Genomic DNA, 144,179 nt, shown 5'->3' on the forward strand with positions numbered 1-144,179 from the left:
ATACAGATAGAAGTAGGGCACCCATCGAAGTCAAGCCTTTATATGGTACAAATAATCAGGCATTTAATGAGGGGCATTTCAAAGGAAGCAAAACAAAAATGAGGTTGGAGCAGATTATAAACCCAGTCTTTCTCTTTTCTTCCCTCTCTCCCTTCATCCCTCCCTCCCTTCCTACCTCACTTCAAGGTGCAGCCCTGCACCTTACTCCAAGGTGCAGCCAGTTGGGATTTCCAAATATTGAGCTGGTGATGTCTTCAGACAGTGGAGGGGAGGATGGTAGTGACAGTGTCACGATCATGGCTATTCCCTGGAAGAGAACATGGAAGGCCTGGGTGTTCTGGTGCAGAACTTTCTGGGTGGCCAGAATTATTGCAATAATAAATGTTTTGAAGTTATATAAATCCAGTTTCAGCTTCCAGGGTTTTGGGAAAAAGACAGTTTTAGTTCCCAGTGATGCCAAATCAGGAGGGTGGGAGAAAAATTGGAAACATTGATTATTGACAAAATGCATAAAATAGCAGGATCCAGTTTACAAAAAGGTGAAAATAGCTCAAAGACAATGAATGGAGCTAGAATCTGATAACCCACAGGGTGAACTATAGTTTTCTACTGAAACATAAAATTACTCCCATTTTGATAAAAGATAATTACAATAAGATTATTCTTTACAAAATTTAGTCTCATTAACTTTGGCCAGATCATTTTACGTAAGTGCAACAAAAATCATAATTGACCACATAGACCTTTTTAAGTTTCCTTTGCTGAAACTTTTATAGGAATCTCAGATAGGACTTTTAAAAAACCCCTGTCCCCGCCACTCCCCGCCCCAAGGATAGGAAGCCAAGAACTCTCCATCAGACTTTACCTGAAGTACCTATAGACTTAGGTGAATTCCTCTCTTTTCAAGGTTCCCAAAATACTCTCAGATTCCTGGACCTGCTTGGAAGTGACTTTCCTTACTCACTTGGAAGGCTGGCAATGCAGAAATCCAGATACCAGGCTGGTTTTCCTAAGAGGGTTTTGTAACCATTGGCTCTATAAAGTCAACCTTCATTCCTTAAACTTGTCTGGTCATATCTGAAAAATATCTATGCACATCAATGGCAAATATGAAAGTCCAGTCAAAGACATAATAGTATAATCAATGTTTCCCATTATTTTCTGTTACCAGGAGAACAGATTCTTACTTAACTTACACAAATAACTATATTGCCATGAAAATAAGAATACTCAGTAGGAATTTCTGAATTTTGAAGGGATCAAGTAGAGGGTAAAAAAAATGAATGTTTTATTTCTGTTTATAAAAGTGTAATCTACTAAATTTATTCATAGATAGCTTAAGAGAAAAGAAGAAAGGGAATCCTTATATCCAGAAAGTAGAACATTAAAGAAACAACAGTGTTCCAAACAAAAAGGCTATAAAAATTATAATCATTCAGTACCATATAATTCACTCTTGGTCTGTCTGATCTTGGGTTAGCAGTTCTTTGAGCCTATCAGCTTCTCCATTAGTTCTTACTCAGTCCAGTGGTCTGATCTTAAAGTTATTTAGGCAGTGTCATCAGAAGCCTGTACCAAGGGCACCTGTCATAGTCCTTTCTGGTCTCTGAGACAGTCCCTTTTGTTGACAATGAAGACAGATGATGCTTAGAAAAGATAAATGGGCCCTTAGGGGAATAGATGGGAGATATGATGATTTTGTGACAATATTAGGTGATTTCTTCTCCCAATACCAATTTCTCTTCTCCGGTGATAGGAGTCCATCTGTCCTGGTTGTGAAACCCCCAGGGAGGACCTTTATGACATTTGAATTCTTTTGGGAGGCTCTGGCTTTTAGGCAAATAAGAGGAATTCTGAAAAAAAGTCTCTTCACAGTGGTATATTCTAGCTGTCTTCATCCTACAGCATTTTGATCCATTTATTCTTACACAACAACCTAGTGAAGGTTGTTTTTCTCACTTTAGAGTGGGAAACTGAGGCTTGCCAGGATTAAGAAATTTGTCCAAGGTCACAGAGCTGGGAGATGAGGAGCTGGGCAGCAATCCTAGCTCAGAGGACTCTGCGGCTTTGTCTTCCTATTAGGTTGTATTTTGCAAAGGGTCTGCATTGACCTGAGCACCTGAAGCTAAAGGATCAATATGACATATCCTCCTAGGCTATCTAGTTTTAATTAAGGTAAGAAACTTTCAAAAAGAGATTCCTGTATAAAAACAAATGTGGCTAACTGGTGGCAGAGAATGCAACATACACAATAATTTTTTAGCTGTTATCTAAAATGTTTGAAGGATGTTTCCATTTGTTAAACTTGCATATGGGTATACCTCCAGGCCTTTTGTGCTCTTCCCCACTCATCCTAATCTCAACAGATCCCTGTTTATAATCCTACTTTAGAAGTGAAGTTCCAAAAGATAGGAAGTATCACCTTTTACAAGATGTGTGATCTTGAGCAAATTACTTAATCTTCTGAGTCTTAGTTTTCCTTATCTGCAAAATGCAGAAAAACACAGGATTGTTGTAAGGAAGCAATAAAAATCGTCCACCTAAAGCTCTTAGTTTAGTTTTTGGCTTCAGGTGGACTTAAACTTATTTAAATCATTTGATTCCCCCTCCCCTTGCCCACCTCTGGAATTGGAATTAGAAGAGGAGATACACACAGAACTCAATAATAATAATAATTTTATGAGTAGTAACAAAAAACAGTAACAATATTACCAAAAATCCTCATGAATACAAACATCAGCAGTTTTTGCATCCTCCTCCCTCCTATCCAAAACACCCTCTGCCACACCAAACAAAGGCATAAACAACTCAACCAGCAAAACTCAGCAAATAAATTGCCACAGCTAAAGCTGGCACAATTGCTGGTTCTCTTCTATGTCACTTTGATGTCTAAGGAGCAAGGCAGTAGTGGTTGGGAATATCCTCTGGCATTAAATGCATTTGGACCCAAGACCCAGCTCTTCTGCTGTGTAACTGGAGTGATTTTCTTAATCCTCCATACTAATCCATTACCAGTCCTAAACATCTCACCAATCCATGCATTTCTCTCCATCTGCACTGCCCTCCTCTACTTCAATCCACCACTGTCTCTTATCTATACCACAGGAGTCTCCCAACTTGTCTTCCCTTTTCCATTCTTGCTTTCTCTTGTCAGTGGGATTAGCTATGGCTGAGAGTGACAGAAAATCCAAAATAACATGGTTTAAACACAACTAAGATGGTAACTTTTTTCTCACACAAAAATGTAGGTAGACTACTGAACACCTATCAGATTATCTAAAATCTTAGACTGACAATACCAAGTATTAGCAAGGATGTGGAGTAAACAGCATTCTCATTCACTCCTCCTGGGAATGTAAAATGCTACACCCACTTTGAAAAATTAGCTGTTTCTCATATTGTTAAACAGACACCTACAATATGACCCAACCATTCCACCCTGAGAAATAAATCTTATGTCTACACAAAGATTTGTACATAAATATTAATAACATAATTTAGGGTGTTTACTCTAAATGTCCATCAACTGGTGAATTAAACAGATGTGCTTTGTCCATACAACAGAATGCTACTCAGCAGTAAAAAGGAATGAGCTATTGATACATGGATGAATCTCAAAATAATTACTGAATGAAAGAATTCAGACAAAAAAAGCGTATGTACTCTATAATTCCACTTATATAAGTTCCAGAAAATGAAAACGAGCCTATTGTGACAGAAAGCAGACCAGTGCTTGTCTCATGCTGGGAGCAGAGGGTGGGGTAAATTGCAAAGGGGCATGGAAATCTTTGGGGAATAACAGAAATATTCTGAATTTTGGTTTTCACATGGATTTATACAACTGTCAGAGCACACCAAATTATAATCTTTAAATAGATGCTGAGTTTTTTTATTTATAAAAACTGTGTGTAATATACCTCAATAAATTAGAAAGTTGAAGGAGCAGTCCAAGGTTGTTAAAGTTTTCCACAATGTCAGGAACCCAGATCCTTTTTCCTCCCTACTCCTCCATGCATGGCTTACTCCTCCTGGCCCCAGATGGCAACTGGTTTCCAGGCAGTAGGACTGAGGCAGAGACAAAGAAGAGAGCAAAAAGCATATGCGCATCCTTACCTCTTAAAAGAGAGCCTTAGAAGCCTCTCCCACCTGACTAGTCTGCTTCTGCCATTGGGCATAATTTAGTCACATGGCCATACCTAGTTGCAAGGAACACTGGGGAGTGTAGTCTTTATCTCAGATGGTTAGGTTTCCGTACAGGAGGAGGAAAACAGATACTGAGTGATGATTAGCTGACTTGACTGTTTACACGGCCGCTTGTATCTTGTCTTCAAAATGTGCATCTCATCAGAGTAGCCTCTGCTTAAAGCTCTTCAGTGGCTTTCCATTGTTCTCAGAATACAGTCCAAACAAACTCCTTGCCATGGCTTCCAAAAACCTGCCCGATCTGGCCCCTGCCTACCTTTGTACCTTATTCTCTTTGGTCTAGGAAGTCCAGCCATTACTTACTGCCCTTAGCTCCTCTTTAGCAGGATTTTGTTTACTTCCTGTCCCTCTGCTTGGAACACTGCTCCCTTCCTCTTTAACTAGTTAACCACTTTTTATCCTTTAGTTGTTCGTTTATCCTGGCTCCTCAACTTAGGTCAACTCCCTTGTTTATTTTACACATATCTTTCCTGTACATCATTTCTCACAGTTTGTAATTTTATATTTGTGTGAGTATATTTCTCACGCTCTAGACGGTAAGCTCCATTTTGTTCACTTCCATATTCCAGTGCACAACCTGTTATCTATCAGGTTGTGGAGCTAAATGCTCTTTGAGTGAGTGGGTGAATGAATGGACAAGTGCTTTATGCAGTACTGTTGATGGAAGTGAGGTTGTTAAGGAGAAGATGTGCAGTCCCAATAACCCCTACCTACAAAACAGCTTGCTTCCTAATTACTTTGGTATTTCATTTGACCCTTTGCTCTGTAGCCACCCTTAATGTTCATTTCACTCACTTTCTATGCTCTGATGAAGGGAGGTGTGTGTGTGTGTGTGTGTGTGTGTGTATGGGTGTGAGCATGTGCACATGTGCATGCACGGTGTGGGGGATGATGTGAAATGAGTAAAGTTTGTGTAAATAAAACTTACTATACAGTTCATTAACTCCCATCTCCCCATGGAGGATATTTGAATTGCTTAGGGTAGGATAGGAGTGGTGTGCCAAGGGCTTGAGGAAGGGCAGCAACATGCTGTAACCTGTTTCTGTTGATCTACTTGAGGGACAAATTATTCTCAAGTACATGGTATTTATTTAGAATGCAGATACAATATGGTCTACTTAAGTGGGAGCTTTGACAGGATAATTACAGGATATTAATAATTCAGAAAAACAGGTTCTCTGTAGTACACCTCCTGGTTAGCCAAACATACAATAAACAATAGCAAAAATCACTTTTCTTTGTAAATATTTTTTTATTCAAAGTTCCTTTGACTTACAAAGCTTTACCACAGTTAATCTAATTAGTGGGTTTTCTTATAATTTCAAAGTGGAAATAGTCTGATTTACCTCAAAACACAGTCAAAGAAATAAACAGAAAACGAGATATAAACAGAGGAAGAGGAGGGTGGCGATGAGGCTGAGCGCTTCTCAGTGAGAGCCCCAGTGTGCAGACTCCTTCCAGGGGGGCCCAGTGAGCTGCCGTAGGCCCAGCACATCCCAGACATGGCTTTTTTTGTAACACTGTCACCATCTTGGCCACATCTGTCTACCAACCAGCCATCATCTTCTTAGATGGCATCTATTCTCTAAACTTAAATTCACTTAGAAAGGGAAAGTAAATTAATTGTAAATGAAGATTTATAATGCTCCATAAGGATAGGAATTTTTCTGTTTTGCTCTCTGCTGGATCCCTTCAGTGCTTAATATCATGCCTAATAGCTACTCAAGGAATGTTTGCTGAATGGATAAATATCATTGTCATTAATAGAAAAGCAAGTATTTCTCTAAGATACATTGTCTATATAGAGCTATTATAAATAATTTAAAATGTTCTTCTCCTTCCCACATAAAATCCTCTTGCATGCCCCTAGCAGTATACACTATGCGCCATACTTTTCTAGGCCACATAGCAATTGTCACTGCAGAAAAGATCTGATTTCATCATTCACCTATCTTCTTTCTCACTCATTAAATTAGCAACTCCGTTCCTAACAGTCTTGTCCACTCCTGTACTCCTAGCACCTAGCACAGTGCAGGGCAAAAAACAGTTATAAAACAAACATCTATGAATGAATGAGTGGCTTACTTCATTTAATTCTTATAGCGACCCTAGCATGTAAACTATTATCCTCGTGTCAAAAGATGAAGAAACCAAGGCAAAGAGGATTAAAATAACTTGGCGGTGAGTAGAGGAGGCAGAATCTGAACCCAAGCAGTCCAACTCAGAAACTCTCCTTTTTAAATATTATACTAGATTATTTGACATTCTCTGGTCCAGCCTGGGCCTCCAAACCTGTCAATTTAAGTTAGGCCAATTATGAAGGATGCATATTTTCACTTTTATTCCAATTCTTAAGATGATTTTCCCTTAAAACAGTTTTTAGCACATGCTCATTTGTGGTGGTCAATTATACGCACCAACTTGATGGAGCCATGGGAAGCTCACATATTTGGTCAAACATTTTTCTGTGTGTATCTGAGAGGGGGTTTTTGGATCGGTAGACTAAGTAAAACAGATTGTCCTCCCTCAGTGTGGGTGGCCTTCATCCACTTCATCCTATCAGTTGAAGGCCTAAATAGAATGAAAAGAGGGGAGTAGGAATGAAGTCACTCTCTCTGTGTGTCTTTGAGCTGGACATTGGTCTTCTCTTATCTTTGGATTCAGACTAGAACTGTTCCATTGGCTTTGCTGAGTTTCCAGCCTGTGAACTGCAGATCTTGGTATTTCTCAGTTTCTGTAACTACATGAGCCTATTCCTTTTTTGCATATAGATGTATACTATTTCTCTGGATAACCCAGTTAATATACTCATTTATTCATCTTGCCTAAATTATTGCACTAACCTCCTCTCTGAGCTCTCAGTATCTGGGTTCTTCCTTCTCCCATCCTTATTGTATAGTTGCAGCCAGACTGTCCTGCATTGTATACCCCACACCACATATTTACATTGTTACTTACCTGCTCATAAACTTCCAATGGTTGCCTGTTACCCCAGGATAAAGTGTGAAGTCCTTGGCTTGTGTATCAGTTAGGATTAGGTTTGGCTGCATGTTAAAATAGACCCAAAATAACAGAAGCTGAAACAATATAGCTTATTTTACTATGTGTAACCATCCACAGGTATAATGTCTGAGATTGGTACAGTCATCAGGGGGCTTGGTTCCACTCCCATCAGCCTTAGCAGTCTGCCTTATGACCTAAGATGGCTGCTGAAGCTCCAGCCATTGTGTCACATTCCAGAATTTGCACATAGGACTTTATCTTAAGTCCGACTGATTTTAACTAAATAAAAAATTATTCATGTGGCTGCACCCAGTTACCAGTAAGGCTGAGAAGTATAGTCCATTCTGGGCAAATAAGTTAAATGCTTTGCTAAAAAGGAAGAAGGGAAGACATCTACTAATCTCTATCATAACATAGCATTAAAGACCTTTTTCAACTAAGTATCACCCCAGCTTTCTAAACTTCTGTCACCTACCAGTTGTTCTGAACACTTTGTCCCCATCAAGTTCCTTTGCTCACTGAAACACACCTAGGACTTTGTCACCACATCTCTGCTTACTCAGCCCTCTTGCAATGCCTTTTTGCATCACATCCAAGCCACACCTTTGTTTCTGTGATACTTTCCCCTCTCTGCTGGAATCTGAGATGATTTCTTTTGAAGCTGAGCTCTTCCAGCAACAACTATGCATGTGATGCATTCAGATACCCACACTCTTCTGCTTTGGACTGCCCTTCTTTTGATTACCTAAATAGCATAAACCTCTCATTGTTGATTTGTATCTGCATCTGTATCTCACCCCCATCTCTTGCTGTACATCTGCTGAGGAAAGTTCTTTATTCAGTGACCACTCACTGGCCTTCTACCTCACATTAAGCCATGTGCTCTGTGTTGTGAATTTAGTAGTGACTAAGACATGGGGTGTCTCCTCAAAATCCTAATATTTCCCATGGAGTCTGATTTTAAAATATGCAACACATTAAGTGCTTATGCATTTCTGTTGCTTTATTGAGCAATAAGAGCTGACATGTATTTAAATGATTACTACTTATATTCAAAATAATATTTGCCTAGTAATTACTATGTGTTAGGCACTATGCTAGCCTTTCACATGTATCACTTCATTTCTTTCTTATGACAGCTATGAAATAGGCACTATTAATTTTTATAAATAAACACAAGGCACAGAGGGGTTAAGTTGCTTACCCAAAGTCATACAGCTAGCAAAGGGTGGGGCTGGGATTTGATTCAGGTAGCTTGATTCCTGAGACCAGGCTCTTAACCAACTGTGATAAAAAGGTAACTGGAAAGTAAGGGTGATCTCATGATTTGAAGAGATAGTGGCATCATTTATATAGCCATCTATTATTTGGACTTTGTCTGCCATCTTGTCCCAGCAGGAAGCTTTCCTAGGCCAGGATGCCCTTTCTGGGAGGACTGCCCAGACTAGGCACTGCCAATCTACCATTCCCATCTGAGTCTTAGCTGCACCCCCGCATGTCCTCTCTCTTCCCTTTTGGTTATCAACTCCAAGTTTGGATACTGTTAAAAACAGTTCACCAATCTCTATTTCATGGCGACTGCACAGCCTTGATCTCATCCATTTTGCCGTGACAGGGTGGAGTGACTGAGCAGGGGCTGCCATCTGAAGGCCCCCAGCTGCATCAAGCATACTGACTGCCTTTGTTTTGTACAGCCCAGGGTTTAATGATGTTCTTTTAATTTGTTGTCAGCATTTTTAAATTAGATGTCATACAAAATCTGGATTTTTGGCTTCTTTTGAAAAACCAGAAGATTTTTGGAAATGCTGGGTCTGTATGACCACAGGCTCAGGCTGCCAAATTCACATGGAGCATTTTCTGTCTAAACTGGCACAGTGTCCTCCTGCCTATTACCCAGACACTTACAGCCACACTCATTTTCCTTACCAGCTTGCAGTAAATAATCAAAATATAAAGTATATGTGTACATAGCACTACATGTCAGGCACTGTTCTAAGAACTTAAACTTTGATCACTCCAGTCCCCTTTGGGAAAGGTACTGTTATTGCCCCCACTTTACAGATGAGGACATTGAGGCCAATGCTAATAACAGTGGGAGGACTGGGACTCACACCCAGGTACTATAGCTCCACAATCTGTGTTTAGCATTCCACTGCCACCTTTCAATGCATCCCTGCCCTAACGGGAGAGGGAAGCCAGGAGGGGACCTGTCCCTGTCCCTCGTGATGCCTAGCACTGACACATTGAAAACATAGACCCACAGACTGATTTCCTATACAAATAGCATGCAAGTAGGGAAAAGCTGCTTTTCCTTATTGCTCTGAACAAAGCTGAACTGTGCCAGAGGAAGTCAGGGCAGTGAAAGGACCCTGGGTGAGTACCTGGCAGTGCCTGGGCGGCTATCAAAGAGCCAGTTGTGGTGAAGAGGTTTCCTCATCTCCCTTTGCCTTCCCTCTTGGAAAGGACAGCATCAATTAATTCTATTAATCTCCATTCAACCCTCACTTGAAATGTTAGCCCATAAACCAGTGTAATCCATCTTAATCCCAGTTCTCTCCCTGGGAGGTGGATGGGGATGTAATGTGATGCCAGTATGAACAAGCATCTCAAGGTGTCCAGGGTGGTCCCCCAGCCTGCCTGAGCCCGTGTGGGCTGCAACACAGAGATTAATTCAGTCAGGTCACCTGCTTGTCAGCCTTGGAAACTGGGCCCTCTTCAGGAGCTCTGAGGGAGAGGCAGGGGGCATAGCTGGTTCAGGTGGGTGATGGGGCTGTCCCGAGACCCTCTGGGGACACGTGTTTCTGAAGCTATTCATGGAGTACTTCCAGTTGCCAGGTGCTACAGATACAAAGATGGACAAACCTGTGACACGTCAGAGTGACTGTAAGATTCCATGTCTTTCAGCATGAAGAACACTTTTGAGAGTGTAGAACACAGGCTTAAAGTGGGACTATCAGGTTAACTGGGACATGTGGTCACAGTATAGAGGCTTTAAGGCCACTCACAGCTCTGGAGCTTCAGATTCTGAATCTGTCCAGCTGACTTGGGCAAGTTCACCTCTGAGCCTGTTTCTTACTGCATATGGGGCCAATAAAGTCACAAATTCTCACCTGTTAAGACTGTTGTGAGGATTATATCAGATAATGTCATGGCTGGAATGTGCTGAGAGCCCCCTAACCCACAAGGGATGCCTTGAGGCCGAGTAGTCAGGCTCTAGGGTCTACCCTGGTTTTGTGAGTGAACATGTCAGGTGGGCTTTGCAAGGTGAGAGCTAGTGCTTAATGCTATGGAAAACCAGGGGAATTCGGCTGAGAGTGGGGAAGAGAAAGGAGAAAGTAAGAAACAGCTGAAGAGGAAAGAAACTTTGAGGTGGGGCTGAGAGGATACAGCCAAGGGAAAAATGTTCAATCACTGCTGTACAACGTACACTGGGATTCCAAGTCTACACACCCATCTCAGCCTAAGTTCTTCAGTGGAAAAGCCACTGCTCATGAATGACTTGATGTAGGCAGATCTTCTGGGAGGATGCCACAGACTCAAGGCGGGTGGGGGGTAGGCCAGTACCCTCCCTCTCCCTCTCCCCCAAGGCTTTCTCAAAGTGGACTCTGTGAATGCCAAGTGCTTGTTAGCCTCGCACTGGTCCACAGGGAAAGCTCCATGTAGGCCAGGTTCTGTCTATCAACACCAACCTGGAAATATAAAGCTGCAAATCAGGGGAGCAGACAGGAGGGGGAAAAATGCCCCATGAAAACAAAGGGAAGTTTTATTACAACACACCATTCCTAGAAAAGCCTAGCATTCAGCAGAACTAACTTCAAGAAACCCCAGGCCAGCCTTGGGCCACTCCAGGACTGCTCCAGGCCTACCAAAGTAAGACCTGGGTGGCAGTCCTCCCAGATAGAGTGTTGGCAGAATGAGAAGAATGTTAATTATTCTTGTTATCTGAGCTGAATGCCTACTGGTTTAATTTCTCTGATAAAACCACCCAGAATGGAGAGCTCTCAGAATACCAAAGGAGACCTTTTTATGGGATTCCTGAGGTGCAGTGAGATGGGGAACAGGGGTGGGCTGGGCTGGGGGGAAATTCTCTGGCCCTAGGAACCTTGGATTCAGCATTGACTCTCCTCTCATTGTTCTGACTACAGACCTTACTATCCAGTCTTCTCCATTAAACATGCCACACTTCAGAACAGAAAGGGAAAATATAAATACATTGAAGGAAGAAAGAAAGACCCTGGTTCAAAATCTGTAAGAAGTACATGTAGAAAATGCAAAATTCATATATATATACTCAGCAATCTTTACCTCTGAGAAATACCAAATGTCTTGCCAATTAGCAAACTGTCAGAATGGGTTTTCCTTGTTGAAATTAGTGGCATGTTGATAGGTGTAAGAGGTGCTAGAAAGGGGCTCTCAATTGCTCTCAATGGGTGGTATTTAAGATTTGTAGATTGGCTAAAATGTTTTATTACTGATACCCCCACCCTTGTGTGAAAAGCACACAGAATGTGAGTCTTGACCCCTAAATGGTGCTCTACTATTTGGAGAATTTCTTGATTGTCTTAGGTTGACTGTAAGGGTTCCACAGTTGTCCCACTGAAATGTTTGAATATTGCCTCTGAAATACTGGAGACTGTTTCATGTGTCAACAGGACAACAGGCCCCAAATGGAGTTGCTTGTGCTAAGCCCTGTATCACCAAAGTGAGGCTTAATTAGTTCAGCTTTCCCAGAAATGGAATCTTACGCCAGTCAGGAATCACCTCATCATCACTGGTTAGGTAATCTGCCTGACAGACCCCTGCCATCTGTCCCCTAAAGGAAAGAAGCCTCATAATAACCAATTCACTTTTTTGCCTAATGTAACTTCCTTCCTTCTGCTTCCTTCTGCCTTCTGAAAGATCTCAGTCTTTCATTTTACATAGCTCCTTGGAGCTCCTATCTATATACTAGATTGGATACTGCCCAATTCAAGTCAGTTTTTGCTCACATAAACTCTTGAAAGTTTTAATATGCCTTAGTTTATCTTTTAATACATGTAAAGTGGTAGCTGGTCTGAGCAGCTAAAAAGACAAGAAGGGATTTCAACTGAGCATATAGTACAGGTTGTAGGAGCTATATTATCCCTACTTGTCAATAAGAGTTTAGCAAATAATGGTAGCATAAGGGAGGAAAATAATTCTTCATTTATCCTATTAGGTTCAGTATCTGAACCTAATTTAATTCACAATTTAATTTGTGAATTAAATTGACAAAAGAAAGATTAACAGAAGAAAGGTTTATTTTATATGCACATGGGGAGTCACAGAAAAGAAGTGAAAACCCCCAAAACAGTGGTTTAGCCAGGGAGCTTATAGATCATTTTAACATAGGGAGATAAATTGTGAAGTGACAAGACAAAGGGGTTTGGGTTTCTAGGAGAGGTGAATTGTGAAAAGGTAAATATATGGGGGGAACTAATGGAAGATAAGGATTGTGTAGTAAGGTTTGTTATGCAAACTCAAGTCTCACAATAATTCTGTGATGCAATTCTCTTAGTACTTCCACTTACTATTATGAAAACAAATCTGAGAGATTGAGTCACTCTCCAAGGATACAGAGTCAGGATATAAATCTAGATCATTTAATTCTAAAGTCTGTGCTCTTTCCACCATGCAAAAATAAGTTTTACTATTCTTTTCTTGATTTAAAAAATATAACATGCTCACAAAGAAATTGAAAAACATGAATGTATAAAATAGTCTAATATCATTACTCAGAAAAAACTATATTAAACTTTGGTATATTACTTCCAGACTTATTTCTAGGCATATTTAGTTGAGATTGTATAGTGCTTACAGTTTTGTTTCTTGCTTATTTAACATTTATAAATATTTTTCCATATTATGAACAGTTCTTCACTAACATCATTCTTTTTTTTATTAAAGTATCATTGATATACACTCTTATGAAGCTTTCACAAAAAAAACAATTTGGTTATTACATTCACCCCCATTACTGAGTCCCCACCACACCCCATTGCAGTCACTGTCCATCAGTGTACTAAGATGCCACAGAGTCACTATTTGTGTTCTCTGGGCCACACTGTCTTCCCTGTGACCCCACACACACCGTGTGCACCAATCATGATACTCTACAATCCCCTTCTTCCTCCCTCCCACCCGTCCTCCCCCATACCTCCCCTTTGGTAACCACTAGTCCCTTCTTGGAGTTTGTGAGTCTGCTGCTATTTTATTCCCTCAGTTTTGCTTCATTGTTACACTCCACAAACGAGGGAAATCACTTGGTATTTGTCTTTCTCTGCTGGACTTATTTCACTGAGCATAATATCCTCTAGCTCCACCCATGTTGTTGCAAATGGTAGGATTTGTTTCTTTCTTATGGCTGAATAGTATTCCATTGTGTATATGTAACATATGTTCTTTATCTATTCATCTACTGATGGGACATTTAGGTTGCTTCCCTATCTTGGCTATTGTAAATAGTGCTGCGATAAACATAGGGGTGCATATGTCTTTTTGAATCTGAGAAGTTGTTTTCTTTGGGTAAATTCCTTGGAGTGGAGTTCCCAGGTCAAATGCTATTTCTGTTTTTAATTTTTTGAGGAACCTCCATATTGCTTTCCATAATGGTTGAACTAGTTTACATTCCCACCAGCAGTGTAGGAAGGTCACCCCTTCTCCACATTCTTGCCAGCATTTGTTGTTCCTAGTCTTTTCTGTGTTGGCCATCCTAACTGGTGTGAGGTGATATCTCATTGTGGTTTTAATTTGCATTTCCCTGATAATTAGTGATGTGAAGCATCTTTTCATGTGCCTGTTGGCCATCTGAATTTCTTCTTTGGAGAAGTGTCTGTTCATATCCTCCGCCCATTTTTTAATAGGGTTATTTGCTTTTCGGGTGTTGAGGTGTGTGAGTTCTTCATATATTTTGGATGTTAACCCCTTGTAAATGATAAATCATTTACAAATATATTCTCCCATACTGTAGATGGCCTTTTTGGTCTGCTGATGGTGTCCTTTGCTGTACAGAAGCTTTTTAGCATGATGTAGTCCCATTTGTTCATTTTTTATTTTGTTTCCCTTGCCTGAGGAGATGCGTTCAGGAAAAAGTTGCCCATGTTTATGTTCAAGAGATTTTTGCCTATGTGTTCTTCTAAGAGTTTTATGGTTTCATGACTTACATTCAGGTCTTTGATCCACTTTGAGTTTACTTTTGTGTATGGGGTTAGACAATAATCTAGTTTCATTCTCTTGCATGTAGCTGTCCAGTTTTGCCAACACCAGCTATTGAAGAGGCTGTCATTTCTCCATTGTATATCCATGGCTCCTTAATTGTATATTAATTGACCACATATGCTTGGGTTTATATCTGGGCTCTCTAGTCTGTTGCATTGGTCTATGGGTCTGTTCCTGTGCCAGTACCAAATTGTCTTGATTACTGTGGCTTTGTAGTAGAGCTTCAAGTCAGGGAGCATAATTCCCTAATTTTATTCTCCCTTCTCAGGATTGCTTTGGCTGTTCGGGGTCTTTTGTGGTTCCATATGAATTTTAAAATGATTTGCTCTATTTAGTTGAAGAATGCTATTGGTATTTTGATAGGGATTCCATTGAATCTGTAGATTGCTTTAGGCGGGATGATCATTTTGACAATATTAATTCTTCCTATCTATGAGCATGGGATGTGTTTCCATTTATTGGTATCTTCTTTAATTTCTCTCATGAGTGTCTTATAGTTTTCAGAGTATAGGTCTTTCACTTCCTTGGTTAGGTTTATTCCTAGGTATTTTTATCTTTTTGATGCAATTGTGAATGGAATTGTTTTCTTGATTTCTCTTTCTGCTAGTTCACCATTAGTGTATAGGAATGCCACAGATTTCTGTGTATTAATTTTGTATCCTGCAACTTTGCTTAATTCAGATATAAGATCTAGTAGTTTTGGCGTGGATTCTTTAGGGTTTTTTATGTACAATATCATGTCATCTGCAAACAGGGACAGTTTAACTTCTTCCTTGCCAATCTGGATGCCTTTTATTTCTTTGTGTTGTCTGATTGCTGTGGCTAGGACCTCCAGAACTATGTTGAATAAAAGTGGGGAGAGTGGACATCCTTGTCTTGTTCCCAATAAAGGAATAGCTTTCGGCTTCTTGCTGTTAAGTATGATGTTGGCTGTGGGTTTGTCATTTATGACCTTTATTATGTTGAGGTACTTGCCCATTTTGTTGAGAGTTTTTATTATGAATGGATTTGAATTTTGCCGAATGCTTTTTCAGCATTTATGGAGATGATCATGTGGTTTTTGCCCTTCTTTTTGTTGATGTGGTGGATGATGTTGATGGATTTTCGAATGTTGTACCATCCTTGCATTCCTGGAACTAACATCATTCTTAAGGCAAACATATATTCCATCCTTTGGCTATGTCATCCCACCTGCTGTCAGACATTTAACTCTGCTATGATTTTTTTCTACCATCAGTAACAAGATGATCACCTTTGAAGGTAATCTCTTGTTTGTATTTCTTACTATTTCTTTAGACAGATTCCTGGAAGAGAAATTTCTCGGTCAAACAGCAAGAATGCTTAATGGACATTACAAGACATTAAAATAGAGCACAGTGTACTCGGCCTTTGTAAACAAGAAACATCAGCATTACTTTCTAATATTTAAAACCAAGATAAATTAAAACTAGCGGCATTTTGATAAAGAATGGACAGACCAGTCAAGTTTACTTAGTGCTGCCTTTCTAACCAGTAGGGGGCAGCACAAACAAACACCACCAGATATTCTCCTTGGCCATTGAATTTAACATCTTTGCAACTCCCCCTCAAACTTCCTTTGTTTAAATTTAGCAACAACAAAGTCATCAAATTTACAGGCAAGGGTCAGAGAGGAAAATCTAGTTTACTTGGAAGATTTACAGGTTTTGGGAATGTTCCGGAAGACCGATCCAGATGGTACAGGGCAAGAGAGAAAAGGGTGTTTCCGACCTGGGCTTGCACTGAAGGCTGGGTAAGCAGGTCAGGGTGAGCAAGGCAGCAGGAAGAATGGTGTTGATCAGTGGGGCTGATGGGGGCATTCCGTGTCCAGCAAGTGGTATCTGAGGGCTGGGAAGTGGGTTTATCTTCCAAAACAGATTAGCCGGAGGAAGGAGGCACGTGACAGTCAGCCAGAGGAAGCACTCTGGACCGGCAGGCACAAGGTCAGTGATGCAAGGAGGGGGAGAGTTAATGAGTCACGGAGAAACGTGCTGCGTCAACCTAGAGACAAGGGGCGGAAGGAGCCTCAGTGAGAAAAATGACTGCAGTGTGCCTGGGGCCAGGGTTGCTAACCAAAGGAACGTGTGCCATGGGTAGCATCTTCAGGAAGTCTATGCATGCCCTGAATTTACTCAGAATTCATACAGAAAGCAGACAAGGTTTTCTGGGGGAAAAGACCTATAACTTTTAGGAGTCTATAACCCCAAAAGACAGGAACAAGTGATCTGTGTACATTCCCTCCATCTCTAGGATCAAAGCCACTCTCTCCCCTGAGCCAAATGCCTGTGCTGTTTCAAAGGCCCCTCTTGCCCTACCAGGCAGAATACTCTGCCCAGATGGAATGGTGGGGTCTGCCAGCCTACACCTGGGTGGTGATGGGGTGTTTAGCCCAAGGTGTGGATGGTCAAGTCACCGAGACTGGCTGCTTGGGAAAAACTATGGCATGGGTATCATCCAGCTGAATCTCTCAGGACAAGATTTCTGCTTGGAGTTATATTCTCTCTTCTAAACATTCAGTTCCTCCCACGGGAGCCTGGCAACACTTGGGGCTGGCTATAGCTGTTGCTTGGAGATGCTTATTGGCACAGAGGGAGCTTCACACTTGAGCCCTGTGGATCTCTTCACTATATCCAGTTTCTTTTGAAGGATTTAAAAAATAGCTGCTTACTAAGAAGACAAGTAGTGACTCTGTGGTATCTTACGACACTGATGGACAGTGACTGCAGTGGGGTATGGGGGGGACTTGATAATATGGGTGAATGTAGTAACCACATGGTTTTTCATGTGTAACCTTCACAAAAGTGTGTATCAATAATACCTTAATAAAAATTGTATTAAAAATAGCTGCTTATTACAGCATTGTCTATAGTGACAGACACCTGAAAACTTCAGTAATACTATAACTATGATCTCTTATTTTTACATCTCACGTCTGACAAATGCATGAGTTTTCCACACTAAGCAATTCTCCATTTCTCTGAGGATACCAAATTGTTGTCTTACAAGTCAATTCAATTCTGACACTAATTTCTCAGAGTTAGCCCAGACCTCAGAGATTAAGGGCTCAGTCTCACAAGACTGTCTCCCTCACTTCAGATGCCAATTGCAGGTAGTGGGTTTCCAGGTTACCCACACTTCTGTCTGACCTGGCTACAATAATTGGGGGTTCCCATGACCCCCTCCTCAGATTCAACAATTTGCTCTAAGGGCTCACAGAACCCAGGGGAACACTTTATTTGCTATTACCACTTCATTATAAATAATATTACAAATGATACAAATGAAGAGCCAGAAGAATAAGTATATATGGCAAAGCCTGGAAAGATCCTGAATGCAAAAGTTCCCATCCTGTGGAGTTTGGGGTGTACACCCTCCCAGCATGCTTAGTGGATGCTTAAACCTTGATGCTCTCTGAACCCCTTTTTTTGGGGTTTATAGGAGGTTCCATTACATAGGTATGATTGATTAAATCATTGACCAGTGGTGACTAATTCAATTCCCAGCCCCCTACCCAATCCAAGAGGTCAATAGCAGGTCCAAAGTTCATGGTTGGTTCTCCGGTGACCAGCCCCCACCCTGCAGTCATCTAGGATCCACCAAGGGTCACCTCACTAACAGAAACTCAGTATGGTTGGAAGGGACTTATTATGAATAACAAAAGATACTATTCTTAACCCCTATTGCTCAGGAAATTGTAAAGGTTCTAGGAACTCTGTGCCAGGAACCAGAGAGAAAGACAAAATATATACTTCCTATTATATCACTATATCACAAACAGTGAAATTAAAGAATGAACCATAGTTCATCCATATTATGAAATATTAGATAGCTTTTTAAAATAATGTTAGATCTATATGCAGGAACCTAAGAGGTGTCCATAACATTTTCATAGGTGAGAAAACAGGTTGGAGTGTAGCACATAGGGCAGAGATGGGAAAACATAAAGGGACAAATAGCGAGGATTTTAGGCTCTGCCACTATAGTGTAATTGCAGACAATCTGTAAGTGAGTAAATTTTGTTTATGAATTTAGCTGTGTTCCAATAAAACTTAATTTACAAAAGCAGGGAGTGGGTCAGATCGCTCTGCAGGCCATGATTTGCTGAAACTGGCATAGCGAGTGATATTTTTAAAAGAACCCTTGTGCATATGTTTTGTAAAGATAGGCTCCAAATTGTTAATACTGGTTACCTTGGAGAGACAAAGTGTGGGATGGGGAGTGGGGAGATTACTCACTTTTTCTTTACTCATTTCTGTTTTGTTTGATTTGAAACACAACATATATATTGCTTTTGTAATATCCTTTTAGAATTCCTAAAATTACATAATTAAGCATTAGGAATTCTCAGCTGTACAGGAGTGACTTTGCCTGTAGAGTGGGATAGATTTGACTTGATTTAAGGAGATTTTAGTTGACCACAAGCTCCAGAGAAATCAACAATTGTTGAAAACTTCAACTAGTTTGAGAAATGATATTTAAAGTATGATTTTTTGATAGAGGGGACAGTCCCACTGTTCTTTGCACCAGTCAAGCCACGTCTAGGGCTCTCTTTTAAGGTTGGGTGCCAGTTTGTAAGGTAGACATGGATGAAACAGATTATTACTGAAGACAGACTGTAAAGGTGAAGGTCGTGGAAGTTGTCAAGAGGAGCAGGGCATGCGAAGGGAGGGCAGGTGTGGGGATGCAGCAGCTGACCTCACATAGTGAGGAGGAGAAAGGAACCGCTCCCTCAAGGCTCCTGGGTCTGTGCCTGAACTAGTGTGACCCGTTGTCTCTTGTTAAGCAGAGGAGGGTCCAGCCACCAGGGGTATTGGGTAAGATCAAGCAAGGCCATTCTTACTCGGCCGCTTTCTGAAATACTCCCTCACAAGCTCGTCTCTGCGGGACATAGGAGGTTGTTCCTATCATGGTACAGAGCTTTGGGATAGACTCATCTGGGTTTGCAGCTAATTCTGCCAGTGAAGAGCATTTGGGAAAGTTTCCAAACCTTTCTCAGCCTCCATTTTTCTTCTGCAAAGGAGAGAAGATAAAGTAACAACAATAGTAATGACCACCCACCAGGGTTATTATGAGAACCTAATAAGTTAATACACATTTAGAAATTTCCATGATGCCTGGCACAAAAAATAAGAGTACAGTAAATGTAATAGTTTATTATAATTACTATTATTGTGATTATTACTACAACCACCACCAGATTAATCTTCAGTTTATTCCTGAACCTGTGTTGGACAGGCCTGCACCTTAACCTTACAACTTTCTGCCCCACAGTCTTCTTTGGCAAAATCAAGCTGATAATTGGCTTGGCTGCATGACTTTCTCTGGGCCTCAGTTTTCTCATCAGTAACACAGACTTCATTGTGGTCTATCTAAGATCTATCCACCCTATCTAACAAGGCAGATGGTGTATGAAAGCCCCCAGAGATGTATGCTGGGAGAGCACAATGCAGCCTGCAGATGGGAAGTGGCGTGATACCTAAAGCCTGGTGCTCCCTGCCTCCCCTTTCCGAAGGCCCAGATCCTACTCCTCCTTCCAAAGGCTCAAGTCCTGCCTCTTCTGATCACATGGCCATATCCCTTCTCAGAACTTTCGGGCCCTTCTATCCACCTTGTCCATTTGAGCTGGTAATGCTATGCCATATAGCCTTGCATCATAAATGAATTTCACATGAATATGTCACAGTCACAACTGAAAGTGAGATCTTGGAGACTTGGAACTGTCTTATTTTCAATGAATAATATTAATTATCAATATTAATAATATTAATAGGAGGTTAATTAAAATATTAAGAAGAGGTTAGTTAAAAACCAGTAATAGATGCCAAATTCAAGGGCATCCTTGTGTGTCAGATATGGTGCTAGGTGCCTTCACATAGAATTAAAATTTAATATTATCACAGCACTGCTATCTGGTAGGTATCAATATTCCCACTATACTGATGAAACATGGAGTTCAGGAAAGTAATTAAGTAGCTCTAGTAATTAAATACCATCCAAGTATATTAAGAGTCTCACCCTTACCTATTCTCTCATTGCCAGGCAGAGTGTCAGCACACAGTAGGTTCAAGGTAAATATGAAGTAAGATACCTGTAGCACCCTTCTCTGATGAATTTTAGATTTAAAAAATCATTTCTAAAACCAACTAAGTTAAAGTTAAAAAACAAACCAACAAGCCGTAAGAGTTGCACTTGGCTTTCTGGCATCTGTTTACCAAACAGGCAGACAGCTCACCTGGGACTGAACCAGGGCCAGGGAGAGAGGGGAAGCAGGAGGCCTCTAGGGCCAAGCTTCCTGCGGGGAAATCCAGGGGCTGGTCTCCCTGCTTCCTTCTGGTCGATTGTTTGTGGGAAGGAAGGCAAGCGGCTTTCTGTTCTTTCTCTGGAATCCTGTGATGCCCACTTGTTAAGCAAGCAACAATAATGAGCCCTCCCCACCCCAGAACGCTCTCCACACTATCGCTCTCCCTGGTGGGGACAAAGAAGAGACAGGGTCTTCGTGGTGGGGTGGGGTGGCCATGCTGCATCGTGTATTTCCTCTATGATGGCAAGGACACGTGGTTTAGCTTCTCACTTTTTTTTTAACTCGTCATTTTTTGAACCCAACTTGACACAAGTCATCTTTGGGTGGTCTAGATGAAACTGGGCTCATTCATTCCTTTAATAAGCAGAAAAAAATACTATGAGACCTGCTCATCCCCATAGAGGATTCAGCAGTGGAGAGAGACCAACACCACCTCTGGGTCTGACCTCCTGCCATCTGCTTTTTCGCCACCACCTTTAGCCCCATCCTCACTGACACGGAGGCTGCTTTCAGTTGTGTGCACCACTAAGCCTACCGGGTAAAGAGGATATATTTAGCTCCCTCTCAATTATACTTCCCATATTTTTCTAGGCTCCCAAAATTACATCATAGAGCAAGTGCTCTCACCTGTGATATAGTAAAGTGGTTAGACACGCAAATCTCCAAATCAAACTGTCTGGGTTCAAATCCCAGCTGTGCCTCCTACCAGCTGTGTGATGTTGACTCAGTTGCTTAACTTCTCTATGCCTCAGTGTCCTCGTCTGTAAGATGGAAATAATAAATAATGCCAATGGAATTGTGGGCATTAAATGATTATGTTCATAAAATGAAATGACCATAAAATTCAAATGTCTCTTATATGATTCCCGGGACTCTACAATATGCATATGGCTCAGGTTGCAGCGGGAAAACAGAATTCTTGTTACTTTATTATGTAGAATACTTCTAGCTTTCTGTATTTCTGCTTCCTCACTACAGTCTGAGCCAGAGAGCCTTTTATACCTAAAGCCTCATCACCACGTTTTTCTAAACAAAAGATCAGTTTACTCCTCCCCACTTTCCCACCTTTAGAATAATAAACAAGCACCTAAATGTGCTCACAGTGCAGAAATAGCTGTGGTCCGTAGTTTTTTAAATGATACTTTTGCCTTTTATCGTGCCAATGGGTTTCAGCCCTGGGCAAGTTCGCTATGGATTCAGTCTGACCAAAGAAATTGACAGCAAAACGTCCTTGGGGTAAAAGGGTTATACCCAACTTTATTCTCACAGTGGCAGATCAAACACTAAAATCCCATTCACTCAGAGTGAGTCTGCATGCAGCAAGCTGGTCTCTGCTTCTGGGTCCCTCTGTCCACACAGTTGTCCTCTGGGCCTCTCTGCCTGCACAGCCTTCTCACACAGCCATCCTCCAGTCCTCTCTGCACAGTTGTCCCACACAGCCGTCCTCTGGGCCTCTGTCCTCGGCACTGCCACCACTCCAGCCTCTGCTCTGCTCTCCTGCAGCCTTGCAGCTATGCCACTGTGTTGTGCCCAGAGCACTGGGCAGAGCTCTTTATACAGAGTTCAACAGCCATGTACTGCCCACAGGTGTGCAGTGAGCTAGTCAACCAGGGCCTGGTGAGAATCCTGGGCCATAGGAACTCTCATTTTACCCACACTTCGTAGGGGAGGAAAATTTTTTCCTTTACCCTCTTAGGTTCTGAGACTCAGGACTGTGAATTAAGCTGACAAATGACAGAGTAAACAGGAGAAAAGCTAAAAATTTTACTTGATATTAATATTTTTGTGAGGTGTGGAGGGCTCCATGGAAAAGAAGTAAAAATCTCAAGCACTCAGGCGCTTAGATACCATTTTAATAATGGACAATAAATCGTGGAAAAGAGACTAGACAAAGGAAAGGGGTTTGGGCTTCAGGGGTGGTAATTTGTAGGAAAGAGATTAGAACACGTATGGGGGAAACGAATAGAAGATACAGCTTATTTATTGTGTAGGTTCACCTCAGTGTCCACTCTCCATCTCAGGTAATAAGAATATTTTTTTCTTCCTTCTCCAAGGAAGGCTCATGTTTCATGGGAAATCTATGCCCTGCCTTTAAGCAGAAAGGGGTCTTAGAGTATGGGTAAAGAAGACACATTCTGCTGACTTTGGGGAAAACTGCCATGAGGAAGTATTCCGAAGCATCAGCTGCTGTCCAGGCAAGGTGGAGAAAGCATGAAGAGGGGAGAAAACATACCTTAGGTCACATATTAGGGGCCCCTGGGGATCCAGGCCAAGCTCCTAAATCTCTCAAGGACTTAGGCCTGAAGAAAAGGAGGTCCTTTTTAATTTTGTCCTCTGATCCAGGTGGTCTGGGTGGAGGAAATGTGCGTATGTGTGTGGTGGTGGGAGGAGATGGCAGAAGAGTGGGAAGGGGCACATGCAAGAGGTCCTTAGAAATAAATAGCAACTTGACTTGGGCTTGGATGTGAGTCAGAGGGATAAAATTGAAAAAAAAAAACAAGAAAGAAAGGATAGTTCAACTTTCAGAATTTGTAAAAGTAGGGAATTTTAGAGCTGGAAGCATTCACCACTTACACACCTATACACACACCTTTTACAGATGAAAAGTTGACCCCAAAAACTTGCCTACAGCAGTAAATCATATTAGTCTCAGATTTTAGGGCCAGAAGTTAGATCTCTGGATCATCAGGTTGGATCCCCAAAGTTTCCCTATTCCTTCCATTCAAATAAGAGGGCAGTGGCTAGCCTGGGCTATAGAACCCGACACTCAGATAATCAAGGAAATCGTTAGCCCATTTCAGCTGCCAGGACATCAGTTTTAGGAAGAAAAAGCCCTTTCATTAGGTCTCTCCACTTCGGCACTACTGGTATTTGGGACCAGACAGTTCTTTGTTGTGGGTGACTGACCTGTTTTGCGGCATCCTTGCCACTAGATGCCATTGCATCCACACCTCTTCCCCCCACCTGCAGTCACAAGAAATAAAAATGTTTCTAGACACTGCTTAATGTTCCCAGTGGGGTGGAACTGGGGATACCTCATTGAGAACCAGTGCCTAATGTCAGTGTGCTTACAATGAGCTCCAGCCCTGTGTGGGCCCCAAACGATAAAACCTTAAATGTTGAAGCTCACAGATCATTCATGGAGAATGAAATAATTAGCGTTTTCCAAGTAATTTTTAGAGGGGTGATATATTCCTTCATTCAGCAAATATGTATTGTTTATGCACTGTGTGCCAGGAGCTGTGGAAGTCTTTAGAGAGATTAGGGTGAATAAGATGGCTTTGAAGGGTTTACAGTTAAGATCAGTGATGTTGTGAAAATGAATGATCACCTCTAGGATGTAAAGAGTCCCACAGGGAGTGGGAGGAAGGAAAGACACCAGAGAAGATACCAATAGTCAGATGTGGATGGACCACCAGAAGAGACTACTGCAGACGTCAGCCTAGGGACTGAGCTGCTGAGAGCACGGCTTTGAAGTCAGGTGAGCTGTGTCTGAATCTGGGTTTACTATGACATGGGCAATTAATTTTCTTAACCTCAGTTTCCTTATCTGAGAATGGAGATAATAATGATACTCAGCTAATGACTGTTTTGACGATTCAGTAAGATAATGCATGTAAAGCTCTTAGCAGGAGCCAGTAAACACTCAAAGATCCTGCAGATGCTTCTCTAATCATCCTTCAGCTTACACTATTTGATAGTTAGGAACAAAGTGGTGCTGTTAGCAAAAGGACATCCGCTGCCACCAAAGAGAGGAGGAATTCATTGGGGGCAGTTATTTTAGCTTCAACCATCTGACTGTCCCTTATTTATGGCTTGTTGGTTGAGTGTATGTTTGGTTTTGAGGTATTTTATGAATATTACTAAATCCTGTTTTTCTTATATAGATAAAAGCAGTGAGAGTTTTGAATATGCTACTGAAGAGAGATGTTCTCTCATAATGAAAATGAGAGTAGAGGTCATTTTTTTTAATTGAAATTGAGGAAATGCAGAATTCTGCACATTCATGTGAGGCAAAGCATTGGATGGTGGGGATGATGATACATATAAAGTACTTACAAATGAACTTGGTGCATAGTAAGGACTCAAGATATATCTTCCACCATTATCGTCATCAGGCAGGCCAAAGCGGGAATCACAGGACACGTCAGTAATGTTGAGCTCATGCACTATGCACTCTACAGTTACCAGCTAGAGCCAAGGAAGAGTGAAGAGCCAAATGGGAAAAAATCTCATATACATGCCCCACTTGGAGATGTTCATTGCAGACCATGAGTGTTGCATGAATTTAAGGTTCATTTGAATCTGTTCCTCATTAAAATGAATCTTGAGTGATTGGGGTATGGAGCTCATAGCTCTCTGAGACACTTGTGGAGGCCATCTGGGGAGGAAGTGTCAGTTGCCTCAATAGATTTCTGAATTTATCTATTTTAAGGAAACAAGCCCAAGAGAAGTATGTAATGACAGCAGCAAAGAGAAACATGAGCTTCAGAGCATAAACGAACACTTCTATTTGGTAGAGATGTGAATGGGTATTGCAAACATACACTCTTCATGCTCACTTTAGACTAACAAATATTTATATCAACCACAACTGTTCACATTTATTGAGTGTGTAATATATACTGGGCTGTATTTCATGGACTTTCACCAAAACAATAGCTATGAGCTAGGTACAGTTATGCTCCTAGTTTACAGACAGAGAAGCTGAAGCACGACAACTTGCTTAAGGGATCCAGCTAGTCAGCTGCATGAGCAAGAGGCGACCCAGGCAGTCTGGTTCCAAAGCCCATGCTTTTAACTCCTAAACTTACAAATGGTCTTTTAACACTTGACCTGTTTTTAAATATAAAAGCTTCTGTATTCTCAAGACAACTATCACTATTAGGGAAGCATGGTCTTTGAAGTCAAGGAGAATTATGACCAAGTCAAAGCCATCTGATTTACGAAGAAGCACATCACTGAGCCTTGAGTGGGTGGTTCTGTAAAGTGCTGGGATAGCAGCCAGACTACAGGGCCTTAGAGGAGTCCAGGGAGGTAGACAAAGGAGGCCTTGATGTACATATATCACCTCCAGGAGTTTGGCAGTAACAAGTGAGAAAGAAATAGAATTATAACTACAAGGAGCAGCCAGACACGTGAAGGTTTGTTTTTAATTCTCCCCAAAGTGATGAATACACACTGAAAGGGGCTGGTGGGGGCAGGAGGAAGAAGATGATGGAAAAGAAGGAAAGGTGTTTCAACAAACATCTGGGAAGGGACTGTGTTCGGGGCACTAATGAGGGTTTGTTGTCCAGCTGAAATTGGAGGAGATTGTTTTGGGCTTTACTTGTTAATGATTCCCCAAAAAATCAGTGGATAAATTTTCAGTAACCTTGATCCACACTGTTTTGAAAGCCCACATTCCCCTGGTTTGTGGATGGTTCATTGACAATCAGAGGAACTGGGTGTGTGTTCCAGAGCTTCCATTACATAGATGTGTGATCTTGGACAAATGAATCACTTCTTGTCTCTGAGCCTCAATTTCCCCATGTATAAAGTGGCAGATTTGAACTAAAGATCCTGGGTCCTTTGCACTTGAATCAGTATTAAATTCTAATGTGCACAGTAAACTGTCCTGCCATTTTAGGTGAAGTGTTAATACCTTTATTGTGCAATTTTTGTCTTGAGTGGGAGAGAGGCTACAGTCACCTGTCTCTGTGCTGGAGAGAGAGGTGATTTGAGCAGAACTGTAAACAAGTCTGCGTTGTATTTATAAATGTGTATAATGTGCATTGAAATGGACTAATTTGTTACCAGGCTTCTAAGGCCATCTTTCTAAATCCTATGAAAACTTAGGTGCTTTTTTAGCCATATACATACCTGAGCCTTGGGAACATTATGAAATATGGCTAGCTACCTACTGAGGAATGATGTATTGTCATTTGAATACACAAGTCCACCCATTAGCGGTGGGGTTGCTGCTCTCCCTAAGAGCCTAGTTCTCAAAAAGGAGGACAAAGTAGCGTATTTGTGTTGCCAACAGTCAGTTGTTAACATTTAATAAGTAGAATTTCCCCGAGCCACCAGAACTCTAACATTCAATTCAGAGAATATATAGAGTGCCTACTGTGTGTCAGGCACTAAACAGGAAAATAGGGACTGTAGATACCAGTTTTGCTGATCGAAGCCTGTAACCACAATTAAAACACAAAACAGGAAACCATGACAAGTATCTGTCTGGTGTGCAGCCATTTGGAACACAAGGGGTGCAACCCTTCAGCTAGAGATGCCTGAGTGTGTGTGTGTGTGTGTGTGTGTGTGTGTGTGTGTGTACATGTGTGGTCAGTGTGGAACAACAGGCTCAAGAGGGTAGAAGGTTTTGTGGTGCACCCAGGGGGATGCCTGCCAAGGGTCTGCTTTTATCTGGTTATGAATGTTATTTCTCAAGGACATTTATACCTGGTGATCCAGCAGCTCAAACAATACACATGCTCACATGCGTATTCTTGCCTCTGTACACTTTGGTGAATACTGACAGCCCTAACCCAGCCATTTGATTAAAGATGCAGGCAGTAATCTAAAGTAGCAGTTCTCAAAGTTGGCCCAAGGGCCTTTCAAGATCCTCTCAGGATGTGTGCGGTCACACAGAGCCCGTGCACAGAAGGGCCCTGTGCCCAGGTAATGCTCTGCTGTGGCATCTTGAAATTCTTAAAAAATTTTGAATAAGGGACCCCACATTTTCAGTTGGCACTCCAAATTATCAAATTATGTAGTGAGTCTCAATTGCTTGAGACCCTTTCATGGGTCCATGAGCTCAAAACTATTTTAAGAATAATTAATAATAATAATAAATTATTTGTTCCACTCCTCTCCTCACACAAGTATACGGTGGCATTTTCCAGAGGCTACATGACATAGGTGTTGCAACAGATTGCATGCGGAAGCAGATGTGAAAACTCAGCTACTTTCTCCTAAGCTAGGCATTAAAACATTGTGCAGAAATGAAGACCAGTGACACTCTTCTCACTGTATATGTTTTACTTTTGTAAAATAGAGCCAGTTTCACAAAACTATGTTATTTATGTTAAAATGTAATGGGCTTTTAAGATGTTCTTCTTAAATGAATTAATGCATAATGATTTTAATTTTGTCTCAGTTTTAGTTTTTAATATGTTAAATATCGCTAGATACAACTTACATGAGCCAAAGTTTTTGAGGGTCACCAATAAGTTGTAAGAGTATAAAGGGGTGCTGAGTTAAAAATGTTTGAGAGCCAGAGCTTTAGAGGAAAGAAACTGTGGAGGGAATGTGATAAAAAGATACAGTGTGTTTTTATCCTTGTATTAATCGTGGTCTCCAGAGAAACAACCAATAGTATGTACATACAAATGGAGAATTATTACAGGAATGGGCTCACACACTTATGGAGGCTGAGAAGCCCCACGGTCAGCAGATCTGCAAGCTGGAGATGCAGGAAAGCTGATGATGCAGTTCAGTCTCAGGCTGAAGGTCTGTGAACCAGGAGCACCACTTGTCCAAAGGCGGGAGCAGATGGATGTCCTAACTCAAGCAGAAAGCCCATTTGTCCTCCTCTGCATTTGGGTTCATTTGTACCTTTGATAGGTTGGGTGAGTTCCCCCACATTGGCGAGGATGATCTTTACTCAGACAACTGCTTTTTTTTTCTCAAATGCTCAACTCTTGCAGAACACCTTCACAGAGCACCCAGAAATAATGTTTACCAGCACTCTGGGCACTCCTTAGACTAGTCAAGCTGACATAAATATAACTATCACATGTATTCATTTATGTAGGTAAATTATGTCTATTAAAAAATGAGGCAAAGACACAATCTTTTCCTTACCCTTAAACTTCTGCAGGATTTCCCAAAGTGTCATCTAATACAATTCACTTGTTTTTACATGTTTTTCTCGGTTTCAGAGTGGCAGATTCTGGGTTATACCCAGCCATTGGAGCTTTCCAGAATGGATTGGCTACTTTGAGAGGCAGTGAACATGTCTTCTCTCAAAGGGTTCAGGCAGAAGCCAGGTGTCCCCTTCTGGAGAGGGTTCCAGCAAGGATTCTGACATGAGTCAGTAACCTCTGAGGTCCCTTGTGCTTCTAGAATGTTAGTAGATGAGAGGGTCTTTCCCCTGACCACGTCCAAACCCACAGGACTGAAGTCACAATGAGAAGGTACCTATCTTAAAAGGAAAAAAGAGAGAGAGACAGAGAGAGGGAAGAGACATTCTGTCAGCACTGAAGCAGCGGAGCAGGCACTAGAAATTCATCTTGCATCTGCGAATGGGCCACCAGCTAGAGCCTGGAAAGAGAACTCACTCCAAGTGATGCACGCAAGGGAGAATGGGGTGGCAGGGCAGAGTGGGATGGGAATCACAAGTTCTCCTTCTTCTGACACTGGCTCATCGAGATTGACATTTCTTTAACTGATCCCTCCCTTTCCTTTTTGATCTCTCCTTTCCCTTCCTCCACTTTTAGCACCAAAGTGCTGGCATGTTTTTCCTCCCACTTGTCTTCTGAAAATCCATCTTGTAAAGGAATGCTAAGGTGCTTGGCTGTTAATAGCTTAACACATTACCCTTGGAAAAGAAACAAGATCCTGGAGATAATATTGTTACCCCAAAGAACAAATCTTCCAAGCAGGAAGTTTTAGGCACTAGGCAAGCAGAATAGACATACTGGGGAAAGAGCATTTTTCTAGTACTTCTCAAACCCATGCCTGCAGTTTTAAAGGGGTTATCAACTATGTCTCCTTCCGTTCTCTGCATCTTTCCTTCTTCATTCCTACTTTTCCTCTTTTCTTCCAAAGAAGCTTTTATGGAGTCTGTTATATCTCAGGCATTGCCTTGGTACTGAGATTCAAAGATAGGTACCATGGAAGCACTGATTTCATAATTTGTAAGCTGAGACAGACAGGTGAACAGGCCACTATAACATACTGAGGCAAATGCTGTGGGGAGGGTATGCAAAGTGCTAGGCAGCCTGCCTGGGATGCAGGGGAAGGACAAGTGGGTGATTATAAGAGGGAGCAAGAGAAAGGTGCTCCAGGCCCAGAGAGGTTAAGTAAGGTGCCCAGGTGCACACTGCTATGTTGCTGGACCAGTGCTGAAACCTGGTTTGGTTTTAGCTGGCATCCTTGACCTGGATGCATTACTGCTTTTCCCCAAACTGCAGGCAGCTCAGTGTGACCAGGAACAGGGGGAGGTGGGAGAGAAGGGTGGCGGGGAATGACTGTGGTCCAGAGTCACACAGCATCCCTTTAGTCACACTGGTAAGCAGAAGAAGGGAACATTTATGGACCAGAGAAAAGACCCAGTTCTTTGAGGTGCTGTTAGCTTTTATCCATGCCACAAGTTGTTGACATATGTCCATTGAGCACATGCCGTCTGCCGGAACAGATATCAATCACCCCGCCCTCTTGGAGCTCCCGTGTCATGTCTTCCCAGCGTAGCCGGGGACAGACTTACTGAGCTAAACATGGCTTACTGTTAATGGCTCATCCTCATTTCTACAGGTGCTATGGATGCAGCCCCTCACTGCTTCCTTAGGAGACCTTTTGCCCTTTCTCCTAATAACCTGACTCACATCTCTTCTTTGCTCTGCTCCTTCCTACTGCTCCTTGAGTCAGAAGTTCAGAAGAGCTGTGAACTGACTCCCCCCACCCCGGCAGGTTTCCTGCAAAGGGCAGAGGAAGGGGCCCAGCTCCCACCCCAACAGAGTAAGCAGGAATTGACCCATCTCTGCAGAGCTCACCTGCCAAAGGGATTTGGTCCCCTTTGCCAGCCAGCCTTTACCTGCCTGATGCCAACCAAGAGCTTACTCTTCCAGACACAGCGGGGCCCAAGGAGAATGGCCGACCACTCCTGCAAGAATGCAAAGAAACAATCAGCAGTTAATTTCCAGTTGGATGAACGGGAACCCATTCAGCCAGGAAATCTAAATTGAATGGTGATTAAGCTCCCAGATGCCCTTTATCTTCTGGGACTGCACATGGTCCTGTGTTCCTCTCTGCATCCATTTTAACCAATAGTCTTGGGAGCATTTTTTACTTTTAAATGGGGTGCCTGCTTGTCCTCATCAGGCAGCATCTCTCGTGGTTAAGCCTACGGATCAGGGAGCCAGGCTGCCTGGTCTTGAATCCCATCTCTGCCACTTGCTGTGTGACTTTGGGCAAGTCACTTATCTCTCTGTGCCTCAGTTTCCTCATCTATGAAATAAAAATAATAATATTGTCAGCCTCACATTGTTCCATGTTATTATGAGAAATACTTTGTGACGTACTTAGAGCTATGCGTGGAAACACTTTTAAGTATTAAATTAATGAGGTAAACATATTTAATTATCCAGCCGTGGGTAGTACTTGCCTCTCTCTGTTCTTTCTCTGGGGTTTTCTGTCACTGGGCAGAAGGAATGGATTTAGTAAAGAGGCTAAAAACAGAGATTTGGGGGTTAAACACCCTCAGTTCAAATCCTGATTGCACCATTAGTCACCCCATCTTTTTGTTACCCCATCTCCTTGCTCCTTAGTTTCCATCTGTAAAGTGGGGGTTCTAAGTATACCTCTTTCTTAGGATGGTCATGGGGAATGAGCTGTATCAAGTTCTAAGTGCCTGACACATAGTAAGTGCTCAATAAACCTTAGCTATTATTATCAGGCACTCAAAAAAAAAAGCAGTTTTGCTTGCACAAGCTACTACAGTAATGCCAAAGCTAAAGTGCTAAGCACAAGTGGCCAGAGCCTCAAGCCGGCAACTAGAGGTTGGTTGTGTGCAAGTTAGCCAAAAGCCTGGCAGCTTGGTGAGATGTGGAAGAACTCAGCTCCTCTGCATTTGTGTCCTGGTACTCCTGCTTGCAGGAGGTATGATGTTGGTCAAGTTAACATCTCCAAACCTCAGTTTCTTCTGTTAATAAATATTGATGGAGTGTCTACTCAGTGGCAGCACAGTGCTAGGTTCTGGATATCCCCAAATGGACAGGTCAGTGGTGCCTTGCCGGCCTGCAGTGAGACTTAAAGGAGTCACTGTGTGCTGGGGGCCTGGCCGGGGGCCTGGTACCTGGTGTGCACTCAGTAAATATGGCTGCTCATGCTCATTTACTACCAAATGTCCTTAGATCTTATTTATATCTGATCTCATCATCCTTTCTTGTGAAGAAGGTGGCTGGTTCTTATTCTCTCCTCCAGCCCAGATGAGGTGCTTGTGCAGGTCAGGGAATGGTTGGTCAAGGTCACTCATTTTGTTTCTGCAGTGGGAAGTGAAGCAGGGATATTTTTCCCTGTAAATTTAGGATACTATCAGTAGATTAGTCATCCAAGAAATTAAAAAGTGGGTATCAGAGTCTACCGAGTAGACTCAATTAAGATTTCCCCTGGATCTTATTTAGTCCTGGGCCCTCTTCAAAGCAAATTTGACTAACTTGCAATTCTTCTGTCTAGGACAGCATTTCTCCTATTATTTTCTGTGGAACACTATATCCTTAAACTGCTGCTGGTGTCCCATGAAAAGAAATGAAATTATTAAATGTTTCTTTCCTGCACACCACCTCCAAGCTCTTAATATACTAGTGCTTATTAAGTTAGTGTATGCAGTATTTTCCCAGATTATTTCACTAAGGAACCTTTCTCCAGGAACTCTAGCCACATCTTGTGGTGCTACCCTTCGTCAGAGAACAGTCTGAGGAATGTCCATCTGGGAGATCTATACTAGATTTGGCTGAGGAAAGCCATGCTGGAGCACCCAGACTCAGGCAGCTTGAATATCATTCTTGTGAGCAGGGGAACCGATGTTGAGTGATGGGCTGGTCTGTGTTCCTGTCAGACCAGGACTGACCCCGTTAATGCTAGACAATGAACGGAGAGCTCGTTGGGAAGGGCGGCACGCACTCACTGGCTGGCTTGCCTTGACTGAGTGACACACTGAGGCATTGCTAGGTACACTCATCCTAGGGGAAAGAGCATCTCTGTTCATTTTCTACCACTGCAGAATTCTCCTCATTTCCCGTGTCCAGTAGAAAACCTCCCTACAGCTGGTGGTTTGGATGAGGATATTTATCTTCCCCAAACAGCCATGCAACTTCCTCTCCCTATATTGGGAGGTCAAGATGACTCAGGGTAGGGAGGAACTTACAATGGGAAATAAAACTTTGTGATTTGTGGTTATTATTACTTCTGACCAGCTGTTTGACCCTTGAGGAAAGACTAATAATTCATTTAAGCCCCAGTTTCTTCATCTGTAAAATGGGATAATAATAGCACTCATGTCATAGTTTGAGGAATAGGGAGATACTGATTGCAAAGCGCATGGCACAGTGTCAGCACACCATTCATCTGTAATTAATATTAATGTCTTTTGTAACTGTTGTTATTGTATATTCCACAGTTGTGTGTGTGTATGAGAGAGAGAGAGGGAGAAGGAGAGGGGGAAGAGGGAAGAATATGCATTGCCTAGGGTATAATAGGAATTCCATCTTGCAAAGGAAAATTTAGGTTAAAATGGAAAATGAATAAATTTTCTATTAATGCTGACTTTTTCACCTTAAAGAATTTATCAATGTGACCCTAGGCAGAGACCTAGAAACAAATATGACTGGTTATGTGTTTATTGGTCATCTTAGTTTCTACATCAGCATCAGGAGAATTTGGTTATCGTGAGTCAATCTCAGAAAGTTGACTTTGCATGGGATGAACCTTAAGCATGCATCATGGTACCCAAAATACTGAATTAGTAGTGAAAAGCTTGTATGGTAGCACCGATTCTGAGGACAAGAGCCTAGACAGCCCCAAGGGATTGTCCCTGCTGCCTCCCGACCATTGTCTGGATGGCCAGTCCTGATCAGACCCCCTTTGCTGCCCCAGGCTGTTCCCCCATCTCCTTTCTCTTCTTCCTTTCCTTTCTCTAGCCTGCCCTCCCCTTCCCCACAGATTAGTAATCATAAACACATTCTTATTTATTCCATTTGCCTTTTTTACCTCCAATGCAGACCACAATCTTATGTCATAGGTATTATTTATGTGATTATGCTGTTTGTTTTTAATGTATTTTTTTTAAGTAGGGAAGGTATGAATGTCATGTTTAAGATTACCATTTTATTTCCATTGTTCTTGGACCACATATTGAACTCTCCTTTATATTCAACAGTATTTTTTAATATAATAGAATATTTGCATTGTATTAATATAATAAGCATTAGAATATAAAGAAAGGCTGAAATATGTGAACCAAATTGGAAATTGAGCACAATACTAGGCTTTACCATGAAGGAATTGGGATTATTTATCTAGGGAAACAGACATGGGCAATAAACACACAAAGATCTCTTATTTTGAATAGGGTGCCTCATTACTTTTCTGTTGCCACTTAAAAAAGTCATACTACAATATGGTGAGCACTGTGCCAAATACTTCACATAGCTCTCAGGAACCTCACTTAGACCTTATAAAATCCATGAAAACCAGGGATTGTCCACAACTGATACTCTCCCAAAAAGGAATTGTCCCCAAATAGTGCCACTAGGTATAAACCAAAGTTTAGGCTTCTTTCCCACAAGGGAACAGTCCTTGACTGCAAGGTTTGGCTTACACTAGAAGGGATGACTTTTCTGGTCAAGATACTTGTGTTGCAAAGGACAGTCTAACCTGCACCTTGTATCCTGTGGCCCGCTATCTCAATAAAAAGGGTTTTTCACAGAAACAAGGGCAAACTGGGCTTGATGGGTGCTGGGTCCAGGAGGAGTTGTCTCTGTCCCTCTTTTGATGTGTCTCTCTCTGTCTTTCTCCCTCTCCCTCTCTGCCTCCTTTCTCCCTTTCCTGTGTGTGTGTGTCCATTGTGCACACGCATATACATGTGTGGCTGCATGCCTTCAGTAAGTATTTGTTGAGTTCCTGTGTGACATGGAGATCATGGATAACTCTGACAAGTAGTTTCAGTAGAATGGAGAGGATGAAAAGTCTGACTGGAGAGGTCAAAGAAAGAAAAAGAGAGGAAATATTAGGGACAATGAATATGCAAATCTCTTTTATGGTGTTTTGGTTTACATACACAAGAAAAGTGGGAGCAAGGGAATATCCTACATGCTCCACTAGGAGATGGGGAGTGTGGGGTACAGGCTCTAGTACCCAGTAGAGGGTTTAACCTCAGATTTGCCACTGGCAATTCATTTCTAGCAACAGGAAGGAGGTAGAATATGGCTACAGATCCCAGCGGGTATTGTATGTCTTAGCTTGGGCAAACATAACAAACAGCATAGACTAGGGTGCTTAAACAACAAATGTCCATTTTGTCATAGTTGTGGGGGCTGCGGAGTCCAAGACCAAGGTACCAGCAGCTGTGCCTCTTGGTTGAGTGCCCTGTCCACTGCTCACAGAGGCAGCCTCCATGCTGTGTGCTCACATGGCCTTCCCTCAGCGGAGAGAGAAAGAGAGACAGAGATAAATCTCGATCTTGTGCTTCTTTCTCTTCTTATAAGACCATTAGTCCATCATGAGGCTCCATCCTCATGAGCTTGTCTAACCCTAATGGATTCCCAAGGCCCTACTTCCAAATACCATCACATTGGGAACTAGGGGGTTTAACATATGAATATAGGGGACACAAAATTCAGTCCATAGAATTATGGAAATTACTATTATATGTTCCTATATTCTTTTGTAAAGAAGAAAGGAAAGTTCTTAGATGAGAGTGAAGGTGTAGGAAAAAATGTGGAATGTTGAGATAGTGGAAGAGTGAATATAGTGGAAGAGCGGGAGAGATGGTGTTAGAGCTAAGCTGTGAAGGGTGAATTTAAAGTGAAACCAGAGAGTGTGGGTGCGTGTATTTCTCCAGCCATGTTTGTACCAAGGCACGTTCCGAGTAGGAGGAGAACCGGATTGAACAACCTTGACTTAACAAAGCCAGTGCAATGACATGAGGAAGGAGCAAAGGACTCTGGGGTGTATCCAAGGAAGTTAATAAAATAACTGCATCTGATCTGGGTGAGAAGGGAAGTGAGGATGAGGGGATGAGAGGAAGGTACTGTATCCCAAGGAGTTGAAGAATTCTGGGAGTCAGGTACTGGAGGGAGTCAGCTGGAGAGTTAGGGAGTGACGGGGTGGCAAATGACTAGGAAATGACAAGGTCAAGGCTAACCATGAGAGTGAGCAGCTGTGGCAGAGTGGACGTCAAGGTCACTGGATCAAAGGTCAAGAAACTGAGCTGCCAGGAAAGATTCTTTCTACAGTTATTGAAATCTCCAAGAACTCTGACGGGAGCAGTAGTTAGGAGAGTGGCCACAAACCAGGAGTTAGAGCTTCAAGGGAAGAAAAAGGGGAATAACCAAGCAGTTTGCAATGACCTCAAAAAGGAGTGGAAGTGAGTAGAATAGTCTGACAGTTTGATGGGGATTTTTAGGGAGGGACTGTGGTCTCAAATGGCACAGGAGCAAGGAAAAAACTGCTTCCTCATAGCCCAGTGGTACAGCAATGCTGGACAGGAACCACCACCATGTGAGAGGATTTCAAGAAAGGGAAGGCCCTCAGGGTAGAACCAGGTTTCAGAGCAGTGATAGTCAAAGTGTAGTCCAGGAACCCCAGGGAGTCTCCCAGACCCTGTCAGAGGCCCACAAGTCCAAAACCACTTTTCATAATAATACTAAGATATTATTTGCCTTTTCACTCTCATTCTCTCACAAGTGTACAATGGAATTTTCCAGAGATGAAGTGCTGTGTGATAACCCAACAGACTGAATGCAGAAATGGATAGGACAATCCAGCTGTCTTCTATTAAGCCAGAAGTTAGAGATTTGCAGAAATGTAAACAAGGCCATTCTTCTCCTTGACTTGAAAAACATACACAGTTATTTTTCATAAAACGTGTAATGGCTTTATTATAATTACTTGCAAGTAATTAATTATAATGTTTAATTGCAAATCTAGTAAGCATTGGTAGACATAACCCACATAAACCAAGTTCTTTGGAGTTCTCAGTAGTTTTGTAAGGTATCCTGAGACCACATGTTTGAAAACCACTGAGTGAGGGCACAAAGGCTAGTGGAATATTCAGAAAAAAATGTTGAAGATGTAGGGGATTTGAGTGTTGCTGGACTGTGGATTCCAGAGCACACAACAGAAGGTTTTGGGGACTGGGGAAGGGCAGGCAGACAGGTCAGCAACAGGAATGGGAACAGCCATCTGGTGGTGACATCTGTAGTAGTAAGGGCAGCCTTGAGCCCTGGCTTCTTGCATTGATGGGCAGAGACAGGGCTGAAGGCCTAGGGAGGCCAGTCCCGATCCTCCGAAGGCAGAGAGTAGTGATGAGGCTGTGAGTGTTGCCAGGAGCACACTGAGCCAGCTCCTGCAGGGGGAGGAATGGAGCCAAGAGACCAGCCATCTTATGAAGTATTTCAGTTCTTAAAGGCAGTCTGCTTGGTGCTCCTCATCTGCCCTTGTGTCAGGTGCCCCCTCCCAGGATCAGTCATCTGCCACAAGTCATAGGATGCTCCACTGCCCCATCCTGCAGAATCTGAGGTGTGTGATAGTTCTTGGAAAAGAGGGTATGTTCTAAGCAGGCATTCCCAGCAGGGCACGCCTGCTTACAGTGACTGAGGAAAATGAAAAAACTTTTATTTGGAACTTTCGAGTATTTATTTGGAATGTTTCCCAGTTGGTCCTGCCTGAGTAAGTGGAGAGGGGTTGGGAGCGTGTGCTGATCTTACAGGGTGACACAGACATTGGAATATACAGTTTGCCATGAATGTCTCCCATTGCCTCTGGATGCAGAGGCCTTGTGAGAGATGAATCTGGACAACACCATGTCAGCCCCTTTGGCTGTGGCAGTGGTGAGCGGGTTGATGCATATAGTCAGAGTCCTACACGGGCGGAGAAAGTTTAGAGATGGATGTGCACCAGTGGTTGCTTAGTGGAGGAGTTAGCCCCAAAAGTCTCTAAGTCAGGTCTGCCATATCGCACGATTCCAGCAGATCGCCATTCACTCTGTATCAATCCAAGTGCTGATGCTCCTCGCACAGCGTAATGCAGAAGCCCTGATACGAGAACCTTCCCTATGTGTGTCAACACCTTACTTTCACATTGTTTCCTCTAACATCTTTTCATCATAGTCTCAACACGTCAATTTATTACACTTAAAATGTGCTTCAACATGCCACATTTGGAGAAAATGCCTAGGGAGAACCTTTGCTTCCCTCTACTCCATCTCACCTGAGGGTGAATAGAGACATAAATAGATTTCCCCTCTACTGGATAATTCTCGTCAGTCTTAAAAACACACCTTACTATTTATCACCAGTGTCAACAATCAGTCAATCAAGTAACAGACTTTCTCTTGACCCTCCAGAGCCCCTTTTCCCTGCCCCCCTTGATATCAACCCTCTGAAAGAGTCGTTAGTGCTCCGTCTCTTCATTCTTCATTTCTTCAACTCTCTTTCATTCTTCAGCCTGCTCTGGTGATTTCCTCGTACCACTCCACTGAAAGGCCCTTTGGTCCTTTCACCGATGACCTACGTTTTACCAGAGAAAAGTTATTTCTCTGTTTTTATTTTATGTGACCTTTTGACAGCACTGAAATGTATCTGGCCAGTCCTTCCTTCTCAGAACATGGTGTTCTTCTCTAGGCTTCCAGGTTGCACTCCCTTGGATTTCTTGGTTTCATTAGCTATCCCTCTTTTTAATCTTCTGCTCTTTCTTCTTTTTTTATGAGACTGTTCTAACTTCCTGGTTTCTCTTCTCCATCCATACTAGCCACACCTAGTTCCCTGGTTTTCAGTACCATCTATATATGCTGAGAGGTCTCCCATTTATTTCTCCAGCCCTCAATGCCATCTTATATATTCAGATGTCTGTTTGGTATCTCCGCTTAGCTCTCAATCGCTATTGAATTTAACATGGCTAATACAGAACTATGGAATTCCCTTCTAACTTAAGTCTACGTCCTGTCTTTCCCATCTCAGTAATGACATCCATTCATTCACCCCGTTGTTCAAACAAAAAACCCAATCATCACCCATGATGCCTATCTTTTCCTCACACATCCAATCCATCAGAAAGTCCCATCATCTCTCATTCTATAATGTTTTACAAATATAATTGCTCCAAGCATCTTCATCTCTTCTTTGGTCTGCAGGCGCCACCTCCTTAGAAGGACTGCCAGCCCCTCACTTTTGCCCTTTCTCTAGTTCATTGACCACACATCAGCCAGAGGGATCTTTCTAATGCAGATATCACATTACTTCCTATCTAACAGATTCTGATGACTTCCCACTCGGACCAAACTCTTACCATGACTTATCAGGTCCTATTTGATTTGACGCTGATCTATTTCTTGGACCTCATCTTGTTCCCCTCTCCACTTTTTTGCTGTGGTTTAATCGTATAGCTTTCATTTTATCTCCTAACTTGCCAAGATTTTTCTTGACTCAGGCCTCTGTACAGGCTATTTATTCTGTTTGCAACATCCCTTTGTTCCCATGGATACCTCCTGTCATTATTTAAATCTCAATCCAAAACTATCTTCTCTGAGAGACCATCCTGATAATCTTAGATGAAGCCCCTCTCTCTTCCCTCAGTCTCTCTCCAGCACACCCTGCTAGCTTTGTCACAGATAAATCAGGATATGGAATAATGTCCTTTATGAGTCTGTTTCCATGTTTACTGTTTGTTTTCTGCCTCTTGATGGTAGAGACTTTCTCTGTCTTGTTCATGGTGGCATCTCCAGTACTTGGTACCAATAAGTGATTAGTCAATATTTGTTAACCAAGGGACTGACTTGAAATTGTGGGAAGGAACAATTGAAATCTGGATTATCCAGGGAAAATTCATATAGGATTGCCAAAGTTCTTTTCCCTTTTAGGAAGTGCTCATTCAAGGATTCTCAAAATACAATCTCAAACCAGCCCTTTTAGGGTGGAGGGCAGACACTTCCCAACATCAAAAGACAAAAAGAGAGTAGAAAACAACATGCCAGAAACACTCCATTGCTATCAAGAGAAGGATGAACAGGACAGAAACAATTTTTGTTTGTATCATCCCAAATTCTTGCAAAAAACACAATTCGTGTTTCTTGGTTTTTCTACTGTGGAAGTTAAAAAGAGGACAGAAGGAAGGCAAGGGCTTTTTCATTTGTGTGCTAAGTCTTCCTGCTGTACCAAAGGTCACTGATTTTACACCCTGGTGATAAATCAGGTGCTGAGCTTATTTCTCAAATGGTTCTGTTTTGATGGATGGTGCCGGGCTGTGGATGTATATTATGTGCTTACGCAAGTTCTATATCTAGACTGGTATTTATCATGAGTAACTACATTAACTTGTTTTATGACTGGGGCTCTGAGGACCTGAAGACCTGTGTTCTAACACTGCACATGCCTGGGGGACCTACCTGTGCTCCTCACAAGCTTTGTACCCGGCATTAACAAAGAATCTTGGATTTTCAGGGCCTCTGTTTTTCCAACCAACAAAAAGGAGAAAACTAATAGAAGGATATAATGCTTTTCTTCACTGGAATACTTTTTTAAATTTTTTATTTATTTTGGACACTGGAATACTTTTATGACATGTTTTAAGATATCGAGGCATCCTGGAAGGAGGTTTGAACTGGAGATCAGAGCTTGAACACCTAAATTCAGTAGACATTTATTTCATACCTACTGTATACCAGACCCTTAAAGCACCCAGTGGCATGGTCCTGTAAATTGAAGTGATTTTAATTATTATTGAGAGATGGAAGTTGTTAGGCCAAGGAGTATAGTATATAGTACAAGAACACTGGATTAGGACCAGGGATCCCTGCCTGTTCTTTGAGCAAATCACCCAGCCCTTCCAGAACTTGGTCTGATGAAGCTTTGGGGGACAGGAATGAGTAATGGAGATAGGGTGGACAGTCATCATTATGGGAACCAAGGAAAAGTAGAACAGCAGGCCTCTGGAAGGGCAAGAACTGGATGGTGGTTTTGGTCCCAAGGTAGCCCCAGGAAGGGCTTCTGTCTCTCCAGTCTTGATGCTCACTTGCTTTCTTATTTATCCCATAGCTTCTTTTACCTCAGTAGCATTCAAGTCATGCAATTACAAGCAAGGTTTTGTTTATAAAATGGGCTTTTTTTGCTAGAGAGAAAAAATTCTGAATCCATGCCAACCTATTGCATAATTTTTGCTTACTCAGAGCTCGGGCCCCACCTAACAACGTGCCAGCATCTCTTCTCTAGCCACACCAGGGTGGCAGGGAAATGGATGAAGCAGGCTAGGAACCATAGAGGCAAAGAGTAGGGAGTGACTGGCAATCTGGAAACTGTGTGCACTGTCTAAAGTGAGAGAAGTATGGCAGCACTAATTGTGGCCCTGCACACAGCTTGCAGTGCAAACAATGCCAGGCCTTCCAGATTTTTTGAGGCAAGCTGAAAATCCATATTTTTGTATGAAGTTTTCTGATTTTTATATGCTGGCAAGTAATTAAGAAGTGTTGACACCATGGGGTTTAAACAATATACTAGGTTTAATATACATCTGTCTCTCAGACAGCCAATCTGTACCTTCTAGAATCTGGAGTTCACATAAAGTCATGACCTTTCAGCTTTTGTTCTGGATACTAGCTACATGTATGTGTTTTCACATTCCTGAAATGGAATCAGATCGGTCCAGTGTAGCTTTCCAGGGCCAGAGTTTATCACAGGAGTTTGGCTGCATTTGGGTCTGGTGCCTACACTTGGTCTTAAAAGGGGCTGCCTGAAGCCTACCCTTTCATCAGGGACCTTGACTGGGCCACCTCCCATTTCAGAGACTGTGGACATGGCAAGCTGTGTATCTGATATGTCAAATATGAACCTAGAATTTTCCCCTGCATAAATAAAAGTTGAAGTAGGATGATCTGTATGATCTGTATTGCATTTCTCCTAACACTAATCTGTTTCTAACAAAATACAACAGGCAATGTTTTTCCTAACAAAATATAAAAAGGCAATATTTCTTGATAGTTAGAATTTTGGTAAAAATTTGGGTGACAACTATAATATTTCGATGTTAATGGTTCTTAGAAGTTTTGGTTTACACTAAAATATAAGAAAATTCTGTTTACAAAATCAGCAACTCTTAGGGTTAGAAGAGACTTTACTTCTTTAAACCTCCCTCCCAGTCCTTGAATACTCTTTATCCCACCAAGCTAGGATCACATGTATTGTGAGTATTTATTTTTACTTCCAGAAGGATCTTCTTTTATCCTTTAGGCCTGGTGATAAAGGTTTTCCTTATTGCACAGTGCCCAACCCACCATGGGCCATCAGTACAGCATAAATTTGCTAAATGAAGCCATTCAAAGATTCATTCATATGCTATTCACTGGGTATATAGTATGTGCCAGGTGTTCAGGATCGTGGGCAGTATCAGTAAACAGAACAAATCCATGTTCTTGTAGAGCTGGTGTTGTAGTCTAGAAATAGGAGGCAGTGGGACAGAAACAACAAATACATTAAAAAGAAAAGTAAATTATGTAATATGTTACAAGAAGGTAAATGCAATGGAATAAAGAACAAACACAGTTGAATGAGGGGTTAGGGAGGGAGGATCCAGTTACAATTTTAAATAGACCCAACAGAGAACAGCCTCATCAAAGGAAGACTTGAAGGAGATGAGAGACTTAGCAATGTGGAATGAGTGTTACCAAATTAACCTTCCTGCAGCCATGTAGAAATAGCTCCCTTATCACTTCGCAGACCTGTGGGATAATGATAGCATTAATAGATTAATACCTGTTGAAACCCACAGAGATTCTAAGCACTTTCTCTGTACGAATTCATTAAATCCTCATAACAACCCTAAGAGTTAACTAATACTTTTATACCCACTGTTAAAGGAATAAACTGAGGCATAGTGTAGTTAAGTAACTTGGCTAATATCTTGCAGCTATTAAGAGAAAGAAGTGGCACACCAACTTTGACCTCTGGCTCCAGGCTTTTCCTCTTAGGACTTCAGCTCAGCCCCTTGAAAACATCTCCCAAATTCCCTCCCCATCACTGTCCCCTCAAACTTTTCTCTCCCAAACATGTGCCTGGAGCCTGGGCCCTTTCACTGTATCCATTCCTGGGATGAGATTTAGTCCCGTCATCATCCTGGGGTTTGTACTGAGAATGTGTTGTCTAATATCACTGGACAAGTGGGGTGCCCAGAGCTTCACCGATTCCTCAGCCCCGCCCCCGGGCCCCAGCAACCCTTACATAGATTCTGTAAGGTCTTAGTGATCAAAATAAACATGATTTTTTTCCCTTTAGTTTTGACATAAAAACACACACATCTTTTCTTCAGCAAATGTCACTGTGGTTTCAAAGCCTAAGTGCGATGTGTAAGCAAGCAGCATTTTTAAAGTATTTCCTGCTCAACCATAGGGTGAAATTATGCAAGCCAGCGAGTCCTGAAAACAGCTGCATTAAATTCTTGACACCTGCAAAAAAAAAAGTTTTGAAAATAATTTTACATTGTCGTTAGTTTTGGAATTGGTTGGTTTTCTGTTGTTTCAAACTATGAAGAACCCTCCAATTCACTAAACCTTCCGTTGGAAAGAGAATTTGGGAACTTTGAAAGAGTTTTGCAAATCTAAAGAAGAGACTTCACTGGAATTATATTTTCATTTATGCACTTCACTTCTCCTGAAATCGCCCTGGGACTGTTCCTTAAAACAACCCAAGTCCCAGCTCTTGTCTTGGGCTGGGTCCTTGAATCAACCCCTTGGCTTCTAGGTAGAGCTTCCCATCTTGGGGGCGTGGCGGGGAGGGGAGATCCCGCGGCCGAGTTGGGGATTTCGCCTTGTGTCAGGGAAACGGGGCACCAGGCTCCCTTGACCTGCTGCATCCTCCTCGGCTTTTCAAGTTAAGAGTTGGATTTCCTGAAATTGTTGAACTGGATGAAAGTGCAGCCACCCCCACTCCCCCCGCCCCCAGCAGGGTGAGAGTTGCTGCCGGGGAGGAGCGGGAGCGGGTGAGGTGCTGTGGGGTGGGGGCCGTTGGAAAGAAACTAAAGCGATGAGCACAGGACAGGAAAAGCGGGAGGAGGAGGAGGAGGCCGTGAGCGGCGGGCGGAGGGAAACGTGTCACCGACTGGGCTACGGGAGCGCCGCGGACGCCGCGTTTGTTGGCTCCGCAGAGACGGGAGGCTGGACGGGCCCCCCGGGGCGCAGAGCTGGGGAGGAGGGAGGAGGGACCCGGGACGAGCGCGGCGCCCAGAGCCATCCCGGCCGCTCACTTCTCCCCGGTGAGGAAACTTTCTCGGGAAGGCGGAAACTTTTTCCTGCGCGCGCGGAGTCTGGGGCGGAGGCGAGCTGCGGGTGTGCGCGACTCGAGGTGACTCACCCCGGGGACCCCGAGGGGTGAGTGGGGAAGTCCCGGGAGGGGTTGGAATCGTAGGCTCAGCAACAACCCGAGATTCAGAACGAAGTCGCTGGGTACAATTCGCGGGCACGGGGAGGGGAGCTTAGGGGTAAGCGTCATATTTGGAGGCCACCTGGTGGGACCCCGCATGGTTAAAGATCTGCCGAGCCCACGCAGCAGGCGTGCGTAGAGAGCCGCACTCGGGACCGCCTTGGCGCGGCGGGGAAAGCCGCGCCCGGGGCTGTTGGAGGCTTAGAGTGGGCGACGGACCCCTGTGGGGTGGGGCGGAGAATGCCGCCGGTCGTGGGACGCAGACTGTGCTAGTAAATCGGAAAAGAAAGTTTGCTTGTTTGCCTCTCTCGTTCTTTTTCGGCCTAGGGTAAATGTAAAGGAGCTGTCTCTGCCCGGGCGCGGGCGATTCAGCTCCCCGAAGCAGCCCATCTTTTTCTGCCATCCGCCCTTTTCGGAGGGAGGCGAGGGAGGGGAGGCAGCGGCTTTGTCCCGCGGGCCGCGGGCCGTGCTTGCTCCCCGCCTGGGGCCGGCCGCATCCCCTTTCCGCTTCATCTTTCCCGCCCGCCCCCCATTTGGCCCAGCTCTCCTCTGCGCGCCTACTGTGCGCGCGCCGCGTGCTCGCCAGCGCAGGGGGCGCTCTGGAGCCCCGCCGCGGCTGCTCAGACCCGCTCTGCCCGGCCCTCTGCCGTTTTTCCTAGGGGAGGCCGCTTGGGGTCAGACCTGGCTGTGTATTTGCTAACTGTGCTTCAGGAATCGGCCCTGGGGTGCCTCCCTGCTTGACAATAGGGTTTTCCCCCTGCTCCACTCAGCCCCTGCTCTCGGTCACATGCCGCCACCTCTTCCCCCGCGGTGCCGGGAGCCCGCGTTTTGTTTGTCAGCACTAGGGCGGTGAGTATTTATAGACGCCACTGCAGCCCTGCGGTATGCAAGGTTTCAATTACTGCGATGCGCCGAACAAGACGGAAGGCCTCTGCACATCGACTCAGCTGCAAGTCTGCTCAGGAGATCCTCTTAGGAAAAAAAAGCTTTGGGCCAGAGTCTCTGGGCATCCCTATTAGGGCGGAGTTCTGAATCTGTTGCCCATACAATACGTGCAAATTCAAATAACCCATGCACAGGACTAAAGCAGTTTAAGGACTCTAACGGCCCAGGTTGTCACCGTGCTCTGCCGAAGGGTGCTCTTATTAAGCCTCAAGACTGCCTGTTGCTGATCTTGACCACCTTGGTTTGCAATCCTGGCATTTCATTGGCTTACATGCTGCAAAATGTCATAGTGCTGCGCTCTAGTAAACTGCTCTGGGGGTGGAAGGGGCTACTATTGACAGCTTGAAGCAGCAAGTGGGTCAGGAGGGGAAATGGAGCTAGTAGAACTAATTTAGCCACATTTTACATTTAGGGTGAGGTTCTCAGCACGACTGAGAAAAGTGCAGTGCTCCTCTCTGGAGCTTGACTGGTCGGGCTTACCTGGCTGCAGTATGGGTCTAATGCAGAAGGTAGTTAGTTGATAAGGGCAACAATGCCTGGTCAATCCACAACGCTCTTTGGTTTTTCCAACCCCAACCATTATCCTTTCAGTGATTATTGAAACTTCTGACAGCCAGAACCATTAATAGTATAAAAAAGAAAGGCATAGAAACAAGCCAGCCCAACTGGCTTTTTTATCAAGGGCTCACTAGTTTTTCAATGAGAACTGTCTTTCAGATCCAGAGAGTCATGGATGTATATTTAAATGGTGAGAGTTCAGTAATGGTTTGTGTTTGAACGTTACAAAACTGTTTCCTTTATTTAAAAACAGGGAAGGGGTAAACACCTTTTGAGGTCTTATTTGTTAAACTTTGCACTAAGAAGACTTTAATAGATTATATAACCTGCACCAAAACAATGAGGTAGACACTATTATATCCCCAATGATGAGCACACTGAGGCTTAGAGAACTTAAGTATTATTTGTCCAAAGTGGCACACACAGGGGTGGAGTTGAGAATAGGTTTCAGAGCAGTTACTCTGGGCTGGAAGTGCCTGTCTGTACTGCAGACACTGCAGACGTCTTCCCTTCAGTTTCTCAGTTGTTGAATTTGATCATCCTATAGTTGATTAACTTGGGGGCTTCTCATTTCAAAAATGTCACATATCACAGAGCAGCTCAATTACTGAAAAAAAAAATCCTAATCTTGTCTTTAAAAAATTGTTACAATGGTATCTGAAAATTTCATGCTGTTTTGAGATGTCAAAATAGAGGTGCAGACAGGGTAATTACTTTCCTGATGTCACACAGCCATTGAGTTAAGCTTGTTAATTCCGGTACATTTTGATATTGAAGGCCTTCCGTGAAGAAGCCAGGATCCCTGTTACTCATGAAGGTCCTTTGATATATAATCTGCACTATTTCCCATGAAATTCGTTCATGTGGAAGTTTTTGGATCAGAAGTCAATACCAGAACAGTTTGGGAGCTCTAAAATGAGGAGATTAGAGCTGGATGAACAGTGGAGGAACTGAAGGGAAAATCTGGATAATTCTGACTATAGTTTCATGGAAGAAAAGGAGAGGTCCTGTAGATACCGTGATGATAAGAATTATTAGCCTTGGTCTAACTGGAGATGGTTGTTGCATTGTAGACTAAGACCTGGAGATCAGCATGCCAATTGACGTGCCCAGAGAGGAAAAGCGGGGGAGGAAGCACCTCCATCTCCCTTGGCATGCCTTCTGTTGTGAAGATGACTGGCTAGAGACCCCAGGTTATAGTTAATATAAATTAGGGAACCGGTGAGACCTGTTTCCATTTTAATTGGACTTGACCCTTTGAGGTTAACAGTCATCTAATCTCTTTCTTTAAATATATTTTTCTTATGCTTTGCCAGTTTATGCCCTTTGTAGATCAATCCTTGGATTTCATTTAGAGGAGAGAGAAAGAAAAGAAAAAAGCAAAGGTTAGTGATTACCTAAATTGAATTCAGTTCTGCCTTGCAGTGTTTAAAGAAATACTGCTTGCTCTCTAATTACTATCAACTAGGAAGTTAAATGGTCTATTAAATTTAAGCTGATTTTTTTTTAATCCCCTGATAATTCTAGGTCTAACATATTCTGGGATTTTGGAGGCTTTTTAATATTCTTCAAGTGTAGAGTGCATTCTCTGCCTCCACACCTTTTAAAAATATTACACTTAAGTAGCAGGATAATAAAGTATTGTCATGTACTGGCTTCACTAAAAAGCAGCAGCTCACAGTCAGGTTCAGCCAGCTCCATCAGCCTCTGGAGAGCTAGCGGGTTAGCTGAGTTCTTTGTCAGAAATTTAGGGACACCTATATGAAGCCTGTTGAATGGAGTATGGCTTGCTTATTTTTCTCAAGTAAAAATCAGCCACCTTTACTCTGTATTTGAGCTTTGAATAAAAAATATGAGTGTTCTTTATCACAGTGGGTGGTGCGTGCAGTTTGGGGCAGGGACTCTGTGAGGCATGGAGGTTAAGGGCATGCCCCTGATGCTTTATTGCCTGGCTTTCTTCCCCGACCTGGTATGCGTATGGGTGGACTGTGCCCAGAAGCATGTAGAGAGTGGTAGAACTCACCAGAAGATCCCTGTCTCCCTCTTTGACCATGGCCTGTGGGAAAACCTGGTTAATATCTACCCCTGCCACGGACCCAACAACCTATCATGATTATTTCTACAATTATTTTGTGTATACTCGTATGTACGTACAAGCGTGTATTTACCTCTCTTAGGCTTTCATTCTCTTTCCCTCTTCTCAATTTCAAGGTAGAAAGACAAGATTTTCTTCACACACTCATCAGTGTTCTGGTTTCCCTTTAGCTGACTGTCAAATGCCTGCCAACACCTCCAGTTTCTTGCTTCTCCTTCCTCCTTACAGAACTTTCTCCAGCTTTGCTGGTTCTTTTGACACAGGCCGAGTTCTGTTTTGTTGAGGGCATCTGTGACAGAAGTTAGATTTCTAGCAAATATTAGGATTAAGGGACCACTGTGGGTCCCTAGGCCATTCAGGAACTAGAGTGTATGTCAGCTTAAGCTGAGCCTGGGAAAAGACCTGAAAGAATTTGTTTTTATCTTCTTCCCAAGGACTGGGGACAAAAAATTCAGCAAGGCCTATGGTGTGTGTCTGTATTATACTGAACGAAGCTGCCTCAAACCCCATCACAACCTGCTTGTGACCTCAGCTGCGTAAATCCTCCTCCTGTAAACCCTTTTACCTTTGCCATTTAATTCTAATATTCCTTTGGAACTGGTTCAGTGTCACTCCCCAGAGCCTCTGGGGGAGACCACGTTAACTGCTGCCAGCACCTCGGAGAACTCTGCTGTGGCATTGGCATGCTGGCTGCTGGGGTTGACCCTGTAGGAGCTGTGTGGCCACTTACATTGTAAAATATCTGAGGCAAAATTAGTGGGTAGCCTGGTAATCTTTTGTAGTGTTCTGAGATAGTTTAAAAAGAATTCTTGATCAACAGGACCGCTGATTTCTTTCAGGCTTCAGAAAAGCCCCCAAGACACCCCCAAGGGTCTGTATCAACTTTGCAGAGAGGAGAGTTGTTGAAGGAGTTCACATGTTGGTCCTGCCATCCTGCAGACAACACAGACCAAGATTCAGCATTTCTGCCGTTGGCAAGGTGCATGGTGGGCTGGTTGCTCAGTCACTTTGGGTCTCAGTGTTCCTGTCTGCAATGTAGTGAGACTGGCTCACTGCTTAGGTATCTGTTCTGAAATTCTGTGATTGGTCAAGGCAGCATGGCTGGAGCAGAGCTTCTCACAGAATCAGATTCAGTCAGTCTGGATTGGGGCCTGAGTTTCTAACAAGCTCCCAGGTGATGCTAATTCTGCTGATTCTCAAATCACGGTTTAAGCGGTTTAAGCAGCCAGGCACTAGCGTCTCAATCAGGGTTTCTCAGCATCGGTCCCATCGACACTTCAGGTCAGAGAATTCATTGCCGTGGGGCTGTCCTTTGTGTCATAAGATGTTTGACAGCATCCTTGGTCTCTACCCACTGTAGCACCCTCCACCCCCATCCCCCACAGTTACATAACAACCGAAGTGTTTCCACACGTTGCTGAATGTCTCGTAGGGTAGAAGAGGGGCAAAATCACCCCTGGTTGAGAATATTGGTTTAGACCAGTGTTACCAAGCCTAGTTGTATATCGGAATCACCTGGAAGATGTCTAGAAAGTATGGCAGTCTGGAGTAATTTTTAAAATTCTGGAAAAGTAATTGCAAGTCATAGACTTGAGTTCTGGAGCCATCCATCTATAGCTTTGGGTCCACAGGCAGGTTGCTTACATGCTCATAGCAGCAGCTTTTAGCTTCTAAAATGGGAGTGGTAACGCTGCCTACTTCAAAGGGGGTTGTGGAGATTAAATGAGATAACACGAGAGGGAGCTTTAGAAACTACTGAGCTCTGTGCAAATGTTAGTGGTGAGTTGGTACACCACAAGCCTCTGGGGCTTATTTTATTGGTTAATTTACCTTATTTGTTTTTCCCAGGACTGGATGCAGCTTCCCTCAGGCCTGCCCTAGTGGCCTTCCCAGGATCCTTCCTCATCATTTCTCCAGTCTTCACAGTACAAGCTGTGTGCATTTCCCTTCAGTCACGCTAACAGTCATGCTAATTCAGGGGTCAAACTGGCATCCTGAGGGCCAGACTTATGCATCAGATTTGCCTTGTTTGTGTTTTGTTTGGGGGAAAAATGATGTTTTCCCTCAGTATTTAAAAATCAGGAGATTGGACATATATACTCAAGTTTCTAGCTTTAAAAAAAAAAACAGAAAGGAGACAAGTTTCTCTTTATTTTGTCACATTCCCCACTTGGCCCTCTAACCATGGTCGTGTTCCCTGCCTTGGCCCCACCAGGAACTGAGTTTGCCATCCCTGCTCTAGGCTTTCCTGTCTTTTTCTTCAGTCGTGACTAAATTATTATTTTCTACTTTTTTCTTTATTATTGGTAGGAGTATTTCTGGCTCATCTTTGTGTCTAGGGTAGTCAGTGCTCACTAAATATTTGTTGAAATGTGATATTTTCATTCTATCCTTCCTTGCCTGTCATAGATAAAAAAGAATAGTTGCTGAACTTTTAAAGTACTTTCCCATGAAAACTATTTTTTCCTTCCCCAAATTTCCTTTCCAGGCTCGACTGCCCATATTTTTTAGAATAACAGACGAGCAAACGGAGAACCTGTGTTTTTCAGCCGACCTTCCACTAGCCCTGCCTTGTGACTCAGAATAGCGCTTCCACCTTTGCTGCTCCGGCTCATCTCAACTGCTCCTGTTAGTCACAGCCCCCGGGGTCAAGTTGTGTGACTTTACTTTTGAGTATTTCCTGCAGGCCCCTAAGCCTCATGAAGGCAGATGCTTCATTCTTCCTTACACCTAGGGCTTCTGTTATTCAGATCCTGGTACACTGTGGACCTTCTAACCTTTGGTTGTTGAATGGACTTGAACTCATGATCTCGGTGAACTGATCAGACCCCTGTAGTCCCTTTAGTTTCCTGACTCTGTTCAATGCCCTTTATGGGGACATGGGAAGCAGAGCCAGCAAACGCACCGTGTCTCTCCCAGGAAGGCGGCTCCATTTCCTCATGTCACCTATGAAGTGAGCTGAAGTCACTGTGTGTTTACTTGTTCACCAACTAGCCCTGATAGCAAGAAAGTTCCCTTAAAATCAAAGACCTCGCCTGCCTCACTCACCGCTGTATCCTCCTGCTGTGGGATCTTTCCCTTCATTTCCTTTTCTTAGGAAAAAGTATTTCTCCCTGCTGTTGCAGTGAGAGAGTGGAGCAAATTTTTAATAAGTAGCACATGTTAATATGGAGTACATCTCCCCATGCTGGAAACCCTGGTTGGACAAGCAGTCTTGTTTGACTCTTCTGCTACCCACCATGCTTTCATATATGTCATGTGTCAGAAATGCAATTGCTTACATAATGGTCAGTCTCAGCTACTGGCTTGTGGCTAGACTTTTTGGTTTACCATCTGATAGGCACTGCAGAATCGCTCCGGATGGCATTTATGGGCCACACCCGAACAATTTGCACTCCAGGAAACTCGATGCTTAAAGCGGGGCTTATAGATGAGTGAAGAAGATGTGTGGTTATTCCCCACAGTTTTGCTTGACTTGTACCAAAGGAGGGGATTTTTCTGGCTATTAGACAGTGGTTTGCAGGCTAGGGTGATGATGATAATCTGATGTAATTACTGTATGCTGGCTTTAAATTGTCAGTGCTTCTGAGTCCTGCGGACATTTAACAAACACTGTTAAGCACAGAAAACCACTTTGAGCTTGCTGCCTGCTCACCCTAATATTTACTATTGCATAAATTGGGACTCCCAAACTCCTCTGTCTGTACTTGGTTTCCAGTGGAGCACCTCATTTTTCCTCTTGAGCTTTTTCCCTAGTCCAGACTTGACCCTTAATATTTTCTTGCTTGTAGGAATGTCTGTCCTTTGGCTGGCTTTTGTCTCCTTAGAGTTGCAAAGTTTGGTCCTTAATCAAATGTGCTGTGCAACGTAGGGGGCGCCTCTCCTCTGCCATGTGTGTGAGTTACCCTGAGCAGCACACAGACCCAGGGTTCCCCGCCCATGAGGCCCAGGTCCACGTTTCTGTATAAAATAATGCTTAGGTGGACCCCAATTCAGTCAGCAGGGCAGAGAATTTTTCCGGTTCCTCAGAAACGGGAAGTCTGCTCTTCCTGGTGGCTTGAAAGTCCGCAATGTGTCCCATCATTCAAACTATTTATTGGGCACCCTGTGTGTGCCCAGCCCTGTGCTCACAGCGGGTTAGAGTAGTGAATGAGGCAGGCGAGGTCTTTGATTTTTTAGGAACTTACATGCTATCAGGGCTGGTCAGACAGCGAACAAGTAAACACAGTGACTTCAGCTCGCTTTGTAGGTGCCATGAGGAAATGAAGCCTCCTTCCTGGAAGAGGGAATGAGCTTGCTGCCTGCATGGGGTAAGAAGCTGTTGGTGACATTCATGAAGGCAGCTGCAAGTGGGGTTCAACTCTCGTATCTGTGTGTGGCAGACAAGGGTGTTGCTTAAAACGAGTTAGGAACTCAGGCTCTGGAATCAGACAGGATTTGACTCTTGGTCCCTCTTCCTAGTATTCTGACTTGGGGCAAGTTAATCCCCATGCTTCAGTTTCTTCATCTATTGCATGGGAATAATAAAACCTCCTCCCGGGTTTAGAGTGGAAGGGAACTGAGATGATAGATGCGGACAGAGGATTGGCACCATCCTGGCCATTGTGTCCAACTCTGTAGATAGATACTATATTCTTATCAACAACAAATATAATAAAACAGTCATGCTAGGCAGCTGATTTGTAAAATGGTTTCGCCACTCTTGAGAAACTCACTTCTGGCTGGCTTTCCGTCCAGTGGGCCCGGCAGGGTGTGGGGAGTTTGGATCTAATTTCCTAGGGGGCTCGGTGGGTTCTGTGTGCTGTGGGTTTCTTTTAGCTATTCCCTGGGTGCGGCTGGCTTGCCCTGCTTGGAGAATGTTTCTGGGAGCCTATATAATATGAAGGTGTATTTGTGGCTCCATTGAGGAATGAGTGGTGGAGTAAGAGTGAGACTGAACAGAGAGTTGCTTGGTAGAGGCTGGATAGTTAGAACAGATGATGTGATAGGTGGGAGAGAAAGAGCTGAAATCTGATTCTGGGTTTGTGCTATGTTAGGGTTTAATCCCCGACGTGGTCTCTCTAAGGTGCCCATTCTGCAGGGTGCTCAGAGTCAGGCTGAATGTCTAGCTGATGATGCTGAGAGATAATTATGGGCACCAGCCAGGCCAAACTTTTAATGCACTGGTAAGTCAGCAGACCTAGGGAAGGGAAGTGACTTGCCCAAGCCCCAGCAGCTGGTTTATGTAGGCTGATGTTACACCTGGCTTAGGCCCTGGGTAAAAGATAAGAGAAGGCTGATAGGCACAGCTGGGATGGGGTAAAATCAAGGTCACAAACTTATATTAGGTCCATAAGGTGCTAGTTGGCTTGGTGAATTGGTTGCCAGTTTACAACTAAGCTGATTTTGCATTTTTAAAAATCTGGAGTTTTGGTGTTTCTTGGAAAATTCTGATCTGGCAAAACTGGACCTATAACCCAAAGTGACAAAAATCGCAGAATGGGTTGAGCAGTGGCTGCCTTCTTTAGCCTGGGCAGGTCCTGCCCATTCCCCATGATGTTCCAGGCCCGAATCTTTTGGTTTGATGCATGGTGCAAAAAGGAAAAGAAATTGGTTCTTCCTTTCATTTTCTTTTCTTATCAGGGTTTATTTTCTGGCCCAAGTATCCAGAAGGCAGCTGGCAGCCTACTGTAGAATATGTGCTGAGTGAATACATTTGCGTTGAATGAATGAATGGACAGTAATTGGTAGAGCCCTACACTTGGGATTAGAAGCCAAGTTTGAATCCTCCCTTCTTCCAGACAACTGAGTGACTTTGAACAAATCATATAACTTCTTTTTTTGTCTTAAATTTTTTTTGGTAGGGGGAAGGTCACTGTTGTTTTTATTTATTTATTTGAATAAGTGATGTCTTTTCATGTTTCATAATTCAGAAGGTACAAAAGGGTTACAGAGAAGTCTTCGCACTGTGTCCTGGCCACTCAGCTCCCCTCCCTGAGGAAAACCAGTGTTATCAGTTTCTAGTTTGTCCTTCCAGAGATACTTTATGCATGTGCAGTGAAATGTGTAAATACTCTTTCTCCTCTTTTTTACATAGATAGTAGCATAATGTGCATATGATGCTGTATTTAGCTTTTTAGCAGACTTTCATTCAGAGAGTCCCCTGGAGAGACTCCCAAGCAGTGCGTAAAGCGTTTTCCCCTTCTTTCTTAGAGCTGCAGAGGATACCATAGTTTACAAAGCCAGTCCTCTGTAAGCTATGGGATACCATAGTTTACAAAGCCAGCCCTCTGTTGCTGAGCATTTAGGTTATTTCCAACCTATGGCTGTTATAAAGGCTGCAGTAAAAACCTTTGTGACATAAGTCACTTGACATGCCTAGAGTAAAATTCCTGGAAGTAAGACTTGCTGGGCCAGAGGGTACAGCCTGTGTCATTTTGGTAAATCTTGTCAAATTTCCCTCTGTAGCAGTTGCCCCATACTGCTCTCCTTCCAGCAGTGTGTGAGAGGTCCTATTGCCCCACACCCTGGCCATATGTCACCTTTTGAAGCCTACGAGGTCTTGTGAAGAACACAGTGTTTTATGAAAATATTAATACTAGCTACAATTTTGGGGGTCCCTATAATGGGTCAGGCCATGATCTAGATTATCTCATTTAATCCTAGCAACACTGAGATACTTATCACACTCATTTGACAGATGAGGAAAAATGTTTGCAGAGTTTGAGTCATTTACTCAGGTTACCTAGCTAATGGATTGTAGAGGCTGGATTTGAACTGAAATTTGTTGGATTTCAATACTGGGATGTTTTTATACAGTAAAGCCCTGCATCCTTTTAGGTGCTGGTATCTCAGCTGACACTTGCTTACAGTACCTATATCTTCCAGCAATCATGCCTCTCACACGGGCAGTTCATTTGCTCATTCATCCAATAGCAGTGGAATTCCTGTACTGTACTATACCCTGGGGATGCACCTGAGGACAAGATAGACATGTTCCCTTCCCATATGGACGTCACAAAGACAATAAGAAATACTCCTGTAGTAATTTTTTGGGTAGATTGTGACAGCAAAGGAGGTGAGGAAGGTGCCCTATGGGGTGATGTGACCTCATCAGGGGTGAGGGGGTAGATGGAGGGCCTCTCTAAGCAAATAAAGGATGGGCAATAATGGGCATGTGGATTTGAGCCTGAAGAGGTGGGTGGGAAGTATTTCACACAGAGGGTGCATATGTGCAATGGTCTTAGGGCATAGAAAAGCAGGTGGTGTTGGAGGAAAGGAAGGAAGGCCAGTGAGCTGGTGTGCAGGGTGGTGAGATATGAGGGTGTGAGGGTGGGTTTTGTGGATTTATTTTAAGAGCTGTGGTGAGCCTTTAAAGGCATTGAACCAACAGAGTGATGTGAGCATCCCTGGCCCTGGCTGTTAGGTTCTTGTTATAAGCCGTGTGACCTTATACAAGATAAATATATGGCATCTCCATTTCCTTCTCTGTAAATTGGGGATGGTAGTAGCACATGGGCTTTCACATGTTTTGAGTGCTACATACAGTGTGAAATAGGATATACAGACTCAGTACACATGAGTATACCTTTAACATACATGTTTCCCCAAAATGGGATGCACTCTGGTGTTTTCTATTCTAATCTATTTCATCGAAGTTTTTCGTCAAGACCCCCTAAACTCATTTTTAAAACACTGAGATAGTATGTATCAAGTGCCTCTTCCACAGTTGGCCCTTAGTAAAATGGTGCTGCCATTCTTATCATCACTATTGTAAAGATACTTTTGGCTGCAGTTAAAGAATGGATCCGTTGAGTTAAATGTCAGTATCTAAATCCTGATGGTGCTGAAGGATATTACACTGGCTTTTCATTTCTACATTCATGTCTCTGGGAAGGAGTTCCACGCTGGGCTTCCTGACTGCAGGAGCTCCCAAGGGGGACATGTCAAATGGACTGTCTGTCTGGTTTCCCTGGGAACTGGCTTCTCCTCATCTTCCAGGTGGCCATATGAGACTGTGTTCAGTTTTTTTTTACTTCTTTGTTATTTACACTCAGAATGGCTTTTTCCTGGAAGCCTCAGAGTCATTGTAAGTCACCCACTTCTTTATTTTAAGTTGTACCATGGTTCTACTTCCCTTTTCAGCATTGAGGGTTGGAACCTTAGTGGAATTCATTTGCATTTTCCACTAAGTATGCCGCCTTCTGCCCGCTGGCCTGGCTGGCAGGGCTGTGTCCCAGTCCCCGTGCCCTGCCCTGAAAGGAGAAAGTAAGACACCTCATTCTTCTTTTCCAAGAAGCACATCCTGTATTCCACGTGTGAAATTTTTCAAAGAAACCCATGTGGGTTAAGCCCTGGGGTAGCAAGAGCAGTGCTGATGCCCTGGAACCCTGGAACTGCCACAGCGCCTCATGATTCCAGGATGCCAGCTTTCCAGATAATGGAAATGAACTCTTTAGGCACCAAAAACTTAAATGATTTAAATCATTTTAGAAGCACACTTTTCTAAATGTTAACTGCATTGATCCTTCAGAAGAGAACATTGACCACAACACTGGTTTCTTCAGCTCAGAGACATTAGGCAAAGAACTCTTTGTGATGATGCTAGTGGTGAAGTGTGACCACCCCGCTTCCCCTGCCAAAATTCATGTGTTGAAGACCTAGCTCCCTCATAATGTGACTGTGCTTGGAGACAGGGCCTTTAAGGAGGTGACTAAGTTAAAATGAGGCTGTTAAAGTGGCTGTCATCTAATCTGACTTGTGTCTGTAAGAAGAGAAAATTAGGATGCACACAGACTCCAGGAATACTTGCACACAGAGAAAAGGCCCTGTGAGGCCACAGTGAGCAGGTGGGAGCCAAGGAGAGAGGTCTCAGGAAAAACCAAACCTGCCGACCCTTTGGTCTTGAGCTTCTAGCCTCCAGAACTGTGAAAAAATTAATTCCTGTTGTTTAAGTCATCCAGTCTGGTATTTGATTATGGCAGCTTGAGCAGACTAATACAGCAGTGGTAGTGGTAATAAAAATAGACTATAGGTAGCACTTACCAAGTGCTTATTGCATATCAGAACTGTTCTAAGTCTTAGTTGAATCATCTCACCCTCCTCCCAATCCTGAGTCACCTGCCCAGTCACACAATAAGTGACGATACCAGCCTGGCTGTGGCATCTTTGCACCTCCACTGCACCTGTGTCTAGCACCTGTATAGTTCCAGGAACCCTGCCAGGCACTTCACAGATAATCTTTCTCACCACCAGAACTCTCTAAGATAACTCTTTTTCTATTCCCATTGCTCAGATGTAGAGATTGCAGCTCAGGATGGTCCAAGGCCACACAATGAGTGTATTCATTCCTTGTGGCTACCAGAACCTTGGTGGCTTAAAACAATAGAATTTTATTCTCTCACGGTTTTGGGGCTCAAAAGTCCAGAATCAAGGCTTCCCAGGGCCATACTCCCTCCAAAGGCTGTATAGGAGAATCTGTTTCTTTCCTCTTCCTGCTGCTCCTAGTGGCTGCTGGCAGTCCTCACCTCGTGGCAACATCTCTCCAGTCTCTTCCTCTGTCTTCACACCACCTTCTCCTCTATAAATCTGTCTCCCGCACCCTCTCGAAGGATTGCCTGGTGCCCATCCTGAGGACTTGCTCCTCTGCAGCATGTTTACTTGAGAAGTGGCCCCTTCAAATGCTGCAGCTGGGGCTGCAAAATCTCCCTACCTCAGCCTGAAGATTGACACATATGGCTGGGACCTTTCCTGCTTTCAGCACTGGTTTGGGGGATGTAGCAGAATTAGCTGGTGAGACAGGCTGCATGAGAATACTTCTGGGCTGAATTGTAAACCCTCCAGAAAAAAGTGACTATGACCTAGTGGAGTTTTCCTTTGTCCTTCACTCTGACCAGCTCCCAAACTCACTTTAAGTCACGGATTTGGACTTCAGGCTCACTAAAGAATAAGAAACTGAAATGACAGGTTTAGATGCACGAGGACAGAAAGTGAACTGTGTGAATGGAAGTCGACAGCAGGTGAAGGTGCTGGGTGTGCCATTATATTGGGTGTGTCACTCGATCTCATTCATCTCATCAGCCCTGTGCAGTGGGCACTGCTAATGGCTGTGGCTCTTGGGCTCAATGTGCCCAAAGTTACACTACTTGGGAGGGGCCTCGTTAAGACTCAAATCTAGGTTCTTTCCAAAAACCATTGCCATTAACCATGGATCCATAAAGTCCCCTAGGACCTGCTCGGACCTGCTCAGGGGACAGTATCCTTGAACCCCACCCTGCAGGGTCAGTTGGATTTAGACAGAGAGGAAAAAGAAAGGAGTTCTGGGCAAGAGAAACAGAAAATACAATAAAAAACATGGAAGAGGGGATCAGCATCACATGGAACCATGCCTATTGGTTGTAAGCTCCATGGGGCACGGACCACGTTCTCCAGAGCCATCATTATATCCCTAATGCCTAGGTGAGTGCTTGGACATAGTAGATGCTCAATAAATATTTACTGTATGTGTAAATACATGAACAAGACAGTTTTCTTCTCTGTAGACCTTGAGTGTCTTGAGGGCAGGGAATAGGTCTTAGAAATCCTTGGGTGCTCCACAGCTCCCAGTGGTTCATAAACAACAAACACTCAGTAAATATGTTCTGGTGGCATGAATTAAGGAATGGCAGGGCAGGGATGGTGAGATGCGTCTGAGTGAAGAGGCACCGACACTTGGGGAAATTCTGAGCCATACACCTGGGTTGGCATGCCAAGGGCTTATCATGGAAGGTCTTCAGTGCCAGGACAGGGAGCTCTTGTATTCTTGTGGCATTTTTAAAAAGCCATTTCTTACTGTACGACTTTGCTAGATCTACAGAAACCTAGTGTCCAAACTCTGATGGGTGTGTACAGGAACCACTGTTAAGCACAGCTTAGAAATTGCTTTTCTGTAGGCCTGTCTCAGCCTGGCTCCATTGTTGCTATCTTCCCCCTTTGGGGTGACCACACTGTTATAACCAAAAGAAGACCGGTAAAAAGTTGTGAATGGGAGCCCGTAGGATATAGGTCATTTTGTGGGATCCCTGAGTTGTTTGTAACTTAATTGGGCTGGGAAGTCCCAGCCAACCTCCTCTAAGATGTGGTCTGCTTAGCCCAGGAGGTTTCAATAAAAGCTTTCCTCTCTTTTCAGGTGTTGGCTAAATTTGTGGTTTTAAGAAAGCCTGAGGGCCTGAAGGCAGCCCTGGGAGAAGCCCTTTCTGTGGGCAGTCGGAAGCATCTGGTCTGCAGGAGGAGCCGTCCGCTCACCTGGACCTATGACCCGCGGCTTCGCTCCCAGTCTGCCCACTGAGTTCCACAAGATGGGCTCATTCCGCAGGCCCAGGCCGCGCTTCATGAGCTCCCCAGTGCTCAGCGATCTGCCCCGATTCCAAGCAACCCGGCAGGCTCTGCAGCTGAGCTCTAGCTCGGCCTGGAACAGGTAAAGCAGGCGGCGAGGTGTGGAGTACAGGGCTGCCAAGGGCCAGAGCAGGGCCAGGGACTGGCTTAGCTTCCGCTCCTGTGCGCTCTGCCTCAAAAGGTCATGATTATATGGACAACTGGCTACATGGGCATTTTCCTGCAAAGAATTAGCTTTCCTTATTTGTGTGGAGAGAAAGTGGATCACTGGGGGCCTCTGGGTTAGCGGGGTCGGCTAGCCAGCCTGGGGCAGTTAGATTGGAATGTATAGTTATTGTCCATGCTCATTAGTCACACCCCAGACTATCAGAGTACCCAAAGGTGGGGCCATGTAAGTAATTTCAGGTCACCTATAATCTAACTGGAAAGATAAGACATATATCTGTGGAAAGCTAAATGAGCTGTATAAACCAGGGATTATCAGTACCTGTGAGCCACCAGTGGTTGGGGAGGAGACACTGAGGTTTGTAAGGTGTCTGACTGATCTTTTGTACACAAAGCATTGAGTAGAGACTGAATCAATATTATCTGGCATTTCTGTGGGCTACTCTTTTTTCACAGTACACCATTACTCTTTGGATGAGTTAAACACATTATTTTAAAGCATTATTGAATTCTTTGTAGTTTGGATCACTATGGATTTTTCTCAATGACTGTATAAATTTTATGTTGGGGAGGAAAGGGGGCCCTGAAATGCTCTGATATTAAATGGATCCTTGTTCTTTAGAAAAGGCCTGGGACCCTTGGTAAAGGCAATTGTAATCAGCTCCTTGCTGAAATATTGGGCTGGGGTCCCTGAGAATGTGGAGTCAAGACTTAACTGTAGCCCCTCATGGGACTAACCTCCTACTCCCTGTACAATCACAGGAGTGGGAATGAGGGGGCAGGTGAGGCTAGCCCCAGTGAAGTTCTCCCAAGGAGAGAGTTATTAAAAAGGCCAGGAATCAGCATTTTATATTAGCCCAGGCATCTGGGTGCCCTGAGAAGACAGGGACCTCAAGGTAAAAGATCACAGGCCCAGGCGGGCTTCTGCTTGCAGTACATGCCATTCTGTGTTCCTCCAGGGCTGGTGGTGCTGATGCCACAGTTTCCTGATTGCAGACCCCACTGCCTGCCCTTTATCACTGCTGCTCAGCAGCAGGGCTGCCAGCAAGTCGAGAGAGGGAGACGTGCTAGCCTGTGGGAAAGCAGGAGAGGGGCTGCTTCTGGATCCTCTTGACCCCAGTCTCCTTTTCTCTCCAAGGACCCTGGGAAGGAAATGATGGGTTCCAGGGATGGAAAACATGGCTGTATTTGTGCCATGGGCTTCCTGGCCCTTCTATGCAACTTTAGACCTGAGCTGCTTATTGAGATACCCCCAGGGAGGCAGATCCTCTAATCAGGGGTCGTTTCTGTCTCCCCACGCAGCGTCCAGACTGCCGTGATCAACGTCTTCAAAGGGGGCGGCTTACAAAGCAACGAGCTCTATGCACTGAATGAAAACATCAGGTAGGTGGATGGCCAGGTCTGGGCCATTTGGAGCTGGGCCAGGGGGGCCACCCCACTGGGAGCCTTATCATAAAGTTTTTTCTGCTTGGTTCTTATTGCTGCTTCTGTCAGCTTTTATGTGGCTCTGATGGCTTAAGTTCTAAGACCCTTATCTGCCTAAACTTCTGATCCAGAGAGGGTTCATCCATTTGTTCGTGTATATAGTGTGTCTGGGGCACACAGAGGGGTTAGAGGGTTGCTATATGGCAGTGCTATATGCCATATATTCTGTAAACATTTATTATGCCCTGCTTAATTGGGTACCATGTTAGCTAAGAGGACTTAGTGGTTAAACCAGACTCCTTGGGGATCTTATGGATCTCCTCCCCCTCACTAAGTGACTTAACTTTTTAGTACCTCAGTTTCCTCTTACATGAAACAGGGATAAGAAATGTGCCTACTTACAAAGGATTCTTAGGAGGATGTAAATTGAGTTATTATATAAATGGTCTGTTAGAACAGGGTTGGGCCACATGGAGGACTTGGTACTTGTAGCTCTCACCATCATTGTCAGTGGTGTTGCCCACCGTTACCGTGAAGTTTTGGTGATGTGACCCTCAGTAAGACATGGTTCTTGAGGAGTCTTGTCTCCCAGAATCTTCCCAGTAGTGTTGGCTTTTCATTCATTCATCAAATATTTGGGTGCTTCCCTGTTGGCCAGACACTAGAGAAATAAGAAAGAGCAAAGACAGATGCGGACCCTGCTTCTGGAATTTGTATTCAGTTGGGGAGATGATCATTAGTCAATTGTCACACATGTACAATGTGAACGTGCCACTTGGCAGCCACTACAGCAGAGCTGATGTGGTGAAAGTAGGTTAGCGTGACCTGGTCTTGCCAAGGAGGTCAGGAATGCTGATGTGAGGCTTGTGCTGTCATCTGAGGCATCAGTGGGAATTAACTAGATGAAGTGGCCTCTGGGTGGTGGAAATTGCAGGTGCAAAGGTCCTGTGGTGGCAGTGAGCAAGGAACTGAAAGTAGGCCCATGTGCACATAGATCTGGATGTTGGATGGTGGTGTGGTTGGGTTTGTGATTGGGTGAAATGAAGGTGGAGAGGCAGGCAGGGCCCAGAGCATGAGGGTCTCCTGGGGACAGGAGGTTGAACACAGGGTCTTTCACGGCCCTGGTGTTCATTCCTCTCTAATGTGTTAAGTGCAGAGCATCAAGATAAAGACCCAACCCTGCAGTGGGCAGAACAATAAACAAGGCCATTATTCAGGTTCTGTTTACACTAGTTCAGACCTGTGTTAAGGGTCAGTGAGGTGTTTAAAGAGCTCAGCTTTGATTAAAATCTTTAGTGCTCTGAAGTAAACAGAGTTGTGTTAAATTTCTACCCATGTTCTTGAATTTCACATGATAATTACATAGACATGGAAAGAGACAATAGAGATCATCTGGCTCAAGGCCTCCTTTTATAGAGGAGGAAACTGAGGCCCAAGAACTGAAATGATGGGGGCAAAGCTGGGTCAGCCAACCCTTGAGTTGCAAGAGCTCAATTTTACTCCAAGAACTAAGATCTTGGCTCTTTGTGAGGTTCTTTAGTTCACAGTAGAAGTATAAATAAATAAAACAGTGACTCAGGAACGTGCTAATTGTTACTCACTTTGGGAGACTGATCTTGAAAAGTCTCTGTTTGCAGGCAGCTAGGAAAAGCACTAGCCATGCCAGAGTTCACCAGCTCTTTTAGTCCCGGGTCTGCTAACTCAGGAGCCCTCACATGCCAAGAGGGTCTTCTAGATGAGTGAGGCTGGCCTGGGTGTGTGGAGGGGAGCGCTCACTCTCTGTTGAAAGGGCTTTACCCTGGCAGAACCCACATCCAGTGACATCTCATCTTATTTCTCAAGAAGAATGGGAAATGGGAATTTTTATGTGATATTTCCTGATTTTTGAGAGTTATTAATCCAAATTTCCCCAGAGTTTGGTACAGGCCAAACAAAACACATCTGTGGGCTGAATTTGACCAAAAGGCTACCCATTCACAATATCAGCCGCAGCATGCATGGGAAGGCATGGTGGATGGGGGGCTGTTGCCTCCCGGATTGTAGCACTAACGTCACAGTCGGGGAGAAGGGAGCTAACAGGGGTGGAGGTGCCAGGAAAAGCACTAGGCACCTTTCACATACATTAGCAGAGCCCACCCTCTTCATAGCCTTGTGAGGTAACCACTGTTATCAGTAGTTTGTCCACAAAACTGTAGAAAAGTGAAATAACTTGTCTCAGGTCACACACTATAAAAGGCCAAGTCAGGGTCTGAACGCCTGTCTGACCTCATACCTGTATTAGTTTGCTCAGGCTGCCATACGGACACCACAGCTTGGGCTGCTTGAACAGCTGACATTTATGTCTCATTGGTCTGGAAGCTGGGAGGTGCAAGATCAAGGTGCTGGCTGATTCAGTTCTTGGTGAGGGCTTTTGTCCTGGCCACCATCTCGCTGTGTCCTCACGTGGCCTCTGCATACACGATGGGGAGAGAGCAAGCTCTCTGGTGGCCCTTCTTAAAAGGGCACCAATCCCATCATGGGAAAGCCACCCTTGTGACCTCCTTGAAGCCTAATTATCTCTAAATACCAACACACTGAGAGAGCAGGGCTTTAACATAAGAATTTGGGGGGACATGGTTCAGTCCTTAGCAACACCCTTGCTTATTTAGATTGTGTCTGGGAGAGAGTTTTAGGATGGAAGAAAGGTTCAGCCAATGGGCTCGGTCTTTCTTTCTACCCTGGTTCCTTTCTTGACTCCTCAGGGTCCCAGTCTCACAATGGGCTGATTCTAAAAGCCTCTCCCCAACCCCTGACCCTCCGCCACCTTAGGAGCATGACACTCCTCCAACCCTCCTGTCCAGGGCTGGGTTTAAGGAGGTGCTGGCCGTTCCTCTCTCTGTTTTGAGCAGTTATTTTCAAGCTGGTGAGAAATACATATGGTTGGGGTTTGAAACTCATTGTCCAGATGTGAACTGAACTCAGAGTAAATCAAAGCTGTCAAAACCCAGGGCTTCAGTTACCCACGTCTGTACCTTCTGTCCCCTGGCCTTCTCTAGGAAGGTGGTTGAACTGGAGATGGGCTTTCACATCGCAGACGCTCGGTACAATCATGGGAAACGCATTCCAGGCATACATGTGACCCAGTGGTCCTAAGTTGAGTCCAGTTAGCCGAGCTGCCTGTGTGCCCACTTCTGCCAGTGTCTACATGGAGATAAATGCTGCTTCCCTTATCTGCATCATTAAATTGCTGCAGTGGACATGCCCCTCTCTGGTTACCTTCTAATAGGTAGTTGGGTTTTGACTTTCCTTTCCTCAGCTATTTTTTGTTTGGAAGACCTGTTTGCAGAATTGATCCATAAACTCAGTAGGCTTAAGGCATGACCCCTGAGGAGGGTGGGTGCATGGGCGTGGAGGGCCCAGGACAGTAGAAAAGTAGGGAAGAAGGAGAGAAGGCTAGGTTATTCTCAAGCCCATTTTTCAATCAATTGTGACAGTTCTGTGTGCAGGAAGCTCTGTGCCAGGTTCACTAAAATTTTTTAAGTTGTTAGCAGAGTAGCTTCTGGATTCAGAGAGACTGGGGATCAAGATTAGACTAGCTGTGGGACCTTGGGCAAGTTACTTGATTTTTCTCAGCCTCTGTTTTTTGTTGTTTGTTGGTCTGTTTGTCTTTTCAGTAAGATGGGGCTAATAGCATCAGCTCCTGGTGTTTGGGAGGACTGAGGTAATGCTAAAAATGTCACTAGGACAGGATCCAGTGCATAATAAATGTTAGCCATTAGTATTCCTATTATTGTGGAAATTTAGCAATAATAAAGGGACAAATGATGGATGAGCACGGCACAAGAGAGCACAGGGCAATGTGGTGAATTGCCCCTGAATGGTACTGTAAAAAGATTTCTCTAGTGTTTTGGATGAGGCGAGCTCACTTTGAACCAGAGAGATCTGGGACAGCCTCCTCCAAGAACGTGCTATACTTGGAGTTTGGGTGAGGTTTGAGTTCCTACTAGGAGAGCCAGCTGTTTCTCCTTTTTGTAGAGAAAAGAACAAGAGGAAATGACTCTCTCAGTTCTCTATTCTACTCAAGTCAAACTGTAATAAGCTTTGATGGTTTATTCAAATCCAGTGTCAAAGTGTAATGAGCTTCAGGTCACCCCAGCTAGCTGTGGCATCCTCCTGACTGTGGAATTAGTATGTGCCCGGAAAATGTGAATTGATTTAAATATTAGCCAATGCAAAGAATGGCCGGGAAGGCAGTTTTATGTAACTGAGTCCTGAAATGCAGTTAGTACAGACATTTGGTCCTTTCTTTTAAAACATGTATCAAAACTGAACTCTAGTTTATTTTTTAGACTTTGGGGTCTCTATCAGGAAGAATTTTGGATGGAGGATGGTCAAGTTCTAAATACATTGTTAGATTAAGAGAAGGACATGGAGACCTTTAAAGAACAAACTCATCAGGAATGTCACACCTCAATAAAGCAGCAAATTTTCCCCAAATAAATAGGGGCATATGCTTTATCAGTGGAAGGACTGTAAGTCAGAATGTCTTCTACTGAAACTGCCTTAGAAGGCAAGGCGTGCACATTTTCATATCCCTAAAGTCAAGAAAATGACCTTTCAGGCTAGACATTCTAGTGAAATCCCAGGTCATCACTATTTACAAGTCTGCCCTCCCTGAGTTTCCACCTGCCCTGCTCTGGCCTGGTCCTGGGTGTCTTCTTGGTTTCAATCTCGGTGAGGCATTGGTGCAATTTTTAACACCCTCTCCAGCCTTAATCCTGAGGCAGCTGCTTGTTGGCAGGGGGGAACAAGTCTGGGTTAAAGGTTTGCGTGCCAGGAACTCTCCCAAGAGCAAACTCCAATACAGCCACTGGTTGTATGTGACCAAGAAGAGTTAGAGAAGTGTGGGAACCTATGATGTATGTTTACTGGTTCTTTTAAGAACCTATCGCATGAAATAAGCCAGGTGGAGAAAGACAAGTACCAAATGATTTCACTCATTTGTGGAGTATAACAACAAAACAAAACTGAAGGAACCAAATAGCAGCAGATTCACAGACTCCAAGAAGGGACTGGCAGTTACCAAAGGGGAGGAGTTGGGAAGGAGGGAGAAGGGGATTAAAGGGCATTATAATCAGCACACAGAATGTAAGGGGCTCACAGGGAAGGCAGTATAGTGCAGAGAAGACAAGTATTAACTCTATAGCATCTTACTATGCTGATAGACAGTGACTGGAAGGGTGTGTGTGTGTGTGTGTGGTGGGGGGACTTGATGATATGGGCGAATGTAGTAACCACAATGTTGCTCATGTGAAACCTTCATAAGATTGTCTATCAATGAAACCTTAATAATAATAATTAAAAGAGCCTATTGCAAGTAGGAGCTTCAAAGTGCTTTCATGTTTTGATTGGCTGGGGGTGGGGGACAGTATAGAGGAAGGGGTTGTTGAGTATTCTTCCATTCATTTAATTCTTTTATTCAGTTACCAGGCCCTGGGGTAACCATTGAGGGAGGTGATTCTTGCAGAGAGAGAGAGGTGGGGCTGTACAGGCAGAGATCACTGGTGTTCTAAGGTGGGTGGTAGCAGAATCCAGAGCCCTGGGGGAGAGTGGAAGATGGGCACATAAATATTTGGGAGAAGGTGATATCTCAGTTGAAATCTGTAGGATGAGCAGGTAGGGGGGAAGCAGAAAGGGCAACTGAGGGGATAACTTTCTTGCCACTATTCTCTCCATGCCCTCCAGCCCCTCCTTCTCCCTGGGAGGATTTTTTTCTCCCCAAAAATGAATGCTCAGAGATGAGGTTTCCGGAAACCAGAGATGAGTTATCTGCAGCTGGCCTGAGGCAGGAAACTCACTTTTTCCTTCTTTCTCCGACCACCGTGCTTCTGTTCTTGTTGGGAAGGAGGCAGGCCACGTGAAGGAAGCCCCAGAGCTTTTCGAGGCAAGAGGATGTTCCAAGAATTGTGCTTCGTCTTTGACAGGTCTGAGTTGAAATGTCTTCCTCTGAGTCAGCTGGCTGCCTGAACCCATAAAGGGAAAGCCACCTCAGATTTTCCCATCTCTCAGAGGGATTCTGTTGACTGCAGTGAGACCCACAGCTGGGGGAGGGCTGGGAGGCGCAGGGAGGGGGGCTGGGATGCAGCCCGTAGGCTGGCAGAGGAGAGTGGTCTGAGGCGAGATTCCATGAGGTAATGATAACGGCAGACATTTGTGTAGCATTTAGTACAGGCCAGGCTCTGTTCTTCGTGCTTTATATATGTCAACTCTTAAAAATCAGCACAGCGGGGGGCGGAGCCAAGATGGCGGCGTGAGTAGAGCAGTGGAAATCTCCTCCCAAAAACACATAGAGCTATGAAAATATAACAAAGAAAAATCTTCCTAAAATAGAGACCACAGGACACAGGACAACATCCAGACCACATCCACACCTGCAAGAACCCAGCGCCTTGTGAAGGGGGACCGGTGGGCGGGTGCCTGAGACCGGCACTTGAGGACAGAGGAAATCGCGCGTTTTTCCCCTTTTTTTTTTCTCTTTTCTGCGAGTGCTTTTTGGAAGCCTAAAAGGGACAGGGACCCCGGTGCTAGGGAGGCAGGGTGGCGGGACTGGTGAGCGGGTGCCTGGGACTGGCACCTGAGGACAAAGAATATCCCGCATTTTTCCCGGTGGGACCGGTGGGTGGGTGCCGGAGACCAGCACCTGAGGACTGAAGAAATCGCGCGTTTTTCCCCTTTTTTTTCTCTCTTTTTGCCGAGTGCTTTTTGGAAGCCTTGAAGGGACAGGGACCCCGGTGCTAGGGAGGCAGGGCGGTGGGACTGGTGAGCGGGTGCGTGGGACCAGTGCCTGAGGACAAAGAATATTGAGCGTTCCTTCCCTGCGGGACCGGTGGGTGGGTGCTTTTTGGAAGCCTTGAAAGGACAGGGACCCTGGTGCTAGGGAGACAGGGCAGCAGGACCAGTGAGCGGGTGCCTGGGACCGGCACCTGAGGACAAAAAAAAAAAAAAAAAAATCGCTTGTTTTTTCCTTTTTTTTCCTTTTTTTTTCTCTTTCTTTCTGTTCCCTCTCTCATTGTTGCTGTTGTTGTTTTGGTTTGGAGAGTGCTTTTTGGAAATCTTAAAGGGGCAGGACAGGTCACTTAGACCAGAAGCAGGGAATCTGGGGATCTCTGGGCATTCTAACCCCCTGGGCAGCAGGGAGCACAGAGGCCCCTTACGGAGATAAATAGTCTCCTGGCTGCTCCCCCTCCAACGGGGCTCCACCATTTTGGAGGAACAGCCCCAGCCAGGCCAAGCCCACAGCAACAGCGGAGATAAACCCCAAAGCAACTGGGCAGGAAGCAGAAGCCCTGTCTGCGCACAGCTGCCCAGCACAAGCCACTAGAGGTCGCTATTCTCCCAGGAAAAGGCTACAAACCAACAAGAAGGGAAGCTCTTCCAGCGGTCACTTGTACCAGCTCTGCAAACTATCTCTATCACCATGAAAAGGCAAAACTACAGGCAGACAAAGATCACAGAGACAACACCTGAGAAGGAGACAGACCTAACTAGTCCTCCTGAAAAAGAATTCAAAATAAAAATCATGAACATGCTGACAGAGATGCAGAAAAAAATGCAAGAGCAATGGGATGAGATGCAGAGAAAAATGCAAGAGCAGTGGGATGAGATGCAGAGAAAAATGCAAGAGCAGTGGGATGAAGTCCGGAAGGAGATCACAGATGTCAGGAAAGAGATCACAGAAGTGAAACAATCCCTGGAAGGATTTATAAGCAGAATGGATAAGATGCAAGAGGCCATTGAAGGAATAGAAGCCAGAGAACAGGAACGTATAGAAGCTGACATAGAGAGAGATAAAAGGATCTCCAGGAATGAAACAACACTAAGAGAAATATGTGACCAATACAAAAGGAAAAACATTCGTATTATAGGGATACCAGAAGAGGAAGAAAGAGGAAAAGGGATAGAAAGTGTCTTTGAAGAAATAATTGCTGAAAACTTCCCCAAACTGGGGGAGGAAATAATCGAACAGACCATGGAATTATACAGAACCCCCAACAGAAAGGATCCAAGGAGGACAACACCAAGACACATAATAATTAAAATGGCAAGGATCAAGGACAAGGAAAGAGTTTTAAAGGCAGCTAGAGAGAAAAAGGTCACCTATAAAGGAAAACCAATCAGGCTAACATCAGACTTCTCAACAGAAACCCTACAGGCCAGAAGAGAATGGCATGATATACTTAATGCAATGAAACAGAAGGGCCTTGAACCAAGGATACTGTATCCAGCACGACTATCATTTAAATATGATGGTGGGATCAAACAATTCCCAGACAAGCAAAAGCTGAGGGAATTTGCTTCCCACAAACCACCTCTACAGGGCATCCTACAGGGACTGCTCTAGATGGGAGCACCCCTAAAAAGAGCACAGAACAAAACACACAACATATGAAGAATGGAGGAGGAGGAATAAGAAGGGAGAGAAGAAAAGACTCTCGAGACAGTGTATATAACAGCTCAATAAGCGAGCTAAGTTAGGCAGTAAGATACTAAAGAAGCTAACCTGGAACCTTTGGTAACCACGAATCTAAAGCCTGCAATGGCAATAAGTACTTATCTCTCAATAGTCACCCTAAATGTAAATGGACTTAATGCACCAATCAAAAGACATAGAGTAATAGAATGGATAAAAAAGCAAGACCCATCTATATGCTGCTTACAAGAAACTCACCTTAAACCCAAAGATAAGCATAGACTAAAAGTCAAGGGATGGAAAAACATATTTCAGGCAAACAACAGTGAGAAGAAAGCAGGGGTTGCAGTACTAATATCAGACAAAATAGACTTCAAAACAAAGAAAGTAACAAGAGATAAAGAAGGCCACTACATAATGATAAAGGGCTCAGTCCAACAAGAGGATATAACCATTCTAAATATATATGCACCCAATACAGGAGCACCAGCATATGTGAAGCAAATACTAACAGAACTAAAGAGGGAAATAGACTGCAATGCATTCATTGTAGGAGACTTCAACACACCACTCACCCCAAAGGATAGATCCACCGGGCAGAAAATAAGTAAAGACACACAGGCACTGAACAACACACTAGAACAGATGGACCTAATAGACATCTATAGAACTTTACATCCAAAAGCAACAGGATATACATTCTTCTCAAGTGCACATGGAACATTCTCCAGAATAGACCACATACTAGCTCACAAAAAGAGCCTCAGTAAATTCCACAATACTGAAATTCTACCAACCAATTTTTCAGACCACAAAGGTATGAAAGTAGAAATAAATTCTACAAAGAAAACAAAAAGGCTCACAAACACATGGAGGCTTAACAACACGCTACTAAATAATCAATGGATCAATGAACAAATCAAAATAGAGATCAAGGAATATATAGAAACAAATGACAACAACAACACTAAGCCCCAACTTCTGTGGGATGCAGCGAAAGCAGTCTTAAGAGGAAAGTATATAGCAATCCAGGCACACTTGAAGAAGGAAGAACAATCCCAAATGAATAGTCTAACATCACAACTATTAAAACTGGAAAAAGAAGAACAAATGAGGCCTAAAGTCAGCAGAAGGAGGGACATAATAAAGATCAGAGAAGAAATAAACAAAATTGAGAAGAATAAAACAATAGCAAAAATCAACGAAACCAAGAGCTGGTTCTTTGAGAAAATAAACAAAATAGATAAGCCTCTAGCCCAACTTATTAAGAGAAAAAGAGAGTCAACACAAATCAACATAATCAGAAATGAGAATGGAAAAATCACGACAGACTCCACAGAAATACAAAGAATTATTAAAGACTACTATGAAAACCTATATGCCAACAAGCTGGAAAACCTAGAAGAAATGGACAACTTCCTAGAAAAATACAACCTCCCAAGACTGACCAAGGAAGAAACACAAAAGTTAAACAAACCAATTACAAGCAAAGAAATTGAAACAGTAATCAAAAAACTACCCAAGAACAAAACCCCGGGGCCGGACGGATTTACCTCGGAATTTTATCAGACACACAGAGAAGACATAATACCCATTCTCCTTAAAGTGTTCCACAAAATAGAAGAAGAGGGAATACTCCCAAACTCATTCTATGAAGCCAACATCACCCTAATACCAAAACCAGGAAAAGACCCCACCAAAAAAGAAAATTACAGACCAATATCCCTGATGAATGTAGATGCAAAAATACTCAATAAAATATTAGCAAACAGAATTCAACAGTATATCAAAAGGATCATACACCATGACCAAGTGGGGTTCATCCCAGGGATGCAAGGATGGTACAACATTCGAAAATCCATCAACATCATCCACCACATCAACAAAAAGAAAGACAAAAACCACATGATCATCTCCATAGATGCTGAAAAAGCATTTGACAAAATTCAACATCCATTCATGATAAAAACTCTCAGCAAAATGGGAATAGAGGGCAAGTACCTCAACATAATAAAGGCCATATATGATAAACCCACAGCCAGCATTATACTGAACAGCGAGAAGCTGAAAGCATTTCCACTGAGATCGGGAACCAGACAGGGATGCCCACTCTCCCCACTGTTATTTAACATAGTACTGGAGGTCCTAGCCACGGCAATCAGACAAAACAAAGAAATACAAGGAATCCAGATTGGTAAAGAAGAAGTTAAACTGTCACTATTTGCAGATGATATGATACTGTACATAAAAAACCCTAAAGACTCCACTCCAAAACTACTAGAACTGATATCGGAATACAGCAAAGTTGCAGGATACAAAATCAACACACAGAAATCTGTAGCTTTCCTATACACTAACAACGAATCAATAGAAAGAGAAATCAGGAAAACAATTCCATTCACCATTGCATCAAAAAGAATAAAATACCTAGGAATAAACCTAACCAAGGAAGTGAAAGACTTATACTCTGAAAACTACAAGTCACTCTTAAGAGAAATTAAAGGGGACACTAATAAATGGAAACTCATCCCATGCTCATGGCTAGGAAGAATTAATATCGTCAAAATGGCCATCCTGCCGAAAGCAATATACAAATTTGATGCAATCCCTCTCAAATTACCAGCAACATTCTTCAATGAATTGGAACAAATAATTCAAAAATTCATATGGAAACACCAAAGACCCCGAATAGCCAAAGCAATCCTGAAAAAGAAGAATAAAGTAGGGGGGATCTCACTCCCCAACTTCAAGCTCTACTACAAAGCCATAGTAATCAAGACAATTTGGTACTGGCACAAGAACAGAGCCACAGACCAGTGGAACAGATTAGAGACCCCAGAAATTAACCCAAACATATATGGTCAATTAATATTTGATAAAGGAGCCATGGACATACAATGGCAAAATGACAGTCTCTTCAACAGATGGTGCTGGCAAAACTGGACAGCTACATGTAGGAGAATGAAACTGGACCATTGTCTAACCCCATATACAAAGGTAAACTCAAAATGGATCAAAGACCTGAATGTAAGTCACGAAACCATTAAACTCTTGGAAAAAAACATAGGCAAAAACCTCTTAGACATAAACATGAGTGATCTCTTCTTGAACATATCTCCCCGGGCAAGGAAAACAACAGCAAAAATGAGCAAGTGGGACTACATTAAGCTGAAAAGCTTCTGTACAGCGAAAGACACCATCAATAGAACAAAAAGGAACCCTACAGTATGGGAGAATATATTTGAAAATGACAGATCTGATAAAGGCTTGACGTCCAGAATATATAAAGAGCTCACACGCCTCAACAAACAAAAAACAAATAACCCAATTAAAAAATGGGCAGAGGAACTGAACAGACAGTTCTCCAAAAAAGAAATACAGATGGCCAAGAGACACATGAAAAGATGCTCCACATCGCTAATTATCAGAGAAATGCAAATTAAAACTACAATGAGGTATCACCTCACACCAGTAAGGATAGCTGCCATCCAAAAGACAAACAACAACAAATGTTGGCGAGGCTGTGGAGAAAGGGGAACCCTCCTACACTGCTGGTGGGAATGTAAATTAGTTCAACCATTGTGGAAAGCAGTATGGAGGTGCATCAAAATGCTCAAAACAGACCTACCATTTGACCCAGGAATTCCACTCCTAGGAATTTACCCTAAGAACGCAGCAATCAAGTTTCAGAAAGACAGATGCACTCCTATGTTTATCGCAGCACTATTTACAATAGCCAAGAATTGGAAGCAACCTAAATGTCCATCTGTAGATGAATGGATAAAGAAGATGTGGTACATATACACAATGGAATACTACTCAGCCATAAGAAGTGGAAAAATCCAACCATTTGCAGCAACATGGATGGAGCTGGAGAGTATTATGCTCAGTGAAATAAGCCAAGCGGAGAAAGAGAAATACCAAATGATTTCACTCATCTGAGGAGTATAGGAACAAAGGAAAAACTGAAGGAACAAAACAGCAGCAGAATTACAGAACCCAAAAAATGGACTAACAGGTACCAAAGGGAAAGGAACTGGGGAGGATGGGTGGGCAGGGAGGGATAAGGGGGGGGAAGAAGAAGGGGGGTATTAAGATTAGCATGCATGGGGGGGAGGGAGAAAGGGGAGGGTGGGCTGCACAACACAGAGAGGACAAGTAGTGACTCTACCACATTTTGCTAAGCTGATGGACAGTAACCGTAATGTGGTTGTTAGGGGGGACCTGATATAGGGGAGAGCATAGTAAACATAGTATTCTTCAGGTAAGTGTAGATTAAAAATTTAAAAAAAAAAAGAAAGAAAGAAAGAAAAGGGGGATTACTCCTTAATAGGATAAAACTATTGGTAAATCAAAGATCAACGCATGCTTTAAATATCCTTAATGTTGATCACTTAAAGGGTGTCAGATGATCAGCTATGGAGGTACTCTTTTCTGATAATATTCCTTTCTCTTAATTAAAAAAAAAAAAAAAAAAGCAGTTACTGTGTGCTGACCTCCAATGAGTTCTGCACAGTGGTATAGAGGGCATGTCAAAGTGTGGGCAAAGGGTCTGTTTGTTTCTACGCAGAAGATCAAGGCCTAGCTTGGATACCCAGAAAATGAACTAAGATACGATATGAGGAGGAGCTTCCGGCATCAGCACTCTCTGGAGGACTCGTGCCGGGGGATGATCATCAAAAAGCCTCCACAGGGATCCGGACGATGCTGCGGTTGTGGCTGCATCCAGCCCACCGTCTCCTGGACTTGCCATAAGAAGGAGGAGGGAGATGTCTAGGCTGGCATGTGCATACAGTGAGACAACGAATTTGACTGGATCTGTACTGTTGGAACTCAACCAGGAGTTGGGAGGGGTGCAAGTTGTAGCACCCCAAAATCTCATGACTATAGACTATCTATGGTTAAAAGAACATATGGGATGTGAACAGATCCCAGAAATGGGCTGCTTTAATTTGTCTGATGGTTCAAGTACAGTTGGAAAATATCCATCATATCATAGATAAATTTTCACAAATGCCTAGGGTGCCTAAATGGTTTTCTTGGCTTCACTGGAGATGGCTGGTAATTATAGATTTGCTTTGTTTATGTCACCGTATTCCTATTATGTTAATATGTGTGTGCAAATTAGTTAGTAGTTTAAAACCTATACATACTTAAGGTACTATACAAGAAGATATGTCAAAGAAATAATCAATCCTCCCAAGTTTCCTTCATATGCTACATCTATAGCTTTTCTTCTTCCTTCCTAATTACAAACCTTAAATAGAATTCGTGCCTCATATCGAATTTACCGAGTATCATAATTCCTCCAGGTGGTAAAGATACCTCGAGACAAGTGCTGGGCATAGAAGCCACAGGGCATAAATCTGCAAAGAAGTAAAAAGCTAACCTTTGCAAACAATATGGCTTCTCTCTCACTTACCAACTTTACATTTCCCTGTATGGCCCCGGAAGATGACTGGTTAGCCAGAGACGGGTAAGATTCCTCAAGGGAGGAACAACCTAAGACAGGCACAGTCGCAGGGGGGCCATCAGGTGAGAATTTGGGGATCAACAGAGGTGAGGCTCAGAACCTCACCCCCCCTGCTTTGAGAGAAATCTTCTGCATCCGTGGATGTCTTGCTGCCCTTGTCTAGCCTGGATTAATACTTAGTCCATAGGCACACACCTGATCATCTGATCATCTACATTTGCCTTCTTACAGCACTAAACTATGTTTTCTACCTTTATCTTGCATCTACCTACCACTTCAGCATTTTATTAAAAATAAAAATAATAATAATAATAGGAGAAATGTGGGATCAACATATAAATCAAGTACAAAAATCAAATGAATATTCATATTTGACCTGATGGTTTATAGGTCATATTGCATGATCAAAACCGAAAGTTTCTGTGATGAATGCCCTTGTACTGTTCACCATGTAAGAATTTATTCACTCTGTAAGAATTCGTTCACCATGTAAGAACTTGTTCGTTATGCTTCAGAAGATTGGAGACTGACGAGAATTAGGCTTGAGATGGATTAATGATTGTACATTGAGCATTGACCCCCCTATACTGAATTTTATTGTTGTTAACAACCATTTGATCAATAAATATGAGAGATGCCCACTCAAAAAAAAAAAAAAAAAAAAAATCAGCACAGCTCTGTGAGACAGGTACTGTATTGCTCTCTTTCAGTTGATGAAATAGAGGCACAGCGAGGTGGCGTGACTTGCCCAGCATCATATAGCTAGTGAGTAGCTGAGCTGGAATTTGAGTTTGAGCCTCCCAGGTCCTTAAGCACATAGTGAGTAGGCTGCAAGAGGCACACAGAGCCAGCATCAGAGTTAGGCCTGATGTATGCAGGTGCAGATTCATTAATAGAGCCTGAGGTAGGTGGGGCATTGTCTTCTGGGGGGTGTAAGGCAAGGTCTCTTTTTGGCCAGGTGCCCTTCCCTGACTATGTGTTGACTCCTTGTGCCTGTTGTGGATAAGAAACAGACTTGACTTTGGAGGCAGGAGGAGTAGTTACAGGGAAATGGCAAATTGGACACCTTCAGGGCTGGCCCATGTGGTAGGTGGTCTGCACAGGGTTTAGAAATGTGGACATTTCCCCTAAAAATCCAGGCCTCTCTGGAAAGTTCACACTGGACAATGCTAGATCTGCAGTCTGGCCTGGAAGTGGTCAGTGAGAGCCAACGCCAGGCTTCTGGCTGCAGCTCCTGCTGTTCATGCCCATCTGCTTCCCTCACCTAGCTTCCCGCCTGCTTCTGTAGGCATGGGGCTACATGTTCAGGTTGGCCCCGTTCTGAATTGGGATCGAGTGTACGGCCCTGAGCAGGGCCCTGAGCATCAGTTTCCTCATCTGTGAAATGAGGATAAACTCCTCCCAAAGAGGCCACTGGAGAATTCAAGATGCTTTGTGCCAGCTGCCTAGCATTGTGCACATGGCTGAGTCAGCAAATGCTCTTTGGTGGTGTCCTCCATCTTTTTCACTGCCACTTACTGACGTGCACAGAACAGAGAGATGTGGGATCCTAATAGTTTACATGAGTTATGGATACTGCCTCCCATGGACCCCAGCAGAATAGACCCAAGGAGGAAAGGGGCATTTCTATCTTCCAGTGCTTAAAAGATGCCTCACCGCCTCCTTAAAACATGTGTTGTAAAAATGAGGGAGGATTTAATAGTCAGGGTGGATGGATGCTAACCAGCAACAGCTTCAAGCACAGGACCCCGGAGTCCCCTTGCTACTCCTGGATTGCGTGGAGGTCTGGTGGGACTCCACCAAGGGGCCAGGCGGGGGGGGCCTGCGTGCTTGGAACAGCCCATGTCCTGTGACAGAGAATGGTTAACTACTGATACCGCTGTCCTGAAACGTGCTGCTTCATCCTCCTTTGGGGGCTGCTGCCTTGCGTCTTGTCCCTGTGTGCAAGGGAGATTGTGGCCCACACCCATGGTGATTTCTCTACATTTATAGCCTGGGAGCCAAGGCCAGGCTTCTGGCTTGAAAGGAGTTTGCTGCACCCCACCCTGTTGATGCCCAGCTGCTTCCCTCACTCAGCTGCTCCCTGCTCTGCCTGCCAGCCTGTGGTCCCTGCGCCTCTCAACCAGCTGGCATCCAGTCCAGCTGGGCCTTGTTTACCTTCAAGCCCACAGAAGTGGGAAGTTGAGTTGACAAGACGGTGAGGGGCCAGATCATGGGTCTGTGTAATAACAGGAAATCTGGTCATGTGGGATGGTGGCTCACCCAGTCAGCCTGGGAGGAGAGGGGGTGAGATAATCCAGGCCATGAGTGGTTCCCCATTTTTTTATTCTTATGGCCCTTTGGCTTCTGTCTGAACTTCATGCCCCGTTTCCCCTTTGGGTTGGGTCCCACGTAAGCGTTCCCTTTCCATTACTCTCGGGTCCCACTTCCTTCTCCTGGCTCATGGCTCATAGTGCTGGTGGTGGTTAGCAGCAGGATTCTGTTGAGTGAAAGCTGGCATGGACATCCCATTTGTGAACAGAAGAAGCAGGAGCCGCTTAAGCTGGGATGTTGCTTCCGCCACAGTACCCAGGCTCAGCAACCCCTGTGCCTCAGTTCACCCTCCACGCTTTCATCAGGGAGTCCTGGCTCTAAGAGACAGCCCCCCTCATGAATTTTCCCTGGGTCCTCAATGCCAGGTTTAGGAAATGCTTGTCTGGCTGTACCTCTAAGAAGATGCCAAGAAGCAGTAGAATAGAATAGAACTCTTGGTATGTGGGCTTCAGGGTCTGGAGACCTGGGTAGAATCCTGGTAACTAACAACTTGCCGAGGCTTGCCGTGTGCCAGCACTGTTCTAGCAACTAACTATTCTAGGATGGGCTCGTTTAGCCCTTGCAATAGTCCTGTGGAGTAAATATCCTTATTATCCCCAAATTCCAGCTAACGAAACAGATCCAAGGGGCTAACCTGTAGAGTCAACTTGCAAGAGTTACTGCTAACCACGGGCTTCTGACCCCGGTGGCTGCCTCCAAGCCCTCATGCTCAGGGAAACCCCTCTCCTCTCTGTCCTGTGCTTGCCACACACCCTCCGAGGGACCTCTGAGGGGTGATTTCCTTGCACATGAGTAGAGATATTACTACAACCTTATAGTTTTGTTCTTGGCTTGAATGAGGAAGCACATGTATGTTGGTGACAATCATGCCCAGCACATAGTAAGTGCTCAGTAACCTTCAACTGGAAAAAAAAAAGTTAGGCTCTATCCTAGGAGCAATTTGCTTTTGAGTCTTTTTAAATTTTTCCTCCAATAAATAATTTTATTCTGTAAATGTTTACTGGGAAGAAACCCTATGAAAAGGCAAAAAAAGGAAGGGAGGCTTCAATGCTGAGGCCCCTGTGCTCTGAAGGGACACATATCCTAGGAACTGGAAATTGGGATTGTCGTTTCCTTTGCATCTGCAGAACCACACGCCACAGGCTCCTTCAATCTGTTGTCTTTCTTCTGCTTTTCCTTTCTGTGCTTTACACGCTAAACTGGTCAAGGTGGTGAGGAAAGCTCCAGGGTGAGTTGTCCCTCTGTGAATTTCGGCCTGCACATCTCTAATGCCTTAACGCTTACTCTCAGGTTTTGGAGAAGATGGTATCCCGGGGCCTCTTGAGGGAGCAGCCCACTGGAAGGAAATCATTGTCTAAGCTCTACTTTATCCCTGTCTTCTAGCATCCAGTATCTTGTCTAACACATAGTAGGCATTCAACAAATGGTTGTCATCCGATGAATTAACTCCTGGGGTACCTATTCTCGAACAGCCACTCTTTTTTTCTTCTTCGGAGGGAAGCTGTTATGGTCCAGGTGCCCCTGGATATGGTGTGTCAAGACAGAGGGGTGGAAAAACCCTCTTACTCTCAGTTCAGCTAAGACCAGGGTACAGTTTTTACAGATGTGCGCTTTCCTTATAAACTAAGTGCAAGCAGAATACACACAGAGTATAGAAATCGATGGGTGATTCTGCGGTATGACTCAGCTGCAGGCAGCTCTGCCCTCTCTCGGGTTCAGTTCTCAGATACCAGCCTGAGGTGGGGTTGGGTAGGCAGCTTCTCGGGCTTGTAGGATTCTCCATTCCGCTGGGACAGCCTGCCTCCTAATATGGTGCCCTTGATGGGAGCTCACCCCCACAGTTCCCTCTCGGCTTCAGGCCATCTTCTAGTAACCTTGGTGGTTATTTTTAATTTTAAAAAATTGTTTTTAATGTTTTTGAATAGGATTGTGTTTACAAGGGACAAAAATTTTAAATATATAATGAGGTATACCGTGAAGCCCCTCCCCTTCCCTGTACCTCAGAGACCCAGTTTCAATCCGCCTCCACTGATAGCTATCATAGCAATAGTTTATTGGGTATTCTTCCAGACCTTCTTTATGGATCTGTAAGGAATATATATGGAAAAGCAGTTGTAGGTACTCAACACTTTATAGGAGGGCCACACCTGGGGTCTGTAGGGCAGTGTCTCCCCCTAACTTCAGGGAATAAAGTTTGCTGAAGCCTTTTGTTGCACTGCTTAATGTTCAACAACAACTTCAACCTTCTCCAACCGCTGACTTGGAGAGATGGGAGATGGGGAGACAAAACCCAGTGCACATGTGTTTTGTGAGTTTAAAAATTAAGGTGTTATGTGTTTTAGTTCAAAGGAAATACATATTGTTAACCAAATCACATAGCTGAACAGCAAGATGTAAGAACAGATTTGACAGGTGAATTTATCTGACAAGGTATTGTATAAATAAAAATATTTATACTTATTTTTCTTTTATCTTTTCACAAAATAGCATATTATACACACTGTTTTGCATCTTGCATGTTGTAATGCAACTTAGATCTTTTCATATTAGAGCACTAGACTTCTTTTCATTTCTTTACAGTTGCCTAGAATTCCATTGTATGAATGAACCATAATTTTTAATGAGCTCTTTATTGGTGTACCTTTATGTTGATTTCTATATTTTGCTACAATGAAAACTCTGTACATATATGTGTTGAACTTGTCTGACTCCTAACATGCTCAGACAGAAATAAGACAGGGCAGCTTCCTGAAGATTTGCCCACGTAGGGCAATAGAATGTTGACTTACACGATCAGGTAGGGTTATTCTATTCAGATAATTCCATACAATACCTAGTGGAGAGGGTTTTGAACTTGAGATTGGACAAAAAGACAACTGTGTGGTTCTCACACCATACCTGGTTATGGTCCATTACGTTAAAAGATGATAAAGCCCATGCCTAGTGCCTGTGTCTGGTCCTGTCTCAGTAAAGAACTGAGGAGTGATCACCCTGATCTGTGTGGTGGAAGCCTCACCTTCTGCTTCTTTTGCCTCTAGCTGCTCCTGGCATGACTGCTTCTAACTTCAGAGTCCTTTTCACTGTGTCTTTGTCCTGGCAGTTCCATCAGGGTCACGCGTTAGCTCTGCTCCTTCGTCAGCTGATTTCCACCTCCAGGTGTGTTCCTGGAATGCTCTGCAGAATTTTGGCCTTGGCCATGGCTTGGTGCAGCCTTGGCTTTAACAGAAAGGTGTTGTGCCTCCTCCTCACTGGAGGCTGCAGCCTTTCTGCCCTCCCTGGTAAGTTGGGGCAGATACCTCCTGGATTCCTCAGTTAGATAGTGTCATGATGCCTGGGATTGCTGCTGTGAAATATCCCTGGGCAATAATCACCTGTTTATTCATCCATCTCCAGTTAATGATGGTTACACTTGCGTAGATCCCTCCTCTACCTCATTCCAGGACAGTTTCCATAGTTCTTGACCTTGGAGGCCTACCCTTACTGCTGACCTCTTTCCATTTCAACTGAAGCATCTTCATAAGCACAGTGCTTCCCCAGCAGGGGTTCCTCAGAACAACAGTTGCAATAGCATCTGGTCTCAAGAACTGTGTTGGTCCTTCAGCTTTGTGAGCAGCTTGTGATTTGCTTGGGAAACTGTTGAAGCAGCCCATTATTATGTTGTGTTTTTCCACTTTTTGCTGAAGCTTGGCTTCTTCTATGGTTTTGAGACTTTCCAATGGCCAGGAAGATCTTGTTGAGAGGACAGACTCTCCCCAGCAGTCAGAAGCAGCCTCCTGCCTCCTGCTATTTCAGAGCCTCCTCTGTGCTGTCAGTAGCTTCAGTTTCCTGTCTGAGGGACATCTCCAACTTTGCAGTGCAGTTAGGGCCTGCCTGCAGCTGGCCCGCTGACTGATGACTGCTCCTGTAGGACCCGCCCACATCTGGGAGAACCCCTGGGATGTGTTGATGGGATGGCCTTCCAGGAACCTGCCGTGAAACTGGATCCCAACATGCATTCTCTCCCACAGACACGTTTTCTGTTGTGGGGAAAGGAAGGTATTTTCCTTGCTCAACATGTATTTGCAGCTTTCCAGGGATCTTTCTGATATAGTAATTTATATCACTGATGTCTCTACTTCGGTCTCAATCCTATTGTGTCTGTGTTCATGATGATACCTCGCTGTAACTTCTTGTTTATCCTACAGCAACATGTGGAAATGTTTTTGGCGGGGATCGGCAGGGAGCTAATAGCCAGCAGGTGTTGTCAGATGCTTGTACATTTGCTCCTTAACAGCCGCAGCTGGCGGGATGAGGCAGTGCAGTCATTCGAAGTCATGAAGAGCACGCTCCCTAGTGGACCCACTGGGTCTGGAAGTCAGTTATTCTTGTTTTGACGTTCCTCACCTTGTTTGGCCCAAACTAAAGAAAGAGAAATAAGCACAGCCCCATGATTTGTCACAGGGAAAAGAAGATCTGGTACTAATACCCTTGTTTAAAAATTTTTTTTAGTATGTAAGACTGAAATTATCTTGTGAGTGTGTTTATTAACATGCCATCTATTCATACCCTTCCCTCAAGAACAAAAGCTCCTTGACCAGAGACTTTGTTTGTCTCGCTCACTGCTTTGTGCCTGGTGCTGGAATGATGTCTGGCATACAAAAGCTGGTGCAATAAACAGGTGCTGCTGGATAAGTGAAATCCCCCTGTCCTCCCTGCTATAGCCCTGTTTGAAGGACTGTTCAGCCCCACGGACTTACTACCATTAGTAAGACCACCCAAACCATGGCACCCTGCTGAACATCTCGGATGGATTTGGGGGAGAGACAGGGTAGGGTTATGGGAAAAGATGTTGAATTTGCAGAGGGTCAAATTTACTCTGCCTCTGAACTGTGTGAGCCTCAATCTCTTTATCTGTTATAGGGTGGATAATAATTATCCTCTTCCCACACATACGTTACAACTCTTGATTGAAGAATGTACATGTTTTAAGCTACAAAGCCTACCAATGTGGAGGTTACAAAATTGTGCTCTTTTTCTTAGCTTTTTTTTTTTTTCTTCTTCACATGAAGGCAAGGGCCCTGGCCTGTGTCCACTAGTTCTATTAGGGTTAGGGTCTCCTGTGGCAGCCCTTGGGACATGGCTGTCTTTGTAGCTTGAACTAAAAAGAAAAGAAGACTCCCTCCCCCCACTAGAATTTCCATCATTCCAATTTCCTAGTGGCCTTGGTAGGAGGGTATTCCTAGGGCCTAGGCAAGGACACTCCCTTCTCAGGCCTGGCTCAGTCCCTCTGCCATTGGTGAGCCCTCCGTCACCATGCACCTGTGAACTGGACACCAGGAGCTGTGCCATCAAAAACTGCTTGACGGTGTTTCTCTCTCCCCAGGAGGCTGCTGAAGAGTGAACTTGGATCATTCATTACAGACTATTTCCAGGTGAGCTGTGTGGGTCTGAGCATCTGTTATTATGGTACATTATGGGTATGTGTACCTGAAGGGCTGACCGACACTGTATACCCGGGCATTCCTAAAACACCCAGTTATGTGTACCAAGCCCGTCGATGTGCCAGGCAGTGGGCTGCAGTGGCTGCAGAGGAGTGAGGGCAAGCATGGTCCCTGCTCCAACAGAGACGGTCAGTGGTGCTCAGGGCTACTGGTCTCGGGACCCCTTTAAACCCGAGTTCTCTCTCTCTTCACCATATTAGAAATTAAACCTGAGAAACTTTAAAATATTTAATTCATTTAAATAATAAGCCTATGGCATGTTAACATAAACAGCATTTTTATGCAAAATAACTTTCAGAATAAAAAAAATAGAAGAGTGGCATTGTTTTATGCGTTTGGAAATCTCTGTGCTATCTGGTTTCAGAGAAGGTTGCTGGATCCTCACGTGTGTTTCCCTTTGAATCTGTTGTGACATTGCTCGTCGTGTAGTCTGTGGAAAACTCCAAGGTATACTCAGGGAAAATGCAAGGCAAATAATGCCTTAGTGTTATTAAGGAGATAGTTTTGGCCATGTGATACTTTGAGAATCGCTTCTCTTGTGACATTACCTCCCACCCCTGTTTATGACATCTAATTGGGTGTAGTTATATGTCCCTTTAGCCAAGTTATTTTTCATCACTAAGATTCTTGGTCTGGTGTGTTAAAGACAAAATTGGATCAGACGATCTAACATCCCTTTATCTTAAACATTATCATCATGGGTTAATGAGTTCAAAGTTCCAGTTTCAACTAAGGATGGTTTCTAATCCACTGACTTGAGCTGCCTTACTGACTCTAACCAAAGGCACAAGGTGGGAGGGCGCGGGTAGGTGTGGTGTGACAGTGAGTGACTAACTGAGTGATGCTTCAGTGAAGTCAGAGTCCCCACTTCTCACTTCTGGGCTGAGGAGTCTTGGACTAGCTGCTTCACCACCTGTGCCTTAGTTTCCTCATCTGTAAAATGGGAATAAAAATATGACCTACCTTAAATCAGTCATTGTATGGTTTACATGGAATAACATGTGTAAAGCCCTCAGCACACAGTGTTTGGTGGTGGGTGCTGGGGAGCAGCAGAGGGGAATGGTCAAGAGCATGGCCCTTAGAGCCAGACTATCTGGGTTCACCACCCAACATAACCATTTACTAGCTGTGTGACCTTGAGCAAGTTGCTTTACCTGTCTGTTTTAGTTTCCTGTTCCTTAAAAACAGGGGTCATAGGATCTAACCTTACAGGGTTATTGTGAAAACTAAATAAACTGTAAAGTGCATGGAACAGTGACTAGCATTGAGTAAGACAGAGATAATGTGTTCATTAAATTTCTATATATGCATATTTATAATTCCACAGTGTGATTCATCCCTTTTAATGGGAAAGTAGCATAAAAATGATCCAACATCTTGATTGCAGGTAAGGAAAGCATACTTTTAAGACAGTTTTAAGAGTTTTTAGGCTTTAAAAACAACAAGCATCCTTTCATTTTCTTTCTATAAATCAGGAAGTGTAAACGTTTATGTGCACTTCAAAAAGGATGACAAATATCAGTCATTTAACACACACAGTAGAAAATGGCCACTCTAAATCTGGACAAAGCAAGACCCAACAGAAGCTTGGAATTCAATCAGATTAAATGTCTGAGCTGCTTGAAAGGATGTTCTTGTCCAGGGAGAGACAAACAAAGATTAAGAAAGAGATAATTAGTCACAAATGTGAATCATTTTAGTTGCCCTTGACTCCAAAGGTCAGTCTTGTCCTCACCCTCTTCCCCTGCTGTCTCTAGTGACTGATTTTTAAATCTAACTACAGAGAAGTGGTTTTCAGTCAGTCCCAGAGAAACCTGCCAGCCCGGCTGCCTCCCTTGTTGACATTTTAAAAAGATGGGGTTTGGTGTGGTTTCAACCAGGTTTTAAATGTCAGTGGTCTTTTGGCACTGAGGGCTACTGCTTGAACAGGCGGGGCAGGGCACTTGGGTGGGGCCTTGTTTATCTGGGAAGTCCTGAGGTTTTCTGTGGTGGTTGATGCTGTTTAGCAAGTAGGCAATGCACTTGACGACTAATAACCACATGTCATTTCTGTTGAGAGTGGGATCAGAGAAAGTCCTTGGTGAATTTTGAGTCTCTAAGGCTGTGGGTTGGGAACTGGTTTTCATAGTTTTGAATCTGGGTTTTCCCTTTGTTTAAGGTGCTAGACTGCAAAGAAGGCTATCCTAGACACTGTTTAAATGTAGGTTTTAAATCTCATGTGGGCACAGAGTCCCTACTTCCTTTTTAAAAATGGGTTTGGTTCCCCAGTCCCTAGAAAGTACCTGGGTCATAATAGATGCTAAATAAACTTTCTTGGGTGGGAGGGAGGGGTTGTCCACCACAGATGGGTACAATGATTTTAGGTGGTCCATGCAATGGCATTAAATAACACTAGCCTTTGTGACAGAAAGCATTTCCCTTCCCTGTTTTCCTTTAGTGCTTCTGATTGTGTCAGGCGTCTTGATTTGTGACACAGTGTCTTTTACATTTCTACAAGACCTGTCAATCTCCAATCTCCCTTGTTTAAGAAAAAGAGAGCAGGCCTCAGACTCCGTGTCTTCAGCTGAGGACTTTAATTAGGATTTCATAACCATTTTGCTTGCATTGAGTTAATCCTTGAGCTAAATTCTATTTTTGATAAATGATGTTGCTACAGTTTCCCTTGTTAAGCATATTTACATTTTTTAAAAGTGTATTAATATAAGAAAAATAGTATGCAAAGTATCATACTCTAGGTAGCAGTGGCTGTGGCCAAGTGGTGTTGGACTGGTCCCAAAGAAGAAATCTCCAGAGGAGGAGGGGAATCCAGGAGGGAAGGCTGTAAGAGACCAGTCTTCACATGCAACTTACAAATGTAGTTTTAAGAGGGGAAGTCACAACAGGCTCCAGAAAGAACATTTTTCTAGCAAGGAGGAGGAAGAAAGGTGGAACAGAACTCAGGGGTGGATAGATAAGACCCCAAACACCGTATGCGGTTATTGGAGAAGGTGACAAATGGGCTCCTTGGGTGCGGGGCTCCTTGGGCGCAGGGCACCTCCCGGCCATCTGCTTTCAGCAATGACATCCATCTCCTGGGACCCAGCCCCCAGCCCAGAGGTCCCTACTTGTAAAACTATCTCTGTGGCTCTGCTTTTGAAATTGAGCATTCTTATTTTGCAGCTTTAAAGAAAGACTCACATAAAGAATGTCCTCAGTTAAGAATAATGAAAATGACCAGAGGTGGAGGAAGGGGGAAAGCAGGTGGAAAATAGTGCTTATCTTATGTCTGCACACAGAGAAGACGGGCCTTTTGATGCACAGAAGCACAGACAGATTTCCATAAGACACTGGCCAGAAAAGTCTTCGACATTTCCAGTATTGATTTTCTTTTCCCTCTCTCTGTTTTGAATTGCACCCAGAAGAAAAATTGTGGTTACCAAGAGGAACTCTGTAGCCTAGAGACAGCTCTGAGGGATAATTGGTTCCTTATAAGTTTGGAAACTGATGATACGAACTGCTCTGCATTTTTCTGTCACTGAATCAGTTCAGGGCATGGGGATGGAGAGGCTGCACGTAGGCTGTTCTGTGTTTCTGCATCTGTTTGCTGTGCTGTGTTTGTTGAAAGCCTTTACCCAAGTTCAGAAAGTTAAATTCCTTTTGGTGGAACTGAATTTGTGCTTGATAACAGAGACTTGATACAGATAGCCATTGATGCTGAACAAGATAGTACCTGGAAAAGGAGAAATTTAGCCACCACAGTTGCCGAAAGGTCACAGATGGCCTGGTACTGTTTGATATAAATAAATCCACCTACTGTTCATATCTGTGGGTCCAAGACCAGTTTCCCCTTAGCTCATCATTATCAGAGCAGATTCATTAAGGGCTAATGGCCTGTGGCAGAGCAGCAAAGGAGGAGACCCATGGAAGTGTGCTGGCCACTGTGGGCTTTGAAATCGAAGGCAGTGCAGGGATACAGATGCATCCACACAGGTAACACACTGCATAATGCTAACCAAAGACCTGAATGGATGGTAAAGGTTTCAAAACAGGTTCAGAATAAACATTTTGTAGGGACAAAGATGAGACTTGTAAAAGCTGGGTGGAGAGATGATAAAGAATAGGAGAAGTAATTTTTGTGATTTCCAAACCCAAACTGAATAAGAGAAAAGTTTCAGCTCTTTGATCAGCCTGGGAAAGCTTTCAAAACAAGCAGGATTCCTAAGCTGGGAAAAGAGATAATTAGGGGGACAGAGGGTAGTAAGGGACAGTCCATATGTACTTTGCTTCGAAGGTAAAATTAGGATGAGGATACAAAGAGGCCTTGAACAAGTGGCACTCAGCTCCTGGCAGAAGACAGGAAAGGGGAGAGGATGATGTCTCAAAGGGTTGTTGGAAGTTGAATTTTGGGTTTCGCCAGTACTTGGAAAAAAGGCATTATGGGGTTTGTGAACACTGGGGTGACCCAGAGGCTTTCCTTGGCTGCTGTGAGGGGAGAGAATTGGGGGCAGGAGGGTGCTCTTTGAGGACTTCGAGAAGAGCTCTGGGTGTCCCTGAGCTGGTGGCTTCCTTTCAGCAGATGTGCCATACTTAATTTCCTTGGAAATCACTTGAATTTTAGCAATTATTTGAATATTTTATTGTATTTTCCTCAAATTTTATGAAGATAAATGGAAAAAATGAGTCTCACAATTGCTAACCAGAAGTCTAATATAATTGAGATTAGGATAAAAATCAATAGGCATGCTAAAATGGCAAATCTGAGCCTCACTGGACTTAGGCCATTGCCCATGCAACTGTTAAAGAAGGAACATATAGTTACAAAAGGCTGAAAATATATCACCTGAAGATGAGCTCTGAAGATGGGGTATAATTAGAGATTTTATAATCCTGCTTACCTCTCTGGGAGCAGAACTCCTCCTTATGTAAGTGTCTTGTTACATACACATGTGTGTTTTATGGAACCCGTTAGGTATGAAATTGGGTGACTTCCTGCAGACTAAGCAAGGAATGGCAGGAGCCAGGCTTACGGCACCAATGGGGCAAGGAGCATTGGAAGGCAGGGGCAGACACGGGAAACAGGGTGTTCAAATAAGGGGAAACACTGAGCACTTCAGTGGCCGTGAGAAGTACAGACTGGGTTGGAAGGGCTGAAAGATTTATTAGACATGGAAGGCAACAGGGCAGTTTTTTCTGAGGCTATTTAAGAGCTAGAAGGAGGGCACAAATAATGATAATAGTAACAACAGCTTACATGTTCAAGTATTGATGTGCCAGGCGTTGTTCTAAACTGGTGGTTCTCAAAGTGTGGTCCCTGGACTGGCATCTTCAGCATCACCTGGGAACAAGTTGGAAAGGCAAATTCTTAGGCCTTACGTCAGACTAACTGAATCAGGAAGTGTGGGTCGGGGCCCAGCAGTCTGTTGCAGCAGGTCCTCCGTGATTCTGCTGCATACTCAAGTCTGAGAACTGCTCTAAGCATTTTACCTTCATTAACTCATTTATTCTTCCTGATGGCTGATGAGGAATATGTTGTTCTTACCGCTTTGCAGATACTGCCACTAAAGCTCAGAGAAGGGAGGTTGTCCGAGATCATACAGCTAGTGAAAGAGAGTGCAAAGGTCAAACCCAAGCCATCTGGCCAAAGAAGAAAAATCTTTTGGATTGTACTTTAAATGTCAAAGTGCCCTTAGGACATCTCCTGAAAAATTCCAGAGAAGAGAAATTTCAGAGATTTTTGTTATTTATTTTTAGTGTCCAGCAAAACAGACATGTACTGTTTTTCCTGCATCCTTTGTGATTAAATAAATTTTTTTAAAGCTCCAATTCACCATTTTAATTACCACTGAAATTGGTGCTGAAGAAGAATTAGCATTTGTACCAAGTCTCTAATATTTAGTCTCTGGGGATTTCTGTCTGGTCTCATCACACCCACACATCCACCAGAGCTGGTTTATTAGGAACTCCCTGGGTCTGGGGGTGAGTGTTGTTTATAAGACTGTAGGTTGCTTGTTCAGGAAGTCATCCAGGTTAACAGGAAATGTAAATGTCCACAGAGGTGAAGGTTGTACTTTCAAAGTCACAGGGGAAAGAAACTGGAGGTGGTCTGTGATTCCCATCACTGGTTTGGTGCCAGCAACAGGAACCCTTGTAGACACTGGTATCACTGGAAATGAACGCCTGGCGTGGAATCGTCAGCACAAGGTCTCAGGAGGCAGAGTGACATGCTGCTGGTTGCCTCTGGGGCAGGAAAGAATGTCTCATTTGGAACTAGAATCCAAATGTTGGGGGTCATTGAGTGTGGCTAGTGGAGAGGAAGGCCCCAGAAAAGTACTTTTGGAAAAGCAGAAGTTGGGGAGCTGGTAGCAGAATTGGGCAGCAGAAGTGACCCAGCTGGATGGAAGATTTGTGTCACCCAGTTACATGACCTGAGATTGCCATGCCTGTTGCCCTCAGTTCTGTGAGCCTGAAATGGATCTCATCTACCTTCTCTTATGGGCAAGGACATAAGAAATCTCTCCAATGGACAGGGCAGGAGAGCATGGTGGCTAAAATCACCAGCCCTTATGCCAGGTCGGTCTGGATTCCAGTCCTTGCTAGGACACTTTATTAGCTGTGTGGCTGCAGGCATGTTACTTAACCTCTCTGAGCCTCAGTTTTCTTAGTAGTCATCTATTTGTAATTATGGTAGCTACTTCAAAAGTTTGATGTAGTAACTAGGTAAGATTATATATTCAAAGTGTTTGGTCCATAGTCAGCATTCACAGATGATAGGCATTCATATTTTTTTTTGCTATCATTGCTAAAGTAAACTAGGGGAATATTCTGGGAAGGATATAGGCTTTGAATTCAGACCAACCTGGATGCAAATTCTGTCTCACATTTGCTAGTTGCTTCTCTGAACCTCAATTTCTTCATCTGTAAAAGAGCATAGGTTTGTGGCAAAGGTGAAATGAGATGGTTTATGGAAAGGTTTAATATAGGACCTGAAAAGAGTAAAAACCAACAAATGATTCTCTTGTCATTCCTCCTGTCATCGTCTGCATATCAAACACTGCTAAAGCATTAAAATGACATGGCTAGCAGCCTTAGCATTTACGGAATCCCTACTGTGTGCAAAGCTCTTTCCTCTGGGAAGATGGGATTAGCGTCATCCTCCCCACCGCTTAGTCTTTTTGGTTCCCTGTTTTCCTGGGTCCCTCTGGCTGGGTTGGGGCAGTACCTGCTTGAGAGGAGGTGCACACTGTTGATAAGCTCACCCTGTCCTCTGTCCTTCCCTGCCTCATCCTGCCTGCCCTCCATGATTACCCTGGTGAACTGAGTCTTTCCTACCCACTGAAGGCTGGATGGGTTTAGATACATTTCCCCAGACATCCTTGTTTTTTGCATTTTTCCTAGCTGAATCTCATTTTTCTGTTGGCAGCCCATTTTTCAATGTCTTAGAAAAAATAGATATGCCATATAAAAAATGGATATGTTTTTCACTTACAGGCTCCTCTGCCACTTCATCGAAGTGCTGTATGTTCATATCTAGGCTCACTGGTGGGGCGGGGGTGCATTATGTAATGATGGGCCCAATTCCAAGTCCCAAACCATTTCCTAGGTGGCTGCTATTTAAGGTAACCATTTTTTGGCCTAAAGCCTTTGGGCGGGGAGGTGGTGGGATTGGTGCTGTGGGGCAAGAGACTGGTCAGGTTCTTCCCAGCCCCCTCACCACACGGTTCCATCAGCACAGCTTGGCAGCAAATGTTACTTAGCACCTTCCAGAGTCAGGAATTTGTCAGTGGTGGGAATAAGGGCAGGTCAGGTCAGGTCTGGGGAGAACAGATATTTAGAAATACCCACAATGCAAGATAGCTGCCTGAATCAAGGCTGGTTTTCTTTTTTCTTTATTTCTCTTTTTCTTAGGTCTCAGCAGGCCTTAAGCCCCATGTCCAGTTGGCATGTCCTTAGGTGTGACTGGCAGACATGGCAGGCTTCATAACTGGTAGGGCCCAGAGCAAAATGAAAATGTTGTCCTGACTGGGGTGGAGAAGCCAGTCTCCTGTTCCCAAAAGCCTGTTGCCACAACCTGTGGGGGACAGGTGACCCCAAGAGATTATAACCTTCATACTCTTGGTCAGGGGTGGTGGAGAGGCCTCCACTGAGTCACTACCCCTTGAGCCACAGCTCTGCAAGCCTAAGGTAGGGAGGGCTGCCACCAGGCCTCTCCCCAAGGTGCTGTGGGGCTTGTGCCCAATGCTGGTGCCTGGGTGCTCACCAACATGGCCCTGTCACCATCTCAGGACTAGGGTGACAGCAGTGGCAGAGCAGGGAGACCCGTGAGGGTGGGGAGCAGGTGCTGAGGACCCTCCTGGGGAGGCATGGAGGCAGGCCAAGCCCCCAGTGTGTGCTCCATTGCCCATCAGGCTGCACTTATAAAACACTACAAAGATAAAAATATTAAGAATGGAAAATGGCAACTGCAGAGCAGTAAGCTCCAAGTGTGAAGATCTTCAGAGCACAAGGCCCTTAGGAATGCAGCACCCTTCGGTGAGCAGGCACCTGTGTGACTGCAGATTCCCGGGAGAGAAGATTATTGGTTCACTTTGAGAGCTGAGGTAGGGCAGGAACTGGGCCAGTTATCTAAGCCAAAGATGCAGGCTGTGGTCAAGGGGTTTGAGTGTGCACTGTGGGGCCCAGACCCATTGAGTAGATGGTGGGCGAGTCTCCAGAGAAAGTAGGGCTGTAGGCTAGGCTGGTGCAAAAGATCCTTCCTCTACTAGCATGTGGCAAATAAAAGATGGAGACTGTACTTCTGTCCTTAGTTTATTCAACTGTAAAATAAGAGCAAAATCTCCAAATGCCTAAGGGTATAAGAATTTTCATTTTGAAAGGTACTTGAGCTTTCTGGATAATGGGTCTACCTGAATATCATTGAAGCTGTGTGAGCCATTGATTTTGACTGCAGGACAAATAGTGGGGAGATGGGAGAATGACTAGGGGATACTTAAAGCCCCTTCTAAGCCCAAGTTCTTGTGCACTTCTTTCAGTCTAAACTTTAGAATTTCCATGCTGTGAATTATGAGAATTTTAAAAAGAATGTTTTCTTTTCCATTTTTCCACAATACACAAAAAATTCTTTTTCTTTGAAGAAAATTTTTTTTCCTCTTGTATCTCTGGGATGGAGGGAGAACCGGAAAGGAGGGAGAACCTAAGTCATCTTTTAAAGTATATCCCTTAAGATACAAAGTAATTTTAATGAAATGAAGAAAATAGTAACAAATTTAGGGACTGTATACCACTTTCTCTCCTCTTAAAAATATTCTGTCTCTTACTTTGATTTCTTAAAAGTACAGAATGGTTTTTAGCACCAAAAACAGGCAATATATATACTCAATGAATATTTGTTAGCATCTGCTCTGTTTTGGGCAGTGTTTTCAGAGCCAGGGGTACTGGAAATGGTCCTCACCCCTAAGGACCTAAAATCCTCACACATATGGGACAGGGTTTGAATTCATTTATTTGATTAACTCAGGATATAACCTGGACTAGGCTTCATTTCTCTCAGTGCTCTGTCCCCCTATCCTCCAAACTTGCTTAAAATGTAGGTAATTATAGTGATGGAACAAAATTATGAAAACTGCCTCATTAAGGGAGTCTCTATACATTTGGAGGTGCACCTCAGAAACACGAAATTACAGAAGAAATTAGTTGTTTTAGAAGAAGACTGGGACAGCAGAGCTTACATTCGAGGTGGTGACCGAGAATGATGGCGTCAGGAGCCTTTGCACCGAGTGCCGGGGGTGTTGAGAGACCCTTATCTGGACCAGTGGAAGGGACCCGGGCAAAGACTCCAGGCCCCAGTTGCTCACAGACATTCAGGTGGTGTGACTGCCATCTGGAAACACCCTCACCACCCATTCCTGTTCAGCTCAGCTGTCACAAATTACTTGATTTTGATAGTCCAAATTTGGTGCTATGGTGATTTCTTGCTTTCTGACCCAGAAGCTGCTGGGATTCATTTGCTTAGACGATAGAGAACACAGTCAGAGTTCCACCTTAATTACCTGTCCATTGCATAACTCTTTGTAAAGGAAGTGATTTCTTTTTTTCCTTGAACAGAGTCATCTATTCCTATAAGATGTCACTCTAACTTTGACTTGGGGTTCCATCTTGAAACTAAATGATGGCCAGTTACTTTTAAAATTAGGTTATCTTGTACATTTTAATAGTATCTATGAAATTGGTTAATATATATTAGTCAAAAAAACATGATAGTACCTTTGATAAAATACTTTAATATATTTGATGTAGGCCCATTCATTACTAATTCTCTTTATGTCCCCCTACTTTTGTGAAGATAGTTGGGCTAGAGATAAGAGAGCAACTGTTATAATCTCTACCCATTATCACTGATTACTAAGGACAAAATACCATGTGGGTGTGTATTTATAATGATTAATCCTTACCAGAACTTCATGATATTGCTGGTATGATGTCATTTTACAGATGAAGTCAAGACTTGAGGAAATTAAGTGCAAGGTCACACAGCTAGACTGTGGCCAAGCTGGGGCTTGAACCCTTGTCTGATGTCCAGGTTCTTTCCACTCTGCTATGCATGTTCTCATCATCATTGCAAAAGGCTTTAGGATTTTATAAAGGAGAATACTAAGAAATACATTAAGTTTTTTTTTGGAGGATATGTGTCATTGTGGGCCCTCCACCCCTTAAGCATAGGCCTTTGGTAATCTAGTGACGGGAGGTGAGTGGAGAGGCACCAGCCATCCTTGCTCTCCTAGCTTCCATAACTTGAGGAGAGGCTGCTCTGGGTCTTGCAGGACTTGTAGCCTTTTGAGGAAGGAAGTGGCCTGGGTGGGAAGTGGCCAGCCCTGCTGGAAGGCAGCAAAGCAGAGTGGCAAGAACATGGCTTCTGGAGCCAGAAGACCAGCTCCTTTTCCTGTGGGCAAGTTTATTTGCTGACCACCAGTAAAGTAAGGGTAATGGCACCAACCTGATTGGGTTATTGGGAAAGTTGGAGTTAGATGAGGTGAAGGATATAAACCCTCCTGATGTATGCACAACACTCAACAATTATTAGGTGTAATTCCAAAAGGTCTTAATCTTACTCATGCCACAACTTTCCTAGGCACACTCTCACTGACTGACACATACTCACTGCTGCTTAAGATTTTGCATATGGTCTCTTGCATGTTCGCGTGAGGAACCCTAAATTTATCTTTTTAAAAAATGTATTATTTCTGCATAGTTTCCCATTACCTCAATGTTCCCTTTCCAGAGTTTAGATTAAGGGCTTGAAAGGCACTGGGTGTCAAGCACAGAGCTTCCATCGAATTCAGCTATGCTTGAAGCATGCCTCTTCCTGGTCGTAGCATGTGGTGGTGGTTGGGTTTGGCTCTCGTCTTGCTCTTCTGCTATAAGGATGCCTCACTGACTTCTCCTGGAGACCTTACTAGCACACAAGTGCCTAGAACTCTGTGCTCAAGTGGAATAGGATTTGTCACACTGTGAAGTAGCCCAACTCCTGTGTTCTTTGTTCTCTTTCGGCAGAACCAGCTTCTTGCAAAAGGACTATTGTTTGTGGAGGAGAAGATTAAGCTGTGTGAAGGCAAGTACCAGGCAGCCCTCATATGGCCCTCTGTGACTCAGCCTTTGATGTTTTGACAGCTGAAATGCTTCTGTCCAAAAAGTGGCAGGCTCCAAGTGAGTGATTCACCCTGTCCATTTCTTCTCCAGTTAGGCAGTAACACTATGGTTGGAGTCAGCCACTTGTGGCAGTGCATGTCAGAACCGTGTGTTCTGAGAAATTCAGTGTTTTGAGAAATGAACTGAAACTGGGGTGGTTTCTTTGGGGGCCTTGTTACGGGTGGCTTTGCATGGATGTGTGCTGGTAGTCTCCTCTGGGGGGATAAATTATACTGGAGATTCTGCCATGCTATTCCCTCTGGTCTGATCCATGCTGTTTCCTGTTGACCTCTATAATATTTCTAGAGGTCATACATGATGTGAGTCTACCCATTTGGGGGATATTAGACTAAGCTGGTACCCGCTTAATGGGTGGAGGTTTGATTTGATAGGCAGAGGAGAGTTCCCTGGCCTTTTTAGGGTCCAAATGACAGAAGAGGGAGAGGGAGGCCCTGGATGGAGATGGAATTAGAGGCTAGAACCGGCCGTCCCGTGGGTCCACCAAGGGCTGCTCTCAGCAGCCCCAGTGTGGATTCTGAACTCAGTCTTCCACTTGCTTCTTGGATGTCTTTTGGCAAGTTTCTGGTTTCTTTGAGCCATGGTTTTTTATCATGATAAAATGGGGTTAGGGGTTGTAGGGAGTACGAGATGCATAAGAGGCGTAGCACCATACCTGGCACGTACGTAGTAGATAGGCAAACTGGTCCCTTTGCTTTTTCTTCTCCAGTCTAGAAACCTCTATCTGTAGATCAAGTATACTTTTCAGACCCAGACTTATCAGGCAGTTAGCCATACATTTTTTTTTTGCAGTGGAGTATCTCCTAGAAAGACAAAGTGGAAGAAATTTACACCAGAAGGTTCTGGTACCTGGCACACAGGAAGTGCTCACCAAGCTTTTGGAAGGATAGAGGTTAGATATAAACCTCTGTATTTTGAGAGTTGACTGAACCTGTAGCCTTGTGTCCCTTGAATACAACTATGTTGAGACTTTTTCAACCTTATGAATACCAACTAACTAACCCAAGGCCTTATTTTTAAGTGACTGGCTTTGACAACAACTTTGTGGCCCTTTTGCACTTCATAGTCAGGTCAGTACACAAATGTGGAAGGTGGCTGCCTAGTAAAGGGAGAAATAAGAAGCATGGTCTCTGGCCATATTATCTGTCAGTCATATGGGGAGTTATTACATACTCCTGGAAATGGGAAACCAGCTTTATGAGAAAGACAATGAATAAAACCAGAGATTCAAGTGCCCGTGAAAGGGAAAGTTGAATGTCTTTCGCCAAAGTAACACTCAACATAGATACATTCAGAGTGAAAACTCAGGATTGAAGCTAGATGGAACAAAGGTCATGCAGGGTTCTGTGCCTCCGCCCCAAAGTGGCTTGAGGGTCCTGGGTCAGGGTATTCTCTCTGGGTACCCCCTGGCCCTGGGGTCTGGATGTCAGTGTCCTGTCTGTGCAGTGAGGGGAATGGGGGGAACCTTTAAGGGTCTCTCCCATCTTCAACCAGAGCATCTCCACTTTTTAAATTTTATGTATTACAATTACAAGAAAGCTTTTCTTTGGATAAAAGGATTCTCTTGCTAAAAAATAATATAGTTTGGTAACTGATAGGATCCATCCTATTGCTGAACAAACTTTACCGACCTATTTACTTATATATTTACGCCCCTCCTTCTGGCTGCAGGAAGGGCAGAGCAGCTCTTATCCATGTGTTGCTCCTTGTGGGCTGGATATGCCATGTTACTTTCAGTCACCTTTTCTAGAGCTCTAGTGACCCTGACTCCAGAGGTTTCTTTTATCTATTCTATATACCTCTGGTGATCTAAACTCCCATGGCATATAGAGTTTATGTAAGATGGTCATCTAGAACCTTCCATGCAAACCCCCTTATCTTTGCAGGGAGCTAAGTCCTTGACTTGTGGGCTGTTCCTGGAAGTGAAGTCACCTCTTTCCTTTAACTCTTTCTTGCCCTGGGCTACCCTGTCTTGTTAGCCTGCATCTGTCTGATGTTCTTCTCTGAACACTTTCCAAAACCTTATTACTCTCTGAAGTTTGCAGCCAGCAGTTAGACCCAGTTTCCCAGGAGGGGAGCCTTCCTGCCGCTGGGTTACCTCATGTGCTGATGAGCTTTCCATTTGGGTAAGTGAGGGGAACTAACTAGACACCAGCATCAACCTGCAGGATTTTCCATCCCTGCCTTCAGGTCGGGGTGGTCTCTGCTTGTCTTGGTAATGGAGGGCTTAGGATAAGGGCCTTTACTAAAGGGGCTGGGGTAGCCTTTCTCCTTTGAGGTCATCCAGGCATTGGGGTTCACCTTGGTTTTAGGTGTGGGGATGACCTCAGACTTTAGATGGTCCTGTTGACTTTGCTGACTCCTCCCAACAGTGAGCCAGCATAGCCTACATTTGGAACGAGGATGGTGGCTGACTGTCTACTCCACACAGGTACCTTGGAGTTGTTGTGGGTTTGGTTCCAGACAACTGCAGTAAAGCAAATTTTGCAATAAAGCTAGTTAAGTGAATTTTTTGGTTTTCCGGTACATATAAGCATATAAAAGTTATGTTTATACTGTAGTCAATTAAGTGTGCAATAGTATTATGTCTAAAAAAAATGTACATACCTTAATTTAAAAATACTTTCTGTGAAAAATTGCTAGCCATCATCTGAGCTTTCAGCAAATTATAATCACTGATCACAGGTCACCATAATAAATATAATGATAATGAAAAAGCTTGAAATAGTGCAAGAATTACCAAAATGTGACAGAGACACAAAGTTAGCAAAGCTGCTGGAAAAGTGGCACTGATAAACTTGATTGATGCAGGGTTGCCACAAACCTTCAGTTTGTGAAAAACGCAGTATCTGCAAAGTGTAATAAAGTGAAGCTCAATAAAATGAGTTATGCCTGTACCAGGTACTTTGCTAGGTGCTGGGGACATAGTGGTGAACAAAACAGTCACAAGATTACAGGCCCTTATGGACCTCACAGCCTGGGAGTGGAGACAGATGTTAACCAAATCATCATCAAATATAAAAGTACTATCAGGACAAGTACTAAGAATACAGTCCTTCACAGGAGGATTTGACTACTAGAGAGACTTCCCTGTAGTGTTGATGCTACAACTGAAACTAGAAAAATAAACCGATGTTGGTTAGGCAAAGAGAGGGAAAGAATGGTTTAGGCAAAGGGACTAGCACATACAAAGGCCCTGTGGCATGAAGGAGCATGGAAAGCATGAGGGGCGGAAAGAAGTTCCACATCGTCAGGGCCCAAAGGCTTATGGGAATACAGAAGAGGATGAAGATGCAGAAAAGGAAACAGGCCCCACCCAACCAAGTCGCTCGTGTCATGGAGGTCTTCTTTATATAAGAGCAAAGGAAAATGGTGGGCCTAACAATTTATTAACTCCTGCTCTGTCCTGTCCCATATTTGGGTTAAATGGTAACTTCTTTCCATTCACCAGCCTTAGTATCTGCAAAAACCTCCATCCTTGGTACTTGCTTTCCATGCATTTAAAGAGTCTAAAAATTGATTTATTGATGTGTCTGGCACCGTGCTAAGCACAAGAAATGTAATATACAGCAAGTCAGACAGGGCCCGTGCACTCCCATTCTGTTGGAGGAGACAGAGAAGTCAATAAGTGATTCCAACAAAGTGTAATTAGTGCTTCGAGCAGGAAAGTAGAGGATGCTAGGATGTGTATTTTCCCCCAGTGTATTTCACTCTGACCTCTCAAAATCTGCACGTCCTTTGCCCTGCTAGATACTGCCCATGCCCTTGTTCTGTTCTCTCTCCCAGTTGCTGCTTTTATTGTCCATTAAATTAATAGACAGATGATGCTAACTGAATCTTTCAAGATCTGTTCAGTGGAACTGACAGTGTTTGCCAAATGCATCTCTTGGTGTCTAATCTTGGCTGACCCAGTTCCTCTGCCTCAGATGAGCAAAGTCAGCACCCAATCAGCTCTGTTATCTAGGTCATTAAACAGCAGCCACTGTGCAGGCTCCTCTCTGCCAGTGGCCGCCTTTCCTGCATGTGCGAAACTCCTGGCACAACTTTCCTGTGGCTTTGGCTGAGCCATGTCCATCTAGCCTGGGGTGGTGCTTGGCCATGGCTCAGGCTTCCTGATCCTAGGGGTGAGAGTAGGCATTACGTCAGGAGGTGGGTCCTGTGTTTTGCAAGTGACCACTTCAGAGAATGTTGTCCTCCTTGTTACTGCAAAACCATGGGAGGAAGTGACAGTTTCCAGGCCACCCCTTTCCACCTCTCAACTGACAACTCAAATTCAGAATAAAAAGCCAGTGTCTTAGTGATTCAAAATACAAAATGATACTTAACTGTGCACATGAACTTCCTGGGTTATATTAGTTAAGAGTATTCCCCAGTTTCCAGGGTTCTGGAATCCTAGCTTTGCCTTCTAAGCTGTGTGATTTTGGGCCAGATACTTGGCCTCTCTGAGCCTGTAAAATGAGATAATAGAGTTTATTTATGAGATATAGATAAGCAGCACTGTGCCTGAAGATGTTGTAACCATCTTCCTGATGAGGGCAATTGTTACATGATTTTCAAAATTCAGCTTCCTTTACTGGATTGAGGGATAGAAGGCATATTTGCATATTTTCAGTTGAGTCTTCCCATCCAATCTTATGTTTACTGTAGTATCCCCCTTCAGATCAAATGTAGGTAATGAGTTTTCCGCCCCCTCCCTCCCACCCATGCTCCATTTGATCCAGAGTTGTCTGCTGGCTTCTCTTGCAAGTAATGACAAGTTCTTTTCTTTCTTTCTCCCCTCCCATGTTATGCCCTTGTGTAGGTGAAAATCGCATTGAGGTTCTGGCTGAAGTCTGGGACCACTTCTTCACTGAGACTCTCCCCACCCTGCAGGCAATATTTTATCCAGTCCAGGTCAGTGTCTCTGGGGAATGGCCTTCTGCTGGCCTTGGCATTCTGTCTTGTTCCTTAGCCTTTGCCACTGGGGCCTCCTGGGGAAGGCAGGAGGTCCAGGACATGGGGCGTCTGTAAGCAGCTGAGGGCCTCGGAGAACTCTGGAGGGCTCTCTGGGTCTATATTTAGCATCTAACCTCAAGCAAGGTGTCTGCATACCTAGCAGTTTGTAAGCTCTTGTCACCCTCTTGGTTTCAGTGTGTCTACATATTGTTGAAGTGGTTAGTTTCTTCTTTCTTTTTAGAAATAGGGAACATAAGGGAAAGGCACCTTTTTCTTTCTCCTTTTCTTTCTCTTTCTTTTCTCCACCTCTCTATCCTTTCTTTGAAGCATAGTTTTTAAGCAAGTAACCAGTGGCTCCCAAATTGTGGAAAGGGAATAACGTTGCTTGCCTTATGGACACATAAGGGATTCCTGAAGACAAGAAGCCGCGTGGTGTAGGAGAAACAAACTGGACTTGGAGTCAGTAGCTGGGTTTGGGCAAACTGATTTCTCCTTCTCTGTATTTCATCTCCTACAACATGAAGAATTTACAGTAAAAACGTGCAATATCTTTAGTATCCTTACTGTGATCTCAGCTCATTCTACCATTTGCATGGATTTCCTTCTACCTTTGTACAGAGGCTAATAGCAGGACTGGCCATTGCCAGGTCAGAGTGGACACCCCTGAAGGCAGGTGGACTGATGGATATTCCTCTCCACAGTCTGCTTCTGTTGTACATTCACACTGATGTGTGCTCCCGCGGCACCTCACCTCGGGGGCTAAGGCTTCATATCTAACCAGGCTTTGTTCAAGTGTGGGCAGTAACACAGTCATTAGCAATGGTGAGAATTACCTGACCAGAGGTAAGGGCCTAGGTGCTTTGTTTGCTCTGAATGGTATTTTAAAGAATTTGGAATTCTCAATATATGTCAAAGATTAAAAAATTCAAAAATTATGCCTACAGAATCCATTTCTCATTTAAGCCTGTCCCTAACAATTCCAGTTGAAATCTCTGGCCTGTGCCCACTGCTCTTTTCATTCCATCCTGAGCTCCATCCTCCACCTTATGAGAGGATTTGTAGCACTTATGTGGACAGTTCAACCTCTGTGCCCACAAAAATCTCCCCTTCCTGCAATAGTCATTCCTTGGCCCGCAGTAGATCCTAAGAAGATGGACCTGGGAAGTAGAGTTGCCAGATTTAGCAAATAAAAATATAAGATGCAGAACTAAATTTGAATTTCAGAGAAACAAAGAAGAATGCAATAGTTGGGACATACTAATGCTAAAAAACTATTAAGATCTAACTGGATATCCTGTTTCATTTGGTAACTCCTACTGGAGGGGTTTATAGGGGGTAGAGCTCGTAATCTCCTAGGACCATTTGGGCACAGAATTCTAAGATATGGATACCCAGATAGGTTGCAATAGAAAGTGTGGGGTCTGAGTGGGCATGGCCATCCTGCAGTCAGCTCAGAGCCAGGCAGGAGCCCTGTTGTATAGGTCTGAGGGAGGTACTATCCTGCTTTTCTTGAAAAATTAAAGATCTGGCAACAATTGATATTGCCCCTACCCACCCCAACCCCACAATTTCCCAAATGAGCTGCTGATACTGATCCTGACACCCCACTTTGAGAACCCCTGAGTTAAGTGTTTCCATTGCTGAGGTAACACCCATGAGGCATCTACTAGTCACCAGGGCCCAGCTCGAGCCTTCTCAGCACTCCCTGTGCATACACGTGTCTGCGTGAAACCAAATTCCTCATTGACCAAATGTGGTTTTGAGTGCCTGCTACATTCAAGGTGTGGAACTCTGCCTTTGTTTTCCTACCTTGCAAAGTAAAAGCGGTCCTGCACGTGCAGCGAGGGCACAGAGACCTATGAGGATAGGCCGTCAGGGCTGAGTTCCAGGATGTGGTCCAAAAAATAGAAACTGGAGGACCTGGAAAAGGTGGGATGGGGGACAACTGTCACTAGAGGCAGTCAGGGAAGGCCATGGGGAAGGGGTGGCTGTACTGAGCCTGCGAGGTGTGTGTGTGTGTGTGTGTGACAACTCTCACTAGAGGCAGTCAGGGAAGGCCATGGGGTAGGGGTGGCTGTACTGAGCCTGCGAGGTAAGTGTGTGTGTGTGTGTGTGTGTCTTGGGACTGGTGGGGGGATGCAGAGAAGGTGAAACCACTCTTACCTGTGTTTCTGTGAAACCCTAGGGAGTAATGAGAAATGTAAAAGGTCCTTACACCTTGCTAGATGTGAGAGATGGGGAGCCACATCCTATTTGGGAGGGTACCCTAATGATATTTTGGACTCTACCAAAAGCAGCTGATTTTTGCTGGGTGTGGAGAGTGAGTCTGGGAAATGGGCTCTCCTTTCCCTTTCTGTTTTGGGAAACTTCGGGAACTCTAAAGTCAAATAGATTAGGTTTGAAATCCAGCTCTGTTTTGGGTAAATCACAGTAACTCTAGGCGGGCTTTAGGGTTTTTCATCAGTGGAATGGGATTTATAGTGTGACTTATCTCAACGGGGGTGGGGGGACTAAATGTGTTTTTATATCTAAACTATTTAGAATCATGCCTAGCACACAGAGCTTAATAAGTGCCAGCTCTTAGGATTATTCATTATTATTTTCATCCTCTCCCCCTCCCCACATGGTTGAGCAAGTCCTTTTACTTCTTCCTTTCTAGATGTTTTTCTTCCTAAGTTAGTGTGTTTATATAAGAGTCTAACAGGTCCCCTGTTTTCCTTCTTTGCCTGGCATGTGATAGATGCTCAAATATATGATGGGAGAGGCTGAGGAAGCAGCCTGTGGAGAAGTGGTGCTGATTTTTTCTCTCGCTTCTCCCCACTTCCTCTCTCCTGTCCCGTCCTGACCACTCATGGCCCTCAGACAGCGTGGCCCCTGTTATGCGTCTTATCATCTTTGGGTCACTTGGGCAGGTAGGGTCATGCCTTACCTCAAGCAAAGCTTTCATTCTGAAGGACAGGGACCACACATTCAGCTCTTAGGCAGCCCCTGGGCCTTGCAGAAGCCTCTTCCTGTCCCGTCCCGGGTGCTGCATACACGTTGGTTGTCCTGGACCCAGTGTGGTTGGTGGTGGGTCCAGCGAGCTCTCACCTCCGGCCCTGCCTCCTCTCTCCTCCCCAGGGTCAGGAGCTGACCATCCGCCAGATCTCCCTGCTGGGTTTCCGCGACCTGGTCCTGCTGAAGGTGAAGCTGGGTGACTTGCTGCTGCTGGCCCAGTCCCAGCCACCATCCTCCATCGTCCAGATGTTGCTCATCCTGCAGGTAGGCCATAGTGGAGACGTAGCCACAAGGCTGAGGGAGGAAAGAGTGAAAAGACAGCCCCTGTGGGATGAGGGGAAGGGGCCAAACAACCAGAGCACCTTAGCTTAGTTAGCATTCTTTAGTTGTTCTTGTTCATTTGTTCATTTGCTGTATAGCGACTGGGCCCCTGTGACGTCCCTGGCGCTGTGCTCCAGGCTGGGACCCCTGGGGGTCCCAGAAGCGAAGTGTTATTAATCAGGAAGTGGACACCCTCTGTCCTCCCCTGTTACGCAAGAAAGCACAAGTTGCAAGTAACAAAAGAAGCCACTGCTGCCCAGCACCAGCCAGAGCAGGGACTCTTTGGAAGGTACTGGGGCAGGTGGGCTTCCTAAGGGACCGTGGCCTAAGACCACGTCAGGCCCTACGGCTCCCGTTTCATCACTTGCTGGGCTCCAGTTCCGTCTGGTTCACCTTGTTTCTCTGGCGCCGCCGCTCCTGGCCCTGCCTGGTCTCTCTTGCACTCTCTCTCTCCGACTCTCTTTCTTTCTGTGATCAGTGCTTTAGTTGCACCCGATCAGACGTGGCATCCCACAGCTCATGTTTCCACCAAGAGATGACCCAGATGGGGGGCCTAGTGTCTCAAAATCAACGATAGGGAGATGAGCTGATATTTATTGGTTCCTAGCTATATTCCAGGCATGGGCCAAGGACTTCCATGGTATTTTCTGAATCAGATAATCCAAAAGACCACCTTCTGAGGTGAGCACGACTGTCATTCTCCTTCTCAGAGGAGGAGACTGACACCCAGGAGGTTTGTGTGCCAGGCCAAGGCCCTCAGCAGGGATGCGCAGCTCTGTGTGCTCAGGAGAGAGAGACTGATTGGGCCGGCTTGGGCCACGTGACCCCCCCCTTGTCCAATCGTCTATGACTTTGAGTAGGATCATGTAATAGAAGCACGGCCTCAGCAAGCCCAGTCCTATGGATAGGGGTACACAGGGCCTGTGGGCTAGGAGCATCCCAAAGGTGGCTCCCTGCCTCCCCACCTCTGTGACAGATTCCCATGCTGCAGCATCAGCTCTGAGCCCTTTCTTAGGGGAGCTAGTTTTGTCCTCGCACAGGCTGGTGGTGACCCCATGCTACCCTCTCAGCGGGGGTGGACTATTTGGCTTGGGGATCTTGTCTTTCCTTCCCTCAAGCTGCTGTTCTCTTCTGGCTCTCTAAGGGGGCCGTCCTTCTGGGAATTCTCCCCTTTCCTGAAATTGGAGAGGAGGAAGGGTTGCCTAACAGGATGACGGTGGGTTTAATTGACTGGAATGCCAGGTCATGGACTTTTATAGGAGGGAAGGAAAAGAAGGGGGCATAGAACGGTGTGTGTGCAGCTTGTGTCTGAGAAGCATAAAATAGAGCTTGGATTTCGAATAAGGCATGCAGAAAATGAGGCCTTTGGGACTTAGGGAGGAAGATTAGGAAAGGAAAGTTGGGCTTCCCTGCTCCCATTTGTAATATTTTAGGGAAGAGGTGACTCCTTTGCTGTTGCTTGTTTGTTTTTTAGAAGGAGAAGTGGGGTGATGGCTCTCACTGTTGACATTAGACCAGGAGGGCCTGTCTCTTTGCTGGGAGAATTATCTACCAAATTCTAGCATTCTGGGCCCTGTGCCGGACAACCCACCAACCGTATGAGAAGCTGTCATCAACCCCTGAGGCTCCCTAGGGGTTAGCCTCACTTGCCCAGGACAATTCATCCGCTCTGGCCCCCACCTCAGTTTGCTCTCCCTGGGGCAGGTTCGAACCTTCAGTGGTTCCTGGGTGTTAGGAAAATAGCCCAAGTCTGTATCCTGGCCTCTGGCCCCCTCACCTCCCAGCCTCCCCTGGTACTTGAGGTCCCTGCTATTGGGCCCGCAGCCACACTGGCCTTCCTTGTGTCTCCTTGCTGCAGCAGAGCCTTGGTACTCGCTGCTCCCTCTGCTCAGCACACTGTCTCCCCCTGTTAAAAAACAATGAAGAATTTCAAGGAGTAGCTGACAAGGGGCCAAGGCAGCCTGATTCCTTGGGAGCTTACACTCCACCCAGTGACCCCCAACCTGCAGAATTAGCTGTTTCTGCTTCATTGCCCAACCATCTTTTCCTTTAATACCCCCCAAAACTCCAGTGCTGTGGAGAGTTTTACTTTTTAAGTGACGGTGATTTAAAGTCTATTCTGTTTTGAGATTATGATGAACTTTGTCTCTCTGCGCCCCTGTGCCTCTCTTCAACACGAGAATATGGCTTCCCATTATTTCTAGCAAGAAACTGAATTCCCTAGGAGTCTGATGGTTTTCCAAACCTCGGTTACTTCCGGGCCCTTTCAGGCTGTGCCTGTGGCCACTTGCTGGCGCTTCCTCATGGCTTAGCTCCTGGGACTCCTGTCACATTCGGCTTTTGAACTATTCATCATGGTGCTAAATGTGTGTCTTGCTCCACAGTGACTCCCTCTCTTCCATTCTTCTGGACTTTTCCATATTTTGTTCCCTTTCTTTTCTAGCCTGTTACCACATGGCAGTAAGATGGACTTGGAGCCAGACAGGCTGAATTCCACTCACAGCTTTGTTTCCCTGCAAATTACTTAAGTTTTCTGGGTCTTCATTTCTTCATCGGTAGATGAGAGTGCCTTCCTCCTTGGGTTGTGGGGAGGCGTCTGCTCTAGTGCATGTAGAGTGTGAAGCAGTCCTCATGATGGTGGGGCTGGGGCTCGTCAGACCTCAGCCCTGGAGCTGGGGTGGGGACAGTCCCCTCCGCCCTGCAGTGGTGGGGCACAGTAGGAGAGGGGCTGTGGTCCTCACCACACAGAGTTTTCTGATCACTGTGACCCTTGACCAGTGACTCGGGCTTCAGGCCTCAGTTTCCTTCATTCCAGCCATGAGGATGCTGCCTGCTGGTAGCACAGCTGCGAATGAGGGCCAACAGGATTTGGCCCTCATTCGCAGCTGTGCTAATTGTTGACTGAATGCCAGCTGGCTATGGCAACTTTGACTGACCTTTGTCTCTCTTGTTCATTTCCAGAGTGTTCACGAGCCCACAGGCCCAACTGAGGGTTATTTGCAGCTGGAGGAACTGGTGAAGCAAGTGGTTTCTCCTTTCCTTGGCATCAGCGAGGACCGAGGCATCTTGGGCCCCACGTATGCACTGGGTAAGGGGACAGCTCTCCAGGAGCCTCGATGATCATGTGACTGTGTTTTACTGAGCCCTAGTTATGTGCCAAGTCCTTTGCTTCCGACGTGAGTCCGTGCAAATCTGTGCGTGTTAGTCACTCGTGTGTCCCGCTGGTCTTTGTCGTGGTAACTTCCCTGCTTGGCGATTCCTCCTAGGGGATTGATACTGTTCCTCTGATCCGCGTCTTTGATCAGTGGCTTTGATCTTTCTCATATGCCTGCTATTTTCCTGTGTCTGAGACCAGAAACTGTACCTTATTGCACATACACTCCTCACACTGAGTGGAAAAACCACCTGTGATGGATTTTCCTTTGACAGCAGTTGGAAATGTGAAGCCAACTCGTGTGTGTGGCCAGCCGTGATGAGCGCTGCTCCTCACTCCATTTCTGTCGGGACTGCTAGGGCCTTCACACCAAGAAAAGGGGCTCCTGGATTAGGCTCAAGTCCTGTTGGGCCCTTTGTAGGGGGGCTGTAAAGCCAGCAGGAGAATCTAGGGATAAATCAGATCTGCTCTTTCACTCAGTGAGACTCCAATCTAGCTGGGGAAAATGGCTGTATAACAAGGCTTGTAAAAGAGATTCCTCTGAATGAAAGCCCCCAAATGCAGGAACTCTTTGTTTATTGTCTCTCTCCAGCAACTGGAATGGTGCTGCAGCATCTAGTAGGCATTCAGAAAAATATCTGTTAGATGGATGGCAGCCAACTGTACCCCAGGGCAGGGGTGACCAGCACCCACAGAGAGGTACAGAGAAGGACAGGCATTATGTGATTTTTGGAACTTCTTGTCCCCTCTCCTTGCTTTAGTGGAGTTGTAGCTGGACTTCAAAGAAAAGGGGGAAATAGCCTCCAGCAAGTTTCCCATACCTGCCCTGGCCTCACTACTGCAGAAAAAGGCAGGGCCGGCTAGTGGTTTTCATAGGCTGTTGGTGTTTCTCTGGCAACACCAGTTTAACCACAGCCACCACAAATCAGAGGGTACTGGCCCCAGCCTGCCTGTTAGGCCCTTCCCGCTCCATCCCCTCTTCCCTTGCTCACTCACTCATTCCACCCAGGAGTGGGAAAAAGCCAGAGTAGAGATGACAGCCAAAGGGAAACAGTCTCCTGCCCTTCCCGAGCTGTGAGCTGGGCGCCACGCTTTCCTGCCTCAGCTCACTGGGTGGGGTGGGAGGGTCCAGGCGGAGGTCAGGGTACCAGAAGGTAAGCTGGATCCTAGCAGGGCCCCCGCCACCATCAGCTGGGCCTAGTGCCAAGGGACAGGCATAGCTTTGGAAGTTTGTTCAGTGAGGACCTACTCTTAAGAAGGGACACTTTTGGCTTTCCAGCTAAAATAATACATATACTTGTGAAATTACAAAGCAAAGAAAAGCCTGAGGTTTTATTCTTGTACCAAGGATGGTCCTTGCCTCTGGGGTGTTGTCTCAGTAGCAAATAGATAGGGAAGAAAATAACCCTCTTTTAATTGCTTTATTATTATTATTACTATTTCAGCAAATGTGTACTGAGACCCTGTCCCAGGCACCCTGTGAGGGGCTGCGGTATAACCCGTGAGCAAAATCAACCCACCCCTGCCCTCTGGCATGCATCGGGAAGTCACCCATTACTCATCAGTGTACGAATGCTCAGAGTGGCACCCATGGCAGGGGGACTTGACCAGGGTTGGGAAATCAGGGAAGGCTCCCTGGAGGAAGAGATATCCGTAATGGGGCCTGTAGGATGAATATGAGTTAGCTGAGTACACAGGAAAGGCAGACTATTCCAAGCAAAAGGAAGGAATCTTTGAGAGGCTTTTGGGGTGGGAGGAGCGGTGAACAGGAGGGCAGAATATTTGAGGAACTGGAAGAGCTTCAGAGTTGCAAAGTGGCTGGTGGCAAGGGCAGCTACTGGACACAGACCATCTCCTGGGCACTGTGCTGGTGGGCTGGATACCATGCCATGGAGTAGGCACTGCTGTTTCCATTTTACAGGAAGCAAATGAGGATTAAGGCCACTTGGCTATTGGAGTCAGATTCCAAAGCTCCAAGCTGTTGACCCTTTACCAGCTGTCCCACATGCTCCACCCCGACTCCACCTCACCTGTCAGCTTCCAGGAGGCAGTGTGATTTTACTGAGGGGAAGCTGAGGAGGGGGTCCTTCCCACTCATTCCTTAACCCAAGAGGTATCTGGTGCCAGACATTCACCTCAAACCTGGATACTAAGAAGCTAAAATGGTGCCCTTCCCTATTGAAGGCACCCCTTTCCAGATGGAGAGAGGACTCTCTGGACCTCAGTCTTGCCCTCAGTAAAATGGAGACAGTAATGTTTATCCTGCCTCTAAGGGTGGGGCATTGAGACCACCAACTGAAGTGTAAAGGTTTAAGGAGATGTGTTGGACGGGACACATCCCTGTACCCAGAGGAGGGCTTTGCTGTGATCCACTCCAGGTCTGTCTGGGGTGGGAGGGTGGCCAAGAGCACCTGGGATACTCGTCCTGAAAGCCACCATGGACCCAGTGATCATCGTGGTCCAGGTACCAACCAGGCACCTGGCCTATATTCATGCTGCCCTTGTACAGCCTGCTGAGGGCAAGTGTGCTGTGCTTAACCTCAGTCTCAGTTGGGAAAAAATGTCCCCAGCATCACATTGGGGGCAGAGGACCAGATCCAGAGAAGTGTTTTCTTCTGGGGTGCTCCTCTGTGCCCCCATGCCCATGCATGTTTAAGCCTGTGGGGCTTCTTGGCATGTCTCTTCCTGCCAGCCAGGCCGATGGGTCTGAGGAGTAAGCTCACCCCCTGGATAGGCAGGGCCTGCCTCAGAGAGGAAAGATGAGTCTGAGGTTCATGTTGCAGTGAGTGTGAGTGTATGTGTCTGTGCATGTGCACATGCATGCTTGTGTGTGTCTCCATCATTTTTCTAAGGCCGGGGAGTATAGGGGTAAGGAAGAAGAGTGAAACCTTAAAATAAAGAATAGACAGATGTGTCAGGGGCCAGGCTCACGTCCTGCCTTCCTAGCTGCCAGTGTCCATGCTGCTGCCCTGGCTGCCCCCCGGGCCCTCTGAGTGAGCACTTAGCCTGCTTGGTTTCTCCCACACAAAAGCCCTGGCCTCCCGTGGGTTTCCCTCTATTGTGTTTCCAGGGGGAGGGCCCGTTTCCTTAAGATACTGTTAGCTTCTCCTCCTGGCAAGGGAGCATTCCTGGGTTTTCAGGTGCCCAGGCCTGGAGAGGGACACCCACAATGGGCCTGGTGTGCAGCAGTCACGATGCCTGCATTGTGGCGGCAACTATGGCAGGGCGGCCTGGCAAGCCTGGGAGATCAAAGGCTTCAGAACTGAATCTCCAACAAAGGACCTGAGGGCTGCCTCATCCAGGCTTTGCTTCTCTCTGGGGGTTTGAAAGGAGCTGCCTTGTTGCTGGCTTCAGTGCAGGGGGACGAATGCCAGAGCTCAATGGGGTGCCTGGTGAGTGAGTAAGGAATCAAGGCACCCCCCCTTGCCCCACCCCCTCTGAAAGGCAGGAGGAGGCCGGGAGGTAGGTGCTGGGGCTAAGAGGTGGGATCCAGCCCCTCTCCCTGCTGAAAGGGCATGACTGCAAGGTAAGGACCATTTTTAGGCCCCAGGGGGATCAGTCTCTGAATGGGAGGTTTCCGTCTCTGAACGGCAGGGCCCTGTTTTCTCTGGTGCAGATATGAAAAAGAGGGGGAAGATACCAAGCAGCAACAGTGTGGATAGCGGTGGGTGTCTGTCAGCTCTAGGCCCAGCATTTGGTTTTAAGGCCTCCAAAGGAGGCCCAGTGGGGGCTGATCCCACTAAAACACAGCTGACACACTTGTCTGGGGGTTGGTTCTGGTGTCTGGTGGGAGCTTATTGAGGAAATACTGTCTACCCAGGGGACTCTATACAGCCCAGTGGCTCCTGTGGTCTTGTTCTGCCCACACCCAGTCTTGGGAACCAAAACATTTAGCGCAGAGTGCAGAAGGAAGAACTGTAGGCCTCTCCTGTGGGTCATCACTGGGAACAGCCATAAGGATTGCGGCAGGGCTAGCCACAGAAAGAGCAAAGCCTTGGAAACTACAAGGGCTGGGCTTCAGCTGTGTGGCCTGGAGGAATTGCTTAATGTCTCTGAGCTGCAGAGGGCTGAGCACAGAGGAAGAAATTCCCCTGTTCAGGGCAGGGCCCAGGCAGTGCTGCCACCTGCTGTGTTAGGGGACCCTGACAGAGGCAGCCTGGCTGCTGTGGAATCACTGCAGATGAGGAGTTGTATGTGCCTCCCCCTTCCTCCCTGGGGCCCTAAGCCACATCGGGGCCCTTGCCATTTTGTGTAGTCATGGGCTGATTCTGTGTCAGTCTCCCCCTTATACTGTGAGCTCACTGAGGGCAGGGGCATGTGGTTCGCCTAATTTCAGGCCCTAGCATAGACCTCTCCTCTGAGTAGATGAATGAAATAGTGAGTCTGAGTTGAGTCTATTGGACACTGAAAGGAGCAGGCCCCTCTGAAATGACCCCTCTTTGTGACTTTTCCTCCTCTGAATTTCAGAGTGCTCTTCTCTGACATTTGCCATGTTGACCTTGTTTTAAGTTACTGTATGCAGGCCTCCCAGTGGTCAGGAGCAGGGACTCTGCTGTCAGCCCTGGGCTTGAATCCTGGTTTTATCACTAACTGTGACTGGAAAGTTATTTAGCATCTCAACTTCAGATTCCTTTTCTGCAAAATAGTCAAAAGGAGATCATGTTGGTGAAGCACCTCCTTACATAGTTGATGCTCAGTTAGTGATTGGTCCCAAGACCCTTCCCCCACCACACACTTGCTGAGCTCAAGCCCCTGTGGCAGGCCCCATATCAGATTTTCTTTGCTGCCTCTCATCAGCAAGCAGTGTTTTGCATGTCTGAGCTCCAGAAGGGTTTGTTGCAGGGGGCAGGTGTCAGGGCAACCCCCTCCTGGCTGGTCAACATCACTCTGGCTCCAGCTCTCGGCAGCCGCCCAAGTGGCCTTGCTTGTCAGTTTACTGCCTGTTGAGCCTTCCAAGGACTCTGGGCTGTGGGACTAACCATATAAGAGATGGATTGTATCCAGGCATCCATCTGAGACACCTTTCTGGGCTCATCCAGCTTGTCTGGGGCCCATGGAAGTCATCCAATGAACTCTCACTTCCTCCAGAGATCCTGCACGTGTCTGCCATGCACATCTATTCCCCATGCCTTCAACTGGGCCCAGCCTTTGTTCTAGGTCTTTCCACTAGCTGGATCTGCAGGTTGCAAATGCTCACCCAACAGTTGAGGCCAGTCTCCCACCTGGCTGGTTGTAGAGTTCAGGCTACAACATGGGTTTTGCAACTGCCAATCTAAAGTGCTTTGTTTTTAACAGCAGTAGGAGAGAAATGAATTGTTTTCAAGGCATTTTTAAAGGATGGTTCTTTAATGGAGTTCCAGCTTCTTTGAACTCTTCTGGTGCTGCAGTTTTATAGCTATCAATTTTTGTAATCATAGAAATAATACATCATTATTGTAAAAATGTGGGAACATTATAGAAATGTGTGGCTTGGAGGGTACCTCTGCCAGTACCTGGCATAGATTGGTTCCTCCTTGCTGTTCTGTCTCCTATTCATTCTTTGCCAGAGAGGGGCTTCCAGCCAATACCAGCCTCTTCTCTGGCACCTGCTAGGGGCCAGTGTTTGCTATTACCTGGCTTCAGAGAGTGGGCCAGTTCCAGAAGCACATCTTTTGAGGGCAGCAGCAGAGCCCTAAGATGGCAGTAGCAGGTAGTAGGGAAAGTATGGGCCCTGCCACTCAGGCAGGGAGTACTGGACTAAGCCTCAGTCTTCCTCATCTGAACAATGGGGATAATGAGAGCAGTTCTAGCTTCAGAGGGAGTTTGGGACTCATCAGTGAAATAGTGGATGGGAACACACTCAGTAAAACTCTAAATTCTACATATAATTTGGTTTTGAGAAATAATAATTATCTAAGCCAGGAGACTTGGTGACTTAGTCCTAAGGGTTAAGGTTTCATTGTCTCGTCACTTCGTATCCATATACATGTATACATGGCCACAGAAAACCATCCAGTGGTTCTGAGAGCTTTGCAGAGGGACATGTCAGGCGCCATGCATCTAGGAGCATGAGCTTTGGAAGTGGCAGCGTGTGTCAGGGCCCTCCAGATCCACGTGAAGAGCCGAGAGTGGACTAAAGCAGTATGGGCCGAGTGTCCCCAAGGCCACTGTCTGAGCAGCAATGTTTGTTTTCCCTTTAGAAGCTGACTTCCCCATGATCCTGTCAGAGTGGAGAGGGAGTGCCTCCACTGTCAGGCCTTTCTCCATCGCTCCCCACTGCATCTCCCTACTGAAAGGGAGTATCTTTCTTTTGGGGTCTTAATGGCCTCAGGGTCCTGGGAGCTCTGGAAAGAAGTGACAGGTGAAATGGAGTGGGTGGGTGGAAGGCTGGGAGGGGTGTGCACTGGCAGAGAGGGTGTGGTTGAAAGAACAGGGCTTGAACAGAAGCCACACACTCCTCAAGACCTCTGGCTTGCTGTGGTCTTTCATCCAGCTCGCGATGCAGACGCGGTGCCTAAGTGGGAGAAGAGGTGGGCCACATGCCTCTAGAGGACCCCAGGAAGGAGACGGACCTTGACACCAAGGAGATGCAGGCCTGTTGTGGTCCTTGTTGTGGCTACAGATGCAGCTCTCTGCACTGGCATAGTCCTCATGATGGCTGGGACAGAAGGGGCCCTGGGAATTGGGGTGTGGCTGGTACATACGCTTCCTCCTTTGGAATGTTCCCCCTGGATTTCAGTTACTTGACTATTTTGGTTCTTCTCCCACCTCTTCAAGCCATCTTAGGGTTTCCTTCCTTCTCAAGAGGCACTGGGGCTCTGTGATGAAATGCTTGGCTTCTGGGCTGACACCTGTACCCCAGTCCCAGCTCTGCCTCCTCTCTGTGACAATGGGCAGGTCATTTAACCTCTTGGTGCTTTAGCTCTCCTGTCTGTAGATGGCAGTAATGGTAGTAGTACCTACACCATTGGGTTGAGAGGATTTAATGGGTTCATATATGCAGGATGCTCAGAACAGTGCCTGAAACTCTTTAGTTTCAGTTAACTTTTGTGTTAGCTGTGAGAATCATCATCGGTCTGGTAGCCCTTCTCACATCCACTCCCTCCATGCAGGCACACAGGAGAATGACTTAATCTTTGACCTCTTTATCTGCCAGGAGGTCATGTTCACTCTGAGGCTTCCAGCCATTACAAGGTCCAGGTGACTCTGCAATTCTCGTATCTCAACATGTTTTTTTTCTCATTATGAACAAAATACATGCACATGAGAAAAACTTGGAAAACACATATGTAAAAAGAGGATAGAGAAGAAACTTTAAAAATCATTGGTAATCCCTCTTCCCAGAGATAACGACTATTAATATTTTGATGTATAGATCCCCAGGGTTTTATACATATGTATGTGAACACAACACAGTGTACCCCTAGTTTTGTTTAAAACTGAAAAAATGCATGTAATAATACTGGTTATATTCTGCTTTTGTCACCAGATATTATTATACTGTGGATATTTTCTTACATTCTTCAATATTCTTTGAAAATACCCAAATTTCTATCTGTAGCCATAACTTCTTTCTCTGACTTCAAAACTGCACATCTGTTGGGCAGTGGAGGGTGGCATCTCAGACTCGATTGGCTGCTGCCTCTGCTTCCTCCCCATCCCAGCCCTTCTCTGTCATCTTGACTCACAGCGTGGTGCCTGTGCCATCCTGCTTCCTCCTGTCCCCCTCCCTCCCCGAGCCTCTTATTGTCAGATCCTGTTACCATCAGTCTCTGCTGTCTCCAGCCCATCCTCTTCCTCACTTCCCTCTCATCACCACAACTCTGGTTCCTGTCCTGCTCACCTCTCACCTTGATTCTGATGTTAGCACTTATTTCTTTTCACCTGCAATCTATACTTTTTATAGAAAATTATGATGGGCCATCTCTCCGGCTTTCCTCACATCTGGCCTCTCAGGTTCCAACATCGCATGCTCCTGCCAGGTGCATCTTCCTGAAGTACAGCCCCCATCGTGTCCTATAGCAGGCACTGTTACCTGTCCCCCACCCTATTGTCTGATTGGTCACAGATAGTTCCATCTTGCTTTTAAGGGCCCTTCCACGACATAGTTCATCCTGCCTGCTTAGGCACCTCTCCATTGTTTATGTACTGTGTTCCTGCCAGGCTGTGGCCTGATGCTGCGCCTATTGCAGCAGCTTACTTGGGCTGCTCCCACTGCTCGGAATGCTGGCACCTGTGAGCCCTTCTGGGAGTTTTTACTACTCTGAAGGCCCACCTCCAGTATACATCCTCCCTGACAGGTTTCCTGACTGTCCTCACTCAGGTGTGCTGTTTCCTACCTTGGAACCCCATGCCCTTGGCTTGTCCTTTCCTTGAGATACTTAGCTTATTAGAGTTATGTGTGCTTTGCATGGGCAGCTATCAAGAGTGAGATATGGAGTGAGACCTTTCTTGAATCCTAGATCTGTGTTCTAGCTTTGTGAGTATGGGTAAGTTATTACCTCTCTGATACTCAGTTTTCTCATCTGTAAAGTGGGAGCTAATATATCATGACTTAGGTTCAGTGTTTAGGAGGACTGAAAGATGAATGCATGTCAAGGCTTAGCACAGTTTCTGGAACAAGTGAGCTCAAACTGCAGAGTTATAATAATCTGTGCCCAGCCCTCTTTGTGTCTGCTTCCATTTACCCATTTGTTGATGGTGAGAAAGCCTGTTTACATCTAGAGTATTGACTGAACAGAGCATGGTGTCAGACAACTGGCCTGGAAAGGAATGTTGGTAGTCCTGGTTCAGACGATTTGGCAAATGTCCCCCGGTCTTAGCTTTGGTAGCTGAGGTCCCCCCAGTTACATGTTCCTCTGGACTTAAGCTCATGAAGCGTTCTTCACTTCATCTGTAGACACTGCCAGAGGCCCATTTACTGCTGAATTGAGCCAGAGGGCTTCTTTTGGAAGCTGGTGCAGGCAGTGCCCAGGTCTTTGGAGGACACTGGTAGAAAGGGAATTTAGGGCAAATCTTTTGAAGCTCAGGCAGCAGCAGGACAGAGGGGAGATTCCCTTGAAACCAGTCTATCATTGACAGTCCTTTGGTGATCCCTACTATGAGAGGAATGTTGGGCAGGGGCAGTATCTGGCATAAGCTATAAAGCTGCAAGAGAAACATGTAAACATGTCCAATTCCCTTCCATGCACTTCAGCAGGACTGCACCTAAAGCTGTTCTTCAAGGCAGAGCACCTCCCTCTTCCCCCAAATTGATTAGGAGTCTTTGACTACCACCGCCCCCCACCCCAGCGTGCGCGCATGTGTACACACACACACACACACACACACTCTCTCTCTCTCTCTCTCTCTCCCTCCCTCCCTAATTACAGTCTTTGCTGGTTTTTCTCTTGCAGCCAGGCGCCACTCCAGGGTTCGTCCCAAGGTCACTCTCCTGAACTATCCATCCCCGATGACCACCATCAGCCGGCCACTGAATGAGATGGCTTTGACTCCTCTGACGGAGCAAGAGGGGGAGGCCTACCTAGAGAAGTGTGGCAGCGTCCGGCGGCACACGGTGGCCAATGCCCACTCAGACATCCAGCTGCTGGCCATGGCCACCATGATGCACTCAGGCTTGGGCGAGGAGCCTGCGGGTGAGGACAAGTGCTTGCTCCTGCCGCCCAGCTTCTCCCCACCCCACCGGCAGTGCTCCAGTGAGCCCAACATCACCGACAGCCCTGATGAGCTGGAGGAGGTGGCTGGGGGCAGCCAGGAGGACTCGGAGCTGAACTGTGCTTCCCTTCGCTGAATGCCCCCCTCTGGGACGTCCCAGCTCCTGCCTATGGACCAGGATGAGGATGGCTCCATCCCCACAGATCGCCAAGGGGCTCTTCCTTTGGGCAATGCTGCCTTATGGCTTTTTGAGTGTAGGCCTAGTCTAAGTGCCCTAGGGGAAATCCCTATTGTAAACCTATTTTCTTGACTGTGACTGAGCACCTCTTTGCAGCCAAACAGACCCAACTGCCTGATATTCACATTCTGACTCCCAGCCTTGCCTGCCTTAGATCCTTATCTCTGGGCTTTTCCCCTTAGATAATGGACTGTTTGATGCTCCCAGCAATGTATCTAAGTTCCCCTGGCATTATTATAGCAGGAGGTTGTCTGACCCACACACGGAGCCAGCAAGGACACGCTGGCTTTTGGAATTCCCCTTTAGGCTCCTGTGGTACGGCAGCCTGTGGGTGAGCAGTGGTAGCAGAGAGGAACCTCTCCTCCCCTATTCTGTACCGAGTGAAAGTAGACTGCAGCCCCTACCGAACATGACTTTGGGAATGTGCCTTCCTTATTTTCATTTCAGAATTACTGGGAAGGAGTTGCCTGTGGGTGAATGCCCATCCTCACCTATATCCAGATCCTATATGCTGCCTTTGGTTTTTGCCCCAGGAGAGCCACAAGGCTTGAGAAACCCTGTCTTTGATTAAGCCTCACCATTTCCCTCTCGGGCCTTCTCCCAGGCTCAAGGAACTAGCTTCCCTAGTGGAGTAGCTGGTGCCTTCATCCGCTCCTATTTCAGAAACTGACTGTTTTCCTTTGTGGGTGAGGGGCCAGCTGATACCAACCAACTAGTCTGTTCCTGGATTTAACTTGAATTTTTTATATGTGCATCATTTAAAAAAATTGCAAATCCTTGTACGTAGGATCTTGTACTGCTCATTTCCAATGGGGTGTATCTTCAAACTACAAAATAAGCAAACCCTCTCAGAAAAAGCCTGGAAGTGGTTCAGGGTACAAGTGACCCATGGTAGACAGGACTCTTAGGCTGCAGAACTCTGGAAGCAGTTGGGCTTGAATCCAGAATGGCCCATGTGAGTGTCCAGGTTTACAGAAAAGCTGCATTGAGGTAGAGAGACTCAGTTTGCCTCATGAGCAGAGGGTTGTAGCCAATGGAATGTCTTTCCTTTTAGTGGGGTTAGATAGGGGAGATGTGGGCAGGACCTTCTGGAGAGATGTTCATCTCCTGTATATAAACAAGTTCCCAGAAGTGGCTGGAATTTCTGACATGTGAAATCACAAAATGCTCTTTGGGGCAACAGCTTTGGTACTGTGCTGTCTCCTTAGCACTGCTCCACCCAGGTCTGGGCTCTTGATCCACCTTGGGCCTCTGTTCTTCTCTTTGTATTTGTCTGTTGGCCCTACTGATAAAAGCCCCAGAAAAAGGAGAAGGCTCCCCTGGGCCCTTCTGACACCTTCTAGGTATCCTGTTAATATTTGGAAACTTTATGATATCTCAGAGATATGAGCCGGCTTGGCTTCCAATATAGCAGGAGGTTCCTGGGAGAGGATAAGAACAGTTTAATCTGGCAGCAGGGAAAGAGACATTGTAAGCATATCTAACTAAGCCTTGATGGCATTTCCCTTCTGGGTGAAAATCTGAAATGCAACCAGTTTTGTTTTTGGTGGCTTGTAATTTGGAAATTTTGTTTAAAAAATTGTTTCATTTTCATCTTTCTAAGAGAGTGATGAAAGAGAAATGTCTGAAGGAGATCTGAGGATTTCAAACAAAAAATAATCTCTGTGTATGTGTTGAATAAAGTCCACAAATTAAATGCATTAGCAAACTATCAGTAAGTAATAACATGATGATTTATTTAACCAATGGCTTCTGTCCTTACTGGTACACTTAGCACCTGGGATTAGAATTTATTGATCCAGATAAAGTAATCATTTACTTTTTTAGTTTACAAACGTTAATGATCTATTTGGTTTTAAATGCCTTTTCCATACACTAAATGCCTCTGATGAGAACAGCAGTCATCAGTTAAATATGTAATATCTTAGACTGAGAATGGGCATGTCAGGACAGACCCAGTGTCCTTAATTGCTGATGATTGCTAGCCACTTTACACCTTCACCTTTGACATACATGCCTGATACTTATACAGTAAATATTTCCAACTATACATATAGCAATTTTGTTGATGTTTTGGGGCATTTTAGCCATCAGAGGTATTGCAAGCATTATATTCTTAGCCACTTTTTCTCCCCTTTATGAGATGAAGATTCATTTCGTTACTTAAACTAGGATCTTCCTGTGGCTGAAGTTTAACGACAGGGAGCAATCTCAACTCTAAACTCTGAGAGAGCTCACAAACCAAAAACCTTTCATATTGTCTGTTTCCAAAATGATTCAATAAACGTCACTGTGTCCATATTATCTGTCCCCGTGTCGCATGTCTTGATTGAATCTGATAGGCCAGCAACCCTCTGGATATGTGTGCATCTTGTCCTCACCCTCCCTGGGCCCGCTCTGCCTGCCTCTACTCCAGGGTTAGGCAGCAGCCTTACCTCAGCTGGTCTCTCCTGGGTTTTGTTTGCCATCCTCTGCTCGATTGGCAAGTCATTTCCTGGTGAAATAGCCTGTATACGGAGCTGGAAAACACTGAACAAGTCTGAGAAGGCAAGACCTCTTCTAAACCAGTTTGGCCTCTTCCCAGAGTGTCTGACCTAGAGGGAACACTTCAAATATTTACTCATGGACTGTGTTCTTCATACACTGTCCTCCGATTCTGCTTGCCAGAGGGAATTTATGTTTAACTCTATGCATGGGTTTCCCTAGGAAGGCTGGAGCAGAGTTAGCCTGAGACATCTGAAGGCCTAGTAAGATCATTCAAAGAGGTGTGACCTACCTGAGGATGGAAAGGGCATAATGCATGTTTTTGTTGAGCCCTCAGAGCCAGTAACTAAGGAAAATAGGCACTCAGCGTTCTGCCTCAGTAGACCTCATGGCATTGGCTCACTGCCATGTTCATTCATCCACCCCCTCACCTACCCACCCAATATTTATGGAGCTGCCACTGTGTTGTAGGCATGTTCCTTGGGGCTGACAATGCAGTGATGGACAGGCAACCAAGGGGCCTGCTTTCTTATACACAATTTAGTTCAGGAAGGCTGGCAATCAGCTCAACACAGGCATTTCAAATAATGAACAACACTGGATGAAATGAAACAGCAAAATCCAGTAGCTAGAGAGTGATATGAGGGCAACTGTATCAGGTGACAAGAAAAGTTCTCTAAAAGTTGACTTGACTGAAGACCTGAATGAGAGGGAGCTAGCCTTACCATCTGCTTTATTTCCTATCACTGCCATCAACAGTTACCACAAATTAGTGGCCTAAACAACACACATTTATCATCTCACAGTCAGTTGGCTGGAAGTGTGACATGGGTCTCACTGGACAAAGATCAAGGTGTTCGCAGAGCCTTGTTCCTTTTGAAGGCTCTGAGGGAGAAGCCATTTCCTTGCCCTTGTCAGCTTTTAGAGACAGCCCAGATTCCTGGGCTCGTGGCCCCTTACTCCACCTTCAAAGCCAGCAGCAGAGGGTTGAATTCCTCTGCCATTACATCACATCATTATCACCACCTACATTCTGTCTCCCTTGTCTACTTTAAGGACCCTATGATTCCATCAGGCCCACCCAGAGAATCCTTGATAATATCCATCTCAAGATTTTTGTGGGCACTGCCCCTCCATCCCCACGTCTCAGTAGTAGAAAGGCTGGCTGGCTGGTGTGCTGGGGGCCCTGGGAAGACGACACTGCCTTGGGTGGCAGGTGCTGGTCTTCGTGTCCAGGGGAGATTGGCTGGCCTGGCCCAGAGGCCTTCAAGCCTGACCTCCACCCTCCATGGCCTGGACACCCATGGTGACCAAGATTCTGGAGTCCCTCACTCAGATCTTTATTTTCCATCTCATATGCTTGTCAGGTGCTCGTCATCCCCTCTGTGGACTTCTACAAGTGTGCACTTCCTGTATTTATTTGTCTGCAGACTCCATCTCTCCCTATGGACATCCCCAGCTGATGTCTGAAAAATGTAGTCCCTGCTTAAAACTTCTCTCTGGCTGCGAGTAAATTCCACACATTTGAACTTGACTTCCAGATCCTTTCCAAACTGGCTCCCACCTGCCTTTCTGGCCTCAGGTGCTGCTGACTCCCTGTGAACAAGTGTCAGTCTCACAGCGACAGTTCATTGTCTGGGAAGCTGCCCTCCACCTACACACCGTCCCACCTTGTTGGGAGCCCTCCCCATTGCTGGGGGCTGTGGAGGGGCCCTCCCACTGCTTCTCCAGGTCGAAGAAAACACTTTTGCCTCTGTACATTCTCAGGCCTGTCCCAGAAGACCAAGGAGGTGTAGGATTTCTGTATGTGTGCCTGGAGACTAGCAATACAGAGGAAGTTCTAAGTCATGTGCACTGAATTAATGGGATGGTGATAATTCTGATCTACACCTTTTCTCTCCCAGGTGTTTGCAGAAAGGACCTTCACCTCCTTTCCTTTCTCCCTAAGCAGGGGCCTTCCCCACACTGTTCTCTAAGTATGTTCCTACTGAGGGTATGGCTATGGAGCCTGTGAACCCAGGTGGGAGCCCTTCCCTGTGGCCCCTCCACATCCTGCTGCCATGTCCCTGCAAAGAGCTGACCCTGTCCATAGGGCTGCTGCTTTGCCCCGAGCCAGCTGCCTCTTTCTTGGGCCCTTTCTTTCTGTACTGAGAAAATTCCTTTGGAGCCTAGAAGTTGTGCCTGAGGGAGAGAGTGAGACAGCCCTGTTGTTTGTACAGGATCATCTCTTTGGAAAAGCCCTCCTGCCAAGTAGTAAGACTAGTGTGCCCAGGCAAGAACCCCCTTGCCCTAACTCCTACTGTACTCAGGACCAGCCCTGAAAGGGATTCAAATTCTGCTGCCCTGGTGTGCCAAACACTACACTGATCCTCGTAACAGGCATGTGAGGCAGGCACCATCCCCATTTCACAGATGGGGAAACAGGCTTGGGTTCTAAGTAATGGAGGTGGGATTCAACCTCAGGTCTGCTCACCTCAAGTCCAGTGTCATCCCCGTCTATTCCAGGAGGTATCCTGGCTTGATAGAAAATGAGCAAGCAGAACAGCTAAGGGGCACAGTCTCCTCAGCCTGCTGCAAGTGAGATGGTTGCAGGGTTTCCAGAAGAGCAGAGAAACAAAGCTGCCTCTCTTGTTCTTCTCTAGCCACTTTTAGAAAACCTCATGGGAGAGTGTTGGGGTGGGGGAGACTCTGCTGTCCTAGGCAGCAGATTTCTCAGAAAAAATTTCAATGGGTTCGTTTTTCCTTTGAAAATTAAAAAGTTTAAATTTGGCTTTAAAAATAGTATTTTATTATTTAAAAATATTGATAGTAATCATTTTATAAATAATATAATAATGCTGTCTTTAGAATCAATATTCAATTTAAGATATGAATTTCAAAATTTTTTAGGCTTTTAAGTTCAGCTTACAAATTCTATTCTATTTTTAAGTCTAGCAGACTTCAGCAGTAACTTTGGAGGAGCCTTTGAATAATGTTTGGTCCTATTTACAAACTTACCTCAGCACTGCAAACACTTTTAAATGCATTTATAAATTTAATATATTTATTCCTTTTTAAAGTACTTCACTTTTTCTGACAGCATACAAAATCTTTCCAAATCCCAAATTCTTACAGAAATTAGTAAATTAAACTTATAAGGGACATGTTAAATGTTTTTACACTGTACTTAAATTTAGATGTCACCATAAAAAAACACAAATCTAAATTCATTACTCAATTATACATTTTAAAGTACAGGTATGAAACTGTCCCTCTAATGGGCTTTATTCTCCTAAATATCACATATGTAAAACAACAAACATGTGTAGATTCCTTCCTAACATAAAAATAATAGTGCTATAGTTTTGTTTATTTCAAACCTTTCTACACTAAAGTCTAAATCTTCCTGATGTTGGTTGTTAAGCTATTGTCTCTCAGCCTCAAGCCTTTTCTGTATTTTGGAATGCTGGGGCCAGATTGCTAACATTTCTGTTAGCTCCGTTACTGTTAGGCTCTGCCAGTAGGGGGGGGCACTAGAGGGAGCTGGGAGGTTGGTGGACTGAGAAGAGAGGTGCCCATCTCCGTTGTCTGCCTGCATGGCCTGGCAGGGACAGTTGGGTCCAGTGGCACTGGCTGGGTCCAGTTTGCGGATTTTCCTCACTCCCAGAACCAGCCTCAACATCTCCCATGAAAGACAGCCACACCAGTGGCCTGGGCCCCTCTGCAGACATCTGGAGCCCAGCTCTAAGGGCCCCTCCTTCAACCCTTTACATGTCAATCAATCCCAACGCTTCCTTTTGTTTCCCTACTTCTAAGAGGGGTAGTTGCTTCCTGCAGTCACTCTTCTGTGATTCCCGTGTCCCCTCTTCGCCATTTTATTTGAGCAATACCTGATCAGTAATTCCTTATATTCTCTCTGCTAAAATGATGGATGTGGCTTCTGCCTCTGATGAACCAGGGCTGAAAATAAATTCACTGAAAAAGACAGTCACGATCTCAGTTAACCCAGCTTACTCACTGAGAAAGTTCCTTTAGGCATGAGACCCAGAACTGCAGACATGCAGAGAGATAGATCCCTCTTACTCCCACCTAAGGACACCGCAATACCTTTTCAGGTAACTGTTGCGATTGCTTCTTAACATCCTTGAGAGTACTGGTGAATGTTCTTGACTTGTCAGCATTCCCAAGAGACACTGATGCTATTTACGATTGCTTAGTCAATGACTTCATGACCTAAAGGAAGTGATCTTGTAAGCAACTGTCTTATACAATTGTCTAGTTTTTCAGTCTTCTTTCAGAAGTATGCCTCTCTCACCAGGTCACTCATTAAATTGGTTTTAATTTCCAATTTTTTGGCCTTCGATGACTCTTGAGAAGAATCCTAAGCAATGTAAATGTCTTGAACCTAATAGGCTCCTGAATTCTATCATATTTTCAGGATCATGTAATTTTTAACAAATACCTAAGTTTCAGTCTGATATCAGTTAAATATCTCAGATAACTCTGTCTGGGGCCACCTATGATGTCATTCCTTTCTCTGTAGACAGAACTAGGATTAAGTCTCAATTTCCTGCCAACAAATTTTTGCTGCCCATTCCATGGCAGTTTTGAGAAAGGATCAATAAATGGCAATAGCATAAGGCTTCTGGTTCTGGCTATAGGAGAATGTCTTGCATCAGATTAATCTTCCTGCCAAAATAATTATAAAGCTGGACAAAACATATAAAGCAAACTCTTGAAGGAATCGGAGAGCACCCAGTGCAGGCAGGATCTGAATGGCTGTGACCCCTGAGAGAAGGTATGAGGCAGGCTTCACATTCATCCTAGTTTTTCCCAAATCACTAGTTGGTGTGTGGGTGGGAGGGAGTGGGTGATAGCAGAAACAGCAGTCTTAGGGGGCTGAGATCAGAGGTGAAGGCTGCCAGAGGAGCTGGAACTTGGAGGATGATGAAGAGGACTAAATGAGAAATCTGGATTCAAGTTCCCCTCAAGTTGGTGGCTGATTCACAAGCAGTAAGAACTCCAGAGAACGAGCAGACAATAGCAGCTGGGGAGCTAAAGAACTAAACAGACTTCAGCTGCTACATAATGTTGAGGATCCGAGGGTCAAGGCTCCCTGAGGTTGAGGGCTTTGACAAACATCCCAGGCTCTTGGTTGAGAAGCCACATGCTAGGAGTAAGGGTCATGCTCCAGTAGCAAGTCAGCAGACTTAAACACAACTACATCAGTCATCGTATTAAATGTAAATAGACTAAATGTGCCAATGAAAAGACTAAGATGGATTAAAATATAACAACATGCTATTTATAAGAGACACTAATATTGGGACACAGAAAGATTGAAAATAAAGGGATGGAAAACCATGTAAACATTAGCAAAAGAGGTTTGGTGTTGCTAATTCATAGTCATGCAAATTTCATAATGATAAGAGGTTGATTTGAAAGGAAGACATAATAACACATAAATTATTGTTTATTGGTTACCAAGTATGTGCCAAGCACTAGGTGTTTCGTAGTCACTGTTTTGAGATATCTTATGAGTAACTGTATGAAGTAAATTTTATCATCCCCATTAGATGAGGAAATTGAAGGTTGGCGAGACTGGGCAATTTGCTAAGGTCACACAACTAGAAAAAGAGAGACAAGACTCAAATCTAGCTCTGTCTGATGTTTTGCCAAAGAGTTTCTAATCATTGCTCTGCCTTTTCAGCTCTATACAGCCTATGATATATTTGTTTAGAGCAGTTGGAGAGGGCCTCCTAGGGCAAAAGAGTGTTTTAACCTAAGGGGAGGATATTTTGTGGAGACTGCTGTACTCTGAACTGGAAACCCTTCAGGATTAAGGTCCTAAAATAATCTAACTCTGTCTCTTCCCCCACCTCACACACACACACACACACAAACACACTTTAATGTGAACATTCTGCTCTTCTATATGCATGATCCCCAAAAGGTACAGAGACCTCTGGGTTCATGGAATGCTACAGCCTGACTTTGAATTTCTCAGTCCAAATTCTCAAGAGTCTGGTCTACTTCAAGAATCATGTGTCCATCCCTGATTCAATCGGCTGCTGCAAAGAAGTGCCATCTCATGTGGCTTCGGATTTAACTCTTGTTAAATCCTTCTCTTGGAGAGGAGGGCTCAGTGGTTCTCAGGGGGAAGGACACTCATCTAATTCAGACTGAATCTGTGCAATATATGGGTGGATGGGAACCTGAGCACAAAAACCCCAAGCTGAAGATAGGCCTTCCCAAGCCACCACTATCTCTGGTATTCACATAAAATGCAAAGATGCCAGGAGGGGAGGACAGGTAGCAGGCTCTCGCAGAAGGAACCAGGGATCCCCAGCAAAGAGCAGAGGACAAATGGACCCATCATCAGGGTGGGGAGGGGAGTTTTGAGGAAACCAGTATTTCCAAAAGTGGAGCTGAAGGCTCCTCTGCCCTTAAGCTAGCAGGGGGGCACTTTCTCTCAGGGAGCAATGCCGTCAACTCCCCTCCTCTCACTACCTGGGCAGGCGCAACTGGAAAAGCCTATGGAGAAAACAGGCTTAAGTTTTGAGCATAAAGTGCATGGCAATGGATAGCCAGGATGATGCAGGGACCTCTATTTATTGTCCAAGTTTCTGGGACCCCCAAGGATAATTCTATAGCAAGTAACTGTAACACTTAATTCTTATTCAGGGCTTGCTATGGCCAGCTGCTACTGTAATCCTTACTCTTTCTGTATCATCTCATTTAAAATCTGGGTAGGTAAACACTATTATTCACATTTCACACAAAAAGAAGCTGAGGCATAGAGAGGGTGAATAAACATGTGCAAGGCCAGAGCCAGGAAGTGGCAACACCAGAATGTGAACCCAGGTAGTTTAGCTACAGAGGCCTTGCTTTTAAGCAAGTGTAAACTTTCCCAGTCTTTGGAAATGTAATCTGAATTACCAAACAGAAATAGTCATTAAGAAAAGCAAGAGCAGGCTGGGTGGTGCCTTACAGCCCTCGGTTTCCCATAGAGAAGTTGCTCCATTTGAAGGAAAGTCCCTTTGTGAGGCTCCCCACCAGTGTGTGAGAGCTGCCTGAGGCTCAGCCCCTAAAACCTGCCACCAAAGAGTCAGTGAGCTTGTGGTAGAGAGCCAACTCTGCAGAGAGACCGGAGGCCATGGTTTATAGTTTAAATCTCTCTCTTCTGCATCCTGCTGCCACGGCAGTCAGTCAGACCCTCTTTCATATCCAGTGAAACTAGCTGGGTGACCTTGGACAAGCTACTTAATCCCTCTTTTCTTCTACTAAATGCAGCTAATTATGCCTTACCTTGTAAAATTAAAGAAAAAAAATATGTGCGCGCACACACACACATACTTACAAAGGCACACATATACACACATACATATAGCATAGAAAATGTTTAAGCTGTTTTTGGGTTTGTAAAATCATGTGTTCATAGCAGCATTATGTGTAATAGCCCCAAACTGGAAATAATATAAACATCCATTGACTAATGGTAGATAAAAAGAGGTACATCCACACAGTAAAGTTCCATATTAGCAATAAACAAGGAACAAACTATGATCACAATGGTACATCATGAACTGACATCAAAAATGTTATGCTAAGTGAAAAAGCCAGACATAGGAGACTATATATTGTATAATTCCATTTATGTGAAGTGTCCAGAAAAGGCAAATTTATAGAAACAGAAGGTAGATTAGTGGTTGCCTCGGGTGGAGGTTGCCAGGTGGGGGAGATTAACTATAAATGGGCATCAGGGATGTTATTTCAGGGATGAAAATGCTCTAAAACTGGTTTATGAAAATGGTGGCACCAATGGTAAAGTTATTAAAAGTCATTGAAGGGTATACCTGAAACTGCATTTTTTTCTTCTTTTATTGCAGTAACATATACATAAAATCTGCCATTTAAATCATTTTTAGGAGTATAGTTGAATGGTATTAAATGCATTCACTTTGTTGGGCAAGCATCACCACCATTCATCTCCAGAATGTTTCGTCTTCCCCATCTGAATCGTTATACTCATGAAGCAATTACTCTTCTCTATTCCTCAGTCCCCACAGCCCCTGGCAGTCACCATTCTACTTTCTATCTCTATGAATTTGTCTTTTCTATGTACCTCATGTAAGTGGAATCATACAATATTTGTCCTTCTGTGAATGGCTTAATTCACTGAATGTCTTCAAGGTTCATCTGTGTTGTAGCATGTGTCAAAATTTCCTTCCTTTTTAAAACTGGAACATATTCCATTGTATGTATATACCACATTTTGTTTATCCATTCATCCACTGATGGACATTTGTGTTGTTTCCACCTTTTGGTTATTGTGAATAATGCTGTGAATATTGGTGTATAAATATCTTGAAATTGGTGTATCTTTTATTAGATAAAAAATATGTCAAAAGTTATTTAAAAATAAAACAAAGTATTGTTTCAAAATTTAAAGAGCCAATAAATTGTAGATGCTGTTACTGTCAACTTAAAGTATGGTATATTTTTGATCAGAGAAGTGAGTTTTTAAAAGTCAAATTAATTTAATTTAAAATGACATGTTCTCATTTAAAAAAAGGAAAAACACAGAAAAGTACAAAGAAAAGACACTTCTGTAACCTCAGAGATAACCACTGAACGATTACTTTACAAAAATTATTACATTTTAACTTTACTTGAAACTAGAAGGAACTGAACTGAAATAAAGAGGTTGCTGAACTTCAAATGTTTACCTACAATAGAGCTAGTCATCTCCAAACTATCCTTCGAAAGGAAAAAGAAGTTACGAAGAAATACTGAGGCTAGGTTGGGACACACGGTTTTTCTACTGGAGTTCTTGATGGTCAAGTTTAATCCCAGAGGCAGACAACAGTTCATAAAAATCAGAGTATATTTCTGATGCTTAAACAAATAAGGTGCATGAAATTTTAGATTAAAAACAAAAGAACAAAGTTGAAAACCCAAGCAAACTTCTAGGGTAAAGTTCTAAGAGAGGTTATTAGGGAATAACTGGTTTGTAAGCCAGAGAGCTACAAAGATGACAAATCACTTATTGAAAAAGCAGGAAGAAATGATTGTAGCTAGTGTCTAAAATATTTCCAAGGAGGTTATATATAAGTCCTGAATATCAGTTAGTTTTCTCCTCCCTCTGAATTAATTGGTTGTTTTTGAACACATCTGTTCCAGCATGAATTTTCTCACCAAGAGGTGTAGCATCCACACATTTCCTTCCTTCACTCTAAAAAAGAATTATTTGAAACTTGGAGGAAATAAGGCAAAATGTTGGGCGTCATGTCCTTTCAAAATCATACTGGGGATTTATTTAGCCAGTTCACCCAAGTATTATTTAATTTCCTAGGAGAATGTATCTGCGTTTGACTTTGCTATGTATTATTTGATTATAGCCATATTTCATATTTTTCTGTCTGGTAGGAAAGATAACCCCAAAGGTTATGGTTTTATTATTCTGCAGGACATTAACCAGTTTCTTTTGTAACCTGGCAATCTTTTTTCAACATGCTTTTTTGTTTTGGAAATGCTTTTCCTGGTATATAAATTTTTTCCTCAAATGCATTTGGAATCAGCATTACAGTTCCATCATAAACTTATGAGCTGAATAAAACCTTTGACATGTACCCATTCTAAATTTGAATGAAAGCCATGATTTCACCATTTTAACTATTATACTTCGATATAGCTGTTAGGACTCAGCTTATACTCGCTCCTCCTATCTCCTGTGCTTTTCTTACTCTGTTTGCTCAAGTTACCTGGAAGCCTATTTAGAATGCAGATTTCCCAGCCTGACTCTCAGAGACTAACTGGGGAAGGGAGGGTTAGCAAGGGGCCTAATGATATGCATGTTAATAAGCACCCCAAGAGATCCTGAGGCTAGTGGTCCACAGACCAGACACCTTGAAAAAAGCCCCTGCTGTGAACTGGGTGGGAGATTGGTCCTAATGCCAACTTGGTTCTCATTGCTCGGAGTGGACAAACAAAGCTTGGGTTAAACGTCGAGACCTTGGGATGGACAGGAGTTGACAGTCTGTTTTCCTGAACTTCAACCTGAAATGGCAGTTGATCTCAGATGTCCACCGACCCACTGGCAGTATCAGAATGGGGGCAACCAGGAATCTGTGTGTGTGTATGTTGAACTTTTAGAAACTACTCATATTCTTTGTTGACCTTACAAAGATGGCAGTTTTGTATGGTTCAACCTAATAATTCCTCAAGTGTTTCTAATTTGAAACTAATCTGGCAACCAATTTGTGAGTATGACAGTCGGAACGTGGAACTTCCAGTATCTGGGGGGAAGTACTTTTGTTTTCATCAGACTTAAAAGCAAAAATTTAAGGACTCTCTTCCCAGAAAAATGCATGAAGCCCAACTTTTTGCACACAATCTCAGGGGGATTTACAGATGCCTTCAAAGCCCAGGACTCCAGGTTAATCCTATTTCGTAAATTTTTTCCTGAAGGCTGCGTTCTTTAGGGATGGAGCTTTGCTGCCCCCTACCGTTACATGCGTCTTCATCTGGGTTTGCTCTATTCATGCTTATCTTCCAGTTCGAGTTTTGTAGGAGCGCGAACAAGCCGTCATCTCACACCAACTGACAGAGTAGTCCCATTCTAGGCAGGAATGGGGACGACAGGCAGATATATGTCACACACTGCACTGAATTGTTAGTACGGGGTATGGGGAAATCTTGTTATTTGATGGAACAATAAGCATTGTGTAGGCTGAAGCACACCCTTGGGGGTTATCAAATTCTGATTATAAGGAAGCTCTTTTACAACACTTGTAGGTAACTGAGAGCGATGCAAAATAATCTTTGTTTCTAGAAATGCAAATTACGTCCTGTGGGGAGAGGTTCACTTAACTTCTCACTCCCACCAAGGAAAAAGCTAGTTTTGCCTCCATTTTGAACCTTTATTTAAATATTCCTTGTCAGTGTCTCTCTCTTTGGATTATACTTTGAACAGATTGTAACATCTGCCTGGTGTCCTCATTAAAACGTAAATAAAATCTTTAACATGTGCTCTTTAGATATCTGTATGAGAGCCATAATCTGAGTTTTTTGAACATTATCCTTTAACAAAGGCCAAGATCATATTAGATATTTCTGAATCCCATCTAAGATGGAAGGCCTAGCTCTTTGCTTCCATCATAGTCTCACAGTCTAAGGAGACACTCCATGTTCCCAGTAACTCTTTGAGATGTTAAGAAGAAATGTACCTCTCTTCTATTCACCCAATTCAAAAAGGTAACACCCTACCCCATCAGGCGAAATATGGCAAAACAATACAAAACAAAACAATGAACAAGAGTTTGTAAATCTGGATTTTGTTTTCCTAAAGCTTAAGTCCACAGAACAATTTAGAGGAGCTGTGGAGCAGGAGAGGACCCACATCTTGGAGAAATAGAGTGGAGATGGGGCTTTCCTTCCGTAAACAATGAGATTACTTAGGCTGTGGGAAGGAGAGACTGGCAGAAGCATCAAGACCAGGCCTTGAAAGGGAGGCTGCAGGAGAGGGATGGACTGGAGCCCAGATTACATGGAACAAGAGCAAGTCAGGGCTGGGAGGGCCCAATTTACCACTGTGAACACCTGTGAGAGACCATGACAGGGTGGGAGGCTGAGAGGGAGAGAGGGACAGGGGGATGAAGGACGGAGGGAGGGAGGAAGAAGGAATTTGGCCTCTAGCTTCTTGGGCTCTTTTAAATCTAGATCTTGACTCAAGAGGCAAGCTTTATTCTGATAAACTCATTTGTGTTCTGGGCTTACATTTTTAAAGTTAAAAAAGAACATGAAATACCAGATTGCATCAGATGTAAAAAAAGCAAGTGTTTCATAAAACTTCCATTTCAGTTGAATCAGTATATATATTATTTAGTCATCTCTATCATGTAATTTACTGTGGATCATGAAAAAAAAGACTGCAAAACACTCTAAAGACATAGCAGCTCTACTAGCCTAGTTGTATTCAGAAAATTTGCTTTCTTTTCTTCTCCATGATTCCAAAGAAATATCACATTAGGTTTAAAATTTAATTTAATTTAAAAAATTTTAGTTTTAGGCCCCTATCCTAAAGGGTTTAGTTTCCTTCTTTAAGTACTTTTGGTGGGACTTTGTCTATTTTATCTAGACAACTCAAGTTAAATGACCCGCAATCTACTTTTCAGTGTGGTTTTATTATTTAGCTTTCAGGAGTAAAATTCTGTGAAGATCAGACTCACTGACTCAGTTTTAGTATTATTAAAATGTACAAATCCTATCCAGACCATGCAAAAATTACTTTGATTATGCATCATTTCCCAACAAGATTGCAACTGTTGCTTTACAAAGTAATTCTGCCTGTGCTGGTGCCCACACAGAAGTTTATTTTTACAATGTGATAACAGACATCCACAGGAATGGATTAGAAGCATCAAGAAGCTAACCCAAAATACAGGTGGAATGTTTGAAATAAATTATATGGCTTTTTGTGGGATTAATAACAGTATTTCACTTTCCAAGTTTGATTTAAAAAATATGGTGGCATTTTGTACAGCATTTACATGCCTCACCAGCTGTCTAAAAATGCTTTTAATTGTTGCATAGTAGAGGCAGCCATCACCAAAAAACTCATCCAGGAAGTTTGCTAACAAAGGAAAGGCCTTGAGCAGGGGAGAACTGTGAGAATCCAAGCTTCTCATCTATCTGCAGGGAATAATTGCTCATGCTGTTACCTGGGTTCATACTTTCTATTCACTTGTTTTTCTCCTTGGATCTAAAGTGGTTACAGAAAAGTTCCTCTCACTTTGGGACTAACTTCATTTTGCAAAATGCAGTCTAAAAAGCTACAGGGAGAAACCACAGCCTAACTTAAACCAAGGTCTAGAATGAATCCCCATTTACCATTTTCTGAAGGTGCAAGAAACTTTCTTTCATGTGTAAAATGAGTGCCTGAAACCATTTTTCCTTCCCAATATAGGGAGTTGCAGTCTTCAAAGTAGAAGATAAAGTAAAAATCAAAGCAGTCTAGCTATTTTATTTTAAAAATATCTGGATACACTTATATTTTAATATATATTTCATTTTAATTAAATTCCCTTTTTGTAAAGATATTGGTGCCTTATGTAGGGTGATAAGAGAATATCAACAACAGATGGGAGGTGGCAGAGTATATTAGTTTGACATTTGTTTTCTTCCAAATGAATATTCAATAAGGTACCATTCAAAGAATGCTGTTTTGTTCACACTCTTGAAACCACCACCAAGACATGATCTAAAGTAAAAACTCCAGGTGTTTTTTTGAGATAAATGTGAACTTGCATTCATAACCTGGCTTGAGAAAGAACGGGTCACACTTAGGTAAGTAGAGTACCCTTCTCATCTCTTGGTAAATCCTGTGGTCTGTGTCGATCTGATGGTACCTTCTTAGGCTGAGCTGTGGGCAGGAGCAGGTCTTGTTTTCTGCATTGTGTGTGGCAATGGTCAGAGGAGCAGTGAGGGTATGTGCAGTGAATCTGGCCAGTTCCTCTAAGCTCTTCCTTCCATACAACCTGCTCTTAAACTGAATGCTGATTCTCAGTTTTTCTGTGATTAGTGTCTCCATCCTCCCATGCATTCACTTGCTGAGTCCAGATGAATTAGATTAGGAAAAAACTGCTCACAAATTCCATGGTAATCCTAAATAGCAGACTTTTTGGTAAGACACTTTGATTTTGCATGTGCTTCAATTTTTCAAAGGCAGATTTCACTCCATAGCCTGTCATATAGTTACAGAATTTAAGAGCCTCCTTGGACTCATAAAGTGTCTTAACAGATCCAAGCATTAATAAATGTTACTCATTTATTAATAATATTTAAATTTCAAATTCTAGTCTCTACTATACAGGTAGGTATACAGACACAAAGACAAAGAGAACTGATTTGCCCATGGTCAGTCAGGAGTAAAATCTAAATTTCACCTCCTAATTTAATAGTTCATATGCTAAATTACACTGACTCTTCAGCCCTCTGGGAACATAATCCTGGAACCTCATGTAAGCAAAATGGGCCCAAAATTACATTTTCACCAGAGAAATTAACTGAATAATTTATCAAGTGTGAAAATAACATTAGAATATTTTGCACAATTGATCAAGGACTTTCAAATAAATCCATTATAAAAAAATCCCTTCAGGCAAAATAAAATTAAAATTCAGTGTAACAGATTTACAAGCTTATAACTAGCTTAAAGTAAGGAATTACAATTTCAGCTGTAACTCAAATATCACAAGTTTCTCCCAAAGAATTTAAGACAACTTGATTAAAGCTGTTCCATTATTGTAACAGTGAGATTTAGGGGGGGGGATGGGATAAATGAGAACTTAAGCTTTCCAAGTAGTAAGGTTCAAATCCTCTGAAACTTATAGGAGGTTAAGAAAAATGAGAACTCTAAAGTAATTAACTCCTTGCTGGCACCAACCTTGAAGAAGTCTCATTATAAGTTACATCTGTTAAGTGATAAAGCAAATTTAACAAATTATTATTTGTAGATTCTAGGTGGTGGATGTTCACTACACAATTCTTTCAACATTTTTGCATATTTAAAAAACTTCGTAATAAAGTGCTCAGGGGAAAAAAGCAAGAAAAAGTAACAACTGTGCCTCACAACCTATAACTTACATGACTAATTAATTACCAGAAATTGGTCAGCTTCAATCAGTATTTTCATTAAATGATCACTATGGAATACCTGAGTGTTAACTATTAGCTAGGCACTGTGCTAAGTATAAGGTTTCAGCAGTGAACCGAACAGCATCCCTGTCCCTCAGATTTTACATTCTCCTGAGGGTTGCAGAGGACTATGACGGTGTTATATCCAGGACTGACAGCATTCCTTCTTGGAATAAACATATGCCCTGCTTTCCAGTGGCACTTTCGCTTTTACCCTGAAATCTACCCGGGAGAAGGTTGGAATACATGCAGTCAGCAGAGGCAAGGAAGCTCTGATGCCAGGACTCCCTTTCAGAGAAAATGGCTGGAAGCAGCATGGCAGCTGTCTTCAGTGACTATCTGGGGGCGGGATAGCACCTGCACTCAGAGCTGCAAGTCCTGAGAGAACAGAAGGAGCCTCTCCTTTCCTCTCATCCTAAAGGCAGAGCTCGTGTCCTGCCAAGAAAGCACTTTGAGAAAAAGGAGCACCTATTTCCTCCTTCCACCTAGTGTTTTACTCATTTACAATTATTTTTCAGTCTTCTAAATTTTACAACAATTTGAATTTTTTTTGTGGGGGAAGAAGCTTTTTAAAAATATTAAGGGCTTAGGTGACATCTAACGAAACAACTAGGCAATCTCCTTGCAAGTGTTTGTCTTTGACTTAAGGTGAAAGCTGGAATTGAATGTTACAACCTGATTCATCTTAATTGATCTAATTAGATCATCTTCCTGGAAACTGCCTATTTGGAAGTGCCAACTTGATTCTATAGATGCAAGAAAAGCAACTGTGTAACTACAGCTTATCAGGGGAACCTGGGAATTAAAAAGTTTTATAATAGAAAAATACAACTATATATTGTCCATTTTTCATTTCCTTAAGGCACTGCATTGCTTAGGTTATTGAACTAGGCATCACAAAAAACACCTAATGCTTTTTATATAAAACAATGAGTAGAATTTAACTGAAGCAAGCCAAGAAAAGAGCAGCAGTAACTGAATAAAAGAAAAGTACTTCAATGTCTTAAATTAGAAAAGCCTCTGTAATAATAAAAAATGTTTTCTGGTCACCAGAGACTTAAGGATTCTCTGGATAAAGAAATGACAAGCAACTGTTCTTCCTTAAGGGGAATGAATGTATTTTAATTGCATGCGTAATTCATAATTCATGCTCTTGGTTTATCTAAGCCTTACTAGTATAGAAACAGTAAGGGAAAAAATAATTTTATACCTATCACAAAATAAATTATTAGTGATGATCCAACATTTCCATATTAGTCCATCATTAGAGGAAAAAACTCACCTTTCATTCTATTTCACTTAACTCATCCCCAAAATAAAAACTGAATTATATTGTAATACCGCCAGAAACTATCACTGCTGCAACAGCCAAAGGACAGTACAAAACTACCAAACTACAAATCAATATCCTGACTTGTTTCCCAATAGCAAAACTTACAGCAAGTTTCATGCAACATTGGCTTGGACATCTCTAGGCAAAGAGGAAGCAATTTTGCTATGTTCAAGAATGATGTCAAAATAAATATGTTAAAAGGTTAATAGCAAATACATGGCTCAAATATTTATAAGCCAACTGGGTAAACCTAGCATGTTTCAGAGAGGGACAGAGAAGATTTGAAAAGGAGAAAAGCTTTCTAGGTAACACTTGATTCTGTGCTGAAGTCTTAACAAAAGCTTCTATTTGGAATGACAGTCGTTGACCATTACCTTTATTCCATATTCACAATGACCAGTATAAAATAAATGGCTGGTTCATTACAAAATGCCTATATTGGGGGTTAAAAAAATTGCTTATTTGAATTAAGATGAGCCCAGCTGATGGATGCTGAATTGCAGTAAAGTATTCTGTCAGCAAAAAATAAGGCAAAGCAATTTTCTACTGGTAAAATCCTTTAGTAAATATTGTCACTGCTCTGCTGGTTAGGACTTAAATTTCTTAAAACAGAATCTTATCGTTGGAGTGGACCCTAGAAACGTCTGATTCAACTCATTTTTACACATGGAAACCTGGAGCTAGAAGTTGAAGTTAGGCAAAAAACTTTTTGTTTGGATTAAGACTCCTGAGTTAGAAAAAAATAACATAACCAAAGCAGGAAATGACTCGCCTCAGTACTTAATGCACAGCCATGCTTTTAATAGAAATTGACCAGGAAGCTTTTAAATAGCATTTCCTTTTCTGCTGGAGTTGAATGTTTTGTGCCAACAATTTTTTTCTCTGATAAATGTACATGCTTACTGTAGAAATTGTAAAGCATATTAAGAAAGCACAAATAAGTCATCAAAAATAGTTTAGTATATTTCCTTTAGTCTTTTTCTATTCAATAAAAATAACTACCATCTACTTTTTAAATAGATCCTGACAATTACTCATTGAAGAACAATCTCAGGAACAGCAGCAATGCTGGGTTCCCTACCTAGAGCTGGTTCTGCAGTGACCCTTTCTCATGAGCTGGAAAGCATAGTCGCTAAGAGACACAAATTGCTAGGGAACAAACTGTGAACTAGTAATGAGCAAATGGTGCTGGGGACAGGACCTCCGTGTGACCTTTACTTTCACTTTATAACATAAACCCTCCAGAGCTGGAGCTGGGGAATGAGGGTAGATAGAAAAGTGAAGGGAAAGGTCAAAGTCACACTTGCTGGGTCTGCCTGAAATCCCAACCATTCTTCTCTGTAGACAAGGTCTCTCAGCTTCCTCTTGAAATTAAGGTTGATTCTGAATGCTCGTCAAGGGATTCTGATTTTGCCCTCTCTGGAAATACCATACCACTTCTCAGGACCAGACAACTTTAAAACAATCTGTGTAAGTGTTATGGGTCTTCTTAGATTCTTTATAAGTGCCTACAGTAATTGTGGGACTCCCTGAGAACTAGATTTCACCATATTAAATATCTATAGGCCTTTAAAAATATATAATTGCACAAACATAATCTCTCCCAACTAGGGACATTTAGCCACTTGAATACATTCCACAAGACCCTCTTCAAGTATGAATTGTTGGACTAAAGCAACCTATTCAAGCTAAGTCCTGATATAACCACCTTCCAACCTTAGTTTGGTGACCTCTCAGGTATCCCCCCAGTGATCTCACAAGTATTAAGAAATTCTGCTTCTAGGAAATTAATTTTGTTCCATTTAAATGACTTAAACCAGAGCGTGTCAAAAGAGCTGAAAGGTTTTGGCTCATTAGCTTTTGTCATCACCAATGAGATGCCACATTGGTTGACTAGTTGAGACATGTTTAATTCTATGTTGGTGTGTATCTCCCAGTCCTACAAGCATTAAGAAACAGAGAACTTGCAAGACTGTGGAATTCACTCTGCACTTAATAGGCAAAAAGAAATTTATAGCATAACACTAAGCATAACACTAAGCAGTTGGTTCTGCATGATTCTCAGAATCCTGAACTATGAAGATGCTACTTCATTGCCTCAAGGAAATATGTAAGTGAAGTAGAATGAAACACTTAAACAAGAACGATCCAACAGATACATGTTCACTGAGTGAGGTTATATTTAGGGCTTAAACTAGTTTCTGAATATCTTTAGTTACATCCCAGGGGGTGGGGGGAATGGGGTGAATGAGAACTTAAGCTTTCCAAGTAGTAAGGTTCAAATCATCTGAAACCTATAGAGGTAAAAAAAAATGAGAACTCTAAAGTAATTAACTCCTTGCTGGCACCAGCACAAGGCGGTAGTGATTCTCAAGTTTAATATATTACACATAGTACTACAAAAATAAGCTAAAGTTTTAAGGAACGTCATTATTAAAAGGTTTGAGCTTTTTCACTCCAATCCTGGGCTTTTCGGCCAGTAAAACACACTGGTGCAAAAGCCCAGAAAGTACAACAAAGAGGTATACTAACTGACACAACAGCTGGTGCAATTGGCCACAGGCACTTCAGTTTCTGAAAAAGCATGGAACATGTAGATTCCCAAGAAAAAACTGCTTCAGGTATGTGTAGCAGGAAGAAGTGGTAAGTGATCTCTCTAACAACATTCACTGGTGGGTACATCTTCCCCACTGCTTTTCTTGCTTGCATATTATTGAGAACAGGGCACGGAAAGACACTGTTTTCTCCAGATGGGGTATTTTTGGTTTTGTTTTGAACGAACACCAGGATGCTATACCCCTGCATCAGTACTCCGTGGCTGGAAACCCTCCCTCCGAAGACTACCCATGTCGAAGCGGGTGGAGACCTCACAGCGTACTAACAAAGTATCATCCTTAATGAAGGTTCTTTGTCTTAGGGCTTCTAGGTGCATAAAAGTCACATAGCCAAAACCTTTTGGGTTCCGTGGGATTGTGGGTCTCTGGAAGGCAAGCAGCTCTGGTTTGGCATCCATTATCTCTTCATGGTTTTGCCTTATAGGTGCTTCAGACTGATCAAGAATTGTAAGGCGTATTGTACCCTGGAAGGGCCAAGGGAGGTGGCTGTCATACTCCCCTTGCATTGTGTGGACAAAGAGGGATATGTAGTTTGCACAGCGCTGGGCATTTGGAAGCTGAAGGTGCAGGCGCATGCACAGTTTGTACCCGGGTTTGCCTGTGTAGAATCCAGGGCTATGAATGACAACAGGTTTCTCCTCTTCTTGAGATTTCAAGTGCATCCCAAAGTTACCAATCTTCCAGATGTAAATCCCATTGCACTGCTGTGCTTCTATTTCGGCAACTTTGTCTTCAAGTGTTCGAATAGTTCGTTTGAGCTCATTTACATACATGCTCTGTGTTTCCATTTTAGCAGTCAGCTCTCGGATTTGATGGTCTTGTCTTACAAGGCGACCCTCTAACTGTTGAATGATTTCATGGAAATTCTCGACCTCTGGGTGACATCCAGAGGAAGCCCGGGACACAGGGGCAGAATCATATGGAAACATATCACGTATGGGAGGCATGGGAGCTAAAGCAAGGCTTAAGCTCTGCACAGCCTGGGCCAACATTCTCATGTGTGACTGAGTATTCTCTTGTAGATGGCGTGCCAAGTGATTCCTCTGCATCTAGAAATCGAGCAGAAGCCTTAGATGGAATAGATACTGTGAAGACTAGGAAAGGGTCCTAGCCAAGCCAAAAAAAAAAGTTTTTAGGTAACATCACAACTCCCCTTAGTTCCTCCCAACCTTTTTCATCTTCATTAGTCTCAATTCAATGAAATGATCTTGCTTCTTATTTCACTGAAAAACTGAGGCTAGCTGCTGAACACTCTCAGCTTGAACTAAGATAAATCTTCCTCCCACATATAAAAGTATCAGGATCTACACCCATACACCCACATCCTTCTCTTCTGATTTAGAGATGATGTCCTGCTTGTCTGAGATTAATGCCTTACCTGGGGTCTAACTGGCATCCATACCTTTACAACTCAGAGGTTTTGCTTAGTTTTCCCATTTCTTCTTTATCTTCAAACATTCTCTTCCCTAACCCTTTCCTCAGAATAAAATTATTAAAGTCTTTCCCATTCAGAAAAAAGGGGTGGGGGGCAGACCTCTCTACTGATCTTGTGTATCCCCCTGGGCTAATACCATTTTCTCTCCCTCCCTTTTCTAATCTCAATAGTCCCTCTGCACTGTCCCCAATTCCTCATTTATTTTACAAATATACTACAAATTGGACTTTGTTTTCATACTCTTCTCAGCTTATCAAGAACATCCTAACTGCTATCTGAAAAAAATACTCATAATGACTTTAATTATAAAAGTAATTTTTATACTTCCCATGTATAAATACATATATACACAGAATTCAAGTATAGCACAGAAAAAGGAAATATAGAAGATCATAAAAGAAAGTTACCTATTACCTCATGTAACTATACTATTAGCATTTTGATACACTTCCTTCAACTCTTTTTCTCTATGTGCACAAATACAGAATCTTGCCACAAAATGTAATCATACTGAATATCATTTGTTCACTTTCTTTTTTAAAGTAATAAATGCATGCTTATTGTAAAAAATATATAAAAAACCATAATGGAAAAGTAGACGTGTAGCTGCACTCTCCAGAAAGAATGGCTTATCACCAACAGCATTCTATATCAGATATTTGACACAGCTTATCACTAGTTGTGATTAATTTTGGAGCCCAAAACACTACTACCTTCTCCTAGACTACTTCAACATCTCTAATACTGTTCGTTCAATGCCTCTCCTGGTCTAATTCTCTTTCCTGTACACTTTCACTCTAAATGATCTCAATCACACCTTCCTTTATCATCACAAACTACTTCCTCAAATCAGTATGCTGCACCCCAATTCTCTTTGGAGCTTAAGACTACATATACAATACATGTCAGCCATCTCCATTCCCACTGGTGCCCTCCCCTCCACTCTAACTGAATTTTCTTTATCTACATTTGAGAATTAAAAGAAAAACAAAGGAAACACCTTACCTTTTCATGGCAACCAAAAGTACTGAATGTGCATGGAATTGGGGCGGTAGGACAGTCTAGATCATAATGATTAGGCATCTGAAAACCAAAACAAAGGTTGAAAAATGTTTTTCCATGCATATCATGTCCTAGCTTGATGAGATCACACTTGAAATGAGGATTTACATTTCATCTGAAGAAAATGATGTATTGTCTATGGATTTCTATGTCTATGTGCCACGATGGCAGAGATGAGTGCAGTACCTGCAAGAGAAACTATGCAGCTCACAAACACTGAAATAATATTTACTTCTAAAAGTCACAGAGAAAGGAATATCAACATCTCATACCATCCCCCCAAATCACTCAAAATTTATTTCAAGATCAATTTGTTTGTTGGGAAATGGTACCCTCTAGTGGCATTTTGGAGAAAAAGCACCTTCTGCTGTCAACTAGAACTGCAAACTCAACCAGGACTCCCACTGTGATCCAAGGCCACTGAATAGTCAACTGTAGACACTGAAGCCACTGATGGTGCTCATTACTTTCCCCAGGACCATCTCTCATGAATCTTACTTTTTTTTTTAACTAGGATATGTTTTGGCTACCCAGGGGAGACTCAGATATTAGAAAGCATTTTTAAGCACAGTAATAGAAGTTCTAAAAAAAGTCTCAGCCTTTGATTTGGAGACTCTGAAACATTCTTTAAGGTGAGAACCATTATGCAAAATCCTATTCTTTGACAGTGGTAGCAGAAAGGACCTTAGATATCACTTAATCCAATCTTTATTTCACATTATCTAAAAGAGAGGTCAGCAATATTTTTTTTGTAAATGGTCAGATGGTAAACATTTTCAGCTCTGTGGCCCTATGGTCCCTAGTACTCAACTCTACCACTGTGGTACAAAACCATCCATATATAACACACAGACACGAGGGCATGGCTGTGTTCCAGTAAAACTTATTTACAAAAACAGACAGCAGGATCTATACTGTTGGAACTCAACCAAGAATTAGGAGAAGTGCAAGTTGTAGCGCTCCAAAATCTTACAACTACAGACTATCTACTGTTAAAAGAACAGATGGGATGGGATGTGAACAGTTCCCTGGAATGGGTTGTTTTGTCTGATTTCTCTCAGACTGTTCAAGTACAGTTGGACAATATCCATCATATCATAGATAAATTTTCACAAATGCCTAGGATGCCTAACTGGTTTTCTTGGTTTCACTGGAGATGGCTGTTAATTATAGATCTGCTTTGGTTATGTAACTGTATTCCTATTATGTTAATGTGTGTGCGCAATTTAATTAGTAGTTTAAAACCTACACATGCTTAAGTTACTCTACAAGAAGATATGTCAAAGAAATAAGCAATCTTCCCATGTTTTCTTCCACCTGCTACTTCTATAGCTTTTCTTCTTCCTTCCTAATTACAACCCTTAAATAGAATTCGTGCCTCATATCGAATTTACCGAGTATCATAATTCCTCCAAGTGGTAAAGATACCTCAAGACAAATGCTGGGCATAGAAGCTACAGGGAATAAATCTGCAAAGAAGTAAAAAGCTAACCTTTTCAAACAATATGGCTTCTCTCTCACTTACCAACTTTACATTTCCCTGTATGGCCCCGGAAGATGACTGGTTAGCCAGAAATGGGTAAGACTCCTCAAGGGAGGAACAACCTAAGACAGGCACAGTCGCAGGGGGGCCATCAGGTGAGAAATTGGGGACCAACAGAGGTGAGGCTTAGAACCTCACCCCCCGTTTTGAGAGAAATCTTCTGCATCTGTGGATGTTTTATTGCCCTTGTCTAGCTTGGATTAACACATAGTCTACAGACACACACCTGATCATCTACATTTGCTTTCTTACAACACTAAACTATGTTTTCTACCTTTATCTTGCATCTACCTACCACTTCAGCATTTTATTAAAAATAATAATAATAATAATAATAATAATAAAGGGAGAAATGTGGGATCCACATATAAATCAAGTATAAAAATCAAACAAATATTCATATTTGACCTGATTGTTTAGAGTTCATAATGCGTGATCAAAACCAAAAGTTTCTGTGATGAATGCCCTTGTACTGTTCACCATGTAAGAACTTATTCACTATGTAGGAATTTGTTCACCATGTAAGAACTTGTTCGTTATGCTTCAGAAGACTGGAGACTGACGAGAATTAGGCTTGGGGTGGATTAATGATTGTGCATTGAACATTGACTCCCCTATACAGAATTTTATTGTTGTTAACAACCATTTGATCAATAAGTATGAGAGATGCTCTCTCTCAAAAAAACAAAAACAAAAACAAAAACAGACAGCAGTCCAGATAGGCCAGCAGGCTACTCTACTGATTCCTGATCTAGAATATCAGCTTTCTTGTCAGAGGTCAGTAGGCAAGTCAGTGGCAGAGCCAGAATCAAAACCTGTATTTTCTAACTCTTAACCCAGGGTTTTTTCCCACATTATGTGTTACTTTTGCTGGGTTTTAAATGTACTATATGGTTTCCTTTAAATATTAAAACAGAGCAAAAAGGAAGACTGGGGGATGAGACTTCATAAGCAGAAAGAAGTTTAACACCTTCAACCTAAAGCTTTGTTGGAAAAAAATTAAAGGATTCTGTTAACAGACAAATGGAAAAGTTTAGTAGGGTAACAGGTTTTGCTTGCTTCCATACTGTATGGTATCAGTTATGATCTTTGGGTTTGCAGATCTCATGGGTATATAAATATTTGATGACTAATATTTATATTTTGTGGGTAAACTCCTCAAATGTCAAAAGATAGTGATCAGATGGAATTTTCCTTTCTGTATTAACAATAGAAATGTATAGTTTTCTTTTATAATTACTACTTCTGATGCTGCCCCATTAGTGGCCTATACAACAACTAAGCAGAGGGGCTAGAGATGCTGGAAATCACAAAATCTCCCAAAAAGTCTCAGAGGCTATAGCTACAAATAATGTTTTGCTACTGAATAAACTTGCTTTCCTCTATTTCATTGTTGTCTCTTAGGCACCTAAGATCTGTTTCACACACAGTGTGTAATATGTATTTCTTAAAGTTATTTTTTTTCTTTAAATGAGGATTTTAAAATTATTTTTACCTTAAAATTATCTTAAAATTGGTTTTGTTGGGAACTTTTATGAATATACACAAACACAGGTCTTCTGTTAATGATTTAGGAATTTTAAGTACAGAGAGCTGAGTATTTTAATAAGTATTTATTATATTAATTTATAAGAAAAACTGTCACATATTTCTAATACTTCTTCAACCTATATTCATTTTAAATTTTCAATTAAAAACCCAACTCACTTCTTTAATCTATTTACAGAAATATTAATTTGTGAAAGGGAATTATTATACCTGTTCTCTGATGAGCATGGTATCACAGTATTCACAGATGACATTTGCCAAAGGACAGGTCTGATCATGGATCTAAATTTTATTAGAGAAATAGAAGAAAATCATGAGAAAAATCTGAAAAAGTTAAAACAACCTATTTTTATAAAAAGCAATCTTTTTATTAAGGACAAATTAAGGACAACAATTTGTGAAAATGAAAATGTGAGAATATACCAAGATTATTTTTTCTCCCTTAGTGCAGTGATGAAATTCTTCCTGCCTTCTAGCTCTTTAAAAGAATACGGTAGTATGTGAAAGAGGATATTTTAAATCACTTAACCTAATGCCAGAGCATCTGTGACTACTTGGACATCATTTACCAATACTGTAATTCTCCAAATGCACTCTTCCAAAAATTTCTAACAATAGCATGATTTAATTACAGCTCTTATCAAGAGGAGTGAAGAACAGAAGCATTATTAGGGTAGAAGGTTTTGGTGCCCAGTTTCTCATACACCCCAGGGGGGTAGACATTGCTTTCTAGGATACAATGAATTTAGTTTAGTTGACATGCCAGGAAATAATTAGCTTTCCAGGTCAACTCCATTTAATTTACTGAAGCTTAGGAAGACAACAATTTGCTCTAATTATGCCTTAAGTTGATGACTTTTAAAAAAATATTTCATCAACTTAATGAGTACAATATGCCTGATCTCTAAAGAAAGAGGGGAAATTACCAATATGAATTTATAACAAAGAAGCTTAAGGGAAGTACCTTAATCATTATTTAAAAAGAACCATAAATTTTAGGTAGATTATTTTAGTAAAAAGAACAAAGAATGGGGATCCAGGATTAGGATCTCAGTGCTGGTTTTGTCGTTGGCAATATTAATATAAAATTACTTAACCTTTCCACATCTCAGTTTCTAAGAATAAAAATGTTTTATCATCACGACGCTGTCAGGCACCAGGAATTTTCTTTTCAAAGATAAAAGTTTTAACTGAAATATAACATGTACAAAAAAGTGAATTTGTTGTATGGGTATAGCTTGATGAATTATCACCAGTGGAACACATTGTGGGATGTAACTTATTTCTATAAATGTTTTAATAACTCATCTTTTTCAAAGAGCAAGGTTTGTCTTACACAGTAATCATTTACTTGGTTGTCCCTAATCCAAGATTGGTCATTAAAATATCACATAGAAAAGTAGATCAGCACATGTCTTTCCTAGATTGTGTTACTTGCATCTACTATAGTGGTCAGTAGTATAAACAATGTTTTCTGAGGATATATACACATATAGCACTACATTTATTCACTGAAATGGTTTACTGAACTTTCTTTCTTAAAGATAAATTTTCCCACAACCGATAACATAGACTCAGAACTGGAGTAACATCCTCATCTACCACTAACCCCTTCAAATGTACATTTCCAGCTAACCATGCCAAATGTATATTTAAAAAAAGTCTTTTAAGAATTAGTGGAATTAACAAATCCAACTTAGTACATGCCTCTTTTTCTTCAAATGCCATCAATGCAGCACAGTTTATACAAGAAACCTGTCTCCTTGGGCACTCCTTGAGAATGTGAATATTAAGTTGGCATTTTTGGAAGAGATGCTGACATTGGAGACAATTCATGAGAGCAAACTCACAATGTGCTTGGTGATCCTAAAATAAGGAAAAAATAATTGATTAGTATTTGCCAACCCTTAAACTTTCTAAATATAATCTCTTCTAAGAATAGACTGTTCTTTCATTTATGGAGTACAACAACAAAGCAAAACTGAAGGAACAAAATGGCAGCAGACTCAGAGACTCCAAGAAGGAACTAGTGGTTACCAAAGGGGAGGGGTGTGGGGGGAGGGGTGTGGGAGGGCGGGTGGGGAGGGAGGGAGAAGGGGACTGAGGGGTATTATGTTTAGTAAACA

At 43.7% G+C, this 144,179-nt stretch overlaps 2 protein-coding genes across 8 annotated transcripts in view; one reads left to right on the top strand and one right to left on the bottom strand.

Moving 5' to 3' along the window:
- The first annotated feature begins 24,170 nt into the window (after positions 1-24,170).
- PRR5L (proline rich 5 like) lies at positions 24,171-117,661 on the top strand. 7 transcript variants are annotated; one of them, XM_017649108.3, is made up of 9 exons: positions 24,171-24,242; positions 58,890-59,177; positions 60,563-60,643; positions 82,283-82,331; positions 93,927-93,984; positions 98,881-98,972; positions 102,135-102,275; positions 105,294-105,420; positions 114,861-117,661. In XM_017649108.3, the coding sequence occupies exons 2-9, from the start codon at positions 59,014-59,016 to the stop codon at positions 115,253-115,255; spliced, it is 1,107 nt and encodes a 368-aa protein (XP_017504597.1). In that variant the 5' UTR covers positions 24,171-24,242; positions 58,890-59,013; the 3' UTR covers positions 115,256-117,661. The 7 variants fall into 7 exon arrangements, with proteins under 7 accessions (XP_017504597.1, XP_017504596.1, XP_017504595.1 ...); XM_017649107.3 differs by lacking the exon at positions 24,171-24,242 and adding an exon at positions 43,540-43,672; XM_017649106.3 differs by lacking the exon at positions 24,171-24,242 and adding an exon at positions 43,767-44,093.
- An 18,166-nt stretch (positions 117,662-135,827) lies between these two features.
- Positions 135,828-144,179, bottom strand: part of TRAF6 (TNF receptor associated factor 6) — a 19,841-nt gene continuing 11,489 nt past the window's right edge. Inside the window, exons 4-7 of the mRNA XM_073216412.1 lie at positions 143,761-143,919; positions 142,264-142,335; positions 138,906-138,983; positions 135,828-137,514 (exon numbers count right to left, since the gene is read on the bottom strand). Of these exons, the coding sequence (XP_073072513.1) occupies positions 136,642-137,514; positions 138,906-138,983; positions 142,264-142,335; positions 143,761-143,919 (1,182 nt within the window). The 3' untranslated portion in view covers positions 135,828-136,641. The remainder of the gene's footprint in view (positions 137,515-138,905; positions 138,984-142,263; positions 142,336-143,760; positions 143,920-144,179) is intronic.

This window comes from Manis javanica, chromosome 11 (assembly GCF_040802235.1).
Source record: "Manis javanica isolate MJ-LG chromosome 11, MJ_LKY, whole genome shotgun sequence".
NCBI classification, from domain to species: domain Eukaryota; kingdom Metazoa; phylum Chordata; class Mammalia; order Pholidota; family Manidae; genus Manis; species Manis javanica.

Bases quoted from the DNA above. Each gene is read 5' to 3' on its own strand.
- PRR5L (XM_017649108.3), top strand. From the start codon at position 59,014: ATGACCCGCGGCTTCGCTCCCAGTCTGCCCACTGAGTTCCACAAGATG. The intron at 59,178-60,562 runs GTAAAGCAGGCG...CTCCCCACGCAG, and splicing joins TCTAGCTCGGCCTGGAACAG to CGTCCAGACTGCCGTGATCA. The intron at 82,332-93,926 runs GTGAGCTGTGTG...CTCTTTCGGCAG, and splicing joins TCATTACAGACTATTTCCAG to AACCAGCTTCTTGCAAAAGG.